The sequence below is a fragment of the Lissotriton vulgaris genome, chromosome 11 (assembly GCF_964263255.1).
Source record: "Lissotriton vulgaris chromosome 11, aLisVul1.2, whole genome shotgun sequence".
Lineage (NCBI taxonomy): Eukaryota > Metazoa > Chordata > Amphibia > Caudata > Salamandridae > Lissotriton > Lissotriton vulgaris.
In genome coordinates this window covers 76,658,665-76,802,843 of record NC_141699.1, presented here as the reverse complement: position 1 = coordinate 76,802,843, position 144,179 = coordinate 76,658,665, and positions in this window count along the sequence as shown.

The window sequence follows — 144,179 nt, the reverse complement described above, 5'->3', positions numbered from 1 at the left end:
TATACGCCAGTTATATTACATGTCTGGTCTAGTGTATACCGAGTGTGTCACTGCCGGCTAGCACCGGTGGCGGCCGGGGCGACAATCTTTTCAAAAGGATCTCTGTGAAAAAAGCAATAACCAAGGCCAGATTTAGGGAGTGCGACTGGTGAAGCCGCACTGGGCTCTGGCCTGGAGGGGACACTGGCTGAAGGGGGGGGGGGGGGGGGGGTTAGGGGGCAGGGGGGAGGGGGAGAGGGTTATTGCTGTGTTCAGCAATAACCTACGATGTAAAAGCACCTGCTGTAGAGTTCCTTGTGCGTCCAGTTTTCAGGTAGCAATAAAAATGTCAAGATAACTCTTGAGATTAATGTTCCTGCTGGAGAGAGAGATACGAGTGTTATCTAGCCACTGTTTTCTAGGCATGAAGAAGGCAGAGAGTTGATGTGCCTGCTGCAAAGAACAGATCTGTATTTTATGTGCATAGCTGAGTGGATTAGTAAAGCCAGCCGTTACCAGCGCTTTAAAACATAAACATAATATACCATGTGTATTTGTAAAGCGCACGTTCACCCAGAGGTCTCTTGGTGCTGAATAACAGATGTTTATTGTTACCCAACTCAATGGTACTCATTTTATCGACTTCAGATGGATGAAAGGCTGAGTGGACCCGCCGGGATGTGAATCTGTGACCATGAGGTCGAACACAGGCCTCTGCAGTGGATACACGAGTCCACTGAGCCACCAGACAAAATGTATTTTAGAGAGGGTCTATGGGGAGATGAGGGGCACTTTTGCCAGGTGATAGTGAGGGAATATGAGGAGAAGTTCATGGGGTGAGGTGAGGAGGGTGGGGGCAAAAAAGATTGTGGCACCGGCTCCACCAGCACTAAAGTCGCCCTGGCAGTAACCCACTGAGCCATCTCCATAAAATACACATCTGTGCTCTGCATGGTACACGTTCTTTGCAGCAGGCATTTTAACCCTCAGCACTACTTTATCATGAGAGGAAACTGCCACTAGATAAAACTCAATCTCTCTCTACATAATAGTACGTGTATAACGTGCCACTCGGCCCACCAACAAACACCCCTCGCTTTACTGCAATGCTCAAGGAAATGCTATGGCTGTCCATGGCGTTCATCATTGTGGCGAAACAGCTCCACTCTATTTAGCTGGAACAAATTGTGTCGAGTCGTGCCCATGATGAAATCAGCCAAGATCCTTTTGACCTAATAATTACGTTTTTTCACGAACTCATTCACGGCTCTAACCAGCGCCCCACCCCCCTGGCCCAGACTGACCATGGAATCACCTCAGACCACAGTATCGACGTTGCAGGTAAAAAATTCCTTAGTCGAGAAAAAGGCTTCTCTCCTTCCTTTTAAAATTATTTCACCTCACTGCACTATTGAACAAGCGACTTCTATATAAGGGGTCAGATGTACGACCCTATTTTGCATGCGCAAACGGTTTTGTGACCCATTTACGCATTCAAAATCTAATAGGACCACGTACAATCCCTATTTAGCGAGTCAAATTTTTTTTCGACTCACTAAATAGCAATTGCGAGTTGCTATTAGGAAGGGGCATCCCTTCCAAGGGCGTCCCTTCCTAATAGTAAGTCAGATGCCTATGTAAGAATGTTTTGGGACCGCAAAAGCGGTCGCAAAACACTCACATTTTATCGCCCTCTTCAAGAGGGTGGTAAAGCACTCGCAAATGGGAATGGGTCCCAAGGGGACCCCTTCCCCTTTGTGAATGCAGAAAAACGGGCTGCATTTAAAAAAAACTGCTTTATTTAAAAGCAGACCCAAACATAGGTCGGCTGATCCCAGCAGGCCACCAGACCTGGGAGGGCCAGACATTCCTAAAGGAGTCGCAAATTGCGAGTGACTCATTAATATGGCTGAGGAATGCAATTTGACACCCTATTAGGGTCTCAGACACTGTTGTACATGTCATTTAGCGACTTGCAAATTGCGACTCGCAATTGAGCGCAATTTGCGAGTTGCTAAATGACGAAGTTGTACATCAGGCTCTTGATCTGCCATCTATTCCAGGCTTTGCCATTTAGCTGTTCCAGCTCTGCTTCCAGGTGAGCAGAGAAGGGAATCAGTGGTGCGACTAAGGGCGCCCCACCTCTAGCCGTGGGGGGCGCCTGCTCAGGAACATTAATCACCAGACTTATCATGCCGTTCTTATTGTTGCCTGAAAATTGCTGGACAGACAAGGAACCCTGCTGCAGCTGCTTTTAACCCATAAGTTATTTCTGAACACAGCGCCTCCCTAGGTCAGCGCCAAGGTATAGTGTATATGGGAGATACATGTATGTTAGATATTTTGTATGCTAGGTATACTATATGTAAGGTGGGGTGTATGCCAAATATAATGCATGTAAGGTATAGTTAGTGGCTGATATTGTATGATAGATATGTTGCATGCTAGGTATACTGCATTAACAAAGAGGTGTTATGCCTTTTATGGGTGCACTGACTGTTTTTTAATGTTAGCAATATTTCATAGTCTTCTCTGTATAGCATATATACAGCAACAGATGAGAATTACAGCAACATATTAAGGAAAATAAATACTTTTTCGCATCAAAAGATGTCTTCCCAAAAATATTCAGCAAAATGAAATCTTTTTGTATCAGGAATTGTTGCAGATTTTGCTCCAGTCATCCGCTATCTTGGATACGATCTGGTTAACTACATCACAACCAATAGAACCATACCACCTAGGTTCCTATACGTACCCTTCTAAGTACACCTTAGAGCTACCATCTGTGTTAGTCTAATGTTATGTATAACTTTGCTTATGTGTTTATGTTGTTAGGTATGTTCCTTATTCTTTATTGAAAATGTGTGATTGATGTGTGAGTCTGTGTTCCTGATCATTAGGATCAATTGCTATTAGAGGGCACCTTGAATGATAGGATTACCACCAAATGTATGTAAAAATGTTGATTAGCACAGTGACAATGAATTGTATTTTTGTAAAAGTGTCTCTAAATTTTTTTAAAAAAAATGATAAAACAGTTGAATACATTTTTCATGTTTGAATAATATTTCCAAGTATCTCTCCTTGGCATCTTTCTTACTAACTATTTGGATATATTCAATGTTAAAAGAAATATAGGTCCCTACAGAGGCTCTGTTTCCTTTTTATCCAGTCAACTTAAGCCATCACCACTTTGATTCAAAAGAAAAATAGAAACAAAGAATTCCTACTACTGATTTGTTTAAAGCAATGGTTTTGTAATGAACTTGTAAACTCTATGATCAATGAAATAATTATGCTTAATCTGAGTATCAGAAAATATGTGGAAACCGGTGTTTTGTAGGCCCCACTTGCTTAGAAAGAATCACTCCTTCTGAAGGTAAGTGGAACACTGTCAATGTCTTTTAATTAATTAATTTATGTATTTATTTATTTTAAGAGTTTTACATAGAGCTGGTTAGACCCGTAGGTATCAGAGCGCTTTGCATAAGGATCAACAATGTTACAACAATGATAGCAATTACATGTTACATCAAATATATGATTGCCCACTATAGCGCATAGACAGTCCCTGGATGACTCCAATACCTATTTTATCCATCTTAAAATCTACTTCAATGCATTTCGATCTCACAAGTTATTGTGTCAACATTTTTTAGGAGGTCTTCATCAGGACTGAATGTATGACATTACAATGCATACATTTACGATGCATGCCTTTACAACGCACTTTTTACATCGCAACATCCTTTACAACGCACTCCATTACATCGCATGACACTACACCGCATTTTCAGAAACTACCTTTACAAACAATTCCATTACATCTCATCATATCTTTACAACGCATACAATTACAACCCATACCATTGCATTGCATTTAAGGTAAGTATTGGATAGTATAGAGGTAAAAATTACTATTCTAACTCCAGGGAGTGCAACAGTAGGTTAAGTGTTGGATGGTGTGGGGTAAAAATTAATATTCTAACTCCAGGGGGTGCAACAGTAGGGTGTGTTTTGGATAGGGTAGGGTTACTATGGGTTGTAATGGTATGCGTTGTAATGGTATGCGTTGTAATACCTGCGTTGTAGTGACATGCGATGTAGTGTCATGCGATGTAGTGTCATGCGTTGTAATGCCTGCGTTGTAGTGACATGCGTTGTAAAGGATGTTGCGATGTAATGACTGCGTTGTAAGTGTAGTGCAATGTAATGGTTGCTTGGTAAAAGATGTTTCCCATCAGGACTAGTGGGATCCACCTCAGTCAGTCTTCTTCTCTTGTAATTATCTTTAAATTCATTCACTTGGTAGCCCTCCCATTAGGTGGGTGGGTGGTCCTTTTGCAGAGTAGAGACCATCACATGGGAATCTCGTCCTATGGCTTACGCTGATGGTTTTGGCACAGTCGTCATTGTTGACTAAGGGCTACTCTTTTGAATTGTAGAGGCCTTATTATGGGAGAACAAACTTGTCTGGTTGATTCCTTCTGTGTGCACGCATAGCCTTGCTGCTTCTGCACGTCATCCTCAAGAGCATCCACTCATCGCCTCATTAAATTCCCCCAACATAAGTCTCTACCCCTCAAAAGAGGAGCTCTTTGCCAACAAAGACATCCAAGCACCAAAATCATTACTATGCAGTACACTCTACTATAAATGGTGCAAATAACCCCAGGTAAGGTAAAATAGGTGGGTTACACAATCAGCTTTCCTTTGGTGTCATCCAATCTATTTTCTGGACCCAGTTATTAAATCCCATATTAGGGTGTCAAGCACCCAGCCTTCTAAGTGGCCAAACCTCCTGCTCCAGAGCCCCAGTTACATCATCGGGTCCAGTCCACACCCTATCTCTGCATGGGCTTCACAAGCAACCATTATACTTTAGGGTTTAGTTATTATATATTGTTTAAAAAACATTTTTTTGTCATTTTGTCACCCCCCTCAGTGATGACACCCCTGGCGGCCTGCACCCGCCGCACGCCCCTTCCTGCGCCGCTGTCTTGGGTTCCGAACGATTGTTACAAGACCAATTCACAGACCACTAGGGTCCTATCGGAATATGCCTGAGAGTACTTCTCCTTAGCTCATGATGTCATTGAAACACATCCAACAGGCCATTTCTTCCAGGTGCACAAAGGCCTTTTGGGACCTCGATTGGTTTCTAGACAATGGGACATAAAGGATGGAAGCCATCATCCTCAATGACATCACACAACCTTCATGAAATAAATTATTTTTGGTGACCATTGGGTGTATGAGTGAGCTTCAAGTCTTTTGCACCTCATGGAACTTGACTGTGCAAGGCGGCCCCAAGGATTCACACCACCTTTGTTGTAAAGGTTCTACCAGAGATTCATGTGAACACAGTGATCGTCCTCCTGACATTACTTCCACATGGACAACCTTTTTCAGCTGAGGAGACAATACCCACAATGGACATTTTGTGAGCTTTGTGCTTAAACCGCGATAAAAGCACAGACCTGTGATATACAAAACAACCAAGCAGACATCATGGAATTCGAATGATAGCTAAAGTAGTCAACACTGCCAGGCCAACCGCATTCTGTATCTCCCATTGTTCCACACGGCAGGTTTTAGGGCATGCACCACCACGGGCCATGTTATATCTGGCGTTGCATTTATCTGGATTGCGCTGGGCGCTGCTTTCAAAAGGTGCACCCTGCGCAATTCAGGAAAATGCACACATTATGGTGAATGCTCTGGCCCTAGGGCAGCCGCGAACTCGCACTTCCCTGGGTGCAGCGTATTCATGTGAGAAATAGAGTGGCTGCTTTAAAGCCGCTCCGTGTTTTCACAGAGACGGCGGCAACTCGCCTGCACTTTTGAAGGGGATTAGAGATCGCCTTGCAGGCGGGTGTAGTCAGTAACTGCACCTGCCTGCAAGGGGATGTATGAGGGGACCAATGCTCTCAGGGGGCGCACTGACAATGCTCTGAGGGCTTCTTGGCCTATGCGCCCGTGTCTGTAATGCGACATGGGAGCAGAGGCAAAGGGATTCCAGCATTTGCATGTGGAACGCCCCCCATGCAAATGAGGGAACGCCTCCTGAAGATACCGCTGGCACTGTATGTGAGCCAGCGCTTTCAGTATTACAAAACTGGCCGCAAATGCCTGCTGCACTCCCAGGGCACCCTGTGTATTATGGCTCCAGTGCTACAACAGCTCTGCTAGTTTTCTCCAGGCATGTACCTGTCAGAGACATATGTTGGAGAACTATGGTAGCTACACTATAGACATTCTGCAACTTTAGCCTACATCCCCAAATAGTGTTACATTTGGCCAGGACGTTTTTCACAACCTGATTGCCTCGGCTTTACTTCCCAGTGCTCCCATCTTCTCCTAAATTGCTGTAGAGTCTGCCTTCCTGGTTAAGAATGACAAAAACTCAGGACATGAGAGCAGAACAAGGTTATCTTTGTGGTGACTGTTACCTTCAGCTAGGGGGATCTTAACCATTTACAGGGCATCCCCCAACCCCTAACCATAGGTCAGAAAACTCAAAGAAATTGCTTCATTTTTCAGGAAAGGAACTGGTGGAGGCACAGCTGCCTGCATGCAAAAGAGGCTTGGAATGTATAATACACCTATGTGTCTGCAGTCCTGGCGGGCAAAGCTCTGCTTTAACAACTTTTGAGGCTGTTTCTGGTGCCACAAGTAGATGGAAGGGGACCTTCCAAGAAAGACCTTTGGTCTAAGAAAACAGAGTCATAATCCAGGAAACATTCTCATTTGGCAGCATTTGGCTGACATCAGTTGTGAGACATCAGTTGTGCTTTCCCAATGTTTCAATCTCTGGTAGACATTTGGGGCCTCATTTATGAGGCTGTGCATCACTTTTACGCCGCCGGTGCGTCACTTTTTGTGACGCACCAGTGGCATAAAAAATGCGCCTTGTTGCGCCATATTTACCAATTCCAATTCCAAAAATTCTTTATTTCGGCCACATAGGCCATAAAAGATGCAATAAAATACAATAAATATATTACACACTAAAATGCAGTATAAATAATACACAGTATTTAAATATAAAAAGTCTGGAGGGACTGCATGGGGTAAGGGGTGCACGGTTGTACCGGTTCAGGGGGACATTTTCTTCCTTATTATCCAAGCTGCCATTAGGAATTTTGAAACAGCAAAGACAATATGTCCCAGGGTGTTGGTTTTCATGACCCTGTAAGCTTGTCGATACTCCCGAAAACCCAGGTTTCGGCACATCGGTGCTATCCAGCGCTTCCTGGGACTCTGGTACGCGTGGCAAACAAACATTATGTGCAAATCATCTTCATCCTTGGTTTTGCAGCAAGGACAGAGTTTGTCACCCCCTGTGGTCCATTTATGGGTGAATACTTTAGTGGGGAGTGTGCCAAACCTCCATTGCAGAAACAGTTTCCTCGCCAGTAGAGGAAAGATAAAATCCATAAAAGGTTCAAAAAGGTAAGAATTTTTGGATTCAATAAAATGTCCCGTCAAGGTGCCACTGCTATAGGCATTATCCATGTCAACCAGATTTTTGTTTTTGTAGAGCTGGGCAAGAGTTTTACGCGTGATCCTTTGGCAACCCTGAGCAGGATCATCCCAAAGGTCTGGCAAGTTCAAACTGAGCAATTCTGATTTAATATAGGCCAGCCAGGGGATATTATTGCTACCATTCAGCCTCAGTACATGGGTAAGGTCCTGCCTGTAATGATACAGTTCCTCAGTAGACCATATCCGGTGCCAAAACTTCACGGGTTTCGATAGGAGATCTTCAGCAATGGAATGTAACCCCAAATCCAATCTTAGGGGGAGGAGTGGCGTACCTTGCGGGAGCGCAAGTAGGCGTCTCAGAAAACTATTTTCCACCACTGCCAGTGCCTTCCCTGCTTTGTGACCCCACAACTCGCTGCCATACATGGCTGCTGCCTTCGCTTGGGATCTGTATGTTTCAAGGGCCGGGCTTACAGGCTTGAAGGTGGACTTATTTACCACCTTCAGGAGTGCGCCTGCTAGCTGGGATAGTTTCAGCCTTGATCTCGCTATCTGGCAGTCCCAAGCTAAGTTTTCTTGTAGCGTGACCCCCAGATATATAAAGGTCGAGACCCTCTCAAGACTAACTTCCCCCAGTTTTGGGTTGGGTCTGGTTTTGGCAGGGGGATTGAAGATCATAAACTTGGTTTTATCTGTGTTGACCTCCAACCCATGTTGACGACAGAAAAGGCCAAAACCATTCACAACCCTCTGGATCCCCATGGGGGATTTGGAGAGCAGGAGGGTATCGTCAGCAAACATGATTGCCGGAACCCTCCTGCCTGCCAAAACCGGGGCATCATTGTCCTCAACAGCGTCAAGATGTTGAATGACACTGTTGATGAAAAGGCAGAACAGGGTCGGCGCCAAGACACAGCCCTGTCTGACTCCTCGGCGGACCGGAAATTTGCCCGAGAGCTTACCATCCCTCCCACACCTCACTTGTGCATAGTTGTTCTCGTGCAGCCTGATGATAGTGCTAAGGAGGTGGGGGGGCACTCCTAGCTTCTGCAGAACCTCCCAAAGTTTCCCTCTGAGAACTAGGTCAAAGGCTGACCTCAGATCCACGAAGACCATGTACAGTCTTCCTCCCTCTATGGTTACTGTCTTCCAATATAGGAGAAGAAGGCGGAAGATCTGGTCCATGGTCGACGTGTTCTTTCTGAAGCCAGCCTGAAGGGGGCTCATGATGTCATTGTCCTCCACCCAGTCCAGGAGGTGATTAAGGATGAGGCGCGCAAAAAGCTTTTGGGGTACATCTATTAGGCTAATAGGCTGTAGTTGGCGGGGAGCAGAGTAGATCCCTTCTTGTGGATCGGAACAATCTCTGCCCCCAGCCACGACCCAGGGATTGACATACCTCCTAGGATGGCATTGAAAAGAATAAGGAGGTATGGGCCCCAGATGTCCTTGTGATGCCTAAACAAATCCCCAGGTAGCCTATCCAGACCCGGCGCCTTCCCCGATGGTAAGTGCTTCAGGGCTGCCTCCACTTCCCCCAGGGATAATTCCATTTCACAGTCCTGTGCGCCACAAGGCGCAAGCTGGGCTGTGTCAGGGCAGGGGATGGTGTCTTGGTAGAGCTCCCCAAAATGGGCCTCCCAAACCTCGGGGGCAATATTGGGCTCCACTGCTTTTTTGAGTTCCCCTGTGCCATTATTAACAAGGGCCCAGAATTTGCGGGAGTCCCTGACTTTTAGGGCATCATGAAGATCATGCCAGTGATTCCAGTCCCACTCGGTCCTGGCAGTCGCTAACACAGCTTTGTAGTATTTCCTAAGGTCACGTACCTTGAACTTATTTGCCCCCTCTTTTATTGCAGCAATGAGCTCAGTCTTTGCTGCCCTACAAGAGGAGGTATACCAGGTGGGAACATGGGTCTTTTTCTTTCTATTTGGCACCACCGGGTAGAATACCTCAGCCAAGTCTCTTACAAGATCCTGGTGGATATCACCCAGTTTCTCATTGTATTCCGGGGTTCTTGGTGCGTTTAGAAGTACATCCACCTCCATAAACCTTGGGAGTGCCAACTCGTATAGCTTGCTAATGGTCTCTTCTGAGCTCACAAGCTTTCCCCACTTAACCCTGCGCCTGTTGGTTGTAAGGACCAATTCCCCCATGTCTCCCCCTGGGTTTTCTACCACTTTGCCCGCTAAATGGATGGGCCACTCAATATTTAAACAAAGGGCGTTATGGTCACTATCTGACCTGTTTATTACCCTAAAGTCGAGGACTTTGGGCCAGAGTGTAATGTCTAGCATGATGTAATCTAGCCTCGACTCGTGACCCCGCCTGTTGAAAGTACACACTGAGGGAGTGTCGGAAGGGGTGCGACCATTACAAGCCCTCAGTGCGTAGTTCAGGGTAAGGGACATAAGTTGTATTGCAAGGGGGGACCAGGCTTTGGGATGGGGGGAAGACGAGGGTGGGACCCCCCAATAGTCATCCTCGGCCGTGAGGGCACCCTCCGACATGCTCTCCAAAGGTTCAAAGTGGCAGTTGAAGTCTCCTCCAAGCACCACCCTGAGATCTCCCGGGAGTTGCCCCAGGAAGGAGGACAGGTCGTTTAGGGTTGGAGATTCGTTTGGTGCGGCAACCAGTCGCGAGTAGACGTTCACAATAGCCCATGGTGGTTTACCAGGCCATGTGAGCCGAACACACTGGATGTCCTGCGAGAACGTTTGCACCTGTTCCGCCTGGCACCCAGCGTGGCTCGCGATCCAGATTGCCAGACCACCTGACGGCCTCCCCCTCCCACCCCATTTGGCAGGGATTTCAAATACTTCAAACCCGCTCCTAGTTGCGGTGTCCCTCGCCCACGTTTCCTGGAGAAGGAGGATGTCGCTGCTGCCCACTAAATGGTCCCACTCCGGTGTGCCTTCCTTATTTGCAATGCCCGCTACATTCCATGAAACAATTCTCAAGCCCTGATCTATTGGTAAAGGGCCTTGACCTACAATAGAGGGTTGTCCAGGGGCTGTGGGTGGATGAGTTCCTGGCAGAGCAGTAGTGCGCTCTGTGATGGCGGATGGACCAGCCAACTCCGCCCCCCCGAGTTGCAGGATATGGTCAGTCCCGATGTTGTGATAAGACCCCTGTAAGCCCAGACTGTCACCACTGCTAAGTGGTCGATCTTTGGCGTTATCCTGCGGGCCATGTTCAGTCGCAGGGGCTGCAGCCATTCCCACCCGATTATGCACCTCCACTTTAGCATTATCCTGCAGGCCAGCTTCAGTTGCAGGGGCTATACTCTCTCCCACCCGACTTTGAACATCATCCACCATCTTCTCAGGGCTGGAAGAGGTCTCCCTGGTTTGTAGTCAGTCGACCTGGTCTAGGCAGGAAAATCTATTATGATGTATGAAGTTTGCCTGGACATGTGGTGGGTGGTGCCTTGGCCTGTAGCGTGAGCCATCCACAGCAAAACCTACTCTAGTCCACCCCTTCTCCCCCCTGCCTCACTATTGCTTACATTTGGGTAGAAGTATGAGAGGGGGACAAGTTCAATATTGGACTTGTCAGGCCTTACAAGCCAGTTGGAGATGTAGTTAGCTACATGGGGGCTTTTGAAGCTTATAATAATGCAATCCCCTACCCTATTCTTTGGGGTATGACCAATCCAAGGGATCCTCCTGACCATCAGGACCTCGCCTTTCAGGTTAGGAGGCAGCGGCCTGTTGATACTAAGCCAGCTTATCACCTTATTACGTAACGAGTCTTGGGGCTCCCTCATGTCATCAGTTAACTCAGGTACTCCCACCATGATTACCGTGTATGGAACTGCTTCTGGGGGCAGATTCACCACCCTGCGCCTATCAAGTTTGGGAGCAGGACCATCAGTGGGGCCATTAGTAGGGTTCACTACTCCCCCTATCTGTGGCGCAGGAATTTGCTTTGATCTCCTTGGGGCCGGGACAGGGGGCCTAGGTGCCGAAGGTAACAGAGGGTGCGTCTGAGGAGCAAGCGCACCGTCCGTACCTGGCAGCACCCTATTGGCGCTCTGAGATGGTGCAGCGGACCGCAGACTATTACCCGAGGAAGCCCGGGGGACTGGAGGGGCATTTGTCACGTTTATGGCTGACCCAGGGCTTTTCCTTAGGTGACTACTTTCCAGAGCCTTCAATCTGGACTCTATGGCGTCCATATTTACAAAGTGACGCATCTAGGTAGATGCGTCAATATGTAAACCTCTGCGCCACATTATACCTGCCCCAGGTATAACGTATGCAAGGGGGGCGTATTGACGCAAGGAAGGGTCGTAGAAGTGACGCAGTGAAATCTATGAGATTTCACTGCGTCACTTTTAGGACGCTGTTGCGTCAAAATCTTGCGCCTGCCACACAGCAGGCGTAAGATTGACGCAGGCACTTTCACATGGGGCTTGCCCCATGTGAAAGGACGCATTGCTGGAGTTTCGTCCCTTTTGTGACACACTCCATCAATGCATCACTTTTGCGCTTACAGATACGTCAGAAATACTGACGTATCTGTAACTCTTTGCGACATGATGCGTCATACATTAAATATGACGAATCAGGAATGTCGCAAGGAGTGCACACTGAGAAATGACGCATCGCTGCTTTCACGCAGCGATGCGTCATTTCTCATAAATGAGGCCCTTGGTTACTGTATCCAACTTTTTGGGACTCTTATCTCTCCTCCAAATGAATTTCATGTCATCTGCATCAATTGTCATGTCATCCACATCAGAACGAAGTGTGTCTCATAAAATATAAGTAGGGTTCAGCATAGATGTTTAAAAGACATTGTAATTACATTTATATAGTGCTTACTACCCGCTGACAATCCATTAAAGTTCTTTATTCCGAGCAACACGCTCCTCCCAAGGTTAGTGGTTAATCCAGTGCTGTTGGTTATTGTTAGTTTTTGCAATAGTCTTGTGCGCTCAAGCAAACCTTTCACTCAAGTTTGCTTGCGGAATATTAAAGTAATAGGAATTAGGTGTGAGCATTTGGGAAAACAGACGGATATCTGAGTTCATGAAGATATGTGGGGGTTAATACATGAGATAGGGTAATATAAGATCGTAGGTGTGTCACTTTCCAAAAAAGGAGAGGTTGTGCTATCTGAAATTAGTTTTGGGCAATTTAGAGAAATACATTAATAGTGATTAAAGTAACCATTTATTTGACTTATAGAAGGTTGTTCCCAGAGAGAAGCAGCATGCAGATGATGAGAAGGAAGGAGAGTCATTAAAAAGGACAAAGGAGAGGGGACAACTAGACATTGCAGGTAAAGGTCAGTTTTCGCTTTGCATGACAGATTTTAGGAGTGAATGACTTTTTTAGAGATAGCATGCCATTTGAGGATGCAAGACTGCAGAAAGAAAGACTATCACATGCATGTGAAGATGGTGCTATATTAGGTACTTTGAAAGGTGTCAAAGCAAACAGCGCTTTCACTTTTAGGTTACAACTGGGCCTCTGCTTCAGCAACGAAACCTGATTCGCTCAGTGGGTGGAAGCGTAAAGTAATGGCTGGAAAGGAGACTCTGAAGATGCTGGAGCGAATGTTACTGATGTTCACCCTCAAGTTTGGGTCATGGTAATCATCATAGGGGCTGATTCACAGAACTAACTTAAGACAAAATCCTAAACTTACTACTTTTGGTATTCACAGAAGTTAGGATTTTGTCTTAAAACAGACTTAAGACAGACTTAAGTTAGCATTCTGTCTGAAGTCAAGTCTGTCTTAAGACAAAATCCTAACTTCTGTGAATACCAAAAGTGGTAAGTTTAGGATTTTGTCTTAAGTTAGTTCTGTGAATCAGCCCCATAGAGCATAGTACAATCTATTTAGGGCGCCTCTGGTTTGAGATGGCACAAGATGAAGGGCGAGGACAGCTTTCCCAGACCAGGTAAGTGCATCACCTGAACTCCTCTAGGTGGAGATCGAGACAGTGAGGTAAGGGGGGCTCCCTTTAAAAATGTATTGAAGCCGTTCTTGGCAAGCGGCAGCTGGCCATACTTCCTGAAGAAACCCATTGATAGATGGGGGGAATAAGGGGTGGAAGGTGAATGGGACCCTTTGGATGAGGCCCACCCTTGTGTCTTTCTGGATCATACTTTGTGCCTCGGTTGTGGAAGCTCCAGGCCAGGCACTAACCTGCTGTGAGGGGCATCATTACACAACGGCTGTGTCTGGGGAGCAGCCCGGCAAGGACATTTTAAAGGAGAACTTACATAAGCCAGTTCTGCAGCCAGAGCCAGCTTTAGCACTGGTGGCGCCCGATGCAACAGTGTTTGTTGGCGCCCCCCAATGACCACCTCTGCCAGGGATTTCCTCACTAACACTCTTTAACAGTGTCGCCAAGTCTCCATAACCACTCTGTCTCAGATGCATTTAATTAGTTTTATAGAACCACTGATACCAGTGTAGGGTGTCAGAGTACTTTACATCTCACACAAATGTTACACAGAGACAATAATATGTGTGTAAACCAGTGTATATGAAATGTTACATATGACAGAGGACTGCAAGGTGTAGGAGTCATATGTTATCGATACTGGTAGGCAATACAGTTTAAGAGTGTTTTGTCTGGAGAAGCATAAACTCAGGATTTACAACGTACCACCATGGTTGGGAGTTAATTTTAACGATAAGAATTGAATTCTACCCAAATGAGCCGTTAGGACGGGAAGCCGCCTGCATGTCTCTGGAAAGCGTGCTTCCCCTGCCTTATCCTGATCTCCGGGCAAGTCACTCAAAAGCTACTGGACTGTGTCTAGCTCCCTACCTCAGTGAGCATGACAATCATGCCTGTCCACTGAGGGTCTCCCCGTTTACAAGGATGGAAACCCTAGAGCTTGGAACTGAGGTCAAGGGGGCATGCCTGGTACACCCCTATTTCACAGAGAGTGGCTACTGCCCTCTCTGCTGAGGCTGTGATAGACTGACAGTGTTGGGGGAAATAAATCTATAGTCAGGTATCCGTGTATTCTAAGAAGGGTTGGCTACTAGGCCCCCTCCTGATCAAGACTGTGCTGTCTAACCCTTGCCTGGGATCCTGTTGCCTTTGTCTACCTGAAGTGTGTTTGAGAGGCTGTGGGTGAACTGGAGAAGGATGGTTAGTTGAGCCATTGTGTGTAAAGTGAGCTGTTCTGCTGTACATCCCATCTCCCCCATGTCCATCCTCATTTCCTTGAACAGGCCGGATGGGCTGGGATAGACACTCAGCTCTTATCTATGTTTAGCTGCCCTAGCCCTGCCATTTCTGTTGGGATATGGTCAAGCCCCTGGTCTGGAGGTCATTAAAATTCCTCTCTGAGGAATGGCCCGAGCAGGAATAAAGGAAGGCGGTAGGCCATCCTTTGCATGCTTTGGTGCTGCACGCCATAAATGTACCTTGTGATTGGAGGGGCACCCAGGATTCAAAAGTAGCAGACCCTCAGATTTGATCAGCCTATCAATCTGAGGTGATAAAAGTCTGGCCTTAGAGGGCAGTTGTTGTTGTTCAAGACAGGTCTATGACTGAAGAGGCAGGTCACACTGAGTCATCCAAGGAAGTCAGCCACAACCGCGATGTGAGATAAGAAGCTTGCACCCCACGTCTGAAACTTGAGGAAGTTTTCTCTATGACTGATGGATTCTGCTGCAAAGGAGTGTGCCCATGTGATGGGAGCAAGCGCAGCAGCAGCATCAGCCAGAGAACCAGCTGTTCCTATGAAGCTTGTGGAGCTGGTGCCTTGTACAAGGAAATTGCAGGTAGCTGCTCAAGATAAGGAAAGGAAGCTTGCAGCACATCAACGAAGGCAGAAGGAGAAGGGGAAGCTTGATTTGAGTCCTTGAAGGGTAGATCAATTTTCCCCGACCCCTCCTCTGTGCTTTGGGAGCCTGTGTGTGGAACTTCCAATTACAATCTGTAGCTGGTGATGGGTGTCCCCTGGTACAGGCCTCCCCACCTTTCGTTTTGCAATATCTGGGGGTATCAGGGTGTACCAGCCACTACCCTCCTACAGCTAGCCAGTGGCTGCTGACTAGTGGGACTCCAGTAAACTGTGCCAAGACATCAGGCATCTGTGATCAGACCGCTGACGCCACTAGAGCAGTGTTGTCACTCAGGATTGGCTGGCACTTCTGTTTTTTTGGATGATGAGTTATGGGGTTAATAAAGAACCTTTGACTTCCCATCATCTGAGGAAACTCTGGGGCATATTATCAACCAGGGCGTTAAAAATTATCGCCGTTTTAGCGGCAGAAAACTGCTGCTAAAGCGGTGAAAATGGGCTTGATAATATGGCCTTGTGAATTCCAATAGAAACCCATGTTCTGGGGTGAACATGGGCTTCTATTGGAATTCTCCAAGGCATATTATCAAGCCCATTATCGCCACTTTAGAGGCAGTTTTCTGCCACTAAAACTGTGATCATTTTAACGCCCTTCTTGATAATATACCCCTATATCCTTTCAACCCAAAGATTGGTATCAAGGCTCTAGGAAATGAGAGCAATGCTGTGCAACATGGTCTGTAAGATGCAAGGATTAGCTTCTATGCACTATTATACTGTTTGGGGTCCCCCCAGGACACCAGTGGGGAACACTCCAGTGGATGTGATTGGAGCACAGTAACCCCTGAGTGCCGTGGTGTCCAGGAAGCTGGATCTAACAAACCCTATTTGTAATATTAAGATAATGAAAGGCCGGATAAAATATCATAATGCTCTAATCTATACCTTGCAGTTTGCATACAGCTCTTTGATGACAGTTAATAGGTCACTCACTGTTCTATATTAGGAATGTAACCCATTAACTGCAAGTAACAAAGGATCTCTCTGACAAAAGCAGCAACCTACTAACTTATTTACATTATATGCACTTTGTGATCTGCACTGTACTCATTCTTTGCAGCAGGCGCCACCCTACCATGAGTCAAAACTTCCACTAGATAAACCTCTGATCTCACTTCAGGAAGAACATTAATCACCGGAGTTACCTTGGCATTTTTATTGTTGCTTGAAAATTGCTGGAGGCCAGAAACATGGCATCAGGTGCTTTCAAAACCATAATATACTTGCAAACATGGCACCCCCACACGAAGCCAGTGCCCTGTGCGGTGGCACCTGTCGCACTGCCCTAGAGCCTAGCCTGTCTGCAGCATACACCCTTTACATCCTTTATGTCTTTATTTACAATTTGAGAGAGGTCAGGCCAAACCTTGTAATGCCCTCTGAAAAGAGATACAATAAAGCATGTAAACACCTGCTGTAAACACGTTAGGTAAATTGTTCATTTTTTTCTAAGCATTTTTGGTTTCCTTCTCACTTCTCTTCGGGAGAGAGTGCATTTACTTTTAAATATTGAGAAGAATCACCTTCACAAAGGCATTCTTTAAATACAGCTCCCTCCGTGAACATAACTCCTTTCTGCCGGCAAGGTTGCCCACTGCCTCTGGCTGCCACCAAGGAGCTAGGTGAAATGAGATTGCCTTTTCTTTGTTTCACAATGCACTCCACGCCCCCCATTCTAGAGAAAGTTTCTTTTTTCACCCTTGGTATTTGTCAAAGTTAAATGGCATCAAAAAAGTAAAAGCAGAAGCCAAAGATATAACTCAGAGATAAAGAATAAAGAAAGAAAGAATTCGGAAAGGCTTAAACAACGAAAACTGCACTTATCAGAACATCTTGGGGAGCATGGAACACATGTCAAGGAAAGAAGACTGTCCTCTCCCCTGATCCATGCCTGTAGTGGTTCTTTTAGGGGAAACCGAGAGGGCCTTATTTGATAAACTGTGAATCGATGGTGTTCAAGGCCAGGGGTGTAACACAGGTCCCTACAGGGAACTCCCAAACACTTCAGGGGCCCACAAACCTCCTTTTAGCCGGTGCTTAATTTGAGCAGGTGGCGTCCAGTGCACGGCACCAATACTTAATTGTCAACACTGGTGCTTATGACAGTCTGCCACATGGTGGAGCTGTTTGTCTAATTTGCAGATGAGCACAACAACTGTTATTTATTAATTCATAAACATTAAAAAGGACTCATGCCTGCCACCCAAGCCATTTTCTTAGCTTTAGGGAGTGGAATAGTCTGAATTGTCACACTTGCAGGAGTGTGATGGTTAGAATCTTTGTGGTGCGGTTATAGCCAGCACCGGCAGGGGCTTTGGCGTAGCGCAGGCTGCAGTGGCCCCTTGACAAGAGCCATGGCACTTAAGATTTTACAAATTAAGCACTGATTTAAGCACAAAGGGCCAGATATAGGTGGCCAAATACCGAGCGGTAACGCAGAAATTTGCAAAAGGTGAGTTTCAACCTACTTGTAAAATAAAGAATCGTAAAATTGCGATTCCTTATTTTGCTCTTGCATTTAAGGAATCGGAAATAGCGATTCCTTAAATGCAATGTAATTAGCACTAACAGAAGTGCAATTTAGCCTTAAGGAATCAATCATTACTACCAACTTCAAGTTGGTGGTAAGTAACGATTTCCTTTAAAAAAGCACTGTTTTGCTTTTTTAAAAGTGCCATGTGGCTCACATCCATGCCCTTGGGGCATGTATGTGCGCCACATGTGCATGCATGCCCATTTCAGGGGTGCAACAAGGTGTCCTTTGGACACCCTGGCAAACTTGAAATTGCTCCCGCTATTGGCGATTCTATAATACCGAATCGCAAAAAATGAATATCTTCTCATTCATTCCTATGGGCTTCCTAGCCCATAGGAATGAATGGCTAGGTATTCCTTAATAACGAATCTCAATTACCGATTCGTTATTAAGGAATATTAAGGAATCGCTAATATTTTAGCGATTCCTACCTACATTCAATTTAGCGAGTCCATAATAGCGATTCGGTAAAAATCGCTATTAAGGACTCGCTAAATTGAATTTACCTACATCTGGCCCATAGTCAATTAATATCTGTGAGATATGGGAGACTCAGGGCCCTTCGTCACATTCTGCGGGCGACAGAATGGACATAATTTTGGTTTGCACCACTGTTCAAGGCATTAAATAGCTTGGGACCATAAGTGCTGGGAGGCCGAGGCACGCAACAGTGGATACAATTTCTGAGGCTTAGCCTTGATTGCATTCAATTTACCCATAATCTTTCTGCAGGCTAGGTACACTTTGCCAAGTGCCCTGCGTCTGATGGGCTTCACGATGGCAGCAATCTTCTTACCCTCGCCTGGTGTTCACGTGCAAACTTTGTGACTGGAGATGCAAATGCGTTTTGATGAACATTTTTGGTAGGGTCACCAAAGAAAAGAGAACCATACTCTTGCAGCCTCGCCTGCTATATACCTGATGAAGAGGAGGGGGTGATCAGCTGTGTCAGTGGCAGTTCAGAGGTTCAGGGGGATGAGGAGAGCTAAGGGACCCTTACCCACTCATTCAACCTGGAGTGCAAAGTATCCATGAGGGTCATCTCCGAGCTGCAAGGTGATGGGAGCTTGATTGGCCAACATCCAGGATACAGGAATGGTCCAATGTTGCTGTAAGTGGATGAAGGTGGCTTTCTGCACACATTTGTATATATCTGCTAGGGATTAGGTGCTCAGCAATGGGCTGGGAGCTGTTAGGGACCCCAATTCTTTTAGAGAGGAGTGCTGATATCACAGACTATGGCACCCTACCTTCTTCAAAGACACATTTATGCTTCCTGTGAGTGAAGGAGAAGACTCAGGAGATTCTCTTTAACTCCAGTCCTGGGCATCGTCACGGTCAAGCGGTCTGTCCGTGGCTTTGACCAATCAAAGCAGCTTGCTGGTTCCTTCAATAACATAAAGTTGAAGGTGGTAGGCAAGAGCTTGGGTCTGATACTAAAAGGCTACCTTGGAATCAACAGTCTTAAAGAACTCTTTTGAAGACCTGAAGGCTGAGAACATTTTAACTGTCAATAACAATATCTTCATGGATTACCTTATGATAAATTGACAGCACTATTGCAGATTTATATGCTGAGTTGGTCCTACTATAATTCAAACATGTCACTTGCAAGAATCAGTTATCTGAGCAGCTAGTGTCCCAGACATCGAGATGTCTACTTGAGAGATGTTCAAAGTTGGGTGGTCTCCAAATAACAGCTGTAGCAAGGACAAGGAAAGGTATTTCATCTGAATAATATATGTGTCCTCGGTGTGCTAAAGATGCACAGAATTTTACTCACGAGATATTTGTTTACCCTGTCCTTCGGATACCTAAAAGGATATTTTTATGGCTTTTATTCTTAAAGTATAATACTAAGCCCTAGAATGATTTTTTGTAATGTCCTAAATTCTCTGAATGAACAAGCTTGCTACTGTTTTTTTACATTTTTCAAATGTTCTTTAAATGTATATGAATTTTACTTTGTATATCCTGAATGTATAATTCTGTGCCGCTCGAAGTCGCTCGAAGTCGCTTGGCCGCTAAAACTCTAGCCGGGCACTTGGAACCCACGGACCTTTGCTCCCTGCTTCGCCTACCTGGGAGTCCTGCTGAATTGGAGAGCGGGTCCCTGTACTGCCATTCTCGAACTGCTGTTGGTTGCGGGGGAGCGGGACTGCGAGGCCCAGGGTTCTCTGCGCTCCTGACATCGCGCGCACCTGGTGCCTCTTCCCGCCCCTCCCCTCCGCTCTACTTTAGGAGCGCCAATTCCGCAACCGCGGGACGCGCGCGGGACGCAGCACGGGACGCAGCACGGGGCTAAGCCCGGGCCAAGGGCGGGCCCGTTTGTGCCCGTTAGAGACCGTTATAGACTGGGCTGGGCCACCCCCCTAAATTGCATGATCGCACAGCTTTACCCCTAATTTCTAGATATTCTCCCCTTACTGTTCTATACCAACCTTGGGGTCCTGCCTGTATATCTACACGTCCATCCTCTCTTTTGTAAGTGAGATTGCTTTTTAAATGTCCATCATGTCTACACGAGGTAGTAGAAGCAAAACTGCCGCTAAAGATGGGCAAATTACAGGTCCTATTGATAATTTTATCACTAGAGCGAACACTTTTATAGATCAAAGTATCTCCTTGATAGAACGTAGAGTGTCCCAAGACTTAGCAAATGCAAAAAGGTAATCTATGGGACATCTGGCTGATGCACGAACACCGGACCAACGTAGGGACCCTGGACCGAGTGAAGTCTGTGGCCAAAGGCATAGCCTACCAACCACGGTTGATCTATCAGTCTCAGAAGCTTTCTGATTCACAACTATCCCTGGACTTAGAAAAGACCCCAGATCTAGTGATCCAAACTACCCCAGAGGAAATAGGACAGTCAAGAGGGAGAAGGGAGGGTGCAATAAGAAAGAAAAAACCTACAGCCCCGAACAACCAAAAATCTAAAAAATCACGTAAGGTTCCTAACAAGACAGGAGAGACCCGAACCCTTACCCCACCGAGAGGAGACCAGGAAATTTGTAACGTGATTGTCCACCAAATACTACATGACACCCCGGCACCTATTACTGGGGAAATCATAACTGACCTCCCATTAGGTAAGGAGGCAGACGACAACACTGATTCCAATGCCCAATTACTAACTAAAATTGGAGACCTTTTTAAACAACTATGTAAACCACTAGAAATGAGACTGGGACAAATAGAAAAAGCATTAGCTGATTTGACAACTTCTGTAAAAACTAAAACAAATCAGGGGGTACAAAAGACAGGGGGAGGTAAGCAGCCTTCTGCAACCTCCACTGTTCAAAACAAACAACCTATCCCACCAGTAGCCAAACCAGCCCAACCGATAGTGACCAAAAAAAAGACATTAGAAAACACTCTAAGTAATACCCCGATTAACACCACTAACACTAATTCGGTACACAATAACACAGGCCCAAAAACACCAGCCACACAGTTGAACAAAGGGTGGGATAGAGGACCCCCTGATGGAAGATTTTATGTTAACCTCCCACCAGAGGCCAGTCCTTTCATAGTGGTAATGACCGGCGTACCAGAATTGGGAGATCAAACTAATGAAGCAACCTGGTCGCTAAAGAATAAGGTCCAACATTGGTTAAGTGTAAATCACCCACCTCCTCCCTATTGCTCAACCAAGATCTTAATGGTAAGAAGAGCGACCTGGGTAGGGCATGGTAAAAAAAGATACAGGGTGATTGTGTCCTTATCACCTTTGATGATCCTAGACTGGTTGACCACATTTGTTCATGGGACCACCCGACCTCAACTGGCGCTATAGGAACAAAGTGCCTTTCCTTCTTCTACCCCCCGAGACATCGTAATGGTTATCATTACGATGGACCCTGGCACACAGTAGACCCTCGACACCGGGGTAGAGAAAGGGACGACTGGGGAGGACCACATCATAGGGATCCCTATAGAGAACCACTACCTTGGGGGGGCTGGAGCGGCATCCGAATGACGGATAGATATAGTGGCCTTGAGTTAGTTGACTGACCGTCACAGGTTGAAAACCACCCCACCCCCCAAAAAAGGGAATCAGAGGGTAAACAAATCATTTAAGATTCAGAAAATTGTTAAAGACCTTTCTCTTTGTCTGAATCTCGGAGTCTGGAAGAGTTGGAAGCGCTGGGATGCCCTCGGGTAGCCATGCGCTATACAAGTACGTAATTCATTCATTCATTCATTCAATATTGGACCACAAATAACTCAAACTCCAAGTAGGGATCCCCAAATCCTGAGTGTCGTGTCTTGGAACATTGCCGGTCTCCGTCCCAAGATTGAGGACGGCACCGCCATAAGTTTCCTAGACAGTCACCAAATCGTATGCCTTCAGGAGACATGGTCACCAACGGAACTACACCTTCTGGGTTTTAGGACGTTCTTTTCTCCAGCCTTGGCTGGGAGCATGGGCAGAGCAAAGGGGGGATTAACTATTTATATAGAGAATACCATACAAATAAAAATAACCACTCTTGAACTGGATCCAAATTTCCAGCTTCTCTCCCTTTCCCTAGCCAAAAATGAGACTGTCCTACTCATTAACTTCTATAACAACTTGGAGGAAGGAGAATTCTTGAGAGTAATATTAAATCTAAATGAAAAACTCTCTAATCTTAGACAGACGAAAGGAGGGAAAGGTGTTGTCTTCTTTTTATGGGGAGGGGATTTCAATCTGCACCCCTGCCCTTACTTTAGTAAAAACTGTAGTGAAATGGTTAATGAGCTGGACATCCCCCTTACTCATTTCTGTCATACTAAATCGGGTATAGTTATGAATGACCTTCTGTCAGATTTGGGACTTATAATAGCCAACAACCTAAACCTAAAAACAAGAAAGTTAGAGCCAACATATGTAGGGAGGGGTTACCAGTCTACTGTCGATTATGTCCTCATATCAGATGGGCTGTCAAATAGGATTAAGCATGTTGCGATCCTATTAAATACACTAAGTGATCACTCTGCTATCAGGATAGAACTCAACTTACATCAACAATCCCTTGAGTAAACGATAGCTAAAGCTCTGAACCAGAATAACCTACAACTGGCTCAGGTAAATGGTTATACTTTAAAATGGGGGAAAATAGACCCTGGGCAAATCACAGAAGAGGTGATTAAAGCAGCATACCCTTATATTATAAAATGCCTCGATCTAACCACGACAGAGGAGGAAGTCATAAGCAACTTCTCTAAAATTCTAACTGTCATTAAGGGCCTCCTGACAAAAAAATCAAAGGCAGAAACTTTCAATAAGAGAGGTTGGTTTAATCATAGCTGCACCTCGGCACATACCAAGCTTAAAGTGGCCCTGAATAATGAAAATAGAGACCCACAGCTAATTGCCAGACTCAGAAAAGAATATCTGTCTGCCCAAAAGCAGAGAAAGGCCGAATTAAAGCAGACCTTGTGGGACGAACTACATAAAAGTGCCCTACACAAAAATAGCGAGGCATTCTGGCGAGTAGTAAAATCCCCTTTCCTATCTGATGATAACCTCCCAAAAATAGAAGTGGCCATAGAAGAAGGAGCATGGGTTTCTCACTTTTCAAAATTTTTTAAGAAACAAACGCTTTTTGAAAGTGAAGAAATAACTCAATCAGCTGTTGTCTACCCCATTTTAATAGAATTTGACATTTCCGAAGTTCTCACGACCCTAAATTTAAGTAAACATGGAAAAGCTCCGGGCCCTGATGGAGTCCCGGTGGACATCTTTAAATACATTACAGACCTCTGGGCCCCCATATTGACCAGGGTGTGTGCGGCAGCCGCAAAAAAGGGGCTCCTGGAATCCTGGACCAAGTCTGTGATGGTCCTGATCTTTAAAAAAGGAGACCGCCAGGACCCTGCCTGCTACCGTCCCATCTCACTGTTGGACTCAGTGGGTAAGGTAGCCGGTAGGGTCATCTTTGAGTGTCTCCAACAATGGGCAGAGGATAGGGGGGTACTGTCCGATTTACAATTCGGCTTCCGGGAGGGATTTGGTACAGTGGAGCAGGCGCTAAACCTGTCAATAATTGTGGGAAAATGTATTCATGCAAAAAAAGATAAACTCTATATGGTGTATGTGGACCAGTCCGCAGCCTTTGACTGCGTGTCCTATTCAAAGTTATGGCTAGTCTTGTCACAAATGGGTGTGGACCCCTCACTTTTAGACTTTTTAAGGGAACTATACTCCAAGGCTTCCGCAAGAGTACGTTACGGCGTCAGGGGCGAGTTGACTGCACCTTTTGGAGTAGAGCGTGGAGTCAGGCAGGGATGTGTCTTGGCCCCCTTCCTATTCTCCTTATATACAAATAGTTTGGAGGTGGAGCTTCTGAGGGGGGCTCAAGACCTCCCCCTAATAAAATCACGCCTGATTCCCGCTCTGCTCTATGCAGACGACAACGTCATCCTAGCCCGTACCCCACGTGAGTTACAAAAAGCGTTAACCAGGTATGCGGATTTCATGGGTACCCTTGACCTCCATATTAATATTAAGAAGACCTTTGTAATGGTGGCAGGCAAAGGGAAAAAAGGATTTAGAAACATATCCCTCAATAACCAAAACCTTGAACTGACGGCCCAGTACCCGTACTTAGGCATCACAATAGATGATAAATTGAATTGGAAAGCGGCAGTTGAGTCTAGAAAACATTCCTTTAAGCGGGCAATAGTTGCTCTGATGTCCTTTTCACAAAAATTGGGCAAACGGTCGCCTATGGAACTACTGAAAATTTATAACGCGAAATGCCAAACAGTAGCTTTGTATGGGGCTGGGGTTTGGGGACAGGTCGATGTCAGCGCTCTACAGGTGGCAGAAAACTCCTTCTTAAGATTTCTTCTGGTGGCACCAAGGCGAATCTCTACATATGCATCCCACATTGAATTAGGCATACCCCACATTGAGGACCTGGCAAAAATCCAACCCTTGCTATTATGGCGGCGTATATGGACCTTAGATAAAAATATGTTAACTAAAGGAATTGTGGCAGATTCAATGGCATTAGATCATTCGGGAAAAATAAAATGGCTCGCCTACAGTAGAAACTTTCTTACGGATCTAGGCCTAGAGGATTATTATATAACACCAGAAAAGATCTGTGAGATATCCAAGAAGGAGTTGAAAGAAATGGCCCTGAGCCACTTAGATGGACTAAGACTCGCAAGCGAAATAGGAAAACCTTCTGTCCACCTTGCAATTATGGTCCATTTTGTCCCCACAATTCAGCCTTACCTAACGCTTGAAATTGGCATTTTTGATCGCTTCTTGCTAACCAGATTCAGATTAAATCTTTTCCATCGGTTAGTAGCCTTCCCCATGAGAAACACCTGGGAACAAACGTTAGGCCACTGTCCTTGCGATGATACATCTGTACAGACTACCATACATACAGTATTGTTCTGTAGGTATTATCATGCTCATCGAAAAATTTGGTTGGTACCATTGCTGAAATCGTGGGACTTAAGACAGTGTCGCCCTGCCATGCTGCGCCTTCAATTTTTGGATTCTGAAATTACTTGTTATCACATGGTTAACTTTTTAAAATGTATTTTTAAACATAGAAATAATCTGTGAGAAAATTGCTTAAAACACAGTGAATTGTATCTAATGTAAAAAGAACCGAACTATTTTTAAGCATTGTTTCCCAAACTTTTATTGTAAAATTTTATTGCAAATACTGTATCTTTTCTCTATTTTTATGGTATAATGTGTAAAAAAATGCTTTTATGGATTTCTATCATGAAATACCGAATAAAGAATTTAATAATAATATAATTCTGTGTGTTTTTGATGCTTTGTTGATCTCTGTTGAGGTATAAAGAATGTGGCACGTGTGTGCCTAAGAAGATTGCATAATGTACGAGTAGTGAAAATAATGACCTTTTCAGTTGAGAAGGAATATTGAGGAAGGCCCAAAAGCAGCACCACAATAGCCACATTTGGAGAGTACACATGAGTTGATTAGTGTTTTGGCAATGGAAATTGGAAGAGTTAAGCAGATCGTCCTTACCTATAGCCAATTAGCACAGATCTACCCAAATATATTTGTCCCAAACATATAGACAAGATAAACAAACTTTAAGACAAAAAATGGCCTGTAAAACGTAATACGCTAGCTACAAAAAGGAATCATGAATTGAAAAAAATGCATATACACCAAATTGAACTACAGAATGAAATAACATTTGCTGCAAAAACAGATCACAAATCAAAAACTGTATGCTACAAAAATGAATCACAAATCTCAAAAATTAAAAAAGCTATTTATTCAAACCGAAATACAAATCATTAGAACATTAAAATGTACGATTTTGGTTAGTCCAAAGACATGTTATTAAGAGTTACTTGCATATCAAACATAAAAGAAAACAATAAGCAGAAACAAAAACAGAAGCCATATGAGCAATCAAAGAAAACAAGAAGGGTGTAAGCATGTCATACCTGTGGGGATGCCTAATATTGCAGGTAAAGTCTCTCAATGTGCATAAACAATAGAGAGGGTTCACGCTTCACATGGCTCAATGCGCATGAGCATCCTGGCTCTTTTTAGCTTTCAAATCACAAAGCAAGCAGCACAGCCTGTCAAGAGACTTTCATCTCTAAGTCTTTTTAGGTCTGGCTTGAAAGTGCAGCTGTTGACAGACCTTATGTGATCAATAGCACTACTAAGGGAGAGGTTTCTTTGACTCACACGTTGATTGCTTTGAGCACAGCATTTGACTGGGCAAAAGCTGTATTTGCTTCTGCGAGGAAAAAAGTGCCTGTACTGCACTTTTTGCCTAGTGAGAAGTTTATGCTCAATACAGCAGGAATGAGTCATTATAATAATCAGCCAACGATCAAGAGGATAGGTCTGGCATGTATAGCATGAAATATTATGACAAAGGCAGTAGGCCTGAAATATTTATTGTGAAAAGCAGACAAGTGTTTAAGGCAGTAAGCATTTAAGGGTGGATTGTTACTACACTTTTTAATGCTTTCAAGGAGATATTTTCTTACATGGATTCGCACAGATCAGGGACGTTTTGTGTATTTTTTAATGGTATGACTGCAAGCCTGATGGCTGCCTTCTGGGAAAGCTTATGTTCAAATACTATAAACAGTAGGTGACAAGCCAATGATAAAGCAGTCGGCCTGATTGGTTCATAGGAAAATGTTGTGTCATAGGCCATAGGTTGGCTCTGTATATTATGAATAGTTATGACAAAGACAACAGACCTGACTTATTTATTGTGAAAAGCATTTGCTACAGCAAATAGATCTTCCAGGGCGGATTGTTATTATGATGTCTTAAAGGCTGTAGATGGGTGTTTTGTTACATGGATCTCACAGATTACAGAAGCAAGCAAGAGTGTTGGTGTTGGCTGTCACTTCTGACAAGCCCTGTGGATAGAAAATGTGCACAGTGACATTTGTTAGACCCTCTTAAGATGATTTGTACATTGTCATTTTATGAAGCTGTGCATCAGTGCCTGAAGGGAAAGCTAATGCCCAACCGCTCAGCACTGTATGCCGGAGTTGGTTAGGGTTAGGGCCAAATTATGCAGCAAGGTTGAATAAATTATGTGGCAAGAAGAGGCAAATTGTGTGGCATAATGCAGTATATATTGTAGTAATATTATTTCATTATTTTGACATTTTTACACTTGTTAACACTGTCTGGGATTTGGTTGCACCTCATTACTTCCAGTTTAACATCCAAATATAGCAATAAGCAACATAAAGTTAATCAGTCAACCTTTGCAAAGGGAATTTCACTATGCGACAAAACGTGTTGCTGCATTTTTACTAACTTTTGAACTGTTTGAGCTAGAAGCAAATTTATTTTGTTTTAATCTGCAGATTATGCAGCAGATGATGGATTATGTGGCAAATGCTGTAAATCTATAATTATGCAAAAAACGCCATAGCCGCACAATCGCATAATTTCAGTGGCCCTGGTTATGGTGACAAGCTGCTTATAAAGGCAATTATCCTCATTAGTTCACTGGGGAAAGTTGTGTTGGGTGTCATAGGTTTGGCCTCTGTATTATGAACAGTTGTGACAAAGGCAGTAGTTCTGATATGTATTGTGAAAAGTGTTGTTAAAGCCAGTAGATCTTTAAGGGTACATTTATTTTACAGTTTGTTAAAGCCTCACCTGGTTTGTTACTTGGATCCTTACAGATGTGGTAAGCAGGAGTTTTTATTGATTACCATCGCCCCCTAGCATAGCCTAGTCCTAGAAGATTTTCATTTTTTCCCCTGCTATAAACCTTATTAACCCCTCCTAGGAGATGACAACTATTATTTTACCACCTGTATTTATTTATATATATTTAATATTATGACTGAATGCCTGATGGCTGCCTGAATGAAAGAGTATGCTCAATACAGCATGTCGTAGCTGAGTACCGTGACAAGCCAATGTCAAAGGCCACAATGGATTTGAAGACTTGATTAGTTTAGTATGAAAAATGACAACAAAAGCAGTAGGCCTGACCTGTTTGTTGAGAACAGCATTTGTTAAAGCCAAGAGACCTTGAAGTGTTATTATACTGTAGACGGGTCATTTGGAAAATAGAAGCTCATATGCATGGGCTTTGATCTTGGTTACCAATTTTAACAAGCCCAACAGCTTGAAGATTCGGACTGTGATAATCCATGCTTCATACCCATGGGAGGACATGATTGGTTTAATTTTCTGCCACGCTCCTGCAGCAAAACAAATACTGTAATAATATATATATATATATAGATATATATATTTCCCCATTTGTTCCATCTTGCCTGATCACATGAGCGCTTCAATGCCAAGATGGAGGGCCTGTCCTTTAGGTTTCCATTTTCTCCTTTTATAGGTCACCTTTCATTTCTTTGCTTCCCTGTTTTTTTATTTTTTTTTATTTTTGGATGGTGCTGCAGGTCCCCTGGTTGTCCTCGAGTGCTGCTCATTGAAACTCCTTTCCGTTCTAGTGTGTGGATCCTGTGCAGCCCCTGCTTCTAAACTGGGTGGCTATCTTAGAATGCAATTGTCCATAGTGTATCATTGTAGTATCATTCCAAGATGACTGCAGGGGTGGCTCCTCCATTATGGTGGAGGAGCGTCGCCCCACTGCTTTCTTGCAGAGCAAAAAGCAGAAACATAAATGGTAAAACTACCATTTTATGTTTCTGCTTCTCACACTGCAAGAAAGCAGAAGTGCCTGGTTGGGGGCTGGCGGGTGGGCGGGTCTGCTGGAAAGAAGGGGCGGAGTGGCTAGCCTAATGCTGCGGGACCTGACTGTTTGGTTGGTCCTCCGGGGCCAACCAAACCAGTCATGCGCACTCTCCTTTTTCTCTATGTAGGCTGCATGCAGCCCACATAGAGAAAATGGCCTCCTCGTAGGCACCTGGCTGGGCGCCATCCCCACCAATCACAACGCTGCCATTGCAGTGTTGTGATTGTCCTAGAGGAGGGCAGGGAGACCGATTGCTTCCTGTTCCTTACCACGGGACCTGGCCAGGAGCTGCGACAGCGCAGGACCCGGGAAGGTAAGTTTTTTTTTTTTTAAATTAAGTCACCCCTTCCACCCTTCCCTACAATATCATTGCAAGATGGCTACCCATTGCTATGTTTAATTACATTTTTTATTTCAAGAGCATGCCTGGTATGGATAGGCTGCAGCATGTTTTCCTATTTCTACTTTTATTTGTTTCATGTATCTAGCATATGCTACTGTTAACAGTGTGTATGTGTGTGTGTGTAAGGGTGTTTTACATTGAAATCGTAAGTGGCTGAATGAATGAATGAGACAGTGCGTGGATAAAGACATATATGAGTGCAAGCAAGAATGACAAAGTGCACATGCAATGACTTATTGAGTGCTAAACTCACCAGTGACTGAAGGGCTCTATCAGTAATAAGCCAGACAAAACATTAAAAAGCAATGCCAGTGCCCGTTAAAATACTGTGCGAAGACAGTAAACTGTCATTTATACTGACCCATGTCAAATACGTTCTTAGATGTGTTCATTGAAAAGGTCGAATTCATTTAGATTATTATTTTTTTTAATGTATCAAGCCATGCAAGGCCACTGTGCATGACCATGCACGGCTTGATAAGTCTGGAGTAACGTAAGGCAGCACAAATCGCTCCCTTGCATTACTCTGCCCCATTGCGGCATTTCATGGGCAGAGCGCAGGTTTTCCCACGCATCCACCCATGTATTTTGGTGCATTTCCAGATTCCAAGCAGGTACAGGTCAGGGATAGTACCCTGGTGCCTGGTCAATTGGTATTAACAGCAAATTCTTGTTGTTAAGAAACCCCTCACCCACCTACCTGGTAGGTGGCATGCTTCATCATCGGGGCCCAGCTGGATCACCGAGTGCGATCCAGCTGTGCTGCAACGCCTGTCTACAGCGGAGCTCGATTTCGTGTGCAAGTGAAAAAGTGCAATGTGTAGTGAATTATATGCTAAAAATGCCTATAGGAAATACCCTTTTAAAAGTTTTAATGGAAGGGTCCTATGGCATGGGTAAAAACATAGATGGGATATAATTGAGGTAAAAATGTCCCTCTATATCGCAATCACAAAGGTGTAGGTCTACTAGTTTCAGCCTTCTACAGTGATTGTGAGGCTTTCTTCAGGACCAAAGGTGTGCGGGCCAAAAATTATTTGTAGGCCACAGCAGTGTATGTATTTATCAACGCGCACCCTAAAGCGCGTTGTGTATGTAGTGGATCAACATACTCACAGATCCGGTTCGTAAAGTATTGTTATCTTTACGAGATAAAGGCTACATGGATCCAGCCTCACGTGGGAGTGCTAGGGGACCGTTCGTCACCTCTAGCTAAGCCTTCAAACCTGGTACATGAAGCGAGGAAGGCTCCAATGCGGCATTTCATGGGCTGAGCACTGATTTTCCCATGCATCCACCCATGTATTTTGGTGCATTTCCAGATTCATCATTAGTGGTAGACCTGGGATGCACCAAAATGCCATGCCTCTTATTGGGAGGCACAATGAAGAGAAATATCTTTATTTCTTCTATTTTGTTCTTATTTGCATCGATGCTAATTCTGCAGCACACATAGAAAGAGGAAAATGCCACTCAGGATTGATTTTGTGCAGGAAAGAGTGCCTTCCTGCACAAAACAATCCAGTTTACAAAGCAGGCATCCTTTCACTATGGTGCAAGGGTGCCTGCATTGGCGCTAGGCAGCCAAATGTGTGCCAGCGCAAGGAAAGGTTAGGAATGTGTTGTAGGATGATAAATATGGACCATTCCTTGCCTTTTGCTTTCATGCAGAGCAGTGCAGCAAGGTGGCTTGTGCAATGCGCTGCGTGAAAGTATGATAAATAGGCCCCTTAGTCTTCAATGTCATCTCTGATCTATAGTGAATTGCCATTCAGTGACCACATATCATAATCTCAGGATAATTACCTGTATGTTCAAAAATCCTTTCTTCACCATCTGTTATATAAGGTATAAAGTACCCCATGTTGTACATTATAAGGATATTTCAAGTCACTGAGGAGTTCAATAACCATATGCAGGAATGAGGCCAAAGGCCAGGGGATACTTTATCCCATATAATACATGGTCACACCATCACCTTTTTCGCAAACCACTAAAAACCTCATTTGAAAGAGCGAACGTTTGCAAAATTGAAGATTAAAAATAAAGGCCCGTATTTATCAATGTTTTGCATCACCCTTGCACCACACAAGCGGACAAAAGGGTGACACAAAACCTAAATGAGATTTACCGAGCCACGCAAGACCACCTTCTAGAGTAATCTAGAGTCACAAATCGCTAACTTGCGTTACTCTGTGGCAGGGAGGCGTGCCATGGGTGGAGCATTGGTGTTTCCACGCATCCACCCATACATTCTGACACATTCCCATGTTTACCAACAGTGATAGACTTGGAAATGCGTCAGAATTTTACGCCTCCCCGCCAGAGGTGCAAAGAGGAGAAATATCTATATTTCTCCTAGTTGTTTCTTCCTTCTGAGTGTGCTGCATTGTACAACACATGCAGAAAGAGGAAAATGCCTCTGAGGATAGTTTTTGTGCAGGAATCAATCAAATCAATCAATCAAGAAATGTATATAGCGCGCTACTCACCGGGAGGGTCTCAAGGCGCTTGGGGAGGGGCGTCTGCTACTGATCAAACAGCCAGGTCTTGAGTCGCTTCCTGAAGGAGAGGTGGTCTTGGGTCTGACGGAGATGGATGGGGAGGGAGTTCCATGTCTTGGCTGCCAGGTAGGAGAAGGACCGTCCCCCTGTGGTGGCTCTTTGGATGCGTGGGACGGCGGCGAGGGCGTGGCTGGTCGATCGAAGCTGGCGGGTGGGAGTGTAGAAGGTCAGGCGGTTGTTGAGGTACCTGGGGCCCAGGTCGTGGAGAGCCTTGTGTGCGTGGGTGAGGAGTCAGAACGTGATTCTCTTGTTGACGGGGAGCCAGTGCAGGTCTCTCAGGTGTCCGGAGATGTGGCTGTGACGGGGGATGTCCAGGATGAGTCGTGCGGAGGCGTTCTGAATGCGTCCCTTCCTGCATAAATACAACCCTGCCTCCAAAGCAGGCACCCTTGCACCATGGTTCCTAAGGTGCTTAAGTGCCACATCCATGCTTGATTTTCAAGATATCCCCAAGGAATGCATTTACGAATGTAAATACAAAGTCAGTAGTTTTCTCGACTAGATGGCCTGCATCCTGCTCTCCTGGACTGACATTGAACACTCCTGCTTTAATAACTGGTAGGAGCCCCTTCCACCCCTCCCCCAGCCTCCTTCCCTCTCGTTTGTGGCTCCTCAGTTTTAGGAGGCTCATCGCAGCATGGATATGCCAGTGTTGCTTACCTAGACGCAGGTTCTTCTTTGCCTCACATTCATTTGAGAGTGGAGAAGGATAAATGGGTGGATGAATGTGACCCCGTCACAATAAGGAGCCTTTATGGGGCAATGCGTATCCTCTCCAGAAAAATCAAAGGGCCATATCATCATGAACGGTGATAACATTATCGCTGCTTTAGCGGCAGGAAACTGCTGCTAAAGCAGCAATAAGGGGCTTGATAATATGCCCTTGTGAATTCCCATAGAAGCCCAGGTTCTGGTGTGAAGGACATCAAACCTGGGCTGCTATGGGAATTCACAAGGGCATATTATCAAGCCTCTTTTTTCCGCTTTAGCAGCAGTTTTCTGCCGCTAAAGCGGCGATAATGTTATCGCTGTTCTTGATAACATGGCCATATGTATTTGGAAACTTTGCAATAGTATCACCAGTTTCAAGGTGGGCAGGGAGCATTTTATTTTGTTTTCTGGAAGAGTTACTGTCATGAATATCAATGTGTTTTGGGGTCAGTATCGAAATCAGAAAACGCGACTTGAAATTTTCCAAGAATTTGACAACCCTTTGCGACGTCCGGGGAGCTGCCTCCAAACTCGATCACGCAGGAGAATCCGCAAAGCTCATGAAGGCATGCGTGGGTTGTTCTTGGAGACCAGTTCTCGAGGGGTAGCTCTGCTGTCCAATATCAAGACCTATGATGTTAGTAAGCTGTTCTGTGTAATACTATAAATACATATGTATCGACAGAGAAGGCATATGGGGGCATATTACCAAGCAATAGCGATAATTATCGCTATTGCTTGGTTAGAGACAAAAATTTACCACTGAGCTGCGGCGATTTTTACCGCAAATAAGCCTTGTTATTACCAAGGTTTATCGCAAATGCGATAAAAATCGCCGAAATGCATGAATATCGCTGAAAAGTCAGCGATATTCATGCATTACCGAGCTAATGCTTTTAGCCATGTTATCCACCTACCATTGGATAACATGGCTAAGAACTGCTCTGGGGCAGGTGTTAGCTTTTGAAGATAATCTCCAAAAGTTGGTAATAGGAGATAGCGATGTTAGCAACTGTTTCCAGTCGCTAACATCTTGGCACGCCCACTTTGCATGTCATTAGTGATAAATATCACTGACATGCAAAGTGGGGCCCAAGATGGTGGCTATCTCCTACTAACTGTCGCTAACTGGTGTTAGCGACAGCTAGGTAATAGGGAGATCATTTTATCTCCGCTTTCTTGGCTTTTAAAGCCAAAAAGCAGAGATAAACGCCCTTGATAATATGCCCCATGGTCCTTATTTTTATGCGGCAGTCCATAGCATAGTTTTAATGCCTCCATGCGCTCTAAAGAACAGGTATTACGAGAGCCCACTAAAATAGCACTTAATTGGGTGACTTCAGAAGCATGGAAGCCCGAGTTGGCCTTCAAGCCCTTTAGCTGCTGGCTCTGGCAGATGTCAGCAGCGGGCGTTTAACGCTCCCAGCACTCTTCCTTCATAGGCTGATCGAATATTCTAAAGTGGGAGCTCCACGACATTTATGGCACGCCGTTTAATCAAATCTGAAATCTAAGGGCAGCAATTAGCTGGAGTTGATGCGCGCGTGCTCTCAAAGGGAGTTAATATGACAGGCAGTCGAACAATGGAGACGTTTTTTCATTAAAATGCATCAATAATTCATGCCGTAAAGCATCGGCAGGGCCTGGAAAGCAGGCGGGCTGCGCCGGCACCGACTTGAAACAACAAAGGGGCTCTAATGATCTTTTATGCCATCCTTCCCGGGGATAAGGTACACTCTGGGGTATCTCTAGGGCTCACAAGCCGGCAGTGGAATGTGGAAATTTCTGACAGGCTCCTTCCCGCCATGTCGCGCGCTCTCGTGTAGGGAGCGCGTGACCTACTAGCAGTGTGCGTGAAGCTTACGTGGGGAGTTTGCACCCAGTGCACTGTTTCTGCAGCGCTCTGAGACGTCACTGTTAGTGACGAAATGCATGTATGCAGAGCGTCAAGATTGACCCCCGAGTTTCCCATATCTCACAGATATCCTTGGCTTTAGCCTCTATAGGGCACCCTTGAAGGGCTTGGGGCCCCATGAAGTAGGCGGACCAGATCTTGAGAACCAAAAACCGGGACATTTTGCAAAAATAGAAGAAGGGCTACATTTTTACATCAACAGAGCAGCACACCAGGGCCGGTTCTAGGATTTGCGAGGCCCTGGGCTAAAATGGAATGTGTGAGGCCCCTCTAATGTAGATAGGTGGCCCCTTTAGGAGACCATTTACAGACACTGTGAGAGGCCCATTGTCCAGCATTTTGGGCCCCCCCCCACAGTCATTTCTAACACCTTCAGTCTGACAGGTGTGAGAATTGCTTGTGGGCTAAAAGTTAAAACTATGGGGGTGCCAAAATGCTGGACAATGGGCCTCCCACGGTGTCTTTGAATGGGTCTCCTTGCAATTGAAGGGAGCGTCTCCCTCCCCTATGCCTCAAGACACCATCCCTGGGGGGGCCCTCTGAAGGACCTTAATTGCAAAGTGACACCTTTCACTGAAATGGATCACCAAGGAAACAACAGGACACACCAAAGGTGCATGGCCCCATGCTGGTGGGCTGAGTGCGAGGCCCTGGGCAGCTGCCCACGTTGCCCATGCCTAGCGCCGGCCCTGCAGCACACAATGACATCTGTTATCAACATAGAATCACAGAAGAGGCACTATGAAAATAAACAAAATGTAATTTCTAAAACCAGTATCCGACCTGTTAATGAAATGGCTTAATTATAATATCTGCTTAATAGCACTGCTTTAGAACATCCAAGAGCAAACGCTCCTTCTCAGGGACGGCACCCAGGGTCTGGAATGCCCTCCCTCCAGAAACAAGACTTATCTCATCCTCTGCATCCTTCAAAAAGGAAGTCAAATCGATCCTCTTGGCTCAATTCACATGAACATAATCTGTGGAAATACTGTGACTATTTTTCTCTCCCTTTTATTACATTGTCTGAACCGACTACCCATTCACACTTTGTTACCTTGCACTGTTCTCTATTTGCACAGGTATTCTTTTTGTCCTCATATCTCATATTTATGTAAAGCGCTCTGATATCTGTAAGGATCTTGTTCGCGCTATATAAAACTTTGAAAATAAATCTGCCAGGACAGCTGGTGGAAAACTGGGACTGTCCCAGTTTATCCGGTAAGCCTGCTCACCCTACCTGGAAGGGTTGAGGACCTCCTTCCTGCAACGCTAGGTTTGTAGGGGCCTGCGTTACTCCTCTGCTGTCAGTGAATCCAGGAGGTAGCTGTGCCTCTGTGTAGGGTGAAGGGTGAGGTGCTAGCTGCTGAAGGAAGGATGAGGTACCCGGATAAATGTGGGCAGAGTCCAGAGTGATCCAGCGAGCCTGCAGGGAGCTGATGAGGTGTTAATGCCGAGAAGAGTCTGCACTCTGGAGAAATGACAGAGACCTCTGTAGTTCCTGGGTAGAGGGAATAGCTTCTAGGCATCCTGCCTGTGAGACAACCATGTGGAGCCTTGGCCGGTCAGCCCCACCAAGGGGGGCAAGGAGAAGATGAATGTATGACGTTACAATGCATACTTTTACAACGCATACCTTTACAACGCATACCTTTACAACGCATTTTTTACAATGCAACATCCATTACAACGCAGTCCATTACAACGCATGCCATTACAACAAATTTTTAAAAACCACCTATACAACGCATTCCATTACAACACATACTACCTTTACAACGCATACCATTACAACGCATAATTAATTAATTATTGCATGTATGGTAAATATTGGTTAGTATAGGGGTAAAAATTACTATTCTAACTCCAGGGGGTGCAACAGTAGGGTAAGTGTTGGATAGTGTAAGGGTACTATGCATTGTGATAGTATGTGTTGTAATGGTATGTGTTGTAATGACTGCGTTGTAATGACATGCGTTGTAATGGTTGCGTTGTAATGGCACGCAATGTAATGGATGTTGTGTTGTAAAGGTTTTGCTGTATTGGTAGTGCGTTTTAAAAGTTGCTTTGTAAAGGTTGTTTCCCAGAGAAGATCTGTCTCCTGGGGGACCCTAATCCTGGAAGGAGCAACTCATGGAGGCTTGAACGAGCCTTCTAGGACTCAAGCAAAGGGTGGTCCTGCACAACGCAAGGCCTGATGGCTGGTGGTTCGGCACAACGCAAGGCCTGATGGCCGGTGGTCTGGCACAACGCAAGGCCTGATGGCCGGTGGCCTGGCACAATGCAAGGCCTGATGGCCGGTGGTCCGGCAAAACGCAAGGCCTGATGGCTGGTGGTTCGGCACAATGCATGGCTGATGGCTGGTGGTCCGGCACAAAGCAAGGCCTGATGGCCAATGGTCTGGCACAACGCAAGGCCTGATGGACGGTGGTCTGGCACAACGCAAGGTCTGATGGACAGTGGTCTGGCACAACGCAAGGTCTCATGGCCGGTGGTCCGTCACAAAGCAAGGCCTGATGGCCGATGGTCCGGCACAATGCAAAGGCCTGATGGCCGGTGGTCCGGCATAAAGCAAGGCTTGATGGGCAGTGGTCCGGCACAACACAAGGCCTGATGGGCGGTGGTCCGGCACAACGCAAGGCCTTATGGACAGTGGTCCGGCACAACACAAGGCGGATGGGCAGCGCTCTACTCCATCGCAGTCTCAGCCCATCTTCTGGAGACACCAAGGTGAAATAGGAGTCTGTTGAGCCCTGTCTTGAAGCTTCTTGTGCAGGCAGTAAGGAGGTGACGTATTACAGCTACCAACCCTGATGGATGAGATCGGGTAGGTAGGACTCGAGCACTGCAGGGCACTGCCCAAAAAATAGGTCTCAGCTAGTCTTCTGGTACTGGACTTAGAGTGCAACCAGACCTCCCACAGGACTTATTTTTAGCAATAAACTTCGCGTCAACCCACCAATTCCATGTTACTGCCTCATGGTTGACTGTAGACCGACAGAAGCTGTAGATGTAGAGAACCTCTGGGTAGAGGTGGGCAAACCATTGAAAGCTCGAGCCAGCTCCGAGCTCGGCTCTGGCTCAGCTCGAGGTTCTGTTGGAACCTCAATCCCATAACGAGCTAAACTTTCATTTGGCTTAAATCTACCATCTTCCCTCTTCTCAGGATTTGGTGTTACAGCCACAGCTGCCAACTTCAGACCTGGGAAACCCGGTTTGAGTCTCGGTGTCAGTTCAACATCTTGTGATTCTGGGCACATCGTTTAATCTTCCTGTGCTTCTAAAAAATGGAAAGGACCTTGTGTAATGTAACTGATGCTCATGTAAAGTGCTCCAATACCTTCAGGTTGAGTTTGTGCTATGTCAAAACTGCAGAAAGAAAGGAAAGACAAATAGATACCCATTAAGTGGCTGATATGTACAAAGTAAAACCAGAAAACGTGGCTAAATTGTGGTGTCCCCGCTTAATACGTGTGAGCTTAGGCCACTAATTGATTTCATTAAAACTCCTTCGTCTTCATTGTTAAGTACAAAAAGCACTCTCAAATATGTGAGTCCAGAATACCAGTTGTACCATAAACTATTGTGTTTGATTTAATAGGCAATAATTGTCCTCTCTAATGATCTGGGCCACACAGCTTTCTTGCCTCTTAGTTCACTAATGGCACTGTCGCCAGAGTGGTGCAGAGCAGGAATGCTTCCAAGTTCATGTTTAAAAACTATAAATTTAAATAAGCACTACTGCAGCTCTATCATGTGATATATTAATCTCAACCCTTGTACGTGTTAAAGAAGTACACTTTTTTGAAGTATGAGGAGCCTTTATCATATTTTACTTGATGTTTGTTGTATGATTTACATAGCAAACATTTTCAGGGCTCGGCTCGTGCACAGGCCCTAAATGCCAAACCCAACCCTTGGCATAGCTCTGGCTTGGCTCACTCTATTAATTGGTTGGTTCCCCCATCTCTACTTCTGGGTTATCAATAGAGAAGTTGGCGGCTCACCAGCCTTTGGGAGGAACCATCAGAATTTCCAAGACACTTCATTTTCCCATGAGAAAAATCTGCTCGTGCCAAGATGATGGTAGTCTGTGTTTTATGTTTCCCAAAGAGCATCTGTTGTATTTTTAAGTGACATGACACTTTTGGATGTCCATAGAGGTTATGAGTGTAACCAGGACATCTGTTATTGTGGCATCTGACAGTTGAGTATGCGTTGGTTGTATGACAAAATAAAATATCGACAACCCCTTGCTGGTAGGTCACTCCCCCACCACACAGCTCCGCTTATGTGTCCTGACCCTGCCCCAGCTGCCACTGCTGTAGAAGTTGAGGCCCTCCTCCACCCGCAGGCTACCACCTGCGTCTCATCCCTGGTGGCCAGTGGTAGGCCTTAGGTTTGTATCACTGTCGCTGTCTGTCTGTCTTCCCTGCACTGCCTATACTGTCGTCTGGTGTCTGTGACCGCTGTTGCCTGTCTACCCCCTGTGCCTGCATTCTTATCTGTGCCTATTCTCTTGCCTTCTGTTCCCTGATTGTGCTCGTTTCCTTGCCTTCTGCTCCCGATTGTGCTTGTTTTCTTGCCTTCTGTTCCCCCTGATTGTGCTCGTTTTCTTGCCTTCTGCTCCCCTGATTGGGCTCGATTTTCTTGCCTTCTGCTCCCCTGATTGTGCTCGTTTTTGTTGCCTCTGCCCCCTGATTGTACTCGTTTTTCTTGCCTTCTGCTCCCCTGATTGTCCGCATTTTCTTGCCTGCTGTTCCCCCTGATTGTGCTCGTTTACTTGCCTTCTACTCCCCTGATTGCACTCATTTTTCTTGCCTTCTGCTCCCCTGATTGTGCTCATTTTTCTTGCCTCTGCCCCCTGATTGTACTAGTTTTTCTTGCCTTCTGCACCCCTGATTGTCTGCATTTTCTTGCCTGCTGTTCCCCCTGATTGCGCTCGTTTTCTTGCCTTCCACTCCCCTGATTGCACTCGTTTTTCTTGCCTTCTGCTCCCCTGATTGCACTCGTTTTTCTTGCCTCTGCTCCCCTGATTGTACTCGTTTTTCTTGCCTCTACTCCCCTTTGTGCCTCTATGCCACTCATTTACCCCCGTTTTTTGTTACCTTTCTGCCCTTTCTTGGGACCTTTGTGCCTCTGTGCCACTCGTTTCTCCCCGTTATTTGTGACCTTTTCTGCCCCTTCTTGTGACCTTTCTGCCTCTGTACCACTCGTTTCCCCCCGTTTATTGTGACCTTTTCTGCCCTTTCTTGTGACCTTTGTGCCTCTGTACAACTCGTTTCCCCCTGTTTTTTGTGACCTTTCTGCGCTTTTTTGTGACCTTTGACCCTGCTTGCAGGCAGGTCGCCCCCACACCGCTGCTCGTCACCTGACTGCCTAGTTCCTACCTCCCTGCTGCCTCCTTGTTTCCTGGGTTTTTCCCTCCCCTATGCCCAGTTCCCCCGCCCCCCGGCGCTCCCAATCTGACCCTTTCCCGCCACTGCATCCCTGCGGCCCTGCCCACCTGCACACCCATTCACCTCCCCACTCCCGCCTCCCAGCTACTTCTCCCTCCCAAGCCACCTCATATGCAGGCCAAGAAGTAGCCGTGCAGCGGACGTGTGCAGCTTGTGCACCACTGGCGCGCTGCGCCCATCCGTGCCTGGACCACGCCCAGCACCAGACCACCTGGACCCCATGAACGCCACGACCCCAGAATCCACTACGACGCCAGCACCCTCCACGCACTCAACGCCGGCAAAAACCACACCTGCTACCAGGCCGCCCCGAAACTGACCCATGGACCCTTCTCCTGCCACACCTGCAGCTTCACCTGCGACAGAACCATCAAACCTCCAAGGACTGGACCCAACCACCTCCGCTGCATACTCCTCAACACCCACTCCACACGCAAACACGCCGTTGAGCTCTGGGATCTGCTCGACACCTCCAGCCCAGACGTAGCCTTCCTGACAGAGACCTGGTTGAACGATTTCTCGGTGCCCGACATCATCATAGCCATCCCGGCGGCTCAAGATCACCCGCTGGGATCGCGCCATCGGAATCGGAGGAGGAATAGCCATCCTCCACAAGTCCACCCTCAAGGTCGCCACCAACGCAGACGACACCCTCAATACCGCCGAACACCTGCACTTCCGGATCCACACCGACCCCAACACCACCCTCAGAGGAACACTCATCTACAGACCCCCCCCGGACCCTGGGCTCAGTTCAGCGACTCCATCGCCGACCTCGCCAGCACCCATGCACTCGCTTCCACGGACTACATCCTCCTCTGGGACCTGAACTTCCACCTCGAGAACAACAACGACAGGATGTATGTCATGTCGTTACAACGCATACTTTTACAACGCATACCTTTACAACGCATTTTTTACACCGCAACATCCATTATAACGCATTCCATTACAACGCATGCCATTACAATGAATTCTTTTAAACTACCTTTACAACGCATTCCACTACAACGCATACTACATTTACAACGCATACCATTACATTGCATGCATGGTAAGTATTGGATAGTGTAGGGGTAAAAATTACTATTCTAACTCCAGGGGGTGCAACAGTAGGGTAAGTGTTGGATAGTGTAGGGGTCAAAATTACTATTCTAACTCCAGGGGGTGCAACAGTAGGGTAAGTATTGGATAGTGTAGGGGAAAAATTACTATTCTAACTCCAGGGGGTGCAACAGTAGGGTAAGTGTTGAATACTGTAGGTATGCGTTGTAATGGTATGCGTTGTAATGACTGCGTTGTAATGACATGTGTTGTAGTGGTATGCGTTGTAGTGACATTCGCTGTAATGGTTGCGTTGTAATGGCATGTGTTACAATGGATGTTGCGTTGTCAAAGTTTCGTTGTAAAGGTAGTGCGTTGTAAAAGTTGCATTGTAAGTGTTGTTTCCCACAACAACACCAACTCCGCCACCCTGATCGACAACCTCGCCAACCTGGGCCTCAGACAACTCGTCACCGCACCCACCCACGCCACCGGCCACACGCTGGATCCCGTCTTCTCCACAGGCTTCCACGTAACCTTCGGCCACACCACCGAACTCCCCTGGACTGACCACTACCATTTCACCTTCAAGAAACCAACCACGCACCACCACACCCAACAGCTGCCTCGTCGCTGCTGGAGCAAAGTCACTGAAGACCAGCTGATCACCTCCCTCGCCAAGAACTCCCCCACTGACCCCACCAACCCAGACGCCGCAGCACGAAACCTCAGACAGTGGATCGACGACTGCGCTAACACCCTCGCCCCGCTCAAGAAACCCTCCAACAGCCACGCCAGCAAGAGAGCCACCTGGTTCACCGACGAGCTCCAGACCTCTAAACGCACATGCCGGAAACTGGAAAAGACATGGCTCCACGAACGCACACCGGACAACCACACAGCCCACAAGGACACCACCCACAGACACCACCACCTCATCAGATTAGCCAAGAGATCCTCCTTCAAAGATCGCTTGGATAACAACGCACACAACAGCAAAGAGCTCTTCAGCATCGTAAAGGAACTCTCCAACCCCAGCGCCAACACCAACGACATCTCTCCCTCACAAGAACTGATGCGACTCACTAGCCATCTTCAACACCACGACCGCCCCGACTATGCCAGACTCCACCTCCCCTGTGAACACCACCAGCGCCAACTGCCTGAACTCCTGGTCCAACGTCAATGACGACGAGACACCCAAGGTCATGAACTTCATTCACTCAGGATCTCCATCTGACCCGTGCCAACACCACGTATTCAACAAAGCAGACGCAGCCATGGCACGGAAGGTCATCAACATCTCCTTCGAAACAGCGACATTCCCTGAAAGCTGGAAGCACGCTGAAATCAACGCCCTCCTCAAGAAGCCCAAAGCAGACCCCAAGGACTTCAAGAACTTCCGACCCATCTCCCTGCTCCCGTTCCCAGCAAAGGTCATCGAGAAAATCGTCAACATGCAACTGGCCCGCCACCTCGAAGACAACAATATCTTGGACCCGTCCCAGTTCGGATTCAGACGAAACCACAGCACCGAGAAAGCCCTCATCACTGCCACAGACAACATCAGGCGCCAACTAGACAACGGCGAAACCTCAGCCTTCGACATGGTCTGCCATCACACTCTAAAGACACGCCTCCTAGAAGCCGGAATCCAAGAGAAAGCTCTTGACTGGACCACCTCCTTCCTCTCCGGCAGAACCCAGAGCGTCCTCCTCCCACCCTTTCCCATCCGAAGCCACCGACATCATCTGTGGCATCCCCCATGGCTCATCCCTCAGCCCAACACTGTTCAACGTCTATGTGGCCCCCCTCACACAAGTGGCGCGCCATCACGACCTCAACATCATCTCCTACGCTGACGACACCCAGCTCATCCTCTCCCTCACCAAGGACCCGCACACCGCCAAAACCAACCTTAACGAGGGAATGAAGGCTGTCGCCGATTGGATGAGGAACAAACGTCTGAAACTGAACTTGGACAAGACGGAGGTCCTCATCCTCGGACCCACCCCCTCAGCCTGGGACGACTCCTGGTGGCCGACCACACTGAGAACAGCACCAACCCCCACCGACCATGCACGCAATCTAGGATTCATCCTCGACTCCTCCCTCTCCATGTCTAGGCAGGTCACGGCCGTCTCCTCCTCCTGCTACAATACCCTCTGCATGCTCTGCAGGATCTACAAGTGGATCCCGACCGAAACAAGTAGAACGGTGACACAGGCCCTAGTCAGCAGCAGACTGGACTACGGCAACGCACTCTACGCAGGAATCCCAGCCAAACACCTACGACGACTACAACGCAACCAAAACGCCTCCACCGGACTGTTCGTCAATGTCCCCCTCTGCAGCCACATCACCCCCCACCTGAGAGACCTACTCTGGCTCCCCGTTGACAAGAGGATCACCTTCAAGCTCCTCACCCATGCACACAAAGCACTCCACAACCCCGGACCAGCCTACCTGAACAGCAGACTCAGTTTCCACACCCCCACCCGCCAGCTCCACTCCGCCAGCCTCGCCTTCGCCGCTGTCCCCCGCATCCAACGAATGACCTCTGGTGGCAGATCCTTCTCCTACCTCGCTGCCAAGACCTGGAACACCCTCTCTACCCACATACGGCAGACCCAAGACCTACTCGCCTTGAGAAGACTCCTCAAGACCTGGCTCTTCGAGCAGTAGCAGCACCCCCCTCCCCTCAGCGCCTTGGGACCCTCTCTGGTAAGTAGCGCGCTTTACAAGTACTCTGATTGATTGATTGAATAATATTTATCACAAAAATATAGCCCAAAAAAAAAATCTAAAACAAACATAGACCTTACATACTTTGAATGGAAAAGTCAAAAATATCAACAGCAAAAATCTTGACCTCAACATTGTCATAAAATTGGTATGTTTATCGAATTTTGACTATTACACTCTATTTTAGCTCTAAAACATATATTAATTTAGGAAATAATGCATTTAAAAATATACTTTCAATATAAAAATATTTAACAAAAAGTCTTAGCTTGGAAGCATAAAATAAATTAATACATTTTAATATTCTAATGAAAATACATCTTAAAATAAAATTATTTTAACAAATAAAAGAAATGCTAATAAAAATTGATTATAATTACAAACACTAGATATTACATTTACAAAAGAGATACAATAGCAACGTTGTCATAAAAAGAAATTAAAAAAATTACTGTAAATAAATCTATAATGATCATTTACATTAAACTAAATGTTAATATTAATTATAAGAAAAAAACACACACAAAAATTTGAATAAGAGGGCTCAAATTTACTACTCCGACGCCAACCTTGTCGACCCTAGGGAAAATTGTTGGACTTTTGAAGGGTCACATTTACTACTTTCACTCCAATGCAAGCAACAGTTGGGAAAGTTCTGGACTTTGGAGGGGTTAGATTACTATTCTCACTCGATCAAAAGCATGAGTAGGAAAAGTATTGCACTCTGGAGAGGTAGACTTTAATATTCCCACTCCAACATGAGCAACCATAGGGAAAGTATTGGACTATGGAGGAATCAGATTTACTATTATCATTCTAACAAAAGCAACAGTATGGTAAGTTCTGGACTCTGAAGGGGTTACATTTACTATTCCTACTCCATCGTAAGAGCGGTAGGAAAAGTGTTCGACTTTGGAGGTTTTTTTTTACTATTCCCAGTCCAACATAGCCAACAGTAGGGAACGTGTTTTACTCTGAAGGAATCAGATTTACTATTCTCACTCCAACCTGAGCAATAGTGGGAAAAGTATTGGATCTTGGATGGGTCAGTGTAGGAAAGTGCCCCTTTTTGCATGGGTACCCTCCACTTTTTGCCTGATATCTGTTGCACTTTGACCGAGTGTGCACTGGGTCTCTGCCAATCAGGTTCCCAGTGCCTGTGTTCTTTCCCAAAATTATACATTTGTTTCACAATTGGCACACTCTGGCCCACTTGTAAGTCCCTTGTATAAGGTACCGGTAGTACCAAGGACCTTGTGACCAGAGAGGGTATCTAAGGGTTGCTGCATGTATTTTTGCTACCCTCAGAGACACCTCACCAAACACATACACACTGCCATTGCAGACTGTGTGTTTTGGTGCAGACAAGACTAAGAGTCGGCATGGCACACATCCCTGTGCCTTGCCTACCAACCACTGCCTATGGTAGAGATAGGTCACCCCACCAGTATGTCTCACTGCCCTAAGGCAAGGTGCACTATCCCACAAGTGATGACACAGCTGCATGAGCAATGTGCCCCTAAAGTGTATGTGCCATACACAGACATTGTAAGTGCAGTGGAGCCATATAGATTGTGAAACAGGAGCCCATAATTCTATCGATGCCCAGGCCGCTGGCGCAAACCGCCTCTTAGTTCCCATGTTGAATAGTTACCAAATAAAGAGACGGGCGCTGGAAGCAGGAATCAAGAACAGAGTTTTATTTCTCATGAGGAGAGCCAGTCATTTCGGACACGAAACACGGTGTCTTTCAGGAGGTGCTCTAACAAGTGAGCTGAGACTCCTTCTTTTATACCTTACAAAACACTTGATAGTACAATCAGGACAATGTGACGCAAAGGAAAAGACATCCCTATAATCCTCGTGTCAATCCTACCCCACATGTGTTCTTAACAGGGACCCTTGACCTGCTGATAAGAGGGGAGGGCAATCACGCAGCTGAGTGTTCCGTCAACAGTTTTAGGATGTGCGCGCCTGATCATAGCCAGGGGGTGGGGAGGCCTGGATCAATAGAGGGTCCTTTGAAGGAGAGCGACCTCGTACAATAAGGGGCAGTAAATGATATCTGCCGGCTTAGGCGATGGCCTCAGACCTGTGTGGACAGCTGGACACGGGGAAGGGGTCATCAAAGGAGTGGTATTCATGCCGCGTGGACAATCGGGCTGAGGGAAGGTTTATCAACAGAGGGGCGGAGAGGAGGTGTTGGTCAGGCGCTGGCGTGACTCCCAAGGACAGGGTCTTGCAGAAGAAGAAGGTTTACGGCTTGCCCATGTGAGGAGAAGGGAGGGGTAGCCAGGGTGGACACAGGGACAGAGTCACATAGAGAGAGAGAGATCTTATGACCCGTACATGAGAGAGCGGGGGCAGTCAGGTGCAGCTGGGGAGGGCTATGTCAGCTAAGGCGAAGGATGCCTCTTCAAGAGCGAATGGGGGGGGGGGTTTCGTGCGGGTCAAGCAGGAGAGTTGCCTTTCGCAGCAGGGTCGCGCAGAGGGAGAGGGTTTCATGGTCTATGCATGAGATACGCGCAGGAGGGAAGCCGGGGATTCCAATGGGTAGAAGGCCATGGTGCCAGGAATGGCTGTACATATGCATATGGGTACGGGCTCTTACTGGCAGAGTGATACGGTCAATAATTTACGGTATTCATGGTGCTCACAGGGAGAGGAGTGGGAGAAGAAGGGAAATGAATGCTGTTTATGTACATCAATTTCTTCAACTTCCACAGTCGCCCCTTTTTACATTACAGCGTTCATTTTTGCAATTGATGGGGTTACAGATATACAGGCATCGTTGAAGAATTAGCATTCGTTGATACTAGCATTTGGCGTACAATCACAGACAGTTGAGGTGATGGGCAGAATGTGTCAGGATCCGACCTGTGCCTACCCAGTAATAGTGGAACTACAACTCCCAGAAAGCTCAGCGAGCATCGAGTCGGGATGAGATCATAAAAACCCGTGAGAACCGGAGTGCGGTGCACGTAATTTTGTCTTTTCGGAGATCAGAGTCGAGAGCTTCAGGGATTGTATTCTGGATTACTAGTGCTCCATAGTGTGTTACCGTAACCCGCGGCTGCGGGGTTACCTATCCTGAGAAATTGAACCTACCCGAACCGAAAGACGCAGGATTGCACCCTCTCGTGAATTTCGGGAACTTTTGTTTGGACACGTTTCTTTTGTGCATTCGGGGAGACGCCGTATTTCACCCTCCCGAGTGCGACACTGTTTTGGGAATATTATTTTGTTCACTGGTGTTGGGAGTTTGTGGTTCTCAAGAGAGACGCTGGATTTGCACCCTCTCTATTTGACAAGAGGTTGATCGGTTCTGGAACCAGTTTGAATCCGTTTGACGTGAGAGACGCGGGATTGCTCCCTCTCATGGTCATGGGGTAATGGTAGGTTTCGGAGGAACATTTCTTCGGATCCAGTAACTGGTAAGAGTTGCCAAATTGCTAGGGTGTGGGCAGAACATACCATCCGTATTAGCTGGTGAAGAGTGTACTCGGTATCAAACCAGAACCATCGAACAGTTTTTCCTCTCTTGGTTTCCGAGGGAATTGTGGCATTGGTATCCATAACCTTAAAGCCCTAGTAGAACCTTTTAAAGCAAGGGACTGGGAAATAACGAGTAGGTATAAGAACACCACGCCAAGATTTGTATTCAGCTTAGCGGTGGGAGAAGTGTATGTAACCTGTGTGCGTATTCTTGTGTTTTTCAGAAAACGTATTCGTAGAGCAGAAAGTATCTCACAGGTAGAAGAGAGAGGTCCTGAGACGTATCAGGTAGGAAAGTGGTCAGAAGGGAGAGAATTCATAGGAAACAGGAAGCATAGGATTCTCGTCTTACTGTGTGTTCTTTGTATCTTTACAGAGACCTCATCTACCCTCGTTTCTAGTCCCGGACCCTTTATCCCTCGCCTGCTTACTATCGTGCTCTGTCAGATATTATTTCCTGAGCACGGAGAAAGCGGGAGGTGGAACCCATATAGCATCAATCGATCCAGAGGAGCCGTTGGACCGTGACAGAATTACGTGCCTACGAAATAACCTCCTCTTGATCGAGTAGTGATGGCTACCTTGGAAGATGTAATGGCTGCCTTGTTGCTGGTACAACAAGAATTAGTCACTTCAAGAGCAGAAGCAGCTGCTCTGAAGGAACAGGTAGAGAGACAAGGCAGGAATCCTTTTAATGCTTCTGCAGGTGTGCAGCAGGTTCAGGTCACAGTCCCTCAGCCTATTCCATTGGCCAGTCCCGAAAGATATTCGGGGAGTCCTACATCTGTCCAAAATTTCTTGACGCGAATACCGTTACATTTCTCATGTCGCCCTGCGTCATTCCCCACTAATATGTCAAGAGTAGCCTTTGCTATCTCGTATCTAACAGGGGATGCGGCGAATTGGGCAGGGCCTTTAGTGAAAAATGATGACCCTCTCCTATCGGATTGGGGGGCTTTTCGGAGAGAATTCGAAAGGGTTTTCGATAGAAGAGCCACGACCCTAAGTGCAGACAGGGATATCCTAGATTTGAAACAAGGGCGGAATGATTTAATTACGTACATGACCGCCTTCAACCGTCTGATAGCAGAAACAGCTTGGCCAGAGGAGAAGAGAATGGCCTTATATTATCATGGTCTTTCAGACGAGTTGAAGGATGTTCTGGCGCAAATCGATCCGCAGCCTGCTAATTGTACCGATCTTATTAACCTGACGCTGAGGCTTGACCATCGTCGAGCGGATCATGTGGGCGAACGGAGACGTGGGTATCAACCCCTTGGGGGTCAGAAGAAAGTTGAAGGTGGGATACCCCCGGAGAAGGGTGGTGGAGCCGAGCCTATGGAGTTGGGGGCGGTTAGGGCTCCTTTATCGAGAGCAGAAAGTGAGAGCCGCCGTACCTTGGGCCTCTGCATGTATTGCGGAAAAAAGGGCCATTATGTTAAGGATTGTACGGTAAAACCCAAGAAAGGCCGTCCGTATTCGATGGGAAGGACCCAAGCTGTTCCAGCTGTAAAGGGGGATTCAGAGAGTGCATCCTTGGTGTTGGAGGAAAACCCTGAGGAGCAAGGGTGGCGGTTGCCATCGCTAGCGGGGGGTTCCGCCACGACCATGGAAGCGCACATCGTCCTGTCTATGTTGTTGCGGGTGCGAGGGACTCTATACCCAGTACATAGTATGGTAGACTCGGGAGCCACGGGTAACTTCATAGACGAAGGGTTGGTAGCACGTCTGGGGTTGGTGAGAGTGGCGATGCAGAAACCAGAGAGAGTGCTGGCAATAGATGGCACGCCGCTGAAGTCCGGTCCTATCATCGAACACACGGAGGAAGTGGAGCTGCACTTCCCGGGTGATCCTATGGAGCATGTAGAAACCATTGTGCTGAATATTATCGAAGCACCTAAATATGAGGTTATTCTAGGCATGCCTTGGCTAGGTCTGCACAATCCTACTATGGATTGGAAACGGAAAACCATCAGCTTTCAGTCGGCAGAATGCCAAAACACCTGCATGAGGGAAAAGGTCCATCATCTCCTTGCTCTATCACAGGGGTATCACGTAGCGACAGCTGTTGAGAAAGAGGTTAGCCTTCCCTCAGAGTACGAAGAGTATAGTGAGGTGTTTAGTGAAATCAAGGCTGCGTCCTTACCGCCTCACCGGGAATACGATTGTCGTATTGATCTGGTGGAAGGAGCAGCGATACCCTCATGTAGAGTATACGCCCTTTCAGAGCCTGAAACCAAACACCTGCAGGAGTATTTGAGAGAGTTTTGTGCCATGGGGTTTATTCGGCCATCACGGTCCCCAGCGGCCTCACCTCTGTTTTTCATAGCTAAAGCCAACGGGGAACTACGTACCTGTATTGATTACCGCCTGTTGAATAGACAGACCATTAAGAATCGGTATCCGTTACCACTCATCCCTGTACTGTTGGATCAAGTAAGGGAGGCCAACATCTACACTCGGTTGGACCTCCGGGGTGCGTACCATCTGGTGAGGATCCACAGTGGGGATGAGTGGAAAACGGCCTTCAAGACTCGATACGGGCTCTTCGAGTACTTGGTAATGCCGTTCGGGCTTTGCAATGCCCCTGCGGCGTTCCAATACTTTTTAAATGACGTGTTGAAGGATTATATAGACCAGTTTGTCATCGTATACATCGACGACATTCTGGTGTATTCTAGGTCTATTCCTCAACATGCCAGTCACGTCATTTTGGTTTTGAAGAGGCTACTGGAAAACAGCTTGTATTGCAAGCTTAGTAAGTGCGAGTTCGGAGTGGAGGAGGTGGAGTTTCTGGGAGTTATATTGAGCCCCTTGGGTTTCCGCATGGCAGATCGCAAGGTGGAGGCCGTTCAGCAGTGGCCAACTCCCAAGAGTGTGAAGGAAGTGCAATGTTTCTTGGGGTTTTCCAACTATTACCGAAGATTCATTGCACAGTTCTCAGCAGTGGCGACTCCGATTACTCGATTGCTGAGAAAGGGAACTTCATTTGAGTGGACGAATGAAGCGGACGTGGCTTTCAATACATTGAAAGAAGCGTTCTGTACGGCTCCCATTTTGAAACATCCTCAAATGGATGTTCCGTTTGTGGTAGAGGCGGATGCCTCGGATGCCGCAGTCGGAGCTATCCTCTCACAAAGGGACAAGCACACTGGACAATTGCACCCGGTGGCTTTTCTATCGAAAAAGCTGTCATCCGCTGAGGCCAATTATACCGTGGCGGAGAAGGAATTGTTCGCCATAAAGAAGGCCTTCATGGAGTGGAGGCATTATTTGTGGGGTGTGAGACATTCCATCACGGTGTATTCGGATCACCGGAATTTAGTCTACATGAAAACTGCTCGCCATTTGTCACAGAGACAGATGAGGTGGATGTTGTTTTTTGCGGGTTTTGATTTTGTGGTCACGTTCCGTCCTGGGGCGGACAATAAGAAGGCTGACTCACTGTCAAGACAGACAGAAAAAGAAACATCGATACAGAAAGCACAGGCCATCATACCCGCAGAGAAAGTGTTATGTGCGAATGCAATAGAGCAGTTTGTGTCTCAAGTGGTGAAGCAGAAAAGCCCACAGCAGTGGGTTACTTGGGCGACTCAGAATACCAATCGAGCCTTGACACATGGGGTGCCCTTATGGAACGGAAAGCTATACCTGCCCACGCATTCCCTCAGGTTACAAGCCTTTAATTGGTGTCACAATGCTGTAGTGGCAGGCCATACAGGGATAAAGAAGACCCTTCTCTTGATACAACAACACTTTTGGTGGGAGGGGATGGGTAAAGATGTGGAGAACTGGGTAGGACAGTGTGAGGTGTGTGCAAGGGCCAAGGGGGAGCAGTGTAGAGCGAAAGGGAAACTCATGCCACTTCCAACTACTTCCCATCCCTGGCATACCATCAGTGTAGACTTCATAGTGGGGCTGCCAACAGATCAACAATGCAACGCCATATTAGTGGTAGTGGATAGCCTTACGAAAATGGCGCATTTCATACCTTGCCACAATCTCCCAACAGCCAAACAAACAGCACAGCTACTGTTGACGCAGGTAGTGCGTCTGCACGGGATTCCTCGAGTCATTATATCTGACAGAGGGCCCCAGTTCATCGCCCGGTTTTGGCACATGTGGCGCACAGCCCTACAGGTGGAAGATGCATTGTCCACCAGCTTCCATCCTCAATCAGATGGCCAGACGGAGAGGATGAATCAAACGCTCAAGAAATATCTGAGGTGTTATGCAAAGGAGGCGGAAAAATCATGGGTCTCTATGTTGTGGCTAGCGGAACTGTCTTATAATAACACCTGGCACAGTTCCATCCAGGAAACACCATTCAGGGCCAACAACGGGTTTCATGCTAAGACCTTGCCCATTGTGATACCGAGTGAAGTGCAGAATCATCCCTCTGTGGCGGCCCATGTGGAGGAGTTGGTCAAAATCCACAAAGTCATCCAAACCACCTTGAAAAGATCGAAAACAACTTATAAGGCTTGGGCGGACAAACATAGGCAGGATGGGCCCGAATACAAAGTCGGGGACAGAGTATGGCTCTCGACTAAGAATATCCGGTTCCGCTATCACAGCGTGTTCCATCCTCGTTTCATTGGGCCCTATACTGTACTTCGGAAGGTCAATCGGGTGGCATTCAAACTCAAACTTCCGGGGCACTTGAGGATACATCCAGTATTCCATTGCAGCTTGTTGAAGCCCGCTGGGAAGGCGAAAATGTCAGCGGCTCCTCCGGTTCTGAGGGATGAGCAGTTGGAGTACGAGGTCCGGAGGATTCTGGACTCGAGATTCCGCCAGGGCAAGCTGTGGTTTCTCATTTCGTGGAAGGGATACCAACCTGAGGATGATTCATGGGAACCGAGTACGGCGGTTCATGCTCCAAGAGCCGTTTGTGCTTTCTATCGCAGGCACCCCGGGAAGCCGGGCGCTAGGAGGCACGGTGGAGGGGGGCATACTGTCAGGATCCGACCTGTGCCTACCCAGTAATAGTGGAACTACAACTCCCAGAAAGCTCAGCGAGCATCGAGTCGGGATGAGATCATAAAAACCCGTGAGAACCGGAGTGCGGTGCATGTAATTTTGTCTTTTCGGAGATCAGAGTCGAGAGCTTCAGGGATTGTATTCTGGATTACTAGTGCTCCATAGTGTGTTACCGTAACCCGCGGCTGCGGGGTTACCTATCCTGAGAAATTGAACCTACCCGAACCGAGAGACGCAGGATTGCACCCTCTCGTGAATTTCGGGAACTTTTGTTTGGACACGTTTCTTTTGTGCATTCGGGGAGACGCCGGATTTCACCCTCCCGAGTGCGACACTGTTTTGGGAATATTATTTTGTTCACTGGTGTTGGGAGTTTGTGGTTCTCAAGAGAGACGCTGGATTTGCACCCTCTCTATTTGACAAGAGGTTGATCGGTTCTGGAACCAGTTTGAATCCGTTTGACGTGAGAGACGCGGGATTGCTCCCTCTCATGGTCATGGGGTAATGGTAAGTTTCGGAGGAACATTTCTTCGGATCCAGTAACTGGTAAGAGTTGCCAAATTGCTAGGGTGTGGGCAGAACATACCATCCGTATTAGCTGGTGAAGAGTGTACTCGGTATCAAACCAGAACCATCGAACAGTTTTTCCTCTCTTGGTTTCCGAGGGAATTGTGGCATTGGTATCCATAACCTTAAAGCCCTAGTAGAACCTTTTAAAGCAAGGGACTGGGAAATAACGAGTAGGTATAAGAACACCACGCCAAGATTTGTATTCAGCTTAGCGGTGGGAGAAGTGTATGTAACCTGTGTGCGTATTCTTGTGTTTTTCAGAAAACGTATTCGTAGAGCAGAAAGTATCTCACAGGTAGAAGAGAGAGGTCCTGAGACGTATCAGGTAGGAAAGTGGTCAGAAGGGAGAGAATTCATAGGAAACAGGAAGCATAGGATTCTCGTCTTACTGTGTGTTCTTTGTATCTTTACAGAGACCTCATCTACCCTCGTTTCCAGTCCCGGACCCTTTATCCCTCGCCTGCTTACTATCGTGCTCTGTCAGATATTATTTCCTGAGCACGGAGAAAGCGGGAGGTGGAACCCATATAGCATCAATCGATCCAGAGGAGCCGTTGGACCGTGACAGAATGTAGCACATAGGAAATTGCATTTCGTTGAGTTCCTAACAATTAAGCACACTTCATAGCATAAGTTTTTCTGACTTAAAAATGTGACCAATGAACAGTTTTGACCAAGCAGTTGAGAGCGGACTTCAGTTCAATACACAAGATCTCTTCGTCACAGTGTCTTTTTATCAGTGAGCCATCACTGGTAGGCTCTAGTCCGTGTACTTTCGTTGGCGCTGTTGAGCACCGGCGGTGGAGCTATAGGTCCAGCTCGGTTCTATCCTTACGCGTTGCAGGGTGCGGTCAGTCCTCTGCTGTTAGACCACAGTCCTGTTCCCTAAACAATCCGTTTGGTGGCGCCTTATGCTCGGCACCTATATTTTCCGTGGCAACACCCTATTCCCGTTTGAATGCAGTTCTTCCTTTTGGCAAAAAGTCACGTGGAAAAGAGGGTGGGTGTGGTTCAAATAGTCGATAGGAGGGAGGGCGGAGTTGGGTCAGAGTTCCTGGGATACACAAAAGGGACCAAGGGAGCAAAGGATAACAAGCAGGCAGGCCCATCAATCGGGCCCAAAGAAGGGTAACGGAGACTCCAGGCACACGTGGGTTAGCAGACGGAGGGCTTCAAGGTGGCCCATCATTTTTCATTTTCCACGTTGAAATTGCGGTCTCGTCCCGTATCTTGTTGCTCTGCAGCTCCACCTTTGGTCGACGTCACATGTGTCTCAAGATCTGCAGCCAGGCTGTATGTCACATCTGACCCTTCTCCTTCGGTGATCGTGAATCTTTGAATAGGTACAAAACAAGCTTTAGAGAACTGATCAGGGGAAGACATTTATGCATGTGAATTCCTCCCTCACTCCAACGCACTTGGGAGATACGCTCATTGGTCACAGTCAGAAGTTCATTTACCAAGCAGTGCATATGTCGGCATTCCTACTGAGTTCATGCCAATTTTTATTCATTGTCTACACAGGTCACATATGGAGGAAAGTCAGACTCCTATCAACTGTGTATTTCAACAAACTCTACATTTCGGAGCCTCCAGGGAGACTCGTCTTTCTAACCTGAGCCGTAACAGTCTAACATTTCCCTTCAAGGCTGGCTAACTTTTTCAAACAGGGCGGGGGCGCTATCATCGAGAGTCAGGGTAAAACAGTTTTTCCTTTTTCGAGGGACAACAGTTGCGCATGGTCATTGTGTTTACATCCGGGACAGTAGCTGGGGGTCGATCAAAAATGGGGCGGGGATGCATCGGGTGCTCGCGCTTGGGTGAAGAAGGGGGTAGGGCAATCTGGGCGTTCGGGGGTCAAACTAGACGTTGGCGTTCGTCTCTGAAGAACAGAAATGAGGTGCCATTGACATACAGTTCCCCTATAAATGGCCAGATTTGGGGGACCTTAGTCGTCTTACCTGTCCTTTCCTTCTCAGCCAATTCAAGTCCATTCATTTTGCAGAAAGGAGAGGTAGTAATATGGCGAGATGCAATTATTTTAGTTTCGGTCAATTTCGCTGAACACCTTCGTGTTCAATAAATATCCAATCAGACTGGTGCCGGTGGGGCACAATTTTACCACAAAGAGGGAGAGAAAATAGGGAGACTCTCATAGAGTGTGAGAGTCGTCCGCAACCTAAACGAGCCATTCGGTACACGTATGACATGTAGAGAGAGAGAGAGATAGAGAGAGAGAGAGAGAGAGAGAGAGAGAGAGAGAGAGAGAGACGTGTACGAAAATAGGTCATTTAGTGCGCTCACAACACAGAACAGCAAAGGTCAGGCAACACGCAAATACAGACAGAGGGAAGACATAAATCCGTACATTACATACACACAAACTCAGACAAGGAAGACAGCACGTGTATTACATATATAAGACATTTACGACAAAACAGAAAACGACAGGTGGCCAACAAAATTCATATTATATCCTACGTATCTTTACTATCCTATTTATCTACGTGCTTAGCTCTTTCTACCCTTCCCTCCTTTTCCTTCTCGCTTGTTATGTCTGCGAGCGTTCTCAATTGCCAATACTTACACCTCGGTTGGTCGGTCAGAAATTAGCCTGGTCGTGCTATTTACCCATGGTTGGATCTTAAACCATTTTTCAGTTCCTTCCTTTGGTGGGAAGTTCTCCAGGCTGAGGCAACGGCAAGTATGGAAAGGGGCGACCACTCGGTCCCCCCGAACGTATGGCGGAGTACCACGATCCCCCCGGGAAGCCATCTTGGGCGGGAGGCGAGTCTCGGCTGGTATGCCCAAAGCGGCGTAGCCGGGGCGCGCCTTTTCCCGCCCTAGAGTGGGTTGGCCTAGACACTGACGCGGCTGGCCACGCCCTTGGGGCAGGCAGGGGCGGGTTTACGCCCGCCCTGAAGACGGATAAAAGGAGAAGCGAGATCCGAAGGCATCCTCTTGTTCCTGTGCTCTGAAGCTGCACCTCCTCGCTGCACGTGAGCTCGAGACGGAACGAAGAGCCATTTTTGAGCGTTGTAATCTTTCTTGTTTGTTTTCCAGATACTCTGTTGGAGAATGCCAAAGAAGGCGGGAAAGCGCATGACTACTGACCAGATGCTGCGCGTTCTTATGAAGGAGATGACTGAGTTAAAGAAGCGAATGGATGAAAACGAGGAAGGGGGACCGAAACGTCCTTTGGCGGGAGCAGCCCCGGGAGGGAAAAACAAGAGGCCCAGGAGAGGGAGAGCTGGGGAAGACATCCCGGGCCCCAGTACCCCGCTAGAGGCACCCACCCCCGTGCCGGAGGAAGGGAATCCGATTCCCGTTGTGGTCACCCCCGTGTCCGGGGACGATATGCCGCCCGAGCTGGCAGCACAATTAGCAGCGTGGTTGGGCAAAGATAGTGAGGGCGCCACGGCTGTCGTCGCGCAGGTGCTGATGAAGCAACTGCGTGAGTCACGGGAAGCAGCGAAGGTATCCACGCCGGCTGCGGCAGTAGAGAAGACAAAGGGGACAGGTTCGGTCGCAGAGACACCGTCCGGTTCAGGTAAGCGGCCATTGCCTATTGCAAGGGATGAGTCAGCACCCTCTCGTAGGGAAAGGGTGGGTCAGCATGTTCCCTTGGCTATTAAGGAGAAGATATGGGCAGGGTAATATGTAAATATCTTCTCGTTGCTTACTGATCACTATGAGATGGAGCATGTTAAGGGCCAGAAGGATCTCATGCATCCGAGTGTTTGGCGCGCAAAGATGGCCGCCTTTAAGGTGAACGAAAACATTGGCAATTGGGGCAAAGCGTGGGGGGTTTTTACATCGATCTTGGGGGAACGAAGGCCCGATCTGCTCCACGAATTGCCGATTTATCAGTCACGAATCATGGGGTACTCGGTATCACATGAGGGTAATCATTGGTTCTGCTATGATAATCTGTTTAGAAAGGCTAAAGAACATGATAAAAGCTTAACTTGGGATTGTTATGATTCTGTGTCTTGGGATAAAATGAAGGAGACTGGTATGTTGAAAGTGCCATTGGTGGGGAGTAACGTTGGCGAATCCTCCCGCCAGTATGCGGGGACGCCCTTTCGATCAGGTGCGGGTACCGACAATTACTCGAGGCCTGCCGGATATACAGGAAAAAAGGGGGTTTGTTGGAACTTCAATAGGGGAAAATGTACCAGGCCCCAGGGATCGTGCAAATTTAGGCACGAATGTAGTGGGTGTGGGCAATCATCCCATCCTGAGTCCACGTGTAGAGCCAAGACGGGTGATAATGGGGGGAGGGGAGGCGCCAAACAGGTCTAACATAGTCCGAGGGGCGCCTTTACCTACCCCGATTGATACTCTGGCGATGATCCCCTGGCTCAGTGAATACCCGGATCGTACTTCTGCTGGGGTGTTGCGGAACGGGTTTTCTTATGGTTTCCGCATCCCAGTGGGGGACTTTCAAGGTGTGGAGAAATGTAAAAATCAGCTATCGGTCTTACAGCATACGACCGTGGTACAGGAAAAGATCCGGAAGGAGGTTACTCGAGGTCGAGTCGCCGGTCCGTTTAGTGTACCGCCAGTTGCTAACTTTGTTTGTTCCCCTTTAGGGGTGGTCCCAAAGAAGGACCCGGGTGAGTTTCGGCTGATACATAACTTATCAGCCCCACGTGGTCTTTCCGTGAACAAAGCGATAGACCCGGATGTGTGTTCGGTGCGGTACGCATCCTTCGATGAGGCCGTAGCCATTTTGAATCGCCTGGGGCCCGGGGCGCTGATGGCAAAATCTGATATCGAGTCAGCGTTCCGGTTGCTCCCGGTACATCCAGCCGATCAGCGGCTCCTAGGTTTCATGTTTCAGGGTCATTATTACATGGATAGGTGTATGCCGATGGGGTGCTCTATATCTTGTGCCTATTTCGAAAAGTTCAGTAGTTTTTTACAATGGGTCTTCACAAAGAAGACGGGTTTCCACCATGTGATGCATTACCTTGATGATTTTTTGTTCCTGGGGCCAGCTGGGGATCCGGAATGTGGGCAGGCTTTGGCTCAATTTTGTGTTTTAATGAATCAGTTTGGCGTGCCATTGGCACCAGGTAAGACTGTGGGGCCTTCCACTTGCCTCGAGTTTCTGGGGATCGAGTTGGACTCCGAAGAAGGTTGTTTTCGTTTACCTGCCGAAAAAGTGTCAAAGTTCAGGACATCCCTGCAAATGTGTATAAATGGATCCAAGGTCAAGCTGCATCAGTTACAGCAGCTAGTTGGCCAGTTGAATTTTGCCCTGAGGGTTATACCAATGGCCCGCCCCTTTTCTCGTTCGATTGCTCAAGCCATGGTCGGCCTGAAGGAGGGCCATCATCGCACAAGGCTCTCGGCTGAGGTCCGCCAGGACATGCGCATTTGGTTGGCATTCCTGGCGGATTTCAATGGTCGAGTCGTCTGGAACAAACCAGCCGTGTCCTCTGAGGAGCTGGGGCTGTGGACGGATTCGGCAGGGAGCATAGGTTTTGGTGCCATCTTCGGCACAAGATGGTCTGCACGAAAGTGGCCGACATGGTGGCATGACAGTGGGCTGACAAGTAACATTGCTTTCCTGGAACTTTTCCCCATTCTAGTGGCCCTGAGAACTTGGCCCGAGGGGTTCAAGGATCACTCTGTGGTATTCTGGTCCGATAATATGACCGTGGTCGAGTGTATCAACAGCCAGGCAGCACGATGCAAATGGATTTTGAGACTACTCAAAGAAATTGTTTTACTGTGTATGCAATTGAATGTGTTATTCAAAGCAAGACATGTCCCAGGGGTAATGAATCAGGCAGCTGATGCACTGTCTCGTTTTCGTATGCAGGCTTTCTGGGGTTTTCTTCCCACAGCGGACCCGGAGCCGGCACCCTTTCCCGAAGCTCTCTGGTCTCTCGGTGCCCCGAACTTCGTAACCTCGTGGGAGAGAGTTTAGCACCCAGGACGAGGAAGGCATATGAAGGGGCGTTCCGGTCCTATTTAGCCTTTTTGGGGACTGATAGAGAGGAGCTTTGGGGACAGGAGGAGTGGGTGGTAGATTTTCTGATGTCTTTGCACCAGGTTGGGAAATCGGTGGCCACGGCTCAGAGGCATCGGGCTGCCATTTCCTTTGTTGCTAGGGCTCATGGGATCCAGGACCCGACAGCGTCTTTCGTAGTACAGAAAGCGCTACGGGGGTGGCAACGCCTTGAGGGTCGCAGAGTAGACGAGAGGCGCCCGATAGGTTTGGATAGGCTGGCCCAGTTATTATCCAGCCTCCCTGCTACATGCTCATCTCAGTTTGAGACAGTGTTATTCCGAGCCGCTTTTACACTGGCATTCCATGGGGCTATGCGGGTAAGCGAACTAGTGGCAAGGAACAAACAGGATGTGACAGGAGGTTTGTGCCAGGAGCACGTCCAGATCAGGGGGGAGACAATGACTGTCTCATTTGTCAGGTCCAAGACCGATCAAACCGGGATGGGTGATTGCGTACTCATACGCAGGATTCCCGGGTCCTCCATGTGTCCGGTAAAGTGTTTAGAAGATTATTTAACACGAAGGGTGGCATCATGGGGGGGGACCTTGTTGAGACACGCTGACGCCACCCCACTGACGAAGTTTCAGTTTCAGCGGGTGCTTGCGATGTCGGTTGCCGCTGCGGGCTTGAACCCGGGCGAGTTTGGGACCCATTCCTTTCGGATAGGGGCGGCTACAGAAGCTACAGCCAGGGGTCTGAATGTGGAACAAGTTAAACGGGTGGGGCGTTGGTCCTCCAATTGTTATAAGAGGTATGTGCGGTTGCACATGTTGTGAAGCTGTAACGATGTACTCACGCTTCTTGTTTTTCTTTGGTTTCAGTTGCGCAAGCCTACGAGGCGGGGCGAACTTTGCAGTCGACCCAACACCGGGCCAGCGGTCAGACATCACCGGCTGTGAAAAAGGAGGTGTGGGTTGTGGGCCACTCATACGTGAGGCGTGCCGAGGACGTATTCAAAGCAGGTGACATGATTCACGTGGCTGGGGAATACGGGTACAGTATGTCCTTCTACGGAAGAGGCGGTCTCTGTATTGACCAGTTTCAATCATTTTTTGAGGGTTTGCTAGGGCGGACGAGGTCACCGCCGGCTGTAGTCATAGTACATCTTGGGGGTAATGATTTGGTCACCACTGGTAGACGACTTCTTCTTGAGGCGATGCTTTCCACAGTAAGTTGGTTAGCGAGGAGAGTTCCAGGGTGCACAATTGCATGGTCCCATATGATCCCACGTAAAGTGTGGCGGGGGGCTATTTCGGTTCCTGCTTTAAATCATTCTGTTAGAAAGCTTAATAACAAAGTGAGTAGGTTGTTCCGTTCCAAGACACTGCATTCTATTTCGCATGGGTGTATCAATAATGACAGTATGTATTTGGGGGATGGAGTGCATTTGTCTCGGGTGGGGAATGAGTTACTCATAGGAGACTTCTTAGCATGGCTAAAAACGTTATACCATGACCTTTAGGTAGGAGTGTTGTGGGGGGTCCGGATAGCCGGTCAACTATCCGGCCTGTGGCGGTAAGGTCATGATCGGTGAGCACTATTTGGAAGATCCCTATGAGTGGGCGTCACCCAGCACGGATGGGAGCGCTCGGGGGAGGTGGCCATTGGCCCCTCAACGGGGAGGCGGTCCCTTCTAAGGATGGGTCGCCGAAAGAAAAGGAAAGGCGGTCAAGGCCCCTTCCTGGGTAGGAGGGGTTACAGCCCCCTCCTGGGGAATTTCCTGGGGCCAGGACGTCTGCGACGGCAGATGTGGTAAGCTGTGTGGGGTTTGGGGGGGGGTCTACGCTACCTTCTAGATACCTCACACGAGTCCTCGTACGACCTCTAAGTGGCGTCAAGTTTTTATTGGGGCCCCCGTCAAGTCAAGGGAAATTGGTAATTGCACTTGAGGTACGCCTCTGGGCCGCCCCTCACAAGTGAGGGCGATATTTCTGGGTTAGGGATCTTGACACCGGTTACGACCTTGCCGTTGGCGCTTAAACGTTAGGATGTACAATTTCAAAATTTCAAGTAAATGTTTTGCAGGATGTTAGTTCGGCTAGGAGAACCTTTGTATTAGAGAATCTGTTCAGGTTAGCCAAACATCGCAATGTGGTAATGAAATTGTACATAATATGAAACTGTTTATTTAATGTTTTAATTTTGTTTCATATTTTAATAAATACGGCCGGGGGGGGTCACTCCCTCCCGTCTTCCAAAAACTTCAGAACTGTTTCCGGTTTCCCATCCTTGGGGATTGTGTTGAGAGGGGGTGGCGGGTATCTCAGCCATATGGAAAGGGGCGACCACTCGGTCCCCCCGAACGTATGGCGGAGTACCACGATCCCCCCGGGAAGCCATCTTGGGCGGGAGGCGAGTCTCGGCTGGTATGCCCAAAGCGGCGTAGCCGGGGCGCGCCTTTTCCCGCCCTAGAGTGGGTTGGCCTAGACACTGACGCGGCTGGCCACGCCCTTGGGGCAGGCAGGGGCGGGTTTACGCCCGCCCTGAAGACGGATAAAAGAAGAAGCGAGATCCGAAGGCATCCTCTTGTTCCTGTGCTCTGAAGCTGCACCTCCTCGCTGCACGTGAGCTCGAGACGGAACGAAGAGCCATTTTTGACCCACCCACCAGCCCCTGAGGACAGCAAGTGGTTTTTTGAATAAAGTTGATGGATAACTCTGATTTTCGTTTACAGGTTGTGGTATTATCGTGATGATTTTGAGTATGTAATAAAGAATGGTCGATTTGTGTTACGTTTCGCAAATAAAGATATTCTGCTTTAGTGTTTATTGGTAAGCATGCTTTTAATAAAATTGTAGTTGTACTGTCTTTTTTAGTTTAGTCATTTAGTTAGCATTGTCGTATTTATTTTTGGTCGGGCGGTAAGGTCATGATCGGTGAGCACTATTTGGAAGATCCCTATGAGTGGGCGTCACCCAGCACGGATGGGAGCGCTCGGGGGAGGTGGCCATTGGCCCCTCAACGGGGAGGCGGTCCCTTCTAAGGATGGGTCTCCGAAAGAAAAGGAAAGGCGGTCAAGGCCCCTTCCTGGGTAGGAGCGGTTACAGCCCCCTCCTGGGGAATTTCCCGGGGCCAGGACGTCTGCGACGGCAGATGTGGTAAGTTGTGTGGGGTTTGGGGGGGGGTCTACGCTACCTTCTAGATACCTCACACGAGTCCTCGTACGACCTCTAAGTGGCGTCGAGTTTTTATTGGGGCCCCCGTCAAGTCAAGGGAAATTGGTAATTGCACTTGAGGTACGCCTCTGGGCCGCCCCTCACAAGTGAGGGCGATATTTCTGGGTTAGGGATCTTGACACCGGTTACGACCTTGCCGTTGGCCCTTAAACGTTAGGATGTACAATTTCAAAATTTCAAGTAAATGTTTTGCAGGATGTTAGTTCGGCTAGGAGAACCTTTGTATTAGAGAATCTGTTAAGGTTAGCCAAACATCGCAATGTGGTAATGAAATTGTACATAATATGAAACTGTTTATTTAATGTTTTAATTTTGTTTCATATTTTAATAAATACGGCCGGGGGGGTCACTCCCTCCCGTCTTCCAAAAACTTCAGAACTGTTTCCGGTTTCCCATCCTTGGGGATTGTGTTGAGGGGGGGTGGCGGGTATCTCAGCCATATTGATCGGGAGAACAGTCGGACAGCTTGGCTAGATCTATAAGAGTGTGAGAAAGGGGGGGCAGTGCATCTTGAACATCAGCAACATTTCTAACTTTCCAGACGGGTGGTGCCGTGGTAGCCCTTACCCACACGCTTTTCCTTGTCCTTACCCTACCTAGTCAAATGTCTAGTTACATTGTCTAACGTGTTTTTTCTTAGTCAATTGTCGTCATACAGTACCCGTCAAGTTTCTATGTCAGTCCATCCTCCCAGTCGCTATGTTCTAAGGAGGAACAGTCATGTTTAAGTCTACGTCTTTTTTTTTTTTTTTTTTTTTTTTTTAAACTTATCGTTATAACGACTACACACATATTCCCTCCTTCCCTTTTCGTTGGTGGTTCGACCATCGCTCTCCCACACTTCAGCCGACGTTCTGACGTGACCTGCAGAAGGGAGGAGAAAGAAGGGGTGGGGGGGGCAGCATTCAAAGCACATCGGCATGCAGTAGTCCGGAAATGTGTTTACCTACCACTTACTCGACCTACCTCCACGTACTGCATTTCGTTACCATCTCGGCGTTTAAGCCCAGGGGGACCAGTAATGTCAGATAGATAATAATTGACGATCTGCGTATCTACATGAGTTACTTGGCCGCAACCCTCTTTGTTGGGTGCAAGGGTGACGGTCAGGTGGCATTTCTGTGGTGTCGTTTTAAGGGCGTCTAAAACACTTCTCCGGCTGCCTGTGACACATAATGTAGCTGCTAAATATCTGATCCTTTTTAACCTTCAGCTTTCATCATACTTATTCTTCGCTCACAGTAGTAAAACATCCAAAACGTATTAATGCAACCGCTACAACTATGCTTTCTTTTTCAAAATACCTTTAATAAAAAGTGTTGATGTATAAATACAGGCCTACAACCCAGTGGACCGGCCACGGAGCAGATTGGAACTGTACATAAGAAGAACAAAGTTGGTGGCAGTTCATTGCATAAAGTGCAGCAGTGCAATAAAATCGTATCAAACTTCCCTACAGAGCAAGCATGATGCATGTCAGTAATTCAGTTTTAATTAATTCATAAATTCATTTTCCAATGCTCATTCTTTATCTAAATTACACCAATTCATTTTCCCAATCATAATCAGTACCCACCCTAAGTCAGTTCTTTGTTCGAGCACATACTCAATATCCTTCATATCTACTTTCATTATCCAAAAAACTACATACATATCTCGGGGCAAAAAGCTGCGTGGTCAGGGTGCAACATGTTTATTCAAAAGTCTAATTTTGTGTCGGCGCCATTTTGGGTGGGGTCAGGCTGGTTCCAGCATAGTCAGAATGTCTCCAGTCTCGTATGGTTGGACCAGAACCTTCCGTTGGCAGTTCAAAAAGTTCGTGCTATGTGGTTAACAGTCTAACAATATGGACCATTAGTCAAAGAGTGGGGAGGGCGGCAACAATTTTCCTACCGGGTCATTCTGGTGTTCCTCCGGAACTGAACAAGTCTGTGCCGTGGCTGCATTTTAGCCATTTCCAATCCGAGGCTGGCGCCGGCAGGAGTTGCACCGATGTCGCGGTTCCCAGTGAGGGGGGCGGGGGCGCCCATGTGGAGGGATCGGGGTGCCCCCCGGCTCTCATAGAATCTTCAAGGTTGAGGAGAGAAGGCATGGGGTGCGTACCCGTCCTGGGCAAAAGACCGCTTTTTGATGTTGACCCTCTTTAAGTAAGAGCATTGGGGTGTCGCTGGAAGCCTCCACCTGGAGGGAGGTGGGGGAGGCTCGTTCGCGTCACCTCCCCCTTCCAGCGACCCCGCGCCGTTCTCCGGCTCCAGCGTTTCGGTAAGGCCGTGTCAGGCGATGAAGATGGGGGGGGGTGGTCGGCGGCTGAGGCAAGACAGCCCCCCCCTTCCTTTTTGACATGTGGCGGGACTACCTCCAACTCTCCAGGAGTGGACACGTGGCGGGGCTACTTGCTCTTGTCCAGACGTCGGCATGTGGCGGGACTACCTGTAACTATCCGGGCGATGGCATGCGGCGGGACTACCTGCAACTGTCAGGCGTTGGGTGTAGTTGCGGCCATTATAGCTCAAAGAAATGCCGCCATCCTCACTTTGGCTTCGCCCTTCAACGAAAGCCGGATCGGGTGAGAGAGAGGGGTGGTCGGTGGCCGAGGCAAGACAGCCCCCTCTCTCCCCGTGGCCTGCAGGGCGGCAGAAGAGGAGGGATGGAGAGGTCCCTGTCATTCTTTGGACCGCCTGCCCAACATCATCTCCTACTGACCGCGGCCAGGCGAGCCCCGCATGCCTCGAGGCCTCGCCCTCCGGATGGGCGTAACCGCGGACCTGTTGCACTTCGGGAGCTTCCGGAATGGGGGTAGGTACCTATTGAATTGTTTCTATTTCATGTGACCGTTATTTGGGCGTGGCGGGCAATGAGGCAGACATGTTGGGAGCAGGAATAGGCAGTGAAGCCTAGCTACCTCGTGGCTATTTTATGCTGTCAAACTTTTTCGCCATTTTATATTTCTTATTACGAACTATTTCTGATGTTTCTTATTTTTAGTGAAGTCAAAAGCTCACCAGGGGGTTACTGACTTAGCCTGATTTCTTTTTATTTTTCTTTCTCTTCCTTAGCGTGTTTCGAGCTAAAGTTTTCTGTTAGTAGGGAACGGTGATCACTTCATATTTTTATGTGTCCTTTTCACTAGGGGTACTTCTGGACGGACCAGACGAGTTCCCTCCAATAAATGGTCCGGGGTGGAACGAGATTATCGATCAAAAGGGGAACATATATTCCTTCATTAGGGTATCATCCTGGACAGACCAAGCGATGTACTTCCACTTACTAGGGTAGCCTCCTGGACGGACCAGATGGTCTACTTCCACTAAATGGCCCATGAGCGGGGAGCATATGTCCTCCATAAGGGTAGTCTCCTGGGCGGACCATGCGAGCTACCCCCCAAATAACCAAACAGTGGGGAGTGGGTAGGACTGACGAATTCACAAAGGGGCATAACCTACCCTTTACTACTTGCAAAGACTAGATAGAATATTTCTATTCCACGTTGTTTGCAGGCAGAAAATACCTCAAACGAAACAATTCCTGGAACAACGATGTCCAGGCAACCAACCAATCAGTGGGGAGAAAAACAGGCATGACGGATTACAACGGGGACAAACGTCTGCATTACCTGCCCTTCGCTATCCAGAAAGGAAGACAGAATATTTCTACTCGTCTCAGTTTGTAGACAGGGAAGATCTCAAAGAGCAACAATCGATTATTAATCGATTTCAAACAATCAGTGGGGAGAAAGGTAGGCATGACGGATTACAACGGGGACAAAAGTCTGCATTACCTACCCTTCTCTATCTGCAAAGGGGGACGAACGTTCCTATTCACCGCCGTTTGCAAACAGAGAATGTCTCGTTCTCAAGAAGAGAACCAATATGTCAAGTAGCATTCAAAGCTAAATGAACCAATACCAACAATATCAGTATACAAATACCGATTTCAATACAATCAATCAATCAATCAGGTGGATAGAACCACCCTACCAATCAGGCGTAAAAACACCCTACTTAATCTTACCCGGACCGGACCATACGGACAGTTCTTCGTCTTCCTCCTCCAGCGCCCGATCGTTCTCTTACTCCATGTAGCATTCCTGTGGGATTCCAGTCAGGACAATAGGTCACTCAAGAGAGGTCCGTTCAGAATTGGTGAAGTTCTTTTCGATCGGCAGCCGGGCTAGGGCCCTCTCAAGGCAGGTATACTCCGATCATTTTAGATGTTCACTTCTTCGTCTGGATCTCTCTTACCGGACCTTATGTCACTGATGGACCCCGCGTTGGGACGCCAATTGTGCAACAGGAGCCCATAATTCTATCGATGCCCAGGCCGCTGGCACAAACCGCCTCTTAGTTCCCATGTTGAATAGTTACCAAATAAAGAGACGGGCGCTGGAAGCAGGAATAAAGAACAGAGTTTTATTTCTCATGAGGAGAGCCAGTCATTTCGGACACGAAACACGGTGTCTTTCAGGAGGTGCTCTAACAAGTGAGCTGAGACTCCTTCTTTTATACCTTACAAAACACTTGATAGTACAATCAGGACAATGTGACGCAAAGGAAAAGACATCCCTATAATCCTCGTGTCAATCCTACCCCACATGTGTTCTTAACAGGGACCCTTGACCTGCTGATAAGAGGGGAGGGCAATCACGCAGCTGAGTGTTCCGTCAACAGTTTTAGGATGTGCGCGCCTGATCATAGCCAGGGGGTGGGGAGGCCTGGATCAATAGAGGGTCCTTTGAAGGAGAGCGACCTCGTACAATAAGGGGCAGTAAATGATATCTGCCGGCTTAGGCGATGGCCTCAGACCTGTGTGGACAGCTGGACACGGGGAAGGGGTCATCAAAGGAGTGGTATTCATGCCGCGTGGACAATCGGGCTGAGGGAAGGTTTATCAACAGAGGGGCATTCATGGGAGGAGAGGAGGTGTTGGTCAGGCGCTGGCGTGACTCCCAAGGACAGGGTCTTGCAGAAGAAGAAGGTTTACGGCTTGCCCATGTGAGGAGGAGGGAGGGGTAGCCAGGGTGGACACAGGGACAGAGTCACATAGAGAGAGAGAGATCTTATGACCCGTACATGAGAGAGCGGGGGCAGTCAGGTGCAGCTGGGGAGGGCTATGTCAGATAAGGCGAAGGATGCCTCTTCAAGAGCGAATGGGGGGGGGGGTTCGTGCGGGTCAAGCAGGAGAGTTGCCTTTCGCAGCAGGGTCGCGCAGAGGGAGAGGGTTTCATGGTCTATGCATGAGATACGCGCAGGAGGGAAGCCGGGGATTCCAATGGGTAGAAGGCCATGGTGCCAGGAATGGCTGTACATATGCATATGGGTACGGGCTCTTACTGGCAGAGTGATACGGTCAATAATTTACGGTATTCATGGTGCTCACAGGGAGAGGAGTGGGAGAAGAAGGGAAATGAATGCTGTTTATGTACATCAATTTCTTCAACTTCCACAAGAGTACATGGGCTGGGAGTTTGTCAATACGAGCTCCACAGCTCAAAAATGGCGTTCATGAATGCTAAGGAGTTTGGTAATAAACTCCACAGCATAATAAACCCGGACTGATGTCAGTGTTGGATTTATTACAAAATGCACTTAGAGGGCATCTTAGAGATGCCCCCTGAAAAATGGCCAACTCCCTCATGTCCAGCTGACTGGTCTGCACCAGCCTGTCACACACAGACTCCTGACCCCCTTAGGTGGGAGCCCTTGTGCTCTCGTGGGCCAGAGACAAAGGTTACTTGGGGTGGAAGTGCGTCACACCTACCGCCAAGCAGGATCAGCATTCATGGCACTGAGCCTCAAAGGCTTCCTAACCTTTGATATGGTAGCCAGGGCATCTCCAGCTAGCGGATATGCCTGCCCCTTGACCAAGCCTTACTTTTAGCAACAAGGTCGGCAGGAAAATTGGTAGTCAGGAGAGGTGTGTCCCCTTTCTGCTAGGACCACCCCTAAGGTGCCCTGGACCGCGGTGACCTCTACTCAGAAAATCCTCCATCTTGAATGGCAGGATTCTACACAAGCATGTGTAGAATCCTGCCGTTCCATGGCCCGCCCCATTCTTTTTATTTAACGCCCCTAAATTCAGTATTTAGGGGCACCCTCGATCCTCAAATTCATTTTGAACTAAGAAGAAAAGGACAAAGAAGAAGCCATGCAGCAAAGCTAGAAGATGACAACTGACTTGGCCCCAGCCCTACCAGCCTGTCTCTAGTTTGAAGAGCCTGTGAAGAAGACGAAGCCTGTCCTGTGGGAGGCAACTGCCAAAAACCCCAGGAAGACTGCCACTCTTCAACAAAGAGCTGATATTCCAAGGACAGCAGACCTGTCCAGAAAACCTCCAATTTAAAGGACTCCGGATCCAGGTGGACACACGAACCCAGCCCACTCTGCACCCGGCGCCCAGGGACGGAGTCTTTAGTGTCTTACCTGTTCAGTGACATCTCCCCATCAATCCAGACTTCAGGTCCATCGGTGGCTGACCTCTCCTGGACCCCACAAAGTAACCTGCAGTCTCAACACAAAGGGTCCTCCCAACTGCGACCGGCTCCAGTGAAAAAAACCTGACACCAAAAGGCACAACTTCATCCTCATCCCCGACCTTTGGGAGTCCAGCTGCCATCTTTCCCCCAGCCGTCCCCTGTGCAGCTGACGGTGTAGTTTTGGTGCTGCCTTGTGCCCCCCCCCACCTGTGCTCACCTTAACCCACAGGCCCTGTGTCCTGAAACCGCGGGTACCTACCTGCACTCTGTTGGGTGCCCCCGCCCCCCATTGGCTAACATTGGGCCTAGTGACCTCTGCACCCAGCCTCCCAGTGCCGCTGGTGGTACAGTACCTACCTTGAATTGAACCTTACCCTGTGTTGATCTAAACCCCCGAAGACTGGAAGAGTAAGCTGCGTTAATGCCTATACCTGTTTTTCTCCCATATGATTGGATTACATCTTCTCTTATTGCATTTAACTGTCTAACTTTCAACATTGCTAAGTACTACTAATTTAATTGACAATACAACAGTATCCCTATCACTGTAAAGCATTTTTACTACTTTGCAAAACAATTCTTACTGCAAAGAGTCATTACCATTCTTGAAACTGTTACCCACCTTCTACTGAGTTCCACTTGGTTCTAAAATAAAATAACAAAGTAATATTTTTTTACAAAACAATTTGTCTGAAGTTCAGACTTTGGGTGTGTGAATTCATTTGCTGACTGAGTGTGTACAACAAATGCTTAACACTGTCCTTTGACAAACCTAACTGCTCGCCCACACTACCACTAATAGAGCTTTTAGTATTGTCTACTTAAGCCTTTGTAAACCTCTGGGGATGCACTGGACTCTGTACACACTATACCTTACTTTGGTATAGTATATACGTATCGAGCTTCCTACGGTCAGAACTACTATTCCCGCTCCAGTGTCAGTAACAGTGGAGAAAAGGTTAAACTTTAGAAAGCTCAGATTCGATTTTCTCCAGTTTAACTTAATACAAAAATATTTTCATATAATAAAAAAGAAAGAAACATAAAACATAGTTGCATATATATATAAAATATCTCTTACACTGTAAATTTGATCAAATGTTTAAAAACAAAAACTGTGAAATTAACATATATCACACACAAATGCATTTTTAAATCATTTCAATTAAAATAATTTAAATATAGATTTAAAATAATACCCATTCTGTTACCCTAAAATTTCAACAACTAAAATATATGTATATACATATATTTTAGTTGTTGAAATTTTAGGGTAACAGAATGGGTATTATTTTAAATCTATATTTAAATTATTTTAATTGAAATGATTTAAAAATGCATTTGTGTGTGATATATGTTAATTTCACAGTTTTTGGTTTTAAACATTTGATCAAATTTACAGTGTAAGAGATATTTTATATTTATATGCAACTATGTTTTATGTTTCTTTCTTTATACATATATATATATATATTGACACTATAAAATTATTATCAAAAATCTTAAACATAAGGTCATTAACCAATGGATCCATGCACCTCAGGATGAACCAGCATATAGGGCAGATAGAGCCTAATTGGGCATGAATAACATGCTTGCAATCCTTTATAATAAAGGGCTGACACTGAAACTAGAGGGCCCCACCAAACATACGGGCATGTTGTGGCACACAGCGCAGGCAAGGTTTGGATGGAGAGGGGTTATAACTAAACTTACCCTGCTCTGGGACACCAAAAAACTAGAGCAACTGCGACACAGCAAGGGATTTACACAATGGGACAATATAGGCATCTCCACGGTGGGGGATTTGTGGGACTGGGACAGAGGGACGGGGATACCTTTTGCCCAACTCCAGCAGCAATATGACTTGGGCCCGACTGAGACCTACAGGTATGCGCAAATAAGACATGCTTTGTTGGCAGTGATCCTGCCAGATACTGAGGTCCCCGAGGCCGCCCCGCTGGAAGACCGGTTACTTACTGACTACATGCAAAACCGTGCTACATCTCTCACGTACAGGAAGTTGCTTAACAATCTACCAGACCCTACAGTTTCCCTATGGGGTAAATGGGTGACGGAGGTGGGAGACATAGATGACTCAGAGTGGCAGGAAGCCCTGGCGTCGCCCAAGGAGGTGGGAATCCCCGTAAGGCTTCGGCTAGTACAGCTTAAGATCCTGCATCGAATATATTACACCAGAACCACCTTACATAGATTACAAAGGGCACAACATCCATATTGCCTTAGAGGGTGCTGGGAAGAGGGTACTTTTATACACACAATATGGGAGTGTTCAGCAATAGCAGACTACTGGCGACAGGTACATCGTACAATATCGCAAGCAATGGAGGTGTCCCTTCTACTAGAACCGCACAGTTGCTTATTCAACATGTGGGAGCCCAATGATCTCACGCGCCACAGACAAACATGGGTCACGTTGGGACTCATGGTTGGCAAACAGATTATTGCGCAGAAATCGGGTGCTCTGGAGTTGCCCTCGTTGGCGGCCTGGTGTAGGGACATGGATCTTGCAGTGGTTACAGAACTGACAGTATATCCTACTCGGGGAAGCCCCCAAAAATGGACTAAAATTTGGGCGGCCTGGAATACTTTTCGGGGGGACATCTGTGACCCGCTACCAGAGTTTGATGTCGATAGCTCAGATGAGGACGAAGGGTGGGGTGGGAAGCCTGATAGGGACTGATCTGCCGAAGGGACTACTACAGACTGTACAGATCACTATTGATTTCATAACGGCACTGTATTCGGAACTATGTAATCCAACCGTACTATATGATTTTCTGCTTACTGTCACTATTGCCTATATGTTGACTGAATATAATAAAAACATTTTTTTAAAAGATTCTTAAACATAATTGAATGAATAACCAAAATATTAAAAGGAAATAAATAACACAGTCCGTTTTCTAATTATCCATTTAACAACTTACATAATTTTTATATTTATCAAACATCTAAAATAATATTTACATAATGATAAAATTAATAAATTATAGCTTATAATAAATATGGAAAATCAATTTAAAATAAATATTTAAATACATTCCCACCCTATTTACCAATAAAACCCAAAAACCCGCCAAAAAAGATCGATTCTGGTCTTTGATGGAAACGTTTCGAAAGTTACACTCCAGACTACTAAAAGGCACTACTATGCAACACTAGCCGCAGATTGTGAGTTATACTATGAGGCGGTGAAAGGTTAAAGGATATGTGGACTGTGTAAGAGGATAAGGTTTGTGTGAAGGTATAAAGTGGCTACTACAAGCTCTCAAGAATGACTATGTAACAGTCTTCAGCTTCTATGTGAAAGAACTTGCGAAAGTTAAAAGAACTAATAAATGCAGGATTCCAAAATTCTTAGGGGCAGATTTACAAGCCCCTTGCACCTCTTATACGCCGCTGTTGCGTCCCTTTTATGACATGAAGGTCGGCGCAAAAGATGCGCCATGGTGCGGGGTATTTACAACGTGACGCATCTCCGGGATGGGTGGCAGAGCTGCAGCGCACAATTACTGGGGCATCCCTGCTGACATGCAGGGATGCGCCAGTTATTGTAAATCTGCCCCTTAATATGTAAGAATTATTTTCAGCTTAATGTTCAGCTCAATGTTGCAAGCACAGTGTTCCAAGCAAGTACGCCCACACTTGTTCCATAGATAGACTAAAATAGAAAAGGTATAATGTCACAAGGCAAATGGCAAATTTAAGAATAATAGATTAGGAAGGTCTAATAAACAGTGTAAGAAATGTATACCTTGTTCGCTCTAATAATAATTTCTATTGTGATGGTAATTCTTACTCACTTGATTTGCATAAAACAAGCCCATAATAGATACTACTCATTATAAAATACCAAGTCTGCGTGTACTGATTCTTCGGGTTCGGAATGGGTCCCTTCATTTTTACCATATAAGAGCTCGAGATTCTTGGACAGTAATGTTGGGTTCTTATCTCTTCTTAACATCTGTAAATACAACTCAGAGAAATGGGGTGAAATATACCTGCCAAGTTTCTCTTTTCTTAACAGCCTTTGGGGGCTGTGGAAATCAAAAGAGTGTGACCTCCCAAAAATGGGCTTCGGACACCAGCGCGCTGTGGGTCTGGGACGCAAAACCCCACTTACGTGCTGAGGTGGCAACCTCAAAAAAGTCCCTTTGGTCTTGGCTTAAGGTTGTATTTAGAGCACAATAGCCACATGTGGAGGTAACAGGGTGCTGAAGCCTGCCAGTTCACCCCGTTATTTCAGGGGCAGCAGACAGGAGCCATATCTGAGGACCTTTGCCTTCTGACTATTGGCACGACAGTAGAAGGGCCCGGCTTTACCAACAGAGTTTGCCGGTGCACACCATAGACGCAGATCCTGATGAATCTGGCTTTACCAAATTAGGTCACGAAACATTTCCACCGCCCTTAAAATCTAAGGTCTGTGCTTGCCCTGTTATTTTTAATATGGACCAGAAGTGGATTTAATACAATCTTCATACCGCCCATAATGCGTTTTAAATTTCACCTTTTTGATGAGGATCCCTAATATCCTAACATTGTCCACCATCTTTCCACTACCTCATATGTTTATAACAGTTTCAGGCAAAGTTATATACAAGTGCTATAGATATAGCTTATTTTTGTTGTTGCTCACTTGGTTATCGTGCACCACAACCAATATGGATATACATCATGTCCTGTAGACACCGTCAGAGACTATGACCCCCAATGATAAGAAGCCCAGATACAGTGGATATAGATCCAAGTGTCACTCCCAGGAGGTTTCCCCTCCATATTACTTTGATCTATGTTCACCTTCATTGTGATCTGTCACTTCTGATCCCAAACATGAAAATTGGTATTAGGGAGACAGGTCAACAATTCCTCTCCTTGCACGGATCAGGATGTATATTTTACCTACAAAATAAACAGTGCCATATGGGTGAAATACATTTTTTTGAATTTCAGTGGCTGGATGGTACTCATATGGCTTTCTTTCTCTCTTTATTTCTAAATATGCAACCATGAAGAGAAGACGCATTGAAAGGGACTTCTGCGTAACATCTGCCTTCTATGATCTCATCCAAGTAGTCTTCTTTCTGCAGTGTCATCTCTAGACCCAGCTCTGCGCACACATAGATTATCAAATTAAATATCAGAGTAAAAGATCTGATTTGCTGCTGCATCAGGCAGAGTAGACATAACATCTTGCCCTGTTGCATTTGCTTAGCAAGCACTTGAAAGTTCTTTAGCAAAGAATGAACACCACAAGGTTGCAGAGGTACTTGCTCCTACTGAAAGATGTGTTGCCAAGTGTGCTCTTTTGACAGTAGTACCCACTTCCTTGTCTCCAGCATCAGAAGGTGTAGCATCTTCTCAGATGATGGTGCCTTGAGATGCTAGACCAGCCATCAATAAATCCAGCTTGAGCACAGGAGGGAATTATTCGGAAAGTGCTTTCAGATGATATCTCCTTGTTAAGAACCTGTGAGGGTCTACTTCCTTCCACTTCTTCATTACAACTTTTATTACAGCACCTGGTCTGCCTTCTGATAATCTGCAAAATAATCATCAACATCCTTCTCCTATGACAGAGATAATGAGGATGGGAAATATTCTTTGATGCCGTGAAAGATCTCTGAAAGATCAGCACCCTGGAATAAGCTTTCTCTAACACCTCTTCCTCTGGCTCAGCACCATCACGCATATCCCATCTTGGCACTTCAGCATAAGCAACACTTAAGTTTCACATGGCCATTGACCGCCTGCTGTATCATATCTTGAATGATGCCCCAATGAACAGCATCCTCAGCTACAGCCCAGAGCTTGAATCAGGAGATTCAGGGCAGTCAGGAACCTCATCTGCATGCTTTCTCTTTTAGAACCCTTTCTGTGTTCCACATGAATAGGTCAAAGTATTAAGAATGCAAGCAACACAGAGCACACCCAGTGAAAGGCCGTGCTTACTGTTTAAATAGGTTTCTGAGGAAACCATGGGCCCTTGTAATGCAGGGCAGGGCAGGAAGTCACCTTGCTGCCCTGCCCTGCATCACAGGGAACGGGCATGAATGCGCTGTATTTATCCAATACAGTGTGTTCCTGTCCTTCCCGTTGCACTGGCACGGTTTTAGCAGCTTAGCACCAACTCAAGCACACTTGCACCATGGTGCAAGGATGACTGCATCACAGGCAGGATTGTTTTGTGCAGGATGGGACACCTTCCTGTACAAAAAGTATCTTGAGAGGCTTTTCCCTCTTTCCGTGTGTGCTACAGCGCACACAGAAAGAGGAAAAAACAAGGAGAAAAATATATTTCTCCTCATTGCACTCTCCGGGGGAGGGGTTGTATGGCATTACAATGCAGGCTATTACCACGCGTGCCATTACAATGCTGTTTTTACAACGCAAGTCGTTACAACGACTTGCGCTGTAAGCGCTGGATAGTGGAATAGTTTAATTTTCTATTCCAACTCCAGCCCACGTTACAGTAGGGAAGGTGTTGGAATAGAAAATTAAACTATTCCCTATCCAACAGCGCCCTCTAGCGCAAGTCGTTGTAATGACTTGCGTTGTAATAGCAGCGTTGTAATGGGAGCATCAGGGGCGGTGGGTGACATTTGAAAGTGGTGGGGCGCAAAGTGATTTGCATACAGCACCGTAGCGAGCGAGCGCGGCGATCGAGCCCGAACCCCAAAAGGCGGGTTTGGGGGGATTACCCCCACCCCCCAAAACATTTTTTTTTAAAAAGAAGAAAAATCGTGCATTTTCAAGCAAATTTGAGAAAGCAGGAAGGTTGATAAAGCAATTGGCAATTGTGAAAGTGCAGTTATTACATTAATAGATGGCATAACATAGGTAGCTGCTTATTCAGTATAACCACAGAGCTTCATACATTCCGTCCTATTACAGACTCCGATATTGGCATTAAAAGTACCCTCCAGCTTATCAGCTTCAGCAAGGTTTCCAACAGCATAGCACCCCTTTGCTCACACAGATTACAGGTTCAGCCACATGATGAAAATACCAACTCATTCAGTGTGATAATTAAGGGAGCAGAGCGCATGGAAAACCTATTTAGTGATGGGCCGAGCAAAACACAACGAACAAATTAACTTCTTTCATCTCCTTTTTTTCAAACCATTTACAGGGCTCAGGTGTTTTAAACCTTGTTAAAACAACAAGCTAATTTGGTGAAAGCATACTTAGAAATCTGTATTTATGTATTGTAATTGTAGACTGGACCAAAAAACGAGTGAAGGGGCTCCACCAAAGCACCTCTCCCTTAATTATTTACATATAAATTTCATGCGGTCTGACAAGTCTGCCAAAGCTGCAGCAGACGAGCTGCGGCGTTTACTCCTTGCCTGGGTGCTGGGGCTTTTACTCGCTAGACAGTTATTATTAATTTCGGCACCTGATTTTGATTTGGAAACTGAATGGATAGATTTCCCAGGAGCATCATTGATTGTTGAAGCCGAAAAATCAATTGGGCTTCCTTTGCTTCGTGTTAATTTGGTGTCAGAAAAAGGAAATAAGGCCGAAGAAAAGACAATGCCATGTTTTCCTTGTAAATAAACCATCTGGCTTCTTACATAAACTTTGGATTAAGGGTCCACAACAATAAGACATTTTGACCTCCTGGATTTAGATTACTAACTTTGTTTTTTGGAATTTCACACGTCAATCCTTACAAGATTAAATATTGTTTGGCCGACTGATTTATATTTAGAATGTAAAAGAAAGAAAAAGGATCTTTAAAATAATTCACAAACTATATTACTGTTTTGTTGTGTGTTTTTGTTTTTATTTATTTGTATTTGGAGTTTGGTAATAACCATTGGATGAACGTCTTAACAAATGAGAGATATATATCAAAAAAACTTAGGTTGTGAAGAGACAAATAATTGACCGTTTTTGTTCTCATAATTAACTTTTTTGTAGTAAATACCTTGGCATCACCTTTTTTGTAATTCGGGGCTTTTACTCCTGGCCTGAGTAATGCTGCAGAGCTGCAAACTAGACTCAAGTGCCACCACAGCATCAATCTATGCAACCATTCAACAACAACTGGTTCAAATATGTTCTCTCAATGTTTCAAGCTATATTACAAATGTCACCAAAAGATGTTAATATTTCACTTCTGTTTTTAGATTTTCGTCACAATAAAATACACTGAACATAACCTTCACAAAAGTTATTTAGAAAAGTTTAAGCTATTGCCATTATAAATTACAATAACTTTTATTAAGGTATTATTATAAAAATTTAAAAGCCATTGCTATTTGTAATATCAATACACCTAAGTCACGTAAATACAACACATATTGCATTACAAATGCTATAGGTGTCACATTTGCGAAAGTTAAAACTATTGGCATTATAATAGCATTCGCTATTTTCAAAACCAACACATAAATAAAAAATTTGTCATTTACAATACCAATAGCTCAAACTTTCCTAATGCTACGACCCTACACCCCTACGCCCCAATGGACGCACCACGGCTGCTATGCTCCCACCTCTTAGCTCTAGTAACCACACCGTCACCCTCCATAAGCCGCCACCCCATTATTTCTTGCAGTGATCTCACACCACCTTCTGATCAATGCAGTTTCTCATCTTCTTCCAAGTCATCCTCTTTCTCCTCATAATCTAATACCAACTCATCGTCCTCATTCACCGAAACGCCCAGCCTACTCGTGCATGGTCTCTCACCATCTACCACACCCATCATACACTTCCCAGACTCACCCAGTCCTCTCTCCTCCTCACTCTCCTTTTCAGCATTATCCCTCGACGTCAGGGAGAGGGAGGGTCACACCGAACCACCCTTTCTTCTGGCCAGGGCGTTTGACATCATTTGAAACCATCCCACACCGGGAATGACGTGCTGATCTAATCTCCTCCCCACATAATCCCTGCCCCCTCCCCAGATTACACTCTGGCCATTCTTCACTACCACCAGAACGCTAGCCTGAAAATACTGACTCTAATTCCCTGCCTACACGCAGCAGACTCGGCCTGGCTTCAAAATCTCCCCCTCAGATCTCGACCAAGCCTATCACTTCCTCTAAGTCTTCTGAACTTCCTATCATCATACACCTTTGCTCTCCGCAAGCCCTTCGTTGGTGGCGCCCTTAGCAGCTGTTGCTTCTCCTGACTTTAAACCTGATCATTTTTATCATGAGGTCAGAGGTCCCTTTTCGTTGCATGAGGAGCCTCCTAGCTTATCCTCATTTCAATATCACTGCCCCCAATCTTCAAAAGTGCCCTCTGGCACTAGCTTCTGAACAAGCACTTGGCAAAGATACAGCATATTTCAGAGGAGAGATTGAGGCCTGTGCACACACACTCGCCCACCAGCTGCCCTGCACACCGCCTACTTCCATGCGGATTTTCCAGTTGGCATCAAGGAGAACCTCTGTGCATGCCCCAGAAGGCATCAAACGGCAGATACAGGCTCATCAGCAACCACAGGGACCTCCACACCCAAAGCAGAGCCTCGTGGTCGTCCCCTTATGCATCCTTGTACCACACGGGGTACCGTACCTCTGCTATAAAATGCACATCTCCCCGAGGAAGCTGCAAACTTGTTCTGCCCTGTGGCAGTGAGCATACCATACCATGCGATAGCAAGGCTGAGACACTGTGCGCTTTATGTCGCATGGATAACTGTGAGATTTCCTGGCAGGATATTGCCTTTGAAAACCCGCTGCGGCCGGGTAAGGACTCAGACCTCATATCAGACCAATAATAACATGTAACTGTCTCAGCAATATTGACATGGCATCGTCACCAACGTGCCAACATCTCTGTTTTCTCGAAAGGGCTTGGACAGAGCCAGTCAGACGTCAGGCTGTACGCAGACCATTAGTGTTAATGACAGTTTTGTTGCATCTGAGCCTTTGCAGGGGGAGGCAGTCATGTGCATGTTGGATTAGAAGAGGATAATTTAATAGGCTGCAGCTGCTAGAAAGCATGATGGGCTTCAGGAGACGTGAAGAAATGGGAGGTGAGAGCCTTTGATTGACTGAAAAGGCTGGGGACGAGTCAGTTATTATACAAGCTACAGGGACATCTGAAGATTTTCTCAAGGAGATTGTCACTTCTGAAATGCGTATAGTCAGCACCACACACCTCCCATCTTCCAGCAAGTAATTTACAGCAGAAGATACAATCACAAACCTTCAGAACACTCGTACCCAGTCAAAAGATCAGGGCTTGATCCATCCCCGTTTTTTAGCTCACTGCACCAACCCAGCTCAGAACCTGGCTACATGCAAATTAGTCTGTCCCTGGCCCAGTGCATCATGGGAACAGGGCAGACCAAACTACCAAGCCAATTCTTTTACTGGAAAGGAAACAAGCTTCCTGGGACCGGTTTCGGGCATTAAAGTCGTCTTCGGCCCGGCTTGCTTGAATCCTGATGGTGCAGTGAGCAAGGGACTCATGTCTGAGCATACCCTTCCACGCTTGTGGTGGACAAAACGATTCAGAAAAGGGGGTGGTGATGGACAGAGTATCTGAATTAAACAGAACACTCGTACCCAGTCAAAAGATCAGGGCTTGATCCATCACTGTTTTTTAGCTCACTGCACCATCCCAGCTCAGAACCTGGCTACATGCAAATTAGTCTGTCCCTGGCCCAGTGCATCATGGGAACAGGGCAGACCAAACTACCAAGCCAATTCTTTTACTGGAAAGGAAACAAGCTTCCGGGGACCGGTTTCTGGCATTACAGCCGTCTTCGGCCCGGCTTGCTTGAATCCTGATGGTGCAGTGAGCAAGGGACTCATGTCTGAGCATACCCTTCCACGCTTGTGGTGGACTAAACGATTCAGAAAAGGGGGTGGTGATGGACAGAGTATCTGAATTAAACAGAACACTCGTACCCAGTCAAAAGATCAGGGCTTGACCCATCACCGTTTTTTAGCTCACTGCACCATCCCAGCTCAGAACCTGGCTACATGCAAATTAGTCTGTCCCTGGCCAAGTGCATCATGGGAACAGGGCAGACCAAACTACCAAGCCAATTATTTTACTGGAAAGGAAACAAGCTTCTGGGGACCGGTTTCTGGCATTACAGCCGTCTTCGGTCCGGCTTGCTTGAATCCTGATGGTGCAGTGAGCAAGGGACTCATGTCTGAGCACACCCTTCCACGCTTGTGGTGGACAAAATGATTCAGAAAAGGGGTGGTGATGGACAGAGTATCTGAATTAAACAGAACACTCGTACCCAGTCAAAAGATCAGGGCGTTTTTTAGCTCACTGCACCATCCCAGCTCAGAACCTGGCTACATGCAAATTAGTCTGTCCCTGGCCCAGTGCATCATGGGAACAGGGAAGACCAAACTACCAAGCCAATTATTTATTTATTTATTTTTTTTTAAACCTTTTTATTAGGAACCATGTGCATCAGAGAGTCATGACAGTGACATCATCAATAATCCAATATAGCAGCAATTACGGTACAGTTGGCGGGTGAACAGCATTTACAAAAGGCAAGGGGCAACATACATACATTCCTACAATGTCCTGGAGCAGGTAGCTACTATGCCTGTGTCCATCGGTAAACCAGCCTCACTGGGCGAGTATCAGAAGGAAAAAACAGGAAAAAAGTAACAGCAGCCAGGGGGGGGCCATCCCATCACCGCAATCATGCATCGCCTCCGGCAGGGAGGAGATCAGTTCCAAGTCACACCCGCCCGTGGTCTCCCCAACCCCAACCAGGGTCCAGCCATGTCACCCAGCATAGCAGTATGTCAGTTGTGAGCTAAGTGTGTGTGGCCTCGCTTCGCACCCCAGAGTGTTGTCCATGGGAGGACAATGAAAGGAGGAGCATTGCGGGATCAGTCCAGCGTCAAAGTGTGGAGTGTACCACGGTGGGTGAAGCGTATAGTGTAAGCGAGCGCTCATAGGCCTGGTACCGGTTCGTCATCTCCAGAGGATTCGCCATGGGCCGCTTGAGACAGCCAGTAGGTCCGCAAGGGGGACCAAAAGTCGGTGGGTCTACAGCGGGCAGGCATCAAGTCCGCATAAACGCTGTGTTGGTCCTGGCAGTACGTGAGGTCGTCCAGCCACTCCTTAAATTTCGGTGCCCTCCCCCTCCCCCATCTGCAAGCAATTCTCCGTTTCGCGAGTAGAAGTGCCAGATCGACAAACTTGCGATCCGCCCTGGGAACATGTTTGGTAAATCCCAGCAGCATAACTACCGGGTCAATGGGAAGAGGGCCATCGATCATCACCTGTAGCGCAGCATGCACCTGCTCCCAGTAGTCCTGTATTGCTCCACATTCCCAGGCCAGATGGAGGAATCCTGCTCCCTCCGCCCGGCATCTAGCACACCTGTCGTCATCCGAGAGTTGGAACCGCAGTTTTCTGACTGGGGTATAATAATACCTCTGTATGAATTTATAGTAGATTATTTTCAGTCTGCAACTAGAGGAAACTCTGGCAGTCACCGAGCAGCAGTAGTCCCACTGCTCGTCAGTGAGTGCAGCGGGTAAGTCAGAGTCCCAGGCAGTCCGTGCCTTGGACAGAACAGGGGGGCATTGTTCCCGGATGGCTGAATATAGTTTCGACACCAAGTGCCTGCCGTCCGACACGAGCATAACGTGCAGCGGCAAGACCGTGCCCGGTTCCTCCGGATAGCCAGGAATTATCTCCCTCATACCCCGACGGAGTCGGATGTAATAAAACACCTCCAGTGGCGTCGGGGGAGTAGCCCGGAAGAACTGTTCTTTTGTACGGAACTGTTTCTCCTGAAACAGATCCCCCCAGGTATGAAGTTGAATGCGGCTGCACATAGAATGAAAGCCACGTTCCGTTAGGAGTGACAATTTCGGATGATACGAGAGGGGGAGCGCCGGTGAGTAAAGCATTGGGGCTGCCAGTAGACGGGTCACCCTACGCCACGCGTCCATGGTGCAGGTAACGGTGGTGGCAGGTGTCTCGATGTCACCGACCAGGCCCAGCAACATGCCATTGAGCGGCAGCGGGTGGACTATCCAATCCTCAGCTGCAACCTGAGGCATAAAGGGAGTGGGGCTGATCCAGTAGTAGGCATGTTGAGCCTGGGCACTGAGGTAATACACCTCCAGGTCTGGTACGTCGAACCCGCCCCTGCTATAAGGTTGCGTCAACACTTTCCAGCTGAGGCGTGGTTGTTTACCGCCCCAGAAGAGGCGGAGCAGTTCAGACCGGAGTCTTTTAAAGAAATAGGTTCCCGGGTAATACGGTATGTTTTGAAAGAGGTAAAGGAAACGTGGAAGGACGACCATTTTTATCAGGGACGCTCTTCCCGCCATCGACAGCGGGAGGGCTAACCAGCGTGTTACATTATCAGCCAGTTTGGATATGGCCACCCCATAGTTCAGTCGGACCGTGTCGTCCTTAGTAAGGGACACCACTATCCCCAAATATTTCAAGTCCGTATCGCACCACTCCAACGGGTAATCAAGCGGGAACTGGGTCACCGCAGGTGTAAGGGGGAAGAACTGCGACTTAGTCCAATTGATGTGTACTCCGGAGATGCCACCAAACAAGACAAATTCTCTCAGGAGTGGGTTGAGGTGGTCTCGTGGGTGACGCACGTACAGAGTAACGTCGTCCGCATAGAGGGATATGCCGATCTGTCTCTGATTACAATTAAAGGCGCTGGCCTTATGCAGCTGCCGGATCCTACAAGCCAGTGGTTCAATTGCCAGGGCGAAAAGCAGCGGTGACAAGGGGCAACCCTGTCGAGTCCCTCTCGTGATCGGCATCTGCGCCGACAGCACACCATTGACGACGACCCTAGCAACTGGAGAGGTATACAGCAACGTCACCCAGGCGATGAATATTCGGGGGAAGCCCATCCTTCCCAATATGGCCAGTAGATAGCCCCATTCGACCGAGTCGAACGCCTTGGTGGCGTCCAGGAACACAGCGGCGACTGGTAGATCTGGCGAGATGGTAGGTATGAGGGAGAACAGGGTGCGGAGGTTATGGGACGTAGCCCTCCCCGGGACAAATCCAGATTGATCAGGTAGCACAAGGGTAGTCATAAGTAGGGATAGTCTGGTCGCGAGCACCTTTGCTAAAATCTTAGCATCGCAGTTGAGCAGCGATAAGGGCCTATAGGCGTCGGTATCTTTCGGATCTTTCCCTGGCTTGAGCAGTGAAGTGATCGCCACCTCCCTCATAGAGCCCGGCAGTACCCCCTCTTCCAATGATTCTTCAAAAACCTCTTTCAGCACTGGTGCCATTATGTCAATGTAGCATTTATAAAATTCAGCCGGTAGGCCGTCCAGTCCAGCTGCTTTGCCATTGCTGAGTGACATGATCGCGTCACGGATTTCATCGATCTCAAAGGGACACCCCAGAAAAGCCCTATCGCTATCGCTCAGCCAACACAGTGCAATGTCATCTAGGAAACCACCGAGTTCGACCTCCCCATTTTGCTGTGTGGTATACAGCCGCTTATAGTGCTGCAGGAAGGTGTCCTGTATCCCCGTAGTGTCCCGGTAGGTCTTGCCGGTACCATCAGTGATTTCCAATACGTGCGTTGCAAACCGTTGATGTCTTGTGAGTGCTGCCAGAACTTTTCCCGGCCTATCCCCCTCGCAATACCGCCTAGCCGTCCAGTATTTGCCGCGGAATTTGGCTTCCCGGGTTGCTTCCTCCTCAAATGTTGACAATTTGGCTCTGAATGCCATCACTAGGTCAGGGCTGGGATTACTAACCATCTCCCCTTCCAACGCCTTAAGTTCCGTTTCAAGTCTCGTTAGCGTGCGCACAATTTCCCTCAACACACCGCAGCTCTTAGATATTGTGATTCCTCGCACAGTAACCTTGAACGCTTCCCATATCGTCTCGACCTTATCAACAGACCCCTTATTCCTAGGGAAGAAGGCCTCAATTTCCTCCCCGAGCTCCTGTTTAAAGACCGGATCAAGGAGAGCCGAGGGGAAGAGCCGCCATGGTGGACGTACTCTTGCATAGCCAGGGAAGTCCAGGTCAACCAGCACGGGACAGTGGTCCGAGTATGTGCGAGGTAGATGTCGCACCTTGACGACGCCACCAGCTAGGCCCCGCGAGATGAAGCAGTAATCGATCCTGGCCCATGAGCGCGCGTGAGTGGTGAAGTGGGTGCCCTCCCGAGCCGTTGGGTGTGAGCGTCTCCAGCTATCTAATAATCCCGCTTCCGCCAGTATGCCCCGCAATGCGTCTCTAGCTTTCGTGTTGTACTGCCCGCTACCATCTGACCTTTCCACCCCCGGATGCATGGAGAGATTGAAGTCCCCTCCCCATATTATGTGTGTGGCCTCGACTTCGAGTGCATGTCCCCAGAGTGACAGGAAGAACCCAGGAGTGTCAATGTTGGGTGCGTAGCAGTTAATGAGCATGACCACATCCATACCCAGCCTCCCCCAAAGGATCACGTACCTCCCCTCAGTATCTGTCCGAACCCCCAGTTTCTGGAACGCCAGTTTTTTATGAATCAAAATGGCCGCGCCCCTGGAATAGGTGGAATAGGATGAAAACTCCCTCACAGTCGCCCATCTATTTGCAAACTGAGGGATGCGTCGCGGATTAAGGTGAGTTTCCTGGAGCATGGCTATCTGCACCTGATGCCTGTCTAAATATCCCAGAACATTTCTGCATTTCCGCGGGTCATTAAGGCCTCTAACATTCCAGGACAATACAGACATATTTTCCAATGCGGGATCACCCGTGCTGACCATCACACCCCTGTAACCAATAAACGCATAGTGCCTCGGCACCCCGTGAGGCCGTTACATGTACCAATAATCTCGCTGTAAAGTACTGTCGGTTCATACGAGCAAGCAAACTGACACCACACGCAAGTCCAATCCTAGCACACATGCCATGACCGCCATCCACACAATCATTCTCTCCCTGAACAACTCCCATCCCAACAAGTGAACAGTCTTCGTCTCTCCAAACATAGCAACAGAAACCCCCGTCCCCAAGTCCTCCCCCAACCCACTGAAGCAACCCAAACTTGCCAGTACTACGACCCCTCCCCCCGCCCCAAACCCCATACTCATTAACCATAGGAAAACCATGTGGGGAATCCCCTCCTGGGGGCATCAGAGGTACACGCCCACGCACCCCAACACTTCCCTCCCATCCCGCATATTCCATATGGGGAAGACAGAGAAGAAGGGGTGGTGCCTGGCATGCGATAGTCCTGCAAGTATAAACCTTGATGAATCACAACAATGCCGGGCCCGCAGCCCTCCAATTACAGAAGACAACCATAAGTCCATAGGCGCCCCCACAATGTCGGCCGCCATCCAGATAGTCACCTGTAGCGCCAGCAGCGCGTGTGCGGCGAGCATTAATCTATCGGTGGAGTAGTGCGCACTAGCATGAACAATAGTTCGCCAATGGATAGTGGTGCAGGAGGGCCAATACGTACGTCTCACTGTGGGGTGGATCACCCCCCCAGGTACCAAGCCAATTATTTTACTGGAAAGGTAACAAGCTTCCGGGGACCGGTTTCTGGCATTACAGCCGTCCTCGGCCCGGCTTGCTTGAATCCTGATGGTGCAGTGAGCAAGGGACTCACATCTGAGCATACCCTTCCACGCAGAATACTACTACCCAGTCAGCAGATCAGGCAGGATCAGGGCTTAATCCATCACAGTTTTTTTAGCTCACTGCACCATCCCAGCTCAGAACCTGGGATGGTGCAGTGAGCTAAAAAACGGTGATGGATTAAGCCCTGATCTGCTGACTGGGTAGTAGTATTCTGCTTAATTCAGATACTCTGTCCATCACCACCCCCGTTTCTGAATCAGGGCCAGGGGAGTCAGTCACGGTGACACGGATGGGACACACACGGTCTCTGCTGCGCACAAGGTGTGGCAAGTGAGTCACCACGCTACACTCACAGGACCCAGCGCACGCATACCGGCGATAATGGCCAATCACTGCATGGCTTCACATGAAGTCACACAGTGATTGGCCATAACAGTGCGGCTGAGGCAGTGAGTGTCAACCCCACGCATCCAATGATCGATGCTGCGCGGTGGACCAGCCAATCCTGGCACTGCATGCAGCGCCAGGATTGGCTAGGGGGGCATATATGCTGCTCACCCAGTCGCCCCATGTAAACCCCGGGGGCTGTGCTGGGTAAACCAGCACCCTCTGGTCACGCTCTGTAAGGGAATGTACAACTGTGCGCATGCGAGGGCAAGTTTTACACCAACTTGCACTTGCGCACTACGGTCTGGACTGGTCTGCTGCAGCCTGAGAGTGTGGTCATGGACTGAGTGACTGTCACTCAAGCTGCAGCAGGCTGAGGCCACCCCCCCTGCACACTCCGAAATCGCCGGGTGTGTCCCGGCGGTCAGGCGGATTGCACTTTAAATTATATGGGGAATGAATGGGATTGCTGCTAAATTGCTAATGCGCAATGCACGCTGACGGTGGGTCCATGTGGCTGGAGGGGCTACGCCCCTACGCCCCAATGGACGCACCACGGCTGGGTAGCATGTGGTAATACCCGCGTTGTAAAGGCTGTTCCCCCTGGGGAGGTGTCCCTTTATGGAGCATTCACAGGTTTATCAGTTTTGGTAAATATGGAAATGCATAAAAAACCATGGGAGCTGCTTGTGAACACCCACACAATGCCCTAGTTAAGCTTCCCTTTTGCAGAGTGATGTCCCACTGATACAGACATTAGAAACACACTATTAAAGCAATAGGTTCCTCATGTTTGGTGAAGTACAACTACAAGGTCACTTTGCATGAATGTTTTAACACATTTAACAACTTCATTAATTACACCTTACCGCTGTGAGACCCTCACGGGTGAGTAGTCGCGCTTAACAAACACATGTTTACCTTAGTGGCGGTCTAGGAAGGCTGTCCTGATAGTCCAGTAGGGCTAATTCTCCCACCATCCTTCAAAACTAGCTGATAGCTAGACAAACACTGCTTCTCTAAGACAGCCTCATCTGCCCCTTAGCAGTGCAGGTCCGAGACTGAAGGCAACCTCTGGGAATGTGTTCCAAGGGTAAACACCACAAACACTTGCATCAGGAAGCCACTCACAAAAGCACAAAGGTCAATTTAGTTCAATTGAAAAATATTTAATGATTAAAATAGGGTCAAAACCACCAAAATTAGATCAGTCACTGAATAGTTGCAGCTTCTTACATTGATAGTTTATTTCCTTATGGCTTCTCATTCTGCATAGACGGTCAATGAAAATATCTTTGCAGGACTCCCAGCGAGTCAGTTGCCTTGTGCAGTCAGGCATAGTTCACCGCTCTTTAAACTTCACAGAGTTCTGTAGGGGCATCACTGGCTTGCACCTCCATGCCAGACAGAGTCACACTGGTCTTTCTGAGTCTGCCTGAGCCTGTAAAACTTTCCCCACTCCTCCTCCTCTCCCGCTCAGAATAGCCCTTGGTGTTGGGTCCAAACTTCCCTCTACAGTCCCCTTTCAGAACATCAGATCACACTGAGTGCAAGTTAGCTTTGCCTCCCCCTTTCCAGTTTCAAAAGCAAATCTTCACTAAGGGCCATATGTACGACCCGTTTTTAGGTTTTGCCTGGTGAAAGATGCGCTCTGCGCATCTTTTTCGCGCAGGCGAAAACCTAATGAGAATAGTACGGGAGACAGGAACTGCCCCCGTCTTTCATTGGCTAGCTCCATAAATGGAGGCTAGCCATTGGAAGACGGGCCTGTCCGTCAATGCCGGACCAGATTCGGGGGCGTTCCCGAGAATTTTTGGCTTTTGGCGACGTCACGCTACGTCAGCCAAAAGCCCTCAGGAACGCCCCCGAATCTGTTGAGCCGGCACCCGCCTTCCTGACCTTCTCGGTTTCTTCCCTCAGCCTCAGACGGGAATATTTATCCCTCCCCTCCACTCCTCTTCACACCCACTCACTCCCCTCCTCCGAATTCCACCGCCGCCCCCTCCTCCACGCAGCCGATTCTACCCCTTCCCGCCCCCTCCCGCCCCCTGCTCCTTTCCCCGCCGGCACCAAGACACCAAGGTGACTTAAACTTGGTAGAGTTGGAGAAGGGAAACTACATTTTAAATATTGTTTGCAGACAAATTCTGGTTTTATTGTCTATTTAATTACTCCTTACTGCCTTAACTAAACATTAACCTAATGAAAGGAATGTTGCGATTTTAATTTTGGCACGTAATGCACCATTTGACCAATGACAAAAACGTCTAAAAATTATAAAGTTAAAATCCTAGAGACTGGTTGTTAAATTAGTGCTTTGTTCCCCTATTTACGCCAGCATTTATAACGATTCTTTAAATACAAACGAGAAAGGTCCAAATAAAAAAAAAATAACAACAATTGAAAATAGGTAGCGGTAGACAGAGGCAGTGAATGGTGGGCGGATCCTGGGGTGAGATAGAGGGTCACAGAGGGGAAGTCAGCGAGGGCGGTAGAGGCAGTGAGGGGTGAGTGAAAGGTCTAGATGGCGCCATACATTGTGAATAAGGGAAACTGGCTGTGAGCGAAACGGGAAATGAGGGGCAGCAAGGAAGACAGAGGTAATGCGGGAGAGCCGGTGAGACCGAGACCCTCTCACAATAGCTTATCCTGCTCACACGGGCCTCGTGAGAGCAGATATTCCGCGGGAGCATCTAGAGGCTGCTTTACTCTGGTGGCTGCAGCATCGAGGAGAGACCAGCCCGCCACCCTCCTCAGAGGAGACCGTATCTGAGCGTCAGCTGGTGCCCCCACCGACCGGGGGAGGCGCCCAGTATCGTGGGAGAGGAGATTCGCCCCGATTCCTGCCTCCACCGGAGAGGAGAAATGAGGCCACAGCAGCAGGAGGCAGCCGGGCCCGGCGATGCCGAGGACCCCTGGAAGGAGTGCATGGACACCGCCGTGCAGCTGGCACTGCGGGCTGGAGAGGTGAGCACAGAAGCAAGCGGCCATAAGGTGGAGGTGGGGTGAATCTGGAGGGGGGGAAGGCTCCGGTGGATAGAAGGGTCAAGATGGGAGGCACGGGTCCTCTCAAGGGAGCTTCGGGCTAGCAACGATCAGGGCTTTCGGAGTTAGGGTAAGGGGGTGTGCGGACGATCAGCAACGCTCTCGGCTGTGTAAATCACTCAACGGTTGAGGGATGTTATAAAAGAACCCCTTTTCATCCATGGGAATGAGTGAACTACTTGCAGATATATGGGGTGGGTTCCCACGCCTTAAACAGATTTAGAGTGTGACACTGTAACCCACCCCAAATCTTCGGCTGGGTGATTCAAACCCCGATCGAGACAGTGTGACGCCCCATTAAAAATTGTGGTGGAATCTGTAATTTTCGATACTATTCTTTCCTAAGTTTTAATTTGTCCCTGGTTTTTAACATGGATATTTCAGCTGCTTTGAGCTATGGCAATGAGTTAAGTGCTCCAAGCTAATAATTGTGATTGACCTGCTGGATACATGTTCTGATCCAGGCAGGCCCCTTCACCCCTTCATCCTTCAAATGTTGATTGGAAGGGTTTCAGTCAAGTTGGCAAAAAGAAACAGTGCAGCAAAACTGCAGTCAATGCAATTTAAGTCATATTATGTCGATTGTAAAAGCTAATAATTGTGATTGACCTGCTGGATACATGTTCTTATCCAGGCAGGCCCCCTCACCCTTCAAAGGTTGATTGGAAGGGTTTCAGTCAAGTTGGCAAAAAGAAACAGTGCAGCAAAACTGCAGTCAATGCAATTTAAGTCATATTATGTCGATTGTAAGAGTGACAGATTGTTTCTTTTCTTCTCCTGTGAGTCACAGAAGAAAGCTGGTTGGTTTCTGTTTTGGTAACTTTTGCACTTGGCATAATGAACATTTCTTTTTTTAGCATTACAAGCTATCTTGTGCGTAAGTACAAAAGTGAGCAGCTGTTTTTTTTTTTGCAGCTGTATTTTCCAGTTTTTGGACTTTCCATCGTGAAGTTACCCTGTGTTTTGATTTTTGGCTAAATATAAGCTTCCCTACTCTGCAGTTACAGGTGTCGTGGGGGGGGGGGGGGAGGGGCACGGTGAAGGGTTGGTGTATTTCCAGTGGTTAAGCAATAGGCGAAGACAAAATGTAAATACCCATTGGTAAAGAATTAGGAAGACAGCATGGAGAATTTCCAGGTTTGAGCTAATAAGACAGAATCAACAATATTTCGGCGTATAGACTGAGTAACAACTGGTGAAGGAGGTAATGAATGTCAGTGCTGGAAGCGAAATTAGTGCACACCCATAAGGCCTAGTACCACATTCAAAATAAAAGCCGTTTTTTTAATGGACTCTGCTTGTGCCTCCGTGTGCCCCTGTTGCGTCTCTGTGTGCCCCTGTTGCCTGCTTGTGCCTCTGTGTGCCTCTGTTGCCTGCTTGTGCCTCTGTGTGCCCCTGTTGCCTGCTTGTGCCTCCGTGTGCCCCTGTTGCCTGCTTGTGCCTCCGTGTGCCCCTGTTGCCTGCTTGTGCCTCCGTGTGCCCCTGTTGCCTGCTTGTGCTGTGTGGGTGTGTGTGGAGGGCTCCGTGTGGCTGTGTGTGTGGGAAGCTTTGTGTGGCTGTGTGTGTAGGAAGCTTTGTGTGGCTGTGTGTGTGAGGGGCTTTGTGTGGCTGTGTGTGTGGGGGGCTCTGTGTGGCTGTGTATGTGGGGGGCTCTGTGTGGGTGTGTGTGTGGGGGGGGCTTTGTGTGTGTCATTTGCGGGAGATAAAGCTAGTGGCATTGTAAATGACAATGCCATTTATTTATGTTAAAAAAACATTATTAAAAATAATGTCAAGAGCAATGCCAATAGCTCTAACTTTAACAAAGGCAAAACCATTGCATTGTAAATGCATGTTGCATGTGCAAACGGGTTTGCGAACCATTTGCGCCTGCAGGCATGCCAGGTGCAAGGGTGCCTCTCTTGTAGGCAGGATTGTTTTTGTGGAGGAAGGGGCACCTTCCTCCACATAAAAATCCCGAGAGGCGTTTTCCTCTTTCCATGTGTGCTGTAGAATGCAGCACACATGGAAAGAGGAAAAACAAAGAGAAATAAAAATATTTCTCCTTGTTACACATGTTCTGGGGAGGCATAAAGTTTTGGCACTGCCCAAGGGTTAATGTGATTAAGTGAATCTGGGGCAGCCTCGAAATCCATAGGTGCTGCTTGAGAAAACCCACCGCAACGCCCACGGAATGCCTCCTTGATGCAGATTAACCTCATGCGCGCTAGCGTTATTCTGCTCCTGCGCTGAGATTTCTCAAATCGCACTTTGCGTGACGAGCTGGGCTCGTCATCAGCGTGCGAGCGGGCTACGCCATGACGAGCCCAGCTCGTCATCAGCCTCGAAGGGGTTAAGGCAAGGTAGCGACTTGCCCTGCTTTGTCTTACTCCATATAAGGATGATGCCATACAAAGCCATGCAGAGTTGCTTTGCAATGCCTCATAGATATGATTGAGAGGTTTGCTCTGCCGGAGTGTCAAAGAAAGTGATACTTCTTCGTGTTTTGAGTGTGCCAAGGAAGATGACTGAGGCAGCAATGGCTCAGTTACGTGCCAGTAATCTTCATCACTCCTGGTCCAAGTCTCCCCCATCACAGTCCTCATAGCTTGAGTTATGCCCAATATCAGAACATTTTACCAATTACCACCATAAACTTTTTTTCCTTTCTTTGTGTTAATCCCTTTCCTTTCCTCTTGCCCACAATGCACAACATTTCCTCTACGGCTCGTCTCATTACACCACACTCTGGAAAAGCCTCAAGGACATGAGCGGAGGACAGTACAACTGTGACAGGGAAAACTTGGACGATGAGTATTGATCATTCCTGGCAAGAAATAAAGATATTATCTCCTGTCCCATCTTCCCTGTCAATTAATCGATCAATAGGGGGGGGGGTTTATAAAGCGCGATACTCACCCGTGAGGGTCTCAAGGCGCTGGGAGTGGGGGGGCAGCTCCGGTTCAGTTGAAGAGCCAGGTCTTGAGGTCCTTCTTGAAGGTGTGCAGGGTGGGGGAGCGTCTGATGTTGACAGAGAGCTCGTTCCAGGCCTTGGCCGCAACGTAGGAGAAGGCCCTTCCGCTTGCTCTGTTTCTGCGGATACATGGGGTTTCTGCCAGCGCGAGGTCGGCGGAGCCTTCCTCGCTTCTTAAGTATAGGCCAAGCTTCATCTTAGATGGTAGATAAAAAATAAGGGCCTTTTGTGCTGCTTCCAGTTTTCGTGATCGTAACCAGATGTTTCCTCTTACAGAAGTGATGGTAATCTCCTACCTTCCATCATGCAGGAGTATTGAGCCTCGCAGACCACGAATAAAGAGCCTCAAGCAGGTGCCCCCGCACCATGGTCCATTTGCAACAGCCTCCCGGGGCCCCAGCCAATGGCCCTGCACAATTTCGTAAGAGCCTCACGGGGCCCCAGCCAGGGCCCGCACAATCGCACATCATTATAACTAGCCTCAGGCCAGAGCCCCGGCCGGGGCCCCCCACCTGCACCATTTGCAAGAGCCGTGGTACGCATTATTTACAATTGCCTCAGGGGCCCCTGCAACAATCAGTTACAAGCTCAGCGGTGCGCACAGCGCACCATTAAAATCCACATGATTATTGATGTATTGAGGGGGCCGGACCGGGGCCCCTGGAGCGGGGGGCCCCCCGCAACACGGGGTCTGCGTGGGCCTGTGTTACGCCCCTGAGGAGTAAAGAATCAAAATTGCTGGGCGTGAAAGATTGAATCAATTCATAGGGGTCCCATCCAGGGGCGCAACACCCATTGGGCTCATGGGGCTTCAGCACCCCCGTCGTGTGTGTCGGGCCGGGCTGACTTGTCTTTGCAGGCTGGGGAGCATCTGATTACAGCCGCACCCGAGTACTTAACAGGGCTTTAAAAGACCATTAATTGTAAATGAGGCTTTTGTTGTGTGTTCACCCATTCTTACAGCCACTCTGTCTGTGGTTGGAAGAATTAGCCCCCCCCGAAATATTTTTCAGCCACCCAGAAATTTGGCTCTAGTTGCCCGCCTGGTCCCATCCCTGGTGAAGCATCTGGTCCCCCCTCCCTTCTCTGATGCGACTGATCACCCCCGTGAGCTGGGTACCTCAACTAGCTTGTCCCTGTGCTGGTCAGCTTCATTCACATCATCCCTGGGCTGATCTCCAATACGCCTCTTTTGCTTCTGGAGAGCAGAAATTCTGCTTTATCTATTATGTGCTGTAAATTATCAGGTGATAGGTACGTCACTCCTTGGAATCTGTCTATGGGCCCTTCCATATTTGCAAGACTCCAGGCTGAAAGCTATAAAGGGAATGAAGGTTAGATGGAGCGAGGCCTCTACAGACTCTGATGAATCCTCTTAACTTAGCCAGGGCGAACCTTTAACAACCGAAGGGCAGCTGGACGTTTAAATCAGGCTTTTGTTTTAGACCCAGCTGGAAGTGAAAAGTAGAAATATGAAAGTCCCCTCCCCACCTGCACGCCAAACAGAAAGCAGACAACGAGCCGGGGCTAGTGAATTTGCCCCCTGGGTCAGAAAATTACACCAAGACCAATTCTGCATATTTCACTGGGTTAACATGATCCCTGGTCTGGCTAAGAGAAGCTTTCTGAACCGGACGAGATCCCTTCCATTTCCTGCCCTGTTTGGGAGCGTTAAAACCACAGGAAACAGGGTCCAGTAAGGGCAATGGGTTTCCAGTAGTGAGTTAGTGGGAGTCCCCAGAGGTCAGAAACTTAAGAACCGGTGGTATACATACAGCATGTTTACACCTTCCATTGAAAATGATGTGGTATGTAAAATATAAATGCATATTCATAGGCAAGGACTATTAATGAAAGAGGAGGGAAAGACCCCCTCAGACAAGCCCCTCCCCCTCCTCCTGAGCACAGAGAGGACATTAGCTGAAAAGGAGCTACCCTACGGAGAGACGGGCCCTAGAGTCCTCTAAAACTCTTACAGCGCCATCAAAGGGTTAACGTGTGGCTAATAATTGCTTTTTATAAAGAATTTATGAGGGAGAAATGAATTACATTAATGATGTGTGACTGTAAGTGGCAAGGCGAGATTTATGTTTCAGGCGATTAGATTTCGGGGGCTGAAGTCGAGAAAAGAGGTAATTAAGAAGACGAATGATGATCGCAGTGAGCAATAAATCACGGCGGGAAAAGAGTAAATAACAGCAGCCGGGGACTGCTCGTCAATTAAAGATGGGGAGGGGGCGGGGCTAATTACGAACCCTCCACACGCGACTTTCTGCCAATGTTTTGTACTTTGCTTTAAAAAAATAAGCAAAAGCAGATAGATCGGAAAAAATATGTTGTTTCCATTTCTTAATGGTGCCCGAGTTGGCTATTTCTGGAAACATGTCCATCATTTCGCATCATTTAAAATTCTCGCAGGTTGAAAAGCAAGAATGCACAACTTGGTCTTTGACTGGAGCATGGATTTTGTAATGAATGCGGGGGATGTGCCGTTTGGACCGTCAGCGGTCTGTTATTGATAGTTAATGACTCGTAAAGCTGACAACTTGTTGCCTTATGGAACTAAATAATTGATGATTGTGTTCGTAAAGCGCAGAATGCGCCCACCGGGTCTCCTTGGCGCTAGAACAGCAACCTGGAATCGGGGGAGAAATACCACGAGCCGACCAATGAGAGAGCAAAACTTACTGCAGGGCTTTTCTGAAGGTAATACATCAATCAATCGTTCAGCAGGTGCAGTGGCACCGAGGCCCATAGGTGTATGGGGCCAACTGCACCTGACTATAAATGAGAAACGAGACTCATTCTGAGCGCACTGAAGCATATCAAGGCCAATGTATCAACTGTTGTAGTAGCCCATCTTGAAAGCAGCCTTGCGGCTACCACTGGCACGTGTAGATGTCTTGGCAGAAGGGGAAGGGCTCCTCCTAGTGTGCTGCCACTGTGTTAAGCCTCTGTGGGTGCTTTCAAATGTCCTTCAGGCTCTGTAATTTGTCATGAGCTGGCATAAGTGTGTTTTTCTCGAGCAAGGCTGCTGTTGAAAGCGTTACGTTATGCACTTGATGGACATTCTGCTTTCCTCATCTCCTGTAAAAAAACATGTGCATAAGGCACTCTCTTTGCGCTGCTCAAAACTGTCCAATTTTAAGCTATGTGCACTTATTTGATCTTTGCCACCTGCATGGTTGGTTTCCTGGCGCTCATCTGCACAATGTTCCATATTCTTTGTGAATGAGATCTTGAGTAATTTATGGTCACAATACTGTACAGAGGCTGCCCAAAAGTTTAGACTGAAAAAAATATTTATTCACCAGAATATTATGAGAGCTAATTATCCGATAATGAAATGTGCAAATGGTGTAATTAATCATTATAGCATATAAAATTGAAATGATTAAAATATGTTTCTATTCCCTAGAGATATGCCAGCCCATATAGGCATAACATTTGAGAAGTATGCAAAGTCCAGATGAAGGACAAATAAAGAAATGTGTAGCCGAAACACTGCATCAACTGAACTACAGTGACATAACTGAATTGATGACTTTGAGTTGCATGAAAATAAGCTAAAATTTGAAGGACCCAAGTTGAATGTTTTATGAACAGTGCTTTTGTAAAAGCTTCTTATAAATACAAAGAACACTTTACGTTAATCCATGATTTGATGAAATAGTGGAAAGGATAGCCCAATTTAAGATTTTCAATGAATCAAGGAATGTGTCTTAAAAATTGTGGGCAAAAAATGTATTTTATATCAACATGAAGAAAGCAATAAATGATGTAAATATGTAAAATTTCAATACAAGTGTGCTACATATTCTGTAAGGACAGTAATTCTTTAGGACATTAAGGCACCTGACTTACGTCTGGTATGTCTCCCGCCTAAAAGGGATCGTGCAGTGAAGGACTGGGTTTCTCTAAGACCCAGCGGTGCCAGGGATAACACCTGAAACCTTCGTGGGTTACCTGTTCCGGCGTACAAATAACAGAGACACGGGACACTTCCTTCGGCGTCAAAGATTTGAGGTTTATTTACTGCAGGGAACACAGAAGTCACGAGAAGTACATAGCATGTAAGTTCACGGAGTCTGATTCGAATTGTATCTGTAGATCGCTCCTTTTATACAGTTTTCCGTCATAGGATAACATGACAGACAAAAGGTTACAACCCGCTTCCCACAGTAAATTTCACAAGGGGTCGCTTTCATGTATTCAGGGCCCGGAACATAATTACAGAAGCATTTGGCAGTTCCCAACTGTAAAAGTACATCTTCCCACCATTAGTACATTCCGTTTGGCTGTAAACGAATCAAGGAAAAGACAGAAACAGGTGCAGAGGAAGACAAGGACAGCGAACAGATCGAAGAGAGTGAAAAAGGGGTGGTATCAGGAAACACGATTGCAAGGATCAAAGGGGACGTGCCTAATGAATGCACAACTGGAGACAATAGATCGGAACGGCAAGATGAGCCTCGAGCGGGGCCATCTGCCTTACAGTGTCATCCCCCTCAACATAAAGACACCCTCAAAGGAACACGTGTCTTCCGCAAGAGTTTGGGAATCCCAGGGTCACGAAGCGGACAGCGTCCGTTCGCTGGCTACTTGAGGGCAAGAAACAAAATGGATGCCGTATCTAAAATGGAACCCGTGGGTTCAGATGAAGAAACCCACGAAACAAACGAACGGTTTAGGTTAGTACAGCGAAAACGCGTACACCCACTAAACTCGTCATTTGCGGTTCATAGATACCAGACTCGACCATATTCGGGCGAGTCGAAAACACCACTTACAATTGTCACAGAACCTCAGACGCTCCTTTTGCCCTCATGTAGGCAAGCACTAGTCGGAATCAGAATCGATTTCGATATTCATCAGACCATGTAGATGTTGCTGCAACATTATTCTGTCCATTAGCGCTTCCTTGGTAACAGGCGGCTGCTTTATACACGTCGTAGCACAGAGGCCACATAAGGCAGGACCACACTGCACACAAAGACAACACGTGAACAGGAATGCTACAACAACCCCAATGATCATCAGAATCTTCCAACCCCAAGTCGACATCAGGCCCCAAAACCACCCTAGTAGCGTCCAATCCACTACGTCCACGTGTATGGACTCAGAGATCTTATGCAACTTCGAGATGGCTTGATAGACAGTTGGAGCGTTGTCAGGAATGAAAATACAACAACTCGAATTGATCACCTTACATACTCCACCTCTATCTGCTAAGACGACGTCTAAAACCATACGATTTTGTAACGTCATAAGCCTATCCGCCTGAAGCTCTGCTGTGATGTTACCAAGGGCACTGGCAGTGATATTAGCGGTCGATTCCACCACTCGAGTCAACTGTCTCAGGTTCCTACTATTAATCATAGGTCCCCAAAACGGCAAGAAACCCTTAAAGAAGTCTCCTGCTTCTTGACCGGCAGTGTCCTCTTTGCTAATCACTCCTCTCACAACTCTAGTCTTGTGATAATCTGAAGCGACTGTAAAAGTCGGCGGCAACAAATTTGCAATATAACAGGTGCCCGAAAAGTCAAGGGGCAACCATGTATATGCACGGTCGTAACAGACAGAGTACGTACCCTTGGCAGTCAGGAGAACAGGGGAAGAGAGCATTGGTAATACATGTCAGTGCAAGCACTTTCCCCAAGGTGAGCTCTCGGGCTTCGACCACGGCCTTTCAAACAAAAATTACCGAGGTGGGGTACGATCCAAATTGGAGATGAACTTTTGAGCTGTCTATCACCCACTAGCACACTATACTCAGCCTCACTCAAATCCCTATAGGCTCGCACCTCTTCCTCTGGAATAAGCAATGGATCAAAGATATCCCTATCTAAATCAGCAATCGCTATTGCCAAAGACTTATGGTACGGGCCGGGACCAAAGTGTGGAGAACGTGGCTCTCGATTGGGGTAAGAATCTAGTGCGCTACGAAACATTGTTTGGAATGCTCGAGCTGAACCCTGGGAACTGTAAGGAAGGACCAAGTACGGAATTCCCTTATCGGTGGTATGTGGCATTAACCCACACACCCAACAATTGGTAGTGTTCATCACCAACTGGTGCTGATGAAGGAGCTGAACGAAGGAATTGTTCATAAATTCCGCACGTCTAACCTGCTCGTGTTGGGGTAGAATATGGAAGGAATGAGGAGAAACAGTGGAGATAATTTTAGGTTCAGAAGAAGGGGTAGGTGAGGCAGAAGGCAATAACGACTGTATCATGTAATACACCCCACCCACCAATAACGAAGAAACAGTTAGGAATAGAAGGAACACCTGAAACATGAAGCATTTAGTACGTGCAATTCTATGCAATTCGAATCTTTGAGATTGAGTCTTTTCCAATTCCAACAGCTTCGAGAAAGCCATCCTCTAAAACCGTCCGCAACGTTCTTGACGCACTTCGTTCTGTGTAGCAGTAGTCAATCCCCAGGAGTTCCTAGGAATCGACGGTCTCCAACCTAGTGTCAGGACCTACTAAACAGAAGGAAGTACCCGCACGGCCTTACGGTCCACCCGGATGTAAGGTACTTTCAAACAATATATACAAAATCTCCTAGCTGTGGAAACAAAACACACATATGCAGAAAAGGACTCAAAATTTACATAAATTACAGTTATTCAAAAATGTTCAGAGTGATAATGGGGTAACGTGAATGTCAGGGGAGGAAGCAAAAATATTTTTTTATTTGTCTCTAGTGGTGGAGCAGAGAAAATATCTGCTTCTACCAGGACGAGTCTGATCTTCAAACAGTTGGTCAGATGGTGAAACAGAATCCTGTCGACCAGACAATAGTTCAGATCCTGAGTTCTCCAATGACAAATGTTCATCAATATCGTCTGGCTGCACTGAGGTATCTCCCACAGGCTGAGCGTCGCTGAATGGAACAAAGTTCGGCAAAACCTCAGCCTCAGACGAGGCGATGCCCTTCCTTACCCACGAGTCCGCTGGCAAAGGTATAGGTACCTTCTTGGTATGGGTGGCATGCACCCAGTGTTTGCGGCCTTCCAAACGAACAGCAGTTCTCGTGGCAAGGAGCACCTGATAGGGTCCGATGAATCGAGGCTCTAGATTTCGTTTCCGGCCAAAATTTATCGTAACCACCCAGTCTCCGGGTTGGAGCTGGTGGCCTGGACGCCTCGTCTGCGCCGGCAGTGCTTCAAAAACCTGTTGGTGAATTAACCTCAGTTTAGCAGTCAGATCATGAAGATAATCGATCAACATTGGGTACTCAAGATCAGCGAACACACCGGGTCTAGGGACCCCCCAAACATTGGCAGGACGGCCGAACACAATCTCATATGGGCTGAGCCCTACTCGAGAGTGTACAGTCGCCGTAGTTGACAGAAGAGCTAAGGGCAAAGCGTCAGGCCACGAGAGACCAGTCGTAGCCTGAATCTTTGCAAGTTTTAATTTTAGAGTTCCATTATATCCCTCAACCAAACCTGCTGACTGGGGATGATTGGCGCTGTGGAATTTTTGTGTAATTCCAAGGCCCTTATTTATTTATTTTATTTATTTATTTTATATTCTTCTATAGCGCAAGAATAGACCCCCGAAGGGGTATCTCCGCGCTTTGCCAGTAAGTGAATCCTCAGATGTTAAGTGAGGAGGAGAATGGAGCATTTGGAGAGAGAGATTATTTCAGTTAATGGGAAATAGATGTGTTTTCAAGACCTTGCGGAAGGTCAGATGATTGGTCAGTGTCCTTATCTCAAAAGGCAGAGAGTTCCAGAGCTTTGGTCCAAGGTGGGCTAGGGCTCGCCCTCCTTGTCTGGCCTTCTTAATTCTGGGCACCTGCAAAAGTTGTTGGTTCACAGAGCGCAGGATACGCCCAGGGGCATAAGGCTGGAAGATGTTGGCCAGATATTTAGGGCCTTTACCTATCACACTTTTGTGAATTGTGCATAGGGTCTTAAATTGCACTCGTTTCCTCACTGGTAGCCAATGAAGTTTGGTCAACAGGGGAAGGGAGGGAGTCCTAGGGGGGGCATTGAGGACTATCCTAGCTGCCGTATTTTGGATTACTTGCAGCTTTTTGAGCTTTACACACACTCTTCATCACACTCCCCACAAACTCACTTCCGTTATCAGACCATACAATCCGTGGCATTCCATACCGAGGAAAGTATTCCTTCAGTAGGACTTTTGCTGTGGACAGGGCAGTATTGTCTTTAAGAGGGTAGGCCTCAATCCATCGGGAGAATGCGCAAACCACAACCAAAACGTATTTTAGGTTATTGCATCGCTCCATATGGATGAAATCCAACTGAATCACCTCAAAGGGACATGAAGGAGGAGCAAAATGACCAGGGGGTGTAGGAGTTCCCTTACCAGGATTGTACATCACACATATCATGCAATTCTTGACCAATCTCTCAGCACATTTAGCAATACCATCATTCTTCCATACAGGGGACAACAGCTTACAAATACCTTTCGCGCTAATATGTGACAAACCATGTGCCATAGTCACAACAGCTAGCACATAAGCATCCGGCAACATCCACCTTTTATTCTCTGACAAATCAATCCAACAACCATTCGCATCCAACTTTCCCGTACTCTCTTTCCACTTGGCCTTTTCAGTCTCGGTGGCCTCATTCTGAATCGCTTTCACACTCTCAATAGTGTCTTCACACATACCAGCTTCCGCAGGCCACCTTACTGAACTCGTCACATACATTCTAGTTGTAAGGTTTCGCGCAGTCTCCTTAGCAATCTCATCAGCGAACGCATTGCCACGACCAACATCATCCGTCACCTTACGGTGTGCACTACATTTAATAATCGCCACCTGCTTGGGCAATGTAAGTGCATCCAAAAGATCATTCACAAGCTGTCCATGCTGAATCTTCGTACCATGCGATGTCATAAAACCTCTCTCTCTCCACAATCGTCCAAAACTGTGCGCAACACCAAACGCATACTGGCTGTCCGTAAACACATTCACCCGTTTCCCTTTCGACAAAACACACGCTCTAGTTAAGGCAATTAGCTCCGCTGCCTGTGCAGAATTCTGATTCAATCTCGCAGTCTCCACAACCGTACTCAACGTCACCACAGCATACGCAGTCGTCGCATCACCATTCGGCAACTTAAAACACGAACCATCCAAATACAAGGTACCATCGGGGTCTTCCAACGGAATGTTTTTTAGGTCAACACGACCTTTTTGTTTCCTCCTCAGTTCGTAAGTAACAGTCATGTGGGGCTACCTCATCTGATTCCATATTGGTTGGCAACAAAGTCGCCGGGTTTAAGACATTGCAGCGCCTTATTTGAATATGACTTGCCAAAAGCGTCAACTCATAACCAGACAACCTTGCGCTCGTCAGATGTTGGGTTTTCGTACGATTCAAAAGAGTGTCAACTGCATGCGGAACCATCACCGTAAGCATATTATCCATGACCAATCCTGCGGATTGTCGGATGGACACCGCAGCTGCCGCAGTTGCTCTCAAACAACTAGGCAATTCTCTAGCCACTGGGTCCAAGGTCGAGGAAAAATATGCACATGGACGCTGCTTACCACCGAATTGTTGCGTTAAAACACTCAACGCACAACCTTCCCTCTCGTGAACGTATAGTGTAAACGGCTTGCTGTAGTCAGGAGTACCTAACACAGGGGCCGAACACAACGCATCACGCAGTTCAGAAAAACTTTTCTGACATTCTTCCGTCCATGGCAAAGGAGTTGGAACATCCTTGCACGTGAGGGCTACCAATGGTTTCGCTAGCAATGAAAAATTTGGAATCCATTGCCTGCAGTATGACGTGATACCTAAAAAGGCACGCACATCTCTCTGAGTTGTTGGCACAGTCATTCGAGCAATCGCTGCAATTCTCTCTGGGGTCAACCTTCTTCCCTCCTTTGACAATAAGTGACCTAGATAGGTTACTTCTTGGCAACAATATTGTAGTTTAGAAGGTGACACCTTGTGATGCAAATCACAGAGATGCTGCAACAACGACACCGTAGCAATTTTGCAAATGTCCTGTGTGTCCGCAGCCACCAATAAGTCATCGGCATATTGGATCAAGGCCGCACAAGCCGGCAATACAAACGCATCAAGTTGGCTCTTCAGGGCTTGGCTGTATATCGATGGACTCTCACAGTAGCCCTGGGGAGCACGTTTAAACCTAAAGCTGCGGCCACCTAGAGAGAAACCGAAAAGGTCCCTACTCTCCTCAGCAATCGGAATGCTAAAGAAAGCATTCTTTAGATCGATCACTGAAAACCAGGACGCAGATGCTGGAATCAGAGTCAGTAAAGCCGTAATATCAGGCACCACAGGGAACTGAGGAATCACAATTTTATTCACCTCCCGTAAATCAATGACAAAACGATAAACAGGAGGCTTAGATGGATCAGTACGTTGCAAAATGGGCAGCACAGGGCTATTACACACGTTTCCCCGAGTCTCCTCGATAACATCTTTCTCGATCAAATCATAAATGATCGCTAACAGCGCTCGCTCACCATCAAGAGAGATACAATACTGGGGAATACGTGGTAATCGCACATTCGATTTCAGTTGAACAACATAAGGGGAGATGTCAAGCAGGCCCACGTCATTGGGACCTGTTGCCCACAAAGCTGCAGGAAGAGAACTCAATTCCGGTGGGAGCTTATCAATGGACAAATATATGGGAGAGATAACTCTCTCACCCAATGTAAGCTTTACTCCCGCAGGAGAACAATACAAAGTCGCATACAGACGTTTCAGCAAATCCAGGCCCAAAAGATTTTCACCACAACCAGTAGTCAAAATCAAAGGAGCTTTCAGCTCACGAGGCCCGATTGTAAGGGGCAAAGGGCGAGAAACCGGATTGCTAACAGGGGCGCCGGAGAATCCAACTGAAACATTTGTTAAGCCAGACAAAGGTGCGCCAGGGAGTTTCGAATGCATGATAGAACTTTTCGCTGCACCAGTGTCCAACAGAAAAGGCTCAACTACGCCCGAGGCGGCAACTGCGACGTAAGGCCCTCTCTGATCAACCGGAACTGATACTACTCCCTCTCCTTGTCTATGGCTGTCCTAGTAATTACCGTCGTCAGTACCCTGATCGGCGTAATAGTCATCCACATTGTACTGTGCGGATCTACCTGATGATGATCCACGCTGATCAAAACAATTATTAGAATCAGAGGAATTATTAGAACGATCATTTTGATGCTGCGTAACACCACGACCTCTACCTCGTGAACCCTGTTGAGGACCACTACGGCCTCCTCTAGATGAATTACCACTATTTCGGTCACGCAAAACCGGACAGTCAAATTTCAAATGACCCTCGCCTCTACAATAGGCACATTGATTGTACCCAAGCATAGATCTCTGCGAAGAAGAGTCATTCTGCGATTGTGACCTATTCGACTGTGACTGCGACCGATTCCGCTGCTGCGAATCGTTCTGATTCGGGCGCGGAGGATATGCTTGTTGCAACAACACTTTTGTTTTGAGCTCTTTCGTTTTTTTGTCTGCACGGTCATTCTCCTCTTTCTCTCTATTCTCGTAATATTGGGCCGTAGCCAATATCTGAGCAGAAGTGGAAACAGCCCACGAACTCTTTGAATTCTTTAATTTGTTGCTTAGTTCCGGTAACAAATTCGACACAAATTTGTCCACAAACAATCTCTGACCTCCCTCAGTGCCCATATCCTGACCACTATGATCAATGAATGCCTTCTCAAATCTCGTAAAGAAATCAGAGACACTCTCATCCTTCTTTTGCTTGCAAGCGGACAATTTGTCCCAGTTAACTTTCATAGCCGGCATAAGCGTTTTCATAAGAGTGATTATTCTCTGAGGAAGATCGGTAATGAGCTGTTCTGGCTTAGCCCCACCAATTTGTCGGGTATCAGCCACCACAAGAGCAGGCCAGTCACCGCCTAACTCGGCTTCATGGTTTTCCTGACGAATTTTCGCCCATACCGGTTGCGGAACGACATAGCCGAACAGCATATCGATGTCGGCAAGATTCATTATCGTAGCATCCACTAACTGAGACAATTCTTTATAGTACCCTGCAGGATTTTTGCGAGGGTCGGGCAAAGTCTGCTTAACCTGCAAAACTTCCGATCGTTTCCACGGAAGATGTATCGATACTCTCTGGAAGTGTGGTAAAATAGGAGGATTAGCCTGTGCATCACCAGGCATCCACACTGGTGGAACTTCGCGCATGGGATACTGGCCAGGCGTTGCTATCCATTCTTCAGTTTCGTCTTTAAACAATGCTCGAGGTTTTATAGCAGGACGAAAAGATAGTAGCTGCTCGACAGCACGTCGAACATTGCTACCCACAATCATTCCGCTCGAAAACTGAAGCTGAATGTCAGTTAGAGCAGCCAATACATCATCAGCCGCATCTACTGATATCTCATCGCGTACGAGCTTGCACATTTCTTCGAACACGAATCTCTGTGTTGGCTCATTGAATTGAGCAAACATATCAACAACTACACGCGGAGGATTCTTAAGGGGATATCTAATCCAATTTTTCGCCATATTGTATAGCGTGTCACGTTCCCTACCACCAGGAAGCTGACTTCGTCTTTGGGGAACATCAGAACCAGCGGACCCAAGAATCGGTCCAAGAGAAGTGAAGAAGTTAGCAGCAACAGTAGGAACACGACGTCGAGCAGACGGGGTAGAAAAGTAAAGCAAAGGAGTAACAATAGAAGGGTCAGAATCAGAAGGAACAGCAGGAGTAACCACAAGAGGGGAAGTAACGGGAACAATAGTATGAGAAGGGATAGACGGAGGAGCAGTAGGAACAGGAGCAGGTAGGGGAATAGGAGCAGGTTGAGGAACAGGAGCAGGTTGAGGAACAGGAGGAACCACAGGAGCTGTGGTATCCTGTGCATACGGAGGTGGCGACTTCAGTAGATAGGACAACAAAGGGTCCTCTACTGCTTCCTCTCCCTTCTTATCCGTACCCGTCGGTAAAGCGGGGTAACACTTATCAACCGTCATACGCTGCAATCTATCAAAAACTTTCTTTTCCTTCTCCTCTTTATCTCGCTGAAATTGCTCTGCATTTCTCATTGTTGTAACAATACCTTCTCTCTTATTACGTTTAAGCTGCTTGATTTCTTTCTGCTTGGCTTCTTTACGCAACAACCGAAAGGAATCAAACATGGCCGGCCTTGCTTTTTTTTTGGAACAATTTAGCTTCAAGATTATTGTAGAAGACAAGTAGTCTTGAATAAGAATCCAGAAAAGGAATATAATCCAAATGAGGTTTTATTGATAGGTTTCCAATCACAGGAGGAGCGCCTCATCAGCCAGGAGTCCAAGCAGCAACTGACCAAGCACAACGGACACCTGGCTTCTGAAAGCGTCTCCCCATTTAAAAGAATACATGTATACATTCTGTGCACATGCTCAGGCATGTGCACTCAAAGTAAGAATAATCAGCACGAGAACAGAATACAACACACTACATCACCTTCCCCCTTATGCAAATACAGAAAAGAGAATTAATTAAATAATTAAAAAGATATAAACTCGTTATATCTTGCAGGGGGTTTTCTAATACGACCACTGCGACTGCAAGACGGGACGGCAGGGGAAGCATCATTATTAGATGGAACAGTAGAGGGCAAATCTATGCTAGCTTGAATTATTTTAGGTTGAAGCCAATGAGACCAATCACAACCCTCCTGAGTGGATAAATTTTTCCTCCTAGAAATGAGGGCAGCTTGATCTGCAGTCAACTTTGCCAATTGTCTTACGTTCCACCAACCTTTGTCCCCCAAAAAGACTGCGTTTTTACTGACCTTAAGGATTTGCACAGGACTTGAGAACATAGATAAACCTTTCGCAACTTTATAGGGTTTTTTGATCATAACCCAATCCCCCACTAACATCTGAATGTCTTTAACACATTTTGACTTGTCATAATTTTCCTTCATTACTGTCTGTTTCTGCTTGACTGAAAAGTCAATGTCCTCCCTAACAGAAGGAAATTGAATGCCCTCCACTTTCCTTAACCAAGCAGGAAATAAAGGAGAATGAAATTCCCTTCCCCGCAACAATTGAAAAGGGGACACTTGAGTCGTACAATGGGGTGAGACATTATAAATCCAAATTTTCTTCTCCAAAAATTTAAACACATCCACCCCCGACGCTATGGCTGTTTGTATACCTTCTTTCAAGACTTTATTGCCCCGCTCAACTAGACCATTAGATGAGGGCGAATAAAGTGCCACCTTCAACTGTTTCACATCGTGTGTTTTCAAAAATTTACACATCTTGTCAGAGACAAAATGGGTCCCATTATCAGTTACTAAGGTTCGAGGAGCTCCTTCCAACAAGAACAATCTTTCAAGGAAAGCAATGGTATTATTAGAATCCGGAGCCTCTACAAACCTATAATACATCCATTTCGAGAAGTAATCGATTGCTAAGATAAGGTACCTCTTCCCTTCCGGAAGAACTTTATATGGGCCGGAAAAATCTAAAGCAACCTTCTCCCAAGCCATCCCCGGAAATTGAGAAGTTTGTAAAGGGGCTTGGTGGGTCTTCCAATGTTTATCAGACAACAAACATTCTTCGCAATTGTCCACAGTGGCCCTTACTTGTGAGTCAATACCCGGCCACCAATAATGAGCTTTGATTCTCATACAGGTCTTGGTCACACCAAGGTGACCCTCGTGAGCTAACTTGATAACAGTGTTCCTTAAACCACTGGGGGGAACGAATTTATCGCCTCTTAATAAAACTCCATCCTTGACTGAGAGTTCCTCTGCCACCTGAGCGAAATTCCTTAGATCCCCAGATAGATTCCTAACGTCTGGCCAAGTCTTAGCTGAAAACTCCAAAGCCTGGGACAAAACACCATCCATTTCACTAGCCTCTTTCCAATCTTTTTCAGAAATGACTGAATTCCACTCCTCAATAGCATCCACCATAGAGACACATTCCACATCTTCTTCAACTAAATCATCCTCATCATCTTTGTCCATTAACATCCTGGACAAGCAATCTGCTCTGAAGTTTTTACCCCCAGTGATGTGCCTTAAATCGAAATTGAATTCCTGCAGTTTAGAAACCAGTCTAGTCAGTCTAGGAGAAAGACTATTGGTACCAGAAACCTTGCTAAAAATAAATGAAAGAGGTTTGTGATCAGATAGTATCACGAACTTGCGACCCCAGATGTACATTTTAAACTTTTGGGCCGCCCATACACAGGCTAACGCCTCCCTTTCAATTGTGCTGTAGTGCTTTTCAAAGTCCTTCAAAGATCTCGAGGCGAAGGCCACCGTGTGTTCCTTGCCCTCCACCTGCTGACAAAGCACAGCCCCAAGACCTTTCATGCTCGCATCTACAGCAATGATGCACATGGAATCATCCCTAAACGCCTGAAGGGAACGAGCAGAAACAATTAAATTCTTGACTTTAGCAAAAGTCTCATCCAAATCCTTTGACCAAACAAATTTTTGTCCCTTCTTGAGAAGTAACCTCAGAGGTTCCACCACCTGGGCGTACCCCTCTACAAATCTGGCATAGTATTCAGCTAGGCCCAGGAACGACCGCAGAGCATCTTTATCAGTTGGAGGTTTAGCTTCCATTAAAGCCCTCACCACAGAAAATTTCGGTCTAATACCAGATTTCGAAATTGAATGACCCAAATACTCTAATTCAGACACCCCGAACTTGCATTTGTCTTCCCTGACTGTCATGCCCCTACTACCCAGAATGGACAGCACCTTTTTGAGTAGGACATTATGTTCCTCCATTGTTTTTGCGAAAACCAAAATGTCATCCAAATATGCTTGTACCCCCACCAGATCCCCAAACAAAGAGTCCATTAACCTCTGGAAAACGCTAGCCGCTGAAGCTAACCCGAATGGGAGCCTCAGAAACTTAAAAGCTCCAAATGGGGTCACAAAGGTTGTTAACTCTTGAGAATCCTTAGACAAGGGGATCTGATGGTAAGCGGACTTTAAGTCCAACAATGAAAACCACCTGGCTCCGCCCAGGTTTGCTAATAGTTCTTGAATTTTAGGAAGAGGATGACAGTCAATTTTAATATTTTTATTAAGACCCCTGAGGTCTGCGCATAGCCTGATCTCATTATTTTTCTTGCGTGCTACGACGATGGGCGCAACCCATTGGGAAGATTCTGAGGGTTCTATAATCTTGTCCTTAACCAGATCCTCAAGCATCTTTTTAAGTTCCGCCCTGACACTAAGGGGAACGGGGCGAACCTTATGAAAAACAGGGGATGCTCCAGGGATGAGTCTAATCTTGTGTTCTGCACCACTCACTAGGCCAATTTTATTACTAAACACATTTTTAAACTCACTTAGCAAATCAGCTCTATCAATTTTTGCATCCTCAATAAAGCAGATAGGAAATTCACGTACTTTAATTGGGTTTTCATCCCCCGGGACAAGATATAAACCCATTTTAGCGAGGTCTTTCCAACCTACGATATCTTTTCCTTTAATCGCCACATAGACTTTTGTAATAATGGACCTACCCAAGACCTCCACACTCGTTAAGAAAAAGCCTAACATGTCAATATCTTTCTCACCGAAAGCTTTTGAATTAACATCGGATTGACTTAATTTCACATCCTTTCCCCATTTATCAAAAAATGTAGAGTCCCTGAGTATAGTAATGGGAGCTCCAGAATCAGCCATTACCTGTAATTTAACATTGTCAATTATGGCTTCACACAAAGGTCCCTTAATAGGTTCAGAATCATCACACTCCACCATTAACATTAGATTATCAAAGGTGTCACTACATTCATCCATATCCACATAGTTGACCTTGACAGATTTCTTTTGGAATCTGCAAACCTTTTGGAAGTGACCTACTTTTTTGCACAAAACACAACGCTTGTTCATGGCGGGACACCCTTTGAAATTCCCAATGTGGAATTTGGACCCACATCTAAAACAAAAAATTTGTTTATTTGTATTACCACTAGTTTTACTCTGCCACTTTTCCTTAGTTTCTTTACTAGAAATAGCATATAGACCATCGTCAGACACATCATCTGAAATAAAGTTAACTTTAGTGACAGTATCTAGAGCCATGGCTTTAGTAGAAGTTACCGATCTTTCAATACTAAGGCTAAGGTCGATAACTTCGGACAATGAAGGATTCTTACAACTAAGAATTCTTTCCTTCACTTTGGTAGAGGAACAATTGAACACAAATTGATCACGAATATAGTTGTCCAGCAAAGGGCCAAAATCACAGGTAATAGCTAACACCCTCAATGCTGAAATATATTCGTCAATTTTTTCATCCTCCTTTTGCTTTCTCTTATAGAAATTGTGTCTCTCCAGCATGATGTTAGGGGATTCCTCAAATTGCTTCTTTAATCTGACAATAGCCTCTATATAAATATTCCATTCATTATCACCTGAATCAGCAGCTGGAGGGGGAATGGGAACCAGGCTCTTAAAAATGCGTTGTGCCGCCAACCCAAGACTGCCAAAAAGAAGAGCAAACTTCCTAGGAGGAGAATAGTCAGATGCATCAATTGCTAAAATGTGATTTTCAAACAGGCCAAACCACTCCGACCATAACAAAGTAGGCTTTCCAGGTTTCTGAAGGAAAGGAGGGGGTTGAGTGACCTCCCTAACAGAAGCCATGTTACAAATATAAAACAGCAATAACACTAGAGAATAAATGAGCAAAATCTATAACATAGGAAAAAAAATAAAACCTGAATAACACAATCTGTTGAAAGAAAACGCTTTGATCAAAGGCACCAAATACCGCTTCACAGATAGTAACTGTTAAAATTAGCTTTGCTTGTGAGGCGTGTGAATCGCCGAGGTCACACGCAATGATCTGTCCGTGAGGCGTGTGAATCGCCGAGGTCACACGCAATGATCTGTCTGTGAGGCGTGTGAATCGCCGAGATCGCACTCCGATCACACGTAGATAACACAACCAGAAGCGTGAACCTTCAACCTTTACAAATATGGCCGCCTTGCGTAGCGTCAAACGTGCGACGTGACGTCCGTGCGTAGCGTCGTAGGCGTGAATCCCAGAATTCCACGCGTATTCAGAGTTCCAGGGGAAGGCTGAATGAAGGTTCCAAGACCCGATGCCGGCGTTCCAGGAGGCCGGTAAGCGCGCAATTCAAAATGTAAACCGAGGCAAGTTTACTTTCAACCCTTTCAGTAAATGTGAAGACAGGTCCAAGTCTCCAAACGTAAGCCAAAGTCTCTGAACGTATTTTACCGCCTCGAGTCAAAACACCGACGGCACTTAGATCCACTAAAGTGTCGAAAAAGAAATTCAAATCCGCTCCTCCGCAGTGTAAGCGTGGCCCAAATAATCCAAAGATCCGCTTGACATGACCCAATAAACCAGCATGAAATAAAAGGTCATCGAAGGATCGCTTGCATAAGTTCAAATTTGACGGAATTAGAAAAAAAAAACAAATTCGTCAAAAATCCTTTTGCGTGGGTCGGTGATGGAAACAATCCCATCCTCGTCGCCAATATGTAGAAGACAAGTAGTCTTGAATAAGAATCCAGAAAAGGAATATAATCCAAATGAGGTTTTATTGATAGGTTTCCAATCACAGGAGGAGCGCCTCATCAGCCAGGAGTCCAAGCAGCAACTGACCAAGCACAACGGACACCTGGCTTCTGAAAGCGTCTCCCCATTTAAAAGAATACATGTATACATTCTGTGCACATGCTCAGGCATGTGCACTCAAAGTAAGAATAATCAGCACGAGAACAGAATACAACACACTACAATTATCTAAAATCGGGGCCTCAAAACTACAGTGAGGTGGCCAACTAAGGACACCGTCATCTTTGGTGTAACGAACCCAACAATCATTGAATGTGATAGGACCCACACCATGTCGACTATACAATTCGTAAATTGGAGTACCGACCGGAGGTATCGGACACGAGTCCTCCAACCGGGAATCCGAACCACAACCTCTAAAGCAACTGAACAAAGTACTACGGCCAGGCATCGTGCACACTAACCGAGTTTCACAAACGTCAAGGGTTATAGGATAACAATGTCCCTACAAAAGTGCAAAAACCCTCGGTTTTTGGCGACTGCAGATGTCAAACAGAACAACGAAGAACAAAATACCAAGAACCACAAATGCAATGGAACCATGCAACGACTAAGCACCCACAACAACTAAGGACTTTGGGAGCGACCCACAAATACTTAACTCAAAGATCAATGGCGTCACCAGGAAGGCCTGTCAATCGTCTCGCTGTACCAAGGTCTACGCCAGGCGCCAAAACAGGTCTACAGTCAGGGCAGCAGTCCATCGCAGCCGTCAGGAGGCGGGGATCTTCGTGGGAAAAGTCGTCGGGCCACTTGTTTCGACAATAGGATCGATGAAGCGGGGTGCACCTTCCCTCGGAGATTTCACACGAAGTTCCTCACGATCGTCGGGCTTTGGACCGGTACCACTGAAGCATCCCCACACTGGGCGCCAACTGAAGGACTGGGTTTCTCTAAGACCCAGCGGTGCCAGGGATAACACCTGAAACCTTCGTGGGTTACCTGTTCCAGCGTACAAATAACAGAGACACGGGACACTTCCTTCGGCGTCAAAGATTCGAGGTTTATTTACTGCAGGGAACACAGAAGTCACGAGAAGTACATAGCATGTAAGTTCACGGAGTCTGATTCGAATTGTATCTGTAGATCGCTCCTTTTATACAGTTTTCCGTCATAGGATAACATGACAGACAAAAGGTTACAACCCGCTTCCCACAGTAAATTTCACAGGGGGTCGCTTTCATGTATTCAGGGCCCGGAACATAATTACAGTAGCATTTGGCAGTTCCCAACTGTAAAAGTACATCTTCCCACCATTAGTACATTCCGTTTGGCTGTAAACGAATCAAGGAAAAGACAGAAACAGGTGCAGCGAACAGATCGAAGAGAGTGAAAAAGGGGTGGTATCAGGAAACACGATTGCAAGGATCAAAGGGGACGTGCCTAAGGAATGCACAACTGGAGACAATAGATCGGAACGGCAAGATGAGCCTCGAGCGGGGCTATCTGCCTTACAGTGTCATCCCCCTCATCATAAAGACACCCTCAAAGGAACACGTGTCTTCCGCAAGAGTTTGGGAATCCCAGGGTCACGAAGCGGACAGCGTCCGTTCGCTGGCTACTTGAGGGCAAGAAACAAAATGGATGCCGTATCTAAAATGGAACCCGTGGGTTCAGATGAAGAAACCCACGAAACAAACGAACGGTTTAGGTTAGTACAGCGAAAACGCGTACACCCACTAAACTCGTCATTTGCGGTTCATAGATACCAGACTCGACCATATTCGGGCGAGTCGAAAACACCACTTACAATTGTCACAGAACCTCAGCAGTACCTTCCTTTTTATCTTGATATATCTTTGTGCCATGACCTGTCACAGGCAGATGCATTCATCAGAACATTCAAGCTCTAGGGCCCTGATTGATGGATGCACTCTGCCTGCAAGAATATAACAAGCATTTACAATGCAATAGGTCTCGCAGCATTAAAGTTTGAGTTATTGGCATTGTGTATAACAATGCGTTGCATACATTTGTTAGCAAACTTTGAATTGGTGAGCAGTTAGAGTTTGTGCAAGATTATGCTGTTTTTGAAAGCAGGGTGGTAGAGAGTGCAGGAATTTGGGTGACCTGAGCAATGTGGATGATGCACCTCACGCACGGGCTGACGCAGTTATTATTCACACAGCTCTGATGATTCACCTCAGGCATGGGCTGACGCAGTTATTATTCACACAGCTCTGATGATGCACCTCAGGCACGGGCTCACAGCTGTTATTATTCACACAGCTCTGATGATGCACCTCATGTAGGGGCTGGCGCAGTTATTATTCACACAGCTCTGATGATGCACCTCAGGCACGGGGCTGACGCAGTTATTATTCACACAGCTCTGATGATGCACCTCAGGCACGGGCTGACGCAGTTATTATTTACACAGCTCAGATGATGCACCTCAGGCACGGGCTCACAGCTGTTATTATTCACACAGCTCTGATGATGCACCTCAGGCACGGGCTGACGCACTTATTATTCACACAGCTCTGATGATGCACCTCAGGCACGGGCTCACAGCTGTTATTATTCACACAGCTTTGATGATGCACATCAGGCACGGGGCTGACGCAGTTATTATTCACATAGCTCTGATGATGCACCTCAGGCACGGGGCTGACGCAGTTATTATTCACACAGCTCTGATGATGCACCTCAGGCATGGGCTGACGCAGTTATTATTCACACAACTCTGATGATACACCTCACGCACAGCATGGAGCTACACACCTTCCTAGCAAATCCCATCACACACACTTGATCAAGAACCCTACACTCAATACGTCAAAACAGAAATATGGGCAGATGCTAGAGTGCAGGACTATATAGATCATATCAAAAGCAAGTTGTTTCTAAGTGTCAATGCCATGCCAGGAGATCCCCGCCGCTCGACATGCGCGGCCGATAACACCGGCCAGATGCCAACCCACAGGCACTTCAAGGCTCGGACCTTAAGCCATCTGGTATGCTCTCCTGCACCTCCAATGGATGTCCCTAGGTGCCGCCGCTATCCCAGTTGAATTAGAGCCAAAGCGGGATGCAGGTCGGAGAACAGGACCCCCCGAAGCACGAAAAGGAGCGAGGGGCCACGGATAGATCGGTGGCACCGGGAACCCCCCTGCACCCCCATCCGTCGGTAGAAAGTGCACCCACCTCCTCACAGCTTCACATAGTCGCGGTGGGGGCTGGACAATAGGAGGTCAGCATCCGCCTCCAGCTCCCGTCCAGGCCAACCCCGCGGGGAAACAGTGCATCCGGAGATGAGGGGGCCCCAGCAGTGACTTGGCAGGTCCCCAGATGCCAGTCATATGTGGGACACTTCCGCAGTCCCGCAGCAGCAGCAGCAGCCAGGCCTCAGAGTGACAAACAGGTCCAGAGGCCCTCAAAGGGGTGTCTCGGAGGTCGATGGTGGAGTGGAATAGCCGTCAGCAACCACGGGAGGTGCCGGGCTGCAGCAGTAGCTCGATCAGCTGCGAGGCCAGGTCAGCCAGGGAAGGAATCCCGGGGAGGCCCTGCCTACAAATAGGGCCTCAGGTAGCAGTCACAGCAACACAAGGGGGTCAGGAGCGCCTGGGATCCCAGGGCTCAGGCGGCGGCTGCAGGAAGAAAGGAGCCCATGCAACTGGGACCGCCAACCGACCTGGTGGCCAATACGCCTCCTGGGTGGCCACAGCCCCAAACGCCTCGTTCCCGTACCGTGTGGAGAGCCAGCTGCGACAGCAAGCCCGGCTGGGCAAAGTAGGGGGCCGTTTCACCGTAAATATCTGGGGCGCGTCACAGCAGCAACAGGACCCTCGCCGTAAAGGGGCCCGTGCCGGTCGTCAAGGCCCGTGAGTCACAGGAGGCCAGCAGTCAGTCCAAGCTGTATGTATTGCAAGCCAAGCAAATGTATTAGCATTGTAAAAAGCTGTAAATGTTTAGCATTCACTTTGTAAATATCAAAGCACGTCAATATGAAGCATTTACAACAATCATGCCCATGGCCGACCGGCACGCAGTACCAAATAAAATAATCGCCTGACACGCTGTACAAAAAAAAAAAAGGCTATTACAATGCTGCTGCGCAAACCTTACACAGCCACAGAGGTAGCTGTCCCGCCATGTACACAAAAGCATACCCTCACACGGTGTTAAACTGCCACATCACAGCACCCTCAAAACTAAATATTGACATTTACTACCGCCAGCAAGGCGCCACTTGATTTTAAGCAGACGCTGCTTTTACAACACAGCGATACAAAAGTAAGCAAAACCTAATTGTAGCCTGATTAATGAAGCACATGTTCATGTGCATGTGCGCGAGGGAGTCACTAAGAACAAAACTGAAAGTAAAGGAAACTGAAAGTCGGAAAGGGAAAAAAAACCAATGACGTTCAAAGTTCACTGTGTCTGTAAGCGCGCATTGCAAGGGAATTGTGGCCTGTTCAATGGAGCGCGCGTTCTCGTGCGCGTGGCCCGTTCAAATCGCTTTTTTTGGAGAGGAGATGCGAGCGGCCAGGTCCTGTCTCCTGGAAAGCTGAGTTGCTAACTTTTGGTCTCGGGGGGAGACAGCGCTTCGCGCTGTAAACGCCACGAGACCTAAAAAGGGATGAAGTACGAAAGCAAGATATCATATGGAATTGCAATGAAAGCAAGTAGGACTGTCCCAGTGAATATCTTGTAATCTGGGGTATAGTGCTGCTACATTCTGACTCCTAGAAGTCCTCAATACTTAGCAAAACAAAGAGGTCTTTTGGGGGGGACACACCATCTTCCACTGTAAAGTCATGACTGAAAACCCTGGCAGAGAGAAAGCCCCATCAGTAGAAGTCTTCTCAATAAGTGCAATGTGTCCAATTTTCTGTGCAATGTGTCTAAGACAGTGAAGAACTTTGTGCTGCAGTCCACTTCCATATCCATGGGGAGGACTCTTCTTAGGACCAACCGCGACAAGGCAGGTGGCTGAGGGTCCCGACTCCTCTCCTTGCTAGCATAATGCTATTTCTGAAGGATTAATGGACCCTTGTAAGGTAGACAGCATCACTGATGTGGTCATTGCTTCCTACTGCATGTACAGGTGACTTACAGCAAACATTGATGGATGCCACAGTTGCGAGCTCAGAATCCAGCCTATTCCACTTTGACTGCAGGAGGACCTAGATGTCAAATAGACAAGATGCCGACTCTTAATCTTGGGACTGTAAATGACGTTCAAATCCATTACATCCAACAAAACCGAGGTGACTTCTCAACCCCCTTCCTTCTAGGACACTCACAAAACTCAGTGATTTTCAGTTTGGTTTTAGACCAGCTGAAGACCTGGCTGTTTGCAGTATAGGTCCTTTATGCCATGTTCTATGTTTTGCTCCTGTGAGAGTAGGCCAGCGCTAGGAAGTCCCGTTTCAGGATAGCTATGCAGTATATATATCTCTATAACAGAACACAACACTCTCTGCCTCGTTTTCAGGATCTATTCATCCCTCCTTTCTTTGCCACTGTTTTTCCATCGTTCTCTTCCTCCTTCTTTTCCTCTTTTGTGTTTTTCCCTCTTTTGCTCTGGGTCAAAGTTCGATGAGCAAAAATAAGTGATGGTTTCCAAAACTGAGTGCCAGGGAGCCCCAGATACATCCACCAACTCAAAGTAAGCACGGGGCGGTACACGGTAGAAGGAGGCTTGTTGGTATATGTTTAGATGTCTCAGATGAAGACGACAGTAGTCTTGTAGAAGTCTCAGTGTAACTTGGGGGGAGCATTGAAAGGCCTCTCTTTGCTTAACTGGGGCCCTGAGCGGTGTCCTCTGTGTCTCAAGAAGGGCAGGTTTGTTCCAGCCCGCAGTACAGAATGTTGTAATGTCGCACTCATGAGGTAATGGGTGCCCCCCTCACGGTGTCGAGATCCTGCCCTGTTGAAAGGGGTGTTTACAGCATCCCCCTGCAGTAATGTAACCAGTTGGAGTGGTCTTAGGTCATGTGACCTCATTATTAATAAACCGGCCCAGCGGATCTGACGTCAGTCGGCGCACGTACGGGGAAGCCATCACACCACAATCCAGGCTCCGTGTGGTTATTTCTCACACCATCCCCATGTGCTCAATCAAGGCCTCCTAGACACATCAGCATAAGTGTCCTGCAGAGATCACAACAACTGGCGACGAGGTTGGGTGTGCCCCACTCTCCTGCGCTGTGGCAGCCGTGCTCAGAGGCCCCGCGCCACGCGGTGGTCGTGCCACAGCTGTATGTCGGGCGCTCAGCGCTGACAGAAGTGTGGCCCAGATGGCCAGTCTACACATGGGAGGCGCCGCTCGGGACGAGAGCCTAAGAACTGAAGTCCCCGGCACACCAGCACGCACAGTGAGACCCGTTTGGCCCCGCACAGCCCCCCTGCTTCCCACGGCCTCATCACAGGCCGGCCAGCTGCACACCCCCAGGGTTCCCTTTCTTCCATAGCAGTCAACACGGACCAGTGCCTGGCTCCTTGCGTGCACAGGTGGAAGTGTGAAAACGCACTGCTCGCGCTACACAGTGCGCTGCCCCGCCAGTGGGAAACAAGCATGGAGGAGGCTGACCAGCATTTTGGTGCGGAGCGGTCCAGGGGTCGGGCATGTCCAACATACCTCCCATCGAGCCCTGTGTGGTGGAAGGGCCACCGTCGGCACAGGCCCCCAAGTGGAAGGAGTAGGTGTAACTCTGAATAATATTCTTTGAAGCCACCAAAGTCCATAAAGATCAAAAGGGGGCACTGATTCTTCATTTAGGAGGGAAAGACATCCATAGAATCACCAAGACACTGGTAGAGGCCACCCCTAAGACACATTACACCCTCATTAATGCTCTCACAGGTTACTACGAGCCTATGGCGAACCAGGATTATGAGCGCTTCATCTTCCGCCAGGCACGACAGCCACCTGACGAATCGCTGGACACATTCCATGCCCCAATCAAGAACCTGGAGAGCACGTGCGGGTTTCATGATGAAACAAAGGAGATTAGAGGGCAAATAATCAGGGGTGCGCATCGTTGAAACTCCGAGAACATATCCTGGAAGAGTCAGACAAGTCGCTGACGGACATACTAACACTGGGGCACAGCAAGGAGTTGTCCAAAGCAAGGACGGCTAATACGGAGGCAGCGCTACAGACCCCCATCAAAGTGGAACCGGTCAATGAGGTGAGCATCATGATTACGCCACAATCCGCCAAGAACATGGGGGTACATCACCCCGGTACATGCGAAGCTGTGGGTGCTGTGGCGGGGTGCCCCATAATGCAGCGGAATGTCAAGCGAAAGGGAAGAGATGTGTGGCCTGTGGAAAATTCAACCACTTTTAGAAAGTGTGTTGTTCGAAGAGACACAGAAAATCATGACCCACGGTAAACCTCATTCCGGATAAAGGAGGCGACAAGTGAGACATTGATGATGATGAATGCGATGAGCAGATGGTACATACGGTACACATGATCGAAGCAGTGACTCAGATACTCTGTTGACTTCCTCAATGCCACGTCCAAGTTGGCCAGCAAGATCTCAATGCATTTTTGGATACAGGGGCCAGCATAAACATAATGTCAGCAGCTGTGTACAGCACCATGCAGCTGGCTCCCCCTTTGAGCCCTATGACGATCACAGTGTTTGCCTATGGACAGGATCAACCACTGATGATAAGAGGCAAGTTCAAGACGACGATCACACATGAAGCTCGCTTGATCACTACCACTGTATATGTGATGGAGGTTGGGCAGGGCATGCTACTGGGGTGTCGAGCAGCCGAAGACCTCAGCCTGGTAACCTTCCCCTTCGGGATCCATCAGGAATCAGTCCAGAACCTGTTAGTGGAGTTTGCATCTGTCTTTGAGGGAATTGGAAAATTCAAAGGCAAGGAGGTACACCTCCACATAGATCCCACGGTGCAACCAGTAGCACTGCATCTCCAAAGAGTGGCGTTTCACTCGCCGAGAAGTAGCTGATAACGCTAGAAGAAGCTGGTAATATCGAGAAAGTCACTGGACCCACTCCTTGGGTGTCCCTGATTGTTGTTACCCGAAAGCCCAAACAGCTGGGTACTGTAAGAAGATGCGTAGAAGGGAGTGACACATTCGATGACTTGATTGGAGAAATGGACTGAGTGTGCTGGTTTTCTAAGCTCGATCTTAGGTCTGGGTACCACCAGCTAGTTTTAGACCAAGCGTCCCGAAACATAACAACATTCTCCACACATGTCGGCCTCAGGAGATACACCAGGTTAAGCTTTGACATATCCAGCACCGCTGAAGTCTTCCAAAATGTCATCCACAAACCTATCATGGATATCCCAGGGGTAATGAATGTCAGTGGTGACATCATGATCCACGTCAAAACCATTACTGAGCACAATACCGAGCTGTCCTAAGTACTACAGAGAATCCGAGAGGCTCGGCTCACGTTGCATCGGGAAAAGTGTGAATTTCTCCGGACGAAGTTGCAGTTCTTTGGATATGTCTTCTCCGCAGCAGGAGTACATCCTGACCCAGACAAGGTCAAAAACATTAAGAACTCCCCAGCGCCCACCAATGCCACGTAAGTCCAGAGCTTCCTAGGCGTGGTTAATTATTGTGGTTGTTTTATCCGTGACCTCACAACCCTCACTCAATCACTAAGAGGGCTCACAAAAGATTCTGTCCCATGGGCATGGAACAAGGACCACAGCAAAGCATTCTGGAACGTCAAAGAGGCCCTTTCTGAGGCCACCACGCTGGCATTCTTCGATCCCCGGAAGTCAACTATGGTTGCAGTGGACGCTGGCCCCAGAGGACTAGGAGCCATGCTATTTCAACAAGTCACGCTGAAGAAGACTGGCTCCAGTGGCTTTTGCCAGCCATTCCCTCTCAGAGACAGAACAGAGGTACTCTCAGGTAGACAAGGAGGCTATTGCTATTGTTGGGACGGGAAGTCTCCTGCATGTATCTGGAGAGAGTGCTTCCCCTGCCTTATGCTAATCTCCAGGCAAGTCACTCAAAAGCTACTGTATAGTTTCTAGATCCCTACCTCAGTGAGCATGACAATCATGTATGTCCACTGAGGGTCTCCCTGTTTACATGGATTGAGGCCCTAGAGCTTGGCTCTGAGGTCGAGGGGCATGCCTAGTGCACCCCTATTTTTTAGAGAGTGGCTATTGCCCTCTCTATTAGGACTGTGATAGACTGACAGTGGTGGCAGCAATAAATCTATAGTCAGGAGGGGTGAGTCCCTAGGCACCCTCCTGGCCAAATCTGTGCAGTTTGCCATGCCTGTGGGCCTGTTGCCTTTGTCTGACTGATGTATGTTCGAGAGCCCGTGGGTGTACAGGGGAAGAATGGTGATTTGAGCCAGTGTGAGGAATACGAGCTGTTTTGTTGGACAGCCCAGCTCCCCGTGCCCCTCCCTATTTCCTTGGAAAATCCTGGTGGGCAGGGGGAGACACTCAGCTCTCATCTGGGTTTAGCTGCACTAACTTTGTGGAGAGGACCCTCCCCTACTGGTCAGGGCCTCCTAGGCTGGAGTTAATTAAAATTCCTCTCTAGGAAGTTGCATAGCCTGATACCAGGAAGGGACCTGGTACATGCTTTACCCATGCATTGAAAAAGTGGTGAATGGTTTGTGATTGGAGGTGTATTCAGGATACAAAAGTAGCAGACCCTCTGATTGGATGAGCCTATCAATCAGAGGTGATAAAAGTCTGGCCTGAGTGGTCAGCTGTTGTTCAAGACTGGTCTATGTCGGAAGAGACGGCCACGATTTACAAAAAGGGGGTGGTGATGAACAGAGTGTCTGAGTTAAACAGACCACTCTTACCCAGTCCAAAGATCAGGGCTTGATCCATCACCGTTATTTATCTCACTGCCCCATCCCAGCTCAGAACCTGGCTATATGCAAATCAGTCTGTCCCTGGCCCAGTGCATCATGGGAACAGGGCAGACTAAACTACCAAGCCAATTCTTCACCAGAAAGGAGACAAGCTACCGGGGACCGGTTTCTGGCATTTCAGCCTTCTTCGGCCAGGCTTGCTTGAATCCTGATGGAGCAGTGAGAAAGGGACTCATGTCTGAGTATACCCTGCCACACCTATGGTGGCCAAAAACGATTTACAAAAAGGGGGTGGTGATGAACAGAGTGTCTGAGTTAAACAGACCACTCTTACCCAGTCCAAAGATCAGGGCTTGATCCATCACCGTTATTTATCTCACTGCCCCATCCCAGCTCAGAACCTGGCTATATGCAAATCAGTCTGTCCCTGGCCCAGTGCATCATGGGAACAGGGCAGACTAAACTACCAAGCCAATTCTTCACCAGAAAGGAGACAAGCTACCGGGGACCGGTTTCTGGCATTTCAGCCTTCTTCGGCCCGGCTTGCTTGAATCCTGATGGAGCAGTGAGAAAGGGACTCATGTCTGAGTATACCCTGCCACACCTATGGTGGCCAAAAACGATTTACAAAAAGGGGGTGGTGATGAACAGAGTGTCTGAGTTAAACAGACCACTCTTACCCAGTCCAAAGATCAGGGCTTGATCCATCACCGTTATTTATCTCACTGCCCCATCCCAGCTCAGAACCTGGCTATATGCAAATCAGTCTGTCCCTGGCCCAGTGCATCATGGGAACAGGGCAGACTAAACTACCAAGCCAATTCTTCACCAGAAAGGAGACAAGCTACCGGGGACCGGTTTCTGGCATTTCAGCCTTCTTCGGCCCGGCTTGCTTGAATCCTGATGGAGCAGTGAGAAAGGGACTCATGTCTGAGTAAACCCTGCCACACCTATGGTGGCCAAAAACGATTTACAAAAAGGGGGTGGTGATGAACAGAGTGTCTGAGTTTAACAGACCACTCTTACCCAGTCCAAAGATCAGGGCTTGATCCATCACCGTTATTTGTCTCACTGCCCCATCCCAGCTCAGAACCTGGCTATATGCAAATCAGTCTGTCCCTGGCCCAGTGCATCATGGGAACAGGGCAGACTAAACTACCAAGCCAATTCTTCACCAGAAAGGAGACAAGCTACCGGGGACCGGTTTCTGGCATTTCAGCCTTCTTCGGCCCGGCTTGCTTGAATCCTGATGGAGCAGTGAGAAGGGGACTCATGTCTGAGTATACCCTGCCACACCTATGGTGGCCAAAAACGATTTACAAAAAGGGGGTGGTGATGAACAGAGTGTCTGAGTTAAACAGACCACTCTTACCCAGTCCAAAGATCAGGGCTTGATCCATCACCGATATTTATCTCACTGCCCCATCCCAGCTCAGAACCTGGCTATATGCAAATCAGTCTGTCCCTGGCCCAGTGCATCATGGGAACAGGGCAGACTAAACTACCAAGCCAATTCTTCACCAGAAAGGAGACAAGCTACCGGGGACCGGTTTCTGGCATTTCAGCCTTCTTCGGCCCGGCTTGCTTGAATCCTGATGGAGCAGTGAGAAAGGGACTCATGTCTGAGTATACCCTGCCACACCTATGGTGGCCAAAAACGATTTACAAAAAGGGGGTGGTGATGAACAGAGTGTCTGAGTTAAACAGACCACTCTTACCCAGTCCAAAGATCAGGGCTTGATCCATCACCGTTATTTATCTCACTGCCCCATCCCAGCTCAGAACCTGGCTATATGCAAATCAGTCTGTCCCTGGCCCAGTGCATCATGGGAACAGGGCAGACTAAACTACCAAGCCAATTCTTCACCAGAAAGGAGACAAGCTACCGGGGACCGGTTTCTGGCATTTCAGCCTTCTTCGGCCCGGCTTGCTTGAATCCTGATGGAGCAGTGAGAAAGGGACTCATGTCTGAGTATACCCTGCCACACCTATGGTGGCCAAAAACGATTTACAAAAAGGGGGTGGTGATGAACAGAGTGTCTGAGTTAAACAGACCACTCTTACCCAGTCCAAAGATCAGGGCTTGATCCATCACCGTTATTTATCTCACTGCCCCATCCCAGCTCAGAACCTGGCTATATGCAAATCAGTCTGTCCCTGGCCCAGTGCATCATGGGAACAGGGCAGACTAAACTACCAAGCCAATTCTTCACCAGAAAGGAGACAAGCTACCGGGGACCGGTTTCTGGCATTTCAGCCTTCTTCGGCCCGGCTTGCTTGAATCCTGATGGAGCAGTGAGAAAGGGACTCATGTCTGAGTATACCCTGCCACACCTATGGTGGCCAAAAACGATTTACAAAAAGGGGGTGGTGATGAACAGAGTGTCTGAGTTAAACAGACCACTCTTACCCAGTCCAAAGATCAGGGCTTGATCCATCACCGTTATTTATCTCACTGCCCCATCCCAGCTCAGAACCTGGCTATATGAAAATCAGTCTGTCCCTGGCCCAGTGCATCATGGGAACAGGGCAGACTAAACTACCAAGCCAATTCTTCACCAGAAAGGAGACAAGCTACCGGGGACCGGTTTCTGGCATTTCAGCCTTCTTCGGCCCGGCTTGCTTGAATCCTGATGGAGCAGTGAGAAAGGGACTCATGTCTGAGTATACCCTGCCACACCTATGGTGGCCAAAAACGATTTACAAAAAGGGGGTGGTGATGAACAGAGTGTCTGAGTTAAACAGACCACTCTTACCCAGTCCAAAGATCAGGGCTTGATCCATCACCGTTATTTATCTCACTGCCCCATCCCAGCTCAGAACCTGGCTATATGCAAATCAGTCTGTCCCTGGCCCAGTGCATCATGGGAACAGGGCAGACTAAACTACCAAGCCAATTCTTCACCAGAAAGGAGACAAGCTACCGGGGACCGGTTTCTGGCATTTCAGCCTTCTTCGGCCCGGCTTGCTAGAATCCTGATGGAGCAGTGAGAAAGGGACTCATGTCTGAGTATACCCTGCCACACCTATGGTGGCCAAAAACGATTTACAAAAAGGGGGTGGTGATGAACAGAGTGTCTGAGTTAAACAGACCACTCTTACCCAGTCCAAAGATCAGGGCTTGATCCATCACCGTTATTTATCTCACTGCCCCATCCCGTGGAAGAGACGGCCACACCAGGTCATCTGAAAATAGCCAGACGCGACCCACAGTGTGAAGGCAGGAGATAAGACTCTGTTCACTGCGCCTGGAAGGAAGGCATCAGCAACATTAAGGACCAGCTGTTCTGTGAAGCTTGGCTGCGCTTTGGACCAAGGAAATTACAGACAGCTGCCCAAGGTATGGAAAGGAAGCTTGCGGCACATCACCCAAGGTGTGGAAAGAAGCTTGCAGCACATTACCAAAGGTGTGGAAAGAAGCCTGCGGCACATCAAGAAAAGCTGGTGGAAAGAAGCTTGCAGCACATGACGAGAGCCAGAGAGGAGGAAGCTTGATTCTAGTCTTTGAAGGTGAGATCAAATCCCCATTAGGCCTCTCCCTTGCACTGTGGGAGCCTGTACAAGCAGTAAATGGGAATCGAGTCCAGTGAAGAAGGCCCCCACCTTTCTTTTTGTGATCTCTGAGGGTATCAGGGTGAACTGGCACTCTGTTCAGCCACTACCCTCCTACAGCTAGCCAGTGGCTACTGGACTAGTGGGACTCCAGTAAACTGTGCCAAGACATCAGGCACCTGTGATCAGACCCCTGACACCACTAGAGCGGTGTCCTCACTCACGACGGGAGGGCACTTCTGTTGCTTTGGGTGGGGGGTTATGGGGGTCTGATCAAGAACATTTGACTTCACATCATATGCTGAAACTATATCCTTTCAATCCAAAGTTTGGTATCAAGGCTCTAGGGAATGAGAGCAGCCCTGTGTAACATGATCTGTAATGTGCAATGCTTACTGTGTGTTTTCATGTTAACTGTGTTTTTATAGTGCTTGGCGTCTAGGCGCTTTAATATTGTTTGGGGTCAGAACTCTGTCCCAGAGGGTTGTAGAGACATCTGGTTTTCACTGTTTATCCTAGTTTTATGTGAAGTATAATTATCTTGTGTGTATTAAAGTACTTTTCTTTTATAAAAAGTAAAGCACTGACTGGACACTGAGTTTATCAGCTGGTGGTACAGTTTACACTGTATTCTGAATGTCTAACCCCACCTCCCCTCCTTGAGTAAGCCTTGGACTGCTCTGTCTCGCTACCCTGAGAGAGTCAAGTGCTGAAGAGGAGTACTTGGTTATCCAGTTTTGGGTCCACTAGTACTGAGGCCCCGGGACACCAGTGAGGGAACACTTCATTTGATGCGATTGGAGCGCAGTTACCCCTCAGTGCCCTGGTGCCCAGGAAGCCAGGTCTAACAGCGATACATTGGGGATGCCGGCATTTCCATCTTTATGTCTACGGAAATCCCTCTGTAGTCACAACGGATCACAAATCACTTCTGTCTCTGTTCTCAAGAACCTCATTGAAGCCACCCCCCAAGATAGAAAAATTGATGTTACAACTACAAGATTACAATTGCAAGGCGGAATACCAACTAGGCACCAGAAATCTGGCTGACTACCTGTCACGCCACCCGAGGGCAGCAACAGCCCAGGTGAAGAAAGAAGCGGCAGACACAGAAGAATACATCGGCTGTATCATGGATCGATCGTGTCCCCTGCCACTCTCCATGGACGTCCTTCGGGAGGAAACGAGCAAAGATGAGTGTCTGCAGTGAGTAAAGCAAGTCCTGCAGCACAGGAATTGGCATCAAGCAAGAGAAGGATGGTAGATACTTACCCCGGAAGCAAGACACATCCTGGAGAGTATATACAAGGTCCAGGAGGAACTCACCAAAGACACCACTGGCTGCCTGCTGAGAGGACACCGATTGGTCATCCAATCCTATCTGACAGCCCAAGTAGTGCAACTGGCTAATGTTGGTCATCAAGGAATGGTGAAAACCAAGTGCCGACCAAGGTATGGTTTTGGCTGATGGATGAACAAGTGGAAGCCGTCGTCAGGTCATGTCAGTGGTGCCAAGTCACCGGGAGTCTCCTCATCCTGCTCCAATAGCAACGGAACCAAGGCCCTGGCGTCCATGGATGTACATCAGCCTGGATTTTGGCAGTCTCCCGGATGGAAGACACACGTTTGTAGCCATTGACCATCATTCAAAGTATCCAGAGGTGGAGATAATCAACACGCTCAGTGCCTCGGAAGTGATCCCAAAGATCGAGAAAGTAATGGCAACCCACATACTGTTTCAAGAGTTGAAGACAGACAACAGGCCCCCTTTTCAGGGGCAGGACATGGCCACCTACCACACGTCCGTGGGCATCAAGCATAGGAGAGTCACCCCTCGGTGGCCGCACGCCAACGGGGAGGTAGACAGGTTTATGTGAACATTAAACAAAGTGATACGCATAGCCCATGATTTCCAGCAGTCAGTGGAACTCGCTATATTCACATTCCTCGGAAGCTACATACAGACACCTCACTCCACTATTGAGGCTGCCCCAGGGCATCTATCAATGGGCCGTGTGTTTGATGACACCATTCCACACCACCCGCCGTAGTGCCCCAGTCATCCCAATTATGACCAGGTAGATGCCCATCGAAAGAAATGTGCCAGTGAAGCTGAAAGTGGGTGATCTAGAATTGCTCAGGAACTGTGTGACAAACAGCAAGTTCAACTTACCATACGAAAGGTATCCGTGGGTGATAGTTCATCTGAAAGGCACCTGTGTCACAGCCAGAAGAGGTGGTGAAACGGTAACTAGGAAGGTTGCACACTTCAAAAGATTCCACTCACACCCGCCACTCCTGTGGAGCATAGACTGCCAGTGCCAGAAGTTGGGCAAGGCTCGGACACGGAAGATGAAGCAGCTGACCCCAGCGGACCGGGCATGGTCTCCGACCTGGTACTGGCAGTGGGAAATGCCCCGGGTGCAGAGGAATGCTCCGATCGTCTGGGGATCACACCAGAAAGTGGGAGCTCATCTCAGGTCAGCGACAAGGATGGAGAGCTGGGTGCGAGAGGGTGGGTTCCAGCAGAATCCCGATCCAACTGGCAAGCTGAAGGACTATTTCACGTCAAACTGTTTCATATTATTCCCACGATCGTGGGGCTATTCGAAATCAATGTGCTGTATTGGGTTAAGTGGTAATTTTGGTGTTTTTGGGGAGGAATGTAATGTCGCACTCATGAGGTAATGGGTGCGCCCTCGGGGTGTCAAGATCTTGCCCCATTGAGAGGGGTGTTTAGAGCAGTCCTCTGCGGTAACGTAACCAGTTGGAGTGGTCTTAGGTCATGTGACCTCATTATCATAAACAGGCCCACGGACGTGACGTCAGTCGGCGCACGTACATAACCCATCACACCGCAATCCAGGGTCTGTGTGGTTATTTATCACACCCTCCCCACGTGCTCACTAAAGGCCTCCTAGACACATCAGCATTAGCGTCCTGCAGAGGACACGACAAATTTGAACCCATTGTTGGTAGAGCAGCCTAGGGCAGAAATAGTGCAATACACAAGTGAAAATGACAGGCTGGCAGCCCTGATTCACAGAATTAGGATCTGCATTCTGCAGATATCTGACTCTGGGGTTTAGACCATAGTGACCTACCAAAGTCACCATAATGAACATCAGAAGAGAACTAATGTCTGCCATGGATCAGGCATAAGACAGAATTTCAACACTTCTCGATATATCATCTGCCTTCAGCACGTTCTCCTCACCTGCCTTGAGTCGACCATTGTAAAGAGTCTTGCACACCAGTGGCCCTTATCTTTCCTCTCAAGTCGTCCCCATCAGGTACAGCTGGCTCTAGCACTTGACAAAACATTGTGTGATTTCAGGCAAATCACTTCAACTCCCCGTGCCAGAAAGTGTGTTTGCGCCTGTAGTCGTCTCACGTCCCATAATTTTGCTTCATTTTTATCAATATTTGTACCCACAGAGGTCTGTCTTGGCGGTGGTCATTCAATGGGGAGAGGGCCCAGTTTGTTTCTCCCATACGGGCTCCCCCTTTCCCTGGTTTTAGCAGTTCATGCCCTCTTCTGTTAACCCATTGAGACTATTTATTGCATTGCACATAGCTCACAAGTTCCTCCCCCACACTGTAAGCTGCTGCTGTGCACATCATGGGTGCCTGAAAAAATTAGGCATTTAGCAAGTTTTAAACTTTGTAATCTTCATGATCTTCACAGAGTTTGTCAGCCTCAACTTAAAATAAGTCTGCAGTAGAAAATCTTAGCAAAACGCAATTATTATGTTATTATTTTTATTAGTAGTATTTGGTGTACAGACTATAAGGCCCAACTCTATTTTAAGTAGGCAGAGGCTCAATTTTCTGTATTTTTGCAGAATCATCAACATGTCTGCCTTTGGTGCAGATGTTGGCTGTCCTTATCTTTCCAAGAACACATGGAAGTATCCGGTCACTCAGACATAGAAATCAACAAGACATCTCATGCGACATCAGTCCGGAACAAGCGCCTTGTTATCTCATTTCAAGGTCAAAGAAGAACAATAGACAAAACAGTTCAGTCTGAATTGTCGTATTTTTACCTTATTTGTTCATAAGAATGTCTCCTAAGCTAGCATCTTGATGCTCATTGGTTATATCAGACATTGCTAAGGTGATGGTGGAAATTCCATCTTAGATAGGATACAGTATAAGAGGACTGGAACTTGACTACTTGTAAGGAGATGTATTTCGCCCCAGAATATTATGCAAGAGACTGCTTGACACAATCTTGACTGTATTCTGATGCTGCCGCATCGCATTTTCCAATGAAAGCTGATATTGAGTCTGAGTCCGGGAGGAGCCGATGCTGTTTAGACATGCGTTTGCGTTCCTCCGGGAGCATGGCCTCCCTGACTACCGATAATTATAGCTCTTGGCTGTAAACAGATATGTAGTGCCTTGATTCTCCCTAAGAATCTCTAGATGCAAGTTGTACTACTTCATTCTCTCCTAGCGTAGCACACAGAAGTAGCTTTTAGGGTGTTACAGTTTTTGAGATGACATCTAAACCTTGGTTGAACTTTGTGCTCTTTAATTATGTTCTATATGGTTGTTTTTGATGTGGTAAACAACCAGGGTGCACCTGTTGAAATAAATATATCTGCATAACTTCCTAGGCAATTGATAATGGAAACAAGAAGGCAAGGGAAACAAACAAAGTAACTAGTTTAAAAGAGACATGTTCATTTTAATAATCATATATAAACCCATAATAATCATTACTTATAAATACACAAATGGACATTAATTAAAAAATTCAAATTAATTACAAATTACAGAATTAAACAGACAATCTTTATCTTTAATCAACAAGTGGCAATAAAACTCAAATATGTTGAAATAAATACACTTTTTAGTTAAAGTGTCTTTTTCTCAGTGCAGTTTGTGTGTGTGGTTTTGAGGAGACTGACATAGGATGCTTCCAATCATCACTGTGTCCTTAAATCCCTGTTTAGAGTCTTTTAGTACGCCAAAGGCATTGATTCCCCTTTAGCTATGTATTGGGTGGGTTTCTGCAGGACTACTAAAATCTGTCTTCCACATTCAAGTGTAGGCGCATTGAGCTAAGTTCTGTTGTTTCACCCGTGGGTGTGAAAACAAACCTTGTAGAGCGGAGCCAAGGACTATGTATAAGCAACAGATTATTACTATGATTATTTTGCAGGAAATACTCCAGCAAGCAAAGGCGGGCACATTTTTAAAACCTTGTCAAACCTCATAATATAAATGAAATGCAAAGTGTGCCAGCTTCACCCAACTTCTCAGGCATAGTCTAAGACATTTAAGGCTTGATTCAGGATTGTGGAGACCGCACACAGATATTTAATTACTTTGGTTATCAAACATATTGATCATTTTGACCAACTCAACCAACACCAATCAGGTTTCCGTGCTGGCCACGGCACAGAATCAGCCATGACACACATCATTGATGATGCGCTGCAAATACTTGACCAAAATGGATCCTGTTTCTCATCCTACTTGACCTATCTTCAGCCTTTGATACGGTTAAACACGAGAACCTGTTAGACCTCCTGACACACAGAATGGGCTTATCTGGGGCAGTCCTAAGTTGGTTCACCTCATTTCTCCAAAATCGGACACAACAATTCAAAATCAAGAACACCCTGTCCAAGCCAGTCCCAGTGACCCTGGGGGTACCGCAAGGATCCGCATTATCTCCAACACTGTTTAATCTCTTCCTGGAACCTCTAACGGAAATTCTACAAACCTCTAACATACAATACCACATGTATGCAGATGATACACAGCTATACCTCAAGATACACTTCTTAGAGGATATCAAACTAATCAACACAGCTCTTAGGAACACCCAAACTTGGCTAGCAGAAAATCATCTTAAATTGAACGCCCTAAAGACTGAATTTCTTCTAATAGCCCCACCGGCTCAAATCCCGAAATTGTAAGATTGGATCAAACATATTACAGCGTTCAACGTACAACCGACCATTGTGGATTCAACAAAATCACTTGGAATAACTGTAGACAGTAACCTCAATATGCAAAAATGTATCAGCAATGCTACAAAGGGAGCTAACCTTCAGATAAACACATTGAGGAAACTAAAACCCTTCCTACCACACATGACTTTAAGCAGGCAGTGAAGCTCTGGTTATACCCAGAGTGGAATATGGTTGCATCACCCTTTGTGGCCTGCCCAAAGCATCAACGGCACCCCTTAGAGCTTCAATCAACGCTGCAGCAAGACTCATAACTGGTTCTAAACATAGCTCCCACATCTCCCCGGACCTCCAATCCCTGAACTGGCTACCCCTTGATGCGAGAATTGAGCCTTACATCAAAAGACCCCCAGCTACCTGGCACAGAAACTGACGATCTCTGGTGGTACCAGATCCTCAAGAAATGCAGAAAAATTACTACTGAAACCACAAAAAATTCCATAATTCCATAAGAAAAAAACCTATAACAGATCCTTCTCTGGGATGGCACCAAGAATTTGGAATGGCTTACCCCCTGAAATCAGACTTAAACCTTCCACTACTGCTTTTAAAAAGGAAGATAAATCCATCCTCTTGGCTAAATACACATGAGTATGGTCTGCTGAATCAATGTGGTGAAAGGCACCTAAGCTCTCAACCACAAGACACTTATTGATGCCAAATATAACAATATTGTTTTTCTTTATCATTTTCTATGTACTTCTGTGTGTATCTACTCTTATTGCCTGTATATGTAACATTTACTGTTTGTATAGCGCTCTGATATCCACTAGGATCTCGTTCGCGCCGGATGTATCTTTTACACAGTTGAGTCAAATTGTATTTGTTGTTGGGAAGATCTTAAGAAAAAGGCGTGGATTTTTAACTCCTTGAAGTGCATTGGTTTACAGTTTTGGATTACAGATTGTCATTACACCAATAATAGTACAGTTCATTGATTCTGGGTTTTTCCTTGAGATTCTCTTGGGTTCATGTTGTGGTCAATAATTACATATACACTTTAGGCAGTTTTTCCATTTGTTTTATTTCAAGTCCTTCTCTAGCTTAATAGGAGCTGTTAACATGCATGTTTTTCAATTTCTGCTACAGTATTTCGAGAGATTTCAGCCGACATGTGTTTCACCTCTTTGCAAATTGTGCATTGGCCTTTATCAAGCATTGAACTCAACTGTTTTAGTCATTAAGGAATGTAGTGTGAACCGTTAAGGTAGTCTGATGTACACAGAGTAGCTGGTCGATGTGGTTGGGTCCCGATCTGTCTGTATCGTGTATCTACACTAAGAACCCTGATCCCTACTCTCACTTAAAAGCAAATAAGGTCCTTCAATATTAAACATAGTTTTTAACATTGTCCACCCTGCATGTGTATTTATTTCTTTAAGTTATCAGGTAGATACCAATCAGAATGTTTACCACTCTTACCATCAGCCGTTTCTTATTTGGCCTTTCCCTAAATTATGCCCAAACCTCAGGTCATGAGCTAAGAGTTTTCAACTCTAATACTCTACTTTCCTCACAGATACCAGGATCAAGATTCACCAATTTATTCTGATGAAACACCACTCTGCTTGAAAGTCGCCTCTGTTTCAGACATACAACCTTCAAACATTGTCTGCACTTCATCCTGAATGTCTAGCACCCACTTGGAAACTCAACCCAACCCAGACAGAGTTCCTGGTATTTGCCAGGATCGACAAACAAGAAACATTATAAGCCTGGACCAATGACATGCACCTTGAGAATAGGACACTTTACCCCGCATTTTTTACTCCGCATGTCATTACCCCGCATTTTTTACTCTGCAAAAACTTTTACAACGCAGGGCTTTACAACGCACTCCATTACAACGCATGCTTTTAATATTAACATTTTTCCTAAATATTGAAGTAGTTCCTGTGGGTTGCTTGAGGCTGGATTTTCTTCCACTGTGCTCTGAGTTTGTGGCTGTGCTGCCCCTGCAGCCCCTCCCTGCACCCACTGTTTGGACCATCTTTGCAGCGTGGCCAGGAAGTTTGCATTGCCCTGAATGTGGCAATGTGGTATGATGATGCTGTCTTGTACCCATCGGGTACATTGAGATGCTGCTGGACCAAAGGTGTGGCTGAGAACATGTGGTGATGCATAGGAGGTTGGTACAGATATTTGCTGGGGGAAGCCTGGCTGATACTTACAGCTGGAGGGAGGATGAACTCTGACAAGGGCAATAAACCTGATGCTGCACATTATGACCTAATATGCTATAAAGAGCTATCATCTGCTACCTAAGTAGCTCCACACCTGTGTCTGTGTGAACCCTGCAGCCTACACGCCAACATCTGGAGCCCAAAAAGAGGTAGGGGTTTCAGGCACTAAAATGGCTAATTAATATACTAATAACATCACCATAAATTACACCACAAGGCCATTGTGCAGACAGGAATGTCACAGGAGATCTCATGAAATCAGATTTGGGTGAGAGGCAAGGTGCAGCTTCTCTCCCAGATGGCATGACTGGCAGAACTAAACATAAATTAGTGAGCTTTGGGTACTGTGGCCAACCTCACTCTTCCTGCTGCTGGTTGGGTTACAGAAGTAACTGCAAAGACTGTGAAATTCATTTCTGCCTTCTTTAAATGTCCATAAAAAAAACAACAAAGGCTTGGTTTTGAAAGATTGATTTTTTTTTCCTGCCAAATGCTAGTAATCGAAAAAAATCAGAATCACAAAATAAAATCTTAATTGTAATATTGCATGAAAGAAAATTGCTTTAAATAAAGGCCTTGTTTGCAGCTGAAAGGAGCTCAAGGCTCATGATTGCAGGCCGAAAGAAGGGATTAAAAAACTCCAGAAATATGTTGCAAAATCGGTGGTAGGAGTCGTTAAGAAACAGCAGCCCACCACCTACATTGGTAGGGTTGTCAATTTTGCTGCAGTAGTGCCCCGTATCCCACCACTGTCTTGTCAATGGATGTCCCCTTGCACCAGAGACCCCTGCTGTTGGTACAAGGTCCCCCTCTATTGCATCAGCCTCGTGATCATCCATCGCCCTGGTGCCATGGGAACAGAATCCAGTGCTTAATATGTTAAAAAAAAAGTGTCAGGGCCCTCGTCAGGAGGCCTCTGCAGCTTGCTCCACACATTGCCCCTGCAATGCTGCCATTGATAATAACAACACAACTACTAACCATCACACTCCTTCAATGTTACTGTTCAGTCTATTCCATGCCCCTAAAGCTATAAGAATGGCTTGGGCGGCAGTGAATATTGATTTTTAATGTATATTGAATTAATAAACAACTGTTGTTTTGCTCATCTGTAAATAAGACAGAGAGCACCACCATGTGGCAGGCTGCCGTAAGTGCTGCTGTTGACAATTAAGCGTTGTGCCAAGCACCGGAAACCACCGGCTCAAATTAAGCACTAACTGTATCTGGCACCGCTGTTCTTGTTCATCCAACAATCACATAACATTGACTGATACTTCCTCACAAAACCATTCTGAACAGTTTGTCCTGAGCCGGACACGCAACATCTAGTCGCATAAGCATTACACACATGAGAGTGTTCACCAGTGCTTGTTTTAGTGCATGCATTCAGCAGAGTTATTATCTGCTATAAAAGTAACAGACTTCCCCCCGGAGGTTTAAACCATATTAATTTTGAGAACTCACATTTCTACTGAAGTACAAATCCCCTATGTAAATAGATTCCTTTTGCTTTATAAAATTAATAGTGCTGCCCTTGTACAGAAGATGTTGTCCCTCACTCCATTAGGTTGGATTTAAAGGGCTAAACAATTGCCCTGGGTACATGCGTTACTGCACGTTGTGGTTCTACTCTGGGGCAATTTATTACCCCATACTGAGTTTTTGAGCTCAAAATAGACAACGACATGCGGGTGGAGTAAAATCACCCGATTCAGCACATTTTATCAATTACATTTTCCTCCAGAATACACTTGGAAAAAATGTAACCACTCGTTCACATCTCATAATGCAGATTCCGGGGTAAGTACCTTCTTTGCACTCTGCTCCTACCCTCTGTTGCTATTAGTCAGGGCTTATATGGATCTTGAGCAGTCGATCCCTTCCTTGTCCTGATGTCTTGTCTTGTCATGATTCAGTGTGTGATGTCACGTGATATCAGTAGAAGCTACCCAGGAACTGAGCTAATAACGCAAGCTTCTGGTGGGGCAATGGCTGAGTACCTGAATGCTGTACTGCTATAAATAGTAACAAATATTTAACTTTACATACCTTCCTCTCTCATTAACCTGTACCTGAACCCAGAAACCTTCTATCCACAAGATGACACTTTTGAGTCCTGAACTTGTGACATCCTAATGCATTCTGGGTGTTCTGGTCTTATTTTGCTCTATTGAACTGATTACACTACATTTAGGCTTGCCCTCCCTTCCAAATTTAGCACTGATGGTCTTTTATTTGCCTGCTGAAAGTTGTTGAGGGGAATAAACACTTAAAGATTATACTTATAATTTAGTCATGTTTAAAGGACCACAGACTCCGAATTCAAGTTATTGATTTTATTATAAGGCCAAAAATAATTTAATGTAAACGCATCGGAGACTCAGTGAATACAGGTGCATAAAAATAAATACAGAGCCGAACCTACGCATATAATTAATTCGGCACAGAAGACATAAGGTGATTGTCTAAGACAGTGGTCTTCCAACTTTTTAAGGCCTGCCCTCCGCCCCAGAGGGGAAAAAAATCATTAGGGTCCCAATCAGAATTTTTCACAATGATGCTATTAAATTGACAATGTTTAAATATTTCTACACTTATTTAAACATTGCAATTACGTTCTGTTACCGTTTTAAAAATGCAAATACATGATTGCCAAATGTAATATTCTGGTCAGGCAGGCGGCTTACTAACGTGTAAAAGTATCCATAGTGTGATAATAACTCTTTTGGCCTATAAAAGCTGTCACCAATGTCACATATTTGGACATTCAATGGCTTTGCTGATGTCTCTGTGCTGCACATTAATTTGCTGTTTGTTGGTCTCCAATAAAACTTGCTAACAGTTGTGCTGACAGAGACTTGTGTTATTTGTATTATTTCTTATTATTTTTATTTCAGCTTCTGAAGTTGGTGGAGAATGCAGCATCAAAACATCTGACCAGTTTTGACGGCCACCAGTTGCTGGACTCCAACCCCTCGGAGACCTGAGGTGATGACATTTCAAATTGTCTTCTCTATCTCCCCTCTCTGGCTGTTGGAGGACGACACCGGTGCTTGACCGTTAGTTGCCTGTGTTACGTTGTTGGCTCCTGCTCTGCTCTGTCTCTATCAGCACATTTGTATAGAACAGTTTTTTACCAGATTCTAAGAGCTCTCCTTCTATATCATTTTCTCTTGGTCCTCTTCTCACACCCCTGCCAGTGTTTCTAACACCGGTGTGCCTCTGTCTAGGGTATATCTCCCTTGGTTGTTTACCGAAGTACTTCTTGGCTGTTGTACTGGCCATCCCCATTCCTTTCTTTGTTCTCTTTTTTCTAGCTCTGATAATTTCCATGTCACTATGTCGCCATTCTGCTGGTGACAATTCCTTCACTTCCTCTTACCGTTTGCTCAGCGCCACTCACTCTGTTTCTGCTTCGGAGCTCTTTCTGCGTTCTGACCTCTGACTCAGCTGCCGCCTCTCAGCTGTCTTTTATTATGCATTTTGGTCTCTTTGTAGTTTCTGGTCCTCATCTCCACTCCTCCAAACCGGCGATGGTGTCCTTCTGCTCGATTCCATGCACGCAGTCTTTCCCTGGTGCTACGCAGCACTTGGCTGTGTCTAGGTCCAAGGAGGGCAAACTTCTTCAACCCCTTTGTCTTGCCTGCAGAGAGTCTCCGGTCTATGGAGGTGGAGGAGCATTTCCCCCACTCCCCTGGTGGCAACTGAGGTCGATACTCTTTGGCAGATCAGTCGTCACTAGGTGAGTACATATTGAGGGTTTATATCCTCCAGGTTGGGTTGCAGCAGGTGCAGGTATGATATTGTATATTGGTGTTAGGATGAGGTAGCATGGTAATGTTTTTTTGTTTGTATTTTGTTGAAAAATGTGTCCTCTGTGTATTTTTTGGTTTTTCGCCATGCTGTCGCTGATGGCGCTGTTAGTGGCTGTGTCTCTCTCTGGGTGCACTTCTAGCGATGGGCCAGTGTTGTACCATCTTGTTGCCTCTAGCGTCAGGCGGACACAGTTGCCTTCTCCTTGTATTTTCTCTTCCGTTGTTCCTGGCGGTGGGCCAGTTACGACGGGGAGGAGTGTTTGTTTTAGTATCGGTTTTGAGTTTCCTCTCCTGTGTATCCTCTGATTGTGTGGTCCTCTGTTTTAATCCCTCTCTTTTTCCATCTGCTGTTGTTGCCAATGGGTAACTATGTTTCCACAGAAGCTCTGTGTATTCTTTTTATTTCCCTGTGCATAGGCATTCTTTGCCAAGCTTTCTTTTGTGGTCCCCAGGGGGCCTGCATCTGTCTGTCCCCGATGGGACAGAAAGAGGAGGATTGGGTGCCATCACAGCTGAGGCACCCCTATTGGCTAGCCAGAGTTCTGAGGGAACTCAGTCATGAGTGGGCTGACGAGCCTCTTTAGTTATTATTATTATTATTATTATATTTCTTATATAGCGCCAGAATCGACCCCCAAAGGGGTATCTCCGCGCTTGCCTTGGGAACCCGTCCTGGTTTTTCCCTGTGTGATAGCCCCTACAGGGCATCCCCAAGGTGAAAGCCAGGCATCCCGCCGCGGGGGCCGTTGTGGAGATTAAGCAAGCTTAATGCCCGGAGCTGCAGAGTGTGAACCCATGATTAGGTCAGGCACCGAAGCGAGAATTATCGGGTCCGTGGACATTTGAGCTCAAGACCCTGCCGCGTCGGGAATTGAACCCTGGTCCCGGGTCTGACCTCTGCTTCAGGGTCTGCCTGCTCTAACCAGTGAGCCACACTTCTCCACACTTTAGGACCTTGGTTGGAGGGACTGGTGGAGGGTTGGTGATTAGCATCCCCTACATTTCTGTTTCTAGGCAGCCAGTGGCCCTCCAACAAGACTGATAGGTACGAGGTCCCTGCTCAGTGGGAGCACGGTCAGGAGGATTCGGTGGGAATTAGGCCCATGGGTGCAGTCGCAGTTTGAGTACACCCAGCATCGCGAGGGGTTGTAACTGCAGATACTCCCCTAGTATTCTCTCGCTGTCTATGATTCAGGGTTCACCTCACTCCTTGATGATGTGACTTGCTGCACTGTCACCTTCACCACTGGGGTCTGGCGAGGGCAAAAGTTTGCTTTTGTTCCTTGACCACCGAGTAACTCCCTGAAAATAGGCGGCACAAGACTACTGGTGTTTCAGGGAAGGTGAAATTCTGCAGTTCCCTGTCTTGCCTGCGACACTCCCTGGCTCCAGGGGTGGAAGGTGTCGGATGCTGAGAAAAGGAGGGGGGTGAACGCCTTGTTTCACACAGGGAAGGGATACATAATTTGTTGTTTTCCATGATGTTAATACCAGTGTTCATGAGTAATCAAATTTGACTGTACATCTACATTTTTGACTGATCTGACTTTGACAAGAGGACACCGATTTCTGTTGCCATTATCATATAATAATATTTCTAGACTGCTCAAATAGACACTTTCACATTGTTTTTATATTGCACATTACCCTATGTTTGTGCACTGCTACTTAGGAGATGACAGATTCCAGCTCTCCTTACACTAATTACACTCACACTATTTTGGGATTAGATAACAGATGCTTGTGTAGATCCGCACCAACTAGGGATAGACCCTGGCTATTTGTTTTATATGTGTGTGCCTGTGCAAGTGCTGAGTTCACCTGTTTTGTCTCACCTTTTATATGATTCTAAACATTTCGTTCAGCAGCACCTTTGTGGGTCTACGTGGCCCAGAGAGAAAGGAAGGGGATGAAATATCTTACTCTACCTCTGTCTCTTTTCTTCCTATCTATGAATATTTTCAGTGAACTTGTAGCAAATGCCATTTCATGTCACATTGTCTGATGATGGGTGCTTGCTCTGCTTCATTTTAACAATGCACAGCTGCTGTATGATTGCTGTATGATTAGTTGAACGTATCTGTTATCCGTCCCCCACACCTCAGGAATGAGCACCCAGAAATAGTCTGCTGACAACCTTCTGTGTCACTCTACCGAAGTGTGTCTGTAGGTTGTCTACTGCAAGAGGGACAGATGACCCCTTCCCACATACACTTACATAGCACAATAACTGGGGTACGAGTTCCTTTCAAGTAACACAACTGCATTGCTGTTTCCATCTATTGAAAATGGGGAGTACAATTATGACACAGGACTGAATATTGTGTTTCGTTTAGATTGAAATATCTTTCTTGTGACTGTGATTATTCTCCTGGAAGGAAAGGAATGGATGATTACAGTGTGGAACTAGTTTTTGGGAAGTTGAAGCTGTAGAGAAGAGTCTTGCCGGTGGCAGTGGCAGGCTCTATCCGCTCGCGCTGTGTGTTTTAATGTGTCACACTGTTTAGCGCTGACCCATAGCGTTTATTTTAATCATAGCGAGCAAGGCTAATTTTAAATGTTTTTGTGTGCATAAGTCATTTCTTGTCACTCACTTGATTGCCGACTCCCGCCCCAGTCCGCCGCGTCCATTTCTGGGCGTTTGTTTGCGGAGGGTGAGGAGGAGCCTAGCACTTCCGGGCTCGGGCGGCCAGGTCAGCGTTCTAGTTGCCCCTACTGCCTATAAATGTGTGTTGGCCAGCGACCGCGAAGCGGACGCGTGCAGCGGGCGCGCCGGAAGCGCGCCGAAGTCGAGCCAAAGTCAAGCCCGTCTGCGCCCGTCCGCGACTGGACGGGACGCGGGGCCATACACCCTGGTCAACCTAAGCCCCCTCACATACGGTATGATAAACAAACTCTGCTGAATCTCCGACCTGCCATAACTCTACCATGCCTACACTCTATGAAGGCTCTATCACTGCACAACTGTTATATGTGCTCTTTTACTCCTGATACTGGCTCTATAAAAGACCCTCCTAAAAACCTGATAAAAGCTGCACTGCTTAACTGTAGATCCCTCAGTAAATACTGCATCCAAATATACCACTTACTCGAGGATGAGGCACTCGAAATTTTTACTATTAACTGAAACCTGGCTTGGCGAACACTCTGACCCAGACATCATAGAGACGTTGCCTCCAGGCTATTCTCTCGCTAGGCTCGACAGGCAGGAAGGTAGGGGTGGAGGAATAGCTATTAGAGCCCCATTAGAATGCTCCTTATCTCCCCTGACAATTGATCACTGCGAAGCAGCCTCATTCACTATCATGCTGGGGCCTCAACACTCCCTATCAGGCATTCTTATATACAGACCCCCAGGCAGACTGTTTGATTTCACAGCTAGCCTAATAGAGGCTACAGCACATCTTGCCTTAAGGAAATCTAGACTCTTGGTGCTCAGCGACATGAACATCCATTTTGACGATGTCTTAGACAAAGATGCCTCCTGCATAAAAGCAGAATTACTCTCCTTGCAATTAGCTCTGAAAAACCAGGACCCCACTCACAGACAAGGCCACCTGCTCGACCCTATATTTGGTAACTGGAATGGAGTAGAAGCGCTTCCTCCAATACCCGTTCCCTGGTCTGACCACTTTGTAATTCCCCTACAAATATGGGTGTCTGAGTCTGAAACAAGGAACGATAACACGCAGATTTACCAAAGTCGAAAGTGGAAAAACTTTAACTTAGACACTTTCATTGACAAACTTGAAGCGGCAGGACCTCCTGTAGGGCCCGATTGTGAGTCCGCCTATACTTGTCTTAAGAGCTGTGTCCTAACTGCCCTAGACAATACCGCTCCCATTCGTAGGTCAGTAATTAACAAGAAAATGAGAAAACCCTCCCCATGGTTTACATCAGAACTTCAGGATGCAAAATCTGCATGCAAAAAATTGGAACGCGAATGGCGCACCAACTTCTGCCCCACAGCTAAAAGCCACTATAAAAAAGCGCAAGCGAGCTACTACAAACTAATTCGCTCTGCTAAAGCACTTCATTATAAGACCCGCATTGGAGAAGCGGAGAATTCCTCAAAGGAGCTCTTTAAAATTTTTAAAGAAATCTCTGTGGTAACTAATGAGAGCACTGCCCAGAATGACTCTGTTGAAGCGTGCAATAATATTGCCAAATACTTTGCCAGTAAAATCACCAACATCTACGCAAACTTCTCTAATGAGTTGCCCTCTGGCTCTGACTTCACTGAGAATTTGGAGATCACTCATGCTAAAACATGCCTCAAATGCTTCTCAGTCCCTCCTACCACGATTTTAACTAGTATCTGTAAAAGCATCAAATCTGGCTCCCCTCGGGATCCTGCCCCTCCGAAGATACTAGCAGCTAGCCTTAAAGTCTTAGAACCACACTTTAGACACATTCTCCAACTCTCCTTTTCTACGGCCACCCTCCCTGCGGAGTGGAAGAAAGCCATTGTACTTCCGATAAAGAAAAAACCTAACATCAGTCAAGACATCCTAGAGAACCTACGGCCCATCTCGTTGCTACCTTATCTGGCGAAAGTGGCCGAGAAAATAGCTAACAGCCAACTCATGGCCCATCTTGAGTCTAATAATGCCTTCCACAATTCCCAATCAGGGTTTAGGTCAGGATATTCCACTGAAACCGCCCTTCTGAGAGCGACCGAAACCTTACGGGCAGGAGCTGATGAGGGCCAGACCATGGCATTGATTATGCTGGACCTTAGTGCCGCGTTCGACACTGTGGCACATTCCATCTTGCTGCAGTGTCTGAACAAAGCCGGGGTCACCCAGGAAGCACTGAGCTGGTTGAAAGCTTTCCTTACCAACCGTTGCTTCCAGGTTCAGAGAGGCATGTACCTCTCTGATAGCATAGCCTTAGAACAGGGGGTACCTCAGGGCTCTGCCCTGAGCCCCACCCTGTTCAATCTTTACATGGCCCCCCTGGCTGAAGTGGTACAATCGTTCGGCATTGAATTAGTTTCATATGCCGACGATACCCAACTTCTCATCTACCTGTCCCAAGCCCCCTCCAGTGCTGCAGACAACTTTAAAACCTGCATGCAGGCTCTGGCAGGATGGATGACCCAACACTGCCTGAAGCTAAATGGCTCAAAAACGGAGGTTTTGGTAATTGGAGGCAGGGACACGAGCTGGACCAAGGAGTGGTGGCCATCATGTCTGGGGCCGTTACCCACCCCCTGCAAAGCAGCCAAGAACCTGGGGATCTGGGTTGATCCCAGACTCTCCTATGACAGCCATGTGCATAAAATGGTAGGGAAATGCTTTGGGATCATGAAGACCCTAAACCGTACCCTAGACCTCCTCCCTCTTGAAGCGAGGCGCACTATGACCCAAGCTCTTGTGACCTCGAGGATAGACTATGGCAATGTGCTTCTGCTCGGAACAACGCAAAAAAAGATCAGGAGACTCCAAACCTGCCCTAGCCACTTTGCACTGGCTTCCCATAAAAAAGAGAGTCCTATTTAAAGCACTTCTAATGTGCTACAGGATCATCTCACAAACAGCTCCCCCCTACATGACTGATCTGGCTGTCCCCTATGAGCCTAACAGAACTCTCCGCTCTGGGAGAACTGGACTGCTTAAAATTCCCCGTATCAAGAAAGCCAGAATGGGTGGTCGCTCCTTTCGTGTAATGGCCGCCAAAGAATGGAACTCGCTCCCCATGAGCATCAGACTTGCGGATTCAGAGACCACTTTCAGAAAACTTCTGAAAACCCATCTGTTCTCCCTGTAAGTCCCTCTCCTGGCCCGACTCATTCTCCACAGCGCGGGGACACGCCGGGATGGCGTCACCAGGCGCTTTACAAGCCCCTTTATTATTATTATTATTATTAGAGCAGTTGTGTCTGGTACACTGCCTCCTGCTGGATACCAAGGGTGGTCTCCAGATGTGAATAGGTGTCCACCTACTCACAACAAGGAGGGTGTTGGTGTTGGTATTGCATTACATGCATTCAGTTGAAGTGCTGTTATTGTATTGTATGCATTTATTTGAAGTGCTTTTATTTTTTGATATGCTGTCTTTGATTGTCACAATGTATTGTGATTCATTGAGATTCTTAGTATTTTGTGATTGACCTTTCATATGCTAATTATATGTCAAATGACTGATTACCAGTCCACAGTTCAGGCTCCCCAGTAGCAACGAAGCAGTATGGTCTGTGTATGTGCAAAGTGGGCAGAAAAAGGTCTGGTTGGCCTAACAGCCACTAACTATGGGTTTGTTTTGTAATACTCTAGCAACAGAGCTCTTGGACCCTGAGCTTGCACAATGAATTTCGGGCAGGCCCACTCTGACTATCATCCGTAAGGGGTTGATGGAATTAGTTTCAGGGGATGGTTCCTGTGTGTTCGCCTGGGACATTTACGGCTGCTCAGCACCTATTTTTCATGCTAGACTGGGTGACACATCTATTTGCTGTGCTCCCAGGCAGTGTCAACAGCCCCGTCATCTCAAAATAGACACATCCCTTTAATTGGATTAAATGTACGTGAGTGAGCATGCTTCTCCTCTGTGAGGAAGTGGGGCGGCGCGCTAAAGTATGTTTACCATTACAGTGCAAAGTAAATGTGTTTTTTCTTTTTTTGGAAAGGATACATCTGCCTGTGCCAAACATATATGTTTGCACTGGCATTCTCTACCACAGGGGCACAACACAACGAGCTATCCGATGGTGAACAGACCTTTTGCACAAATTCACAAATGAGGAAGTTAACTAAATAGAACTTTAGGCAGGATGTTTCAAATATTGCTTCTCTTGTAACAATAGGACAGGAAGCAGCCTGCCCGCCTTCCAAATTCTGCAGAAAGAAAAATTAGCTGTTTAAATTATGCACAGAAAAATAAAATAAAATACTGCATCTTAATGGGCTACGGTCCTGAGGCCCACAGCCCCCTCTCGCCATATTATAGTTTGGATATAGCCAAATGTACGTTCCCTGATTTCTTTCCAACAACGCACCACATTGATAAAGCCCCTGTGAAATGTGCCTCATTCACCTAGCTTCTACATTTGCCTATTCTTTTCCACCTCTCCCCCTCCTACTATTTGTGGACAGAGGCTTCAGCAAACTTCTCGCACCCTCACCCTAGTGGCTACCACCTGAACCAGAGATTCGTGGTCTGCCACTCGCATCGAGCTTTTGGTGGTTCTGCATGAGAAGCTCCCAACAGGCCGTAACTTCTCACGCAGAACCATGGAGAAATCAGGCACCCTGACCCCAGGAGTCTCAACCTTGCGATTTGACTCTTGAAGTCTTAGAATTTGGCTACCTTAATCTACCTACTAAATGCATGTGTATGCTCAAGGAGGCATGCAGACATACTACTCATGCCTGTTATGCTGCCAAATGGAAAATGTTTGTCTGTTGCTGACTCTTAAATCACATTGACCCTTTAGCAGCTAGCATCCAAAACTTGGTCTATCTATTAGACCTACAAACCTACAGACTACCCTTTACCACCATCCGGCTACACTTAGCTGCTGTGACTGCTTATTTCTAAAATAGGTGAGACATTTATCTCTTTAGGATCCCAGTTATCAAAGGGTTTATGGAGGTACTCATGCAAGTCATTCCTCCACAGGTCCCTCCCGATCCCGGTGTGGAATCTCAACATTTTACTTACAATATTCATGGGCCTCCATTTGAGCCCCTTCAGTCATGTCCCCTTCAATTTACCTCTTGGAAGGTGGCGTTTATTGTGGTTATTACTTCACTCAAACATGTCAGTGAGCTCCAAGCTTTAACATTGGAAGAACCCTTCTTACAGGGTCATAGAGATACGGTTGTTCTTCACACTAACCTTAAATTTCTTCCATCTTAATCAGTCTATTGAACTCCCAGTTTTCTTACCTCAACCTGACTCAGTTGCAGAACTGGCCCTTCGTACACTATGTGTAAAATGAGCCTCATTGTATTAAATGAACAGGACGAAATCCTTTCAGAAAACTACACAATTCTTTGTTGCTTTTTTATGAATCACACAAAGGGAAAGTTTTATCAAAGTCAGGCATAGCCAGATGGATTGTTAAATGTATCCTGACACGTTATGCAAAAGCTAAGAGAGTTTTCCCTGTTCCTTCCAGAGCCGACTTTACTAGGAAAAAAGGGCATCTATGGCCTTCATGTGAAACCCATAGCTCCCCATAGCTGACATTTTTGAAGCAGCTACTTGGTCTACAACACGCACCTTCACTAAACACTGTTGTGTGGATGTACTAGCACGCCAACAAGCCAATGTTGGTCAAGCTATACTTTGTACCCTTTCCCAGTCTTCTGGCTATCCGCCACCTACGGGAGGACTGTTTTACAGTCTGTGCATAGCATGTATATCTAAAGCCAAAAGGCATCCAGCTGTAGATTCACATGTGCCCACCCTCCTCGGAAGGCGCTGGCTGTTGCAGTCATCATTCGTTCCTACTTCTCCTGCATAGTCATCTTTCTTTCTCTTTCAAGTATTGCTTTACTCTAGCGCCATCCTCACTCGCCATGTGGAATACAATCTAACAATTGAACCAATGATTTTGCGCATTATCAGCAAGAGGTGGAGTCACACCACCTCATGCCTCAAGAAGAATTGCGCACTGAATCATGCCTGAATGGAAGAAGTACGCACAGCATGTGAATCTACAGCAGGGCTTTAAGTGG